Genomic DNA, 122,313 nt, shown 5'->3' with positions numbered 1-122,313 from the left:
TCCCTCCCTTCCTTCCTTCCTTCCTCCCTCCCTCCCTCCCTCCCTTCCTCTCTCCCTCCCTCCCTCCTTCCTTCCCTCCCTCCCTCCCTCCCTCCCTCCCTTCCTGTGGCTAATTTAGGAGGGTATTTTGGCAGGTTCAAAGTATCTCCCATCATTAAAGATTGTTCCCAAGTCTTAGCATGAAAGTGGATCAGAGAGGGCCCCACATAAGCTGCTAGATGCATTAACGTTCTCCATGTTAGATGCATTTCTACCTCACGTTAAGAGACACCGTGTCCTCATGTGTCTGGCTAAACTAGCGTGCTGACACGCAAGTTTAGCCAGAATGGCATCCACAAAGCTGAAGTGTTGGATGAGAGCAATTGCACAGCATTTCCGACCCATCCAATCTCGTGTCATAATGACTTCATCTTCCAATGCTGGATATCACCATGATAGTGTCACCACTAACAAGTTAAAATAAGACAAGCGGGCTGGACTCCAGAGGAGCTCATCTTGCTTCTTTCTCCCACTGAATACACATGCAATGCCTACTACATGCTGACATGCAAACTCACATGCAATGCCTACTACATGCTGACATGCATACTTGAAACATCAAAGGGGTAAGGGGCAGGTCCTCTTTTCTTTTAAGTAAACAGAGTTCTGCCTACAAAAGAGTGGCATAGCAGAGGTCTCAGTAGCCTCAAAGAAAATTTGAAAAACTAGACAAACTACATGTCTAACCCCAAGCTACATAGTGAGTTCCAGACCAGCCTGAGCTGAATAGTGGGATCCTATCTCAAAAACCAAGTGGTCAGAACAGAAGCAGAAGTACTTTGAGGCCCCCTTGTTTTTGTTAGGATAAAACGTCGTTATAACCTGTTGGGGTCCGTGCAAGTACTTGACAGCGCTATTCAAAGATGGCACTGATAAAAATGAAGTGACTGTTCAAACAAGCCACGGGGCTTCCAAACCAGATCAGACTGGCTTTCAATATGCCTGGGTAGTTACAACACGCAAGAGCAATGCTGGGTTTGCCTTGTTCATCTCAGAACTAGTAAGTTCCCGCTTCTCATCTGGACTACAGATGCATTCACTAACTTGAGATAGGCTAGCTTGAAATAGGGGACTCGTGTGGATCTGGGAGTCACCTCCAAAGGCCGTGGTGGCCTTTGTTGTCACTAGTTCGTCCATCTAGGTATTTGCACAGAGCTAACCTGTCTTAATAGTTCCCTGGCTTGGGTTTTTAGATAGAACAAACTCCAGATGAATCTTTGGGTAACTTTACATTGCCTTTTTCCCCTCCCAAAAAAGAGCTAGATTCCAACTGAAATGTGTCATAATGCTCAAAGGAGAAAAGTCAGCCCCTTACGACAGTCAATGCTGACTCCCCAGGCATTGCAACCCTAGAACAGAAAGGCATGGTGCCGTCCTTCCCATTACAGTGCCAGTGTGGGGTGTGGGGTCCATTAGAGGTAAGATACCTACACTAAGTCCAAAGCATACAAGAGCTGTGCTAGGCTAGGCACTGTGGGTTGAGCTGTAAAGTGCTTGATCACCCATGATGGGAGAGGGTTCCACAAGCCACATAGACAAAGCAGATTGAAGAGTAGCAGTCCAGGGGCAGCTCTAATTAATTGACCTGGAAAATTGGGTCCGAATAAACACTCATCCTTTCCCAGAAGAGAATGTGACCACGTGTTTTCTATGGAAACTTCTTTGTATATATGTATAAACTAGGTATGGCCTTAAAGCTGCAGTTAAGGATCTGTCCGGCTCCCACCTTAAGCAGCGTGCTAAGCAACCGCTTCCTTAAAGTAATATTTTTACCTCTCATTGGACATTTGACCTTGAAGAAGCAATTCCCTCTGACCCCTTTTCTCTCTCTCTCTTTTTTTTTTTTTTTTTTTTGCATGAAGTCATTGAAGTTATGACAGGGTTTGTTTTGTTATTTTTGCTTTGTTTTGATTTTGGCTTCTAAAAAAATCTATTTCTGCAGTTTGAAGATGGAATGTAAAATTTCTGTGCTGTATATAGAAATATATTTATTGAGCCATCCATAGACACATATCCATGCCAATTCTAACGGAAAAAAATTAAAGTTTTTCTGAAATTTTCTGTGGTTAACTCCTAATTGTTAGACTTCACCAATTTTGTAAGAACTTCTGAAATCCTACAGGTAACCCAGAGAAAAATCTGTGTAACCTGAGAAGCATTTAACCTGAAGAACTTCACATTGAAAGAGATTTCATTTATTCAGCCAAGAATATTTATTGGTAGGTACCACTGAAGGTTAACACAGGCGACTCACTCATAGACCCTGCCACAGGGGCTTACAGTCTATGGGACTGGTGAGAGAAAACACACGTGTGGGGGATACAAGGCCAAGGTTGTTTCAGAAAGACTCATCTAAAGATGATGCAAAGACCAGCAAGATCCTGGAGGTGGGAGGAGTGACCTGGGGAGTCTGCTGAGGTAGCATGATGGGATTTAACTGAACCTTGGGTGCAGGGAGGAAGGAAGGAAACTGACCACTCTCCTCTAGCAGGGTGGAGCTTGAGTTCTGAGCTTACAACAAATCAGTTGTTCTGCAGGGACTAGGAACAAGCAGGAAGTAAGTCTGAGACCGGGGACTTCCTCCTCACACATGCCCCACCTCCCAACCCCCAGCCTCCCAACAATTTCCTATACTGAAATTTCCGATCTGAAATTGATGGAAGGCTACCCCCAGTCACTGACTCAACCATCATGGGGACTTCAAAGTGTCAGGTCTCAATTCCTTAAGAAGCCACAACCTAACCCAGTGGTAATTCCAACTCCAGGCTGAACCATAAGAGGGGCAGAGTCCTCTAGGAAGACCCTGCTTATGACAATGGATGGGACAGAACCATAAAGGGACAAACAAAATGAAGGGGGATCAATCTGTTCACTTACAGTGCTCAACAGTGCAGGTCTAGACAAAAACCAGCGTGAGACAGAGGTGGGGCTGGAGCACACAGGCACACGTGCAGGGAGAAGTCACATGACGCTAAGGTCTCAGCATACCCAGGAGTGTCATGGGGACTCATCACACAAGTGCGAGTCAAATGGAAAGAAACAGTGGGTTCTTAATCCGCACATGACACATACACGTCCTGACAGCAGGGTGTATTTCCACCCAAAACGCTGCCCCTGGGGCAAAAACACCGAGGTTCAGAACACAGAATGCTAAAGGACCTCAGAGAAAGTGGCAGCCACGTTTTAGGTATTAAAGCATCACATTAGCAGCCAAGCGGTGTTGATGCAGGCCTTTAATCCCACTAGGCAGACAGGTGGACCTCTGAGTTTGAGGGCAGCCTTGTCTACAGCATGCATTCCAGGATACACAGAGACACTGTCTCTGGAGAAATTGTTTGTTCTGTAAAGTGAGGACCTGAATTCAGTCTGTAGAACACACATGGTGTCACCATGTAGGTAGACGGGTGGGTCCCTGGAGTTCACTGACTTAATCACAGCTTAATCAGGGTAACAGGTGAGAAGCCTTATTTTAAAAAGACAAGGTAGAGCCTGGTGTGTTGGTGCACACCTTAAATACCAACTTTTGGCAGGCAGAGAGGAAGGCAAATTTCTGAGTTAATAGGAGGCTAAGCTATGTAGCAAGTTCCAGAACAGCTAGAAATGAATACACAATGAAACGTCACAAAAAAACAAAAACAAGCAAAAACATGGTGGACGGCTCCTGTGGAACGCCCAAGGCTTCCACACACAGACACACACAGAACCACCTGTTCCCTTCCTCACACCTCACAAGACCCAGCTTGCTGACACAGTAAATCCATCCCTAAAGGTGGGCAGGGAGCAGCTATGTAGAGGGCAACTGGTGAGCTAACTTTGCAGGGCGCTACTGTGTCCTGAATGGCACCCAAGTGGTCTGAGAGGTGGAAATTCCACCCTAGACATCCAGCTCACAGGCACTCACAGGAACCGGGCTCCTGGCTCAATACTGTAGGTACTGCCCGAAGCCCCGCCTGCTCCTGAAAGCCCTGTTCGCTCAACTGCTTCCCACCATCTCTTCCCTTTATTACTGTGCCATAATCCAAGGCACACATGAAAGCTAAGTGGGCTCACTTGTTTTGCTGTAAACAAAAGTGGGCTTTGCTTTGTAATCAAGGCTGGTTTTGAATTCACAATCCTCACCTCAGTCTCCTGAGCACCAGGATTAAGCGTGTGCCACAGGCCCTGATTGCAACTCTCCAACTGTCACTGTCCCTGTTCCAAAGCAGCAGCTGAGACTGCAGAGCACAGGAGTGCCACCTCACAAGGAAAGCAAATGAAAGGTCTGGTCAAGGTCTGGTTACTTACTTCCAATAGGTCTGAACAGAGACTCATGCCTAAGAGTACCCTGCTGCTCTTCCAGGACTTTAAGTTCGATTCCCAGCTCCTATGTGGGAGGGCTCACTCACCTGTAACTCCAGCTCCAAGGGGCCATAGGTGTTCTGAGGCACCTGCACATGTGGCCAACATCCACATAGACATGTACACATACATAAAGTCTCACTTGGCTAAAATACCCATCACGGATCCTAGTTAAGCTCAATAACAAAGAACGACATCCTGAGTCTTCCCTGCAGATCAAATCTTGACATGAGAAGGCTGACATCAGCAGCCACTTCTGAAATAGCCTGTGCTTTCTGTAACCATGAGCACCTCTTAAGCTCCAAGGTTTAGGCTTCACGTGGTGTCATTGGCATCCAGATTCTCCAGTGCAAAACGGGCTGCCAAGCTGAGACCCATGCCCTTCCAAAGCACACTCTGATCCCCAGTGCCACTGCTGGGAAATAGGGTAGGGCTGAAGCAGTTCCCCAACCCCAGTCACAAGCAATAGGGGTACTGCTACATCCCTACACACCACACACACACACACACACACACACACACACACACACACACACACACGGTTGTACTGCTACACACTTATCTGAGGTAGAAGAGAATGGGCTTCTCATATCCCAACCCACCCACAGGTTGCTCTTTCTCAGATCAATCCAGATCACTCTGATACCCTTGGTCTCCAGAGAAATGAGGGATGCTGCCATGACACCTTACTCTGTACAGCAAATGTCAATCACCTAATCAGGTGACTAGGAAAAAACTTCTAAATGCATGTCTTAGTACTCAATTGTGAAAATCATTTTTAGATTTACCCAAGTTACTGAAACTTTTAAGAGACTATTATATGGGCCAGACTAGCCTTGAACCTGAGATCTGAGACTACACAGGCAAGCCTGTGCCATTGTGTGCCACTTGGGACTTTTCTTTGCTGCCCTTTTGCCTTGTTTCTTGAAAGTCACACTATGCAACCTTGGTGGAACTTGCTTCACAGACCATGCTTTTGCCTCCTGAGTGCTGGGGTTATCATCATGAGTCACCAAGCCTGGCTCAGTTGTCCTTGTAACCATACACTTTACTACAAAGTACATGCTGCACACATCTGCATCGTCACCACCTCAAATGAAGTGCTTAAACTGAACCCCCATCGTGGGATTTGGTTACCTCAGTTCACAACATGCTGTCAACATTTAGATCTGTGAGGTATTGAGACCAAACCTGACAACCTCACACCATTTTCATCCCAACTACCCTAACAAAACCAGCATACATATGTGACAGCTCTAAAGTCAGACGAGCTGGCTGAGCACTATGTGTAAGTATGAAGACCTGACTAATTCCCAGAAGCCACAGGGAAGACAGGCATGGCAGCACATGTCTGAAATCCTTGTGCCCTTACAGCAAGATGAGAGGCACAAACAGGAGCCCATAGAAGCTTGTGGCTCATGGGCCAATTTCAAACAGTGGAGTATAAGGCCTAGATCCCAAGTTGCCCTGACTTCCACAAGCATACTGTGGTGCACGCATGTATGAAGACTCCCACATACATATACATACACACATACATAGACATACACATATACATAGACATACACACAAACATTAGGAAAAGTTAGACACTCTGGTTGCCTTCAGACTAATGACTTGTCCATGGAGGCTTGTGCGGACAAAACCTTCACCCAATGTCACACACAGCACTCAACACACAACACTGGAAAGTGAGTTTTAGCAGTCTACATTGCCAGATGAAGTTTTCTTCCAGAAATATTTTAATAAAAATTGGCCTTTTTCCAAGAAACACCCACTGCATGTCCATCAGTAAAAGAGAACCGTAACAAAATAGAAAATTTACCATATGGCTATGATTTAAAGAAAAAAAATGCAGACCCTGGAGCACATTAGCCAAGTCCAATATTCAACCAAATCCTTCTTATGGCCCACCAGGAACCCAGACAGACAGCAGAGTAGAGTGTGGCGCACAGAGCCACTGAGGTCAGAGGCCTCACAGAAGCACCTTCCTCAAAAGCATCCCAGTCTGAGGCGTGATTTAGGATAAGGCAGAACAATGTTAACACGACACATACACGTGATCAAAAAACTTGTGCAGTTCCCCCACATACTCTGAATCTGAAAACAACTCTGGAATCTTTATTACTTTCCTTTAAACAGTTGCCAGGGCCGGAGTCAACGATAAATAGAAGGCACAGTGTTGCTTGGTTTTGTCATCAGATTTGGGGTTTGTTTTCTCGTGGGAATTTTTTGTCCTTTTTTCTTTTTTCTTTTTTTTTCTTTTTTTTTTTTACAAATACAAATAAAACATGAAAAACTCTACCTCAAAAAAATCTAACAGTTCAACAAAAGTCTTTAGCTGTGTTCTAGACATTGACAGGCTACATCACAATTTAAAAATCCAATGGTAAAAATGGAGGTTTAGAATTGTTTGGTAATCACATGTCAAAAGAACACCTTTTATTCAGTTAGCCACACCTGCAGGGACCCAGTGGCAGTTGCCAAAAGGCAATTTTTCCACACCAGAAAGGAGTTGTGACTTGATTTTTCCCGCTTCCAAAATGTTTATCAAATCCTGTGTCTCCCAACAAATGAAACATCCGTGGTCAGTGAAACCGAGACACTTCTGGGGAATGGCCGTGAGACTCCAGTCTGTGTATGCAGCGTGAGCAGGAAGGTCAGTCTTTCCTCTTCGTCTTTACAAATCTATTCCTCCTAAAGTATCATTCCGGAAAACTGGGAATGAAGGACTAAAAGGTCAAGGGAGGAAAGGGGTTTGGGGAGCACACACCATGAACACAAGCGAAATTAAAATTGTACAAACTCAAGCAGTTTATAATAGACTACTCCAAGACACCAAAGGCTGGTTGAAGGAATTCACCATTCTGCAGGAGCCGGGGCTGTGTGCTGTGTGGAGATCTGAGCCAAGCAATTCACTGCCTTGGAGTTGTAATCCCCCTGCCCACGCCAAAGCCTGGTTTCTGCACCATGCCTCCACGGGGAGGGCCTCTCATCCCACCACTCGGCCCACCACGGGGGCCTCCAGGTCCCCGAAGGCGGTTATCCCTGCGGTCGCCTTCCCTGGCAGCTCGAGTCTTCTTCTCTTCCACATTCAGGCGAACCGCACCTCGGAACATGATGGGCTGTGTGAGAACCAAGGGAAAGCAAACACTCAGATCAGCCCCTGACTGTGCCGGTCAAAAGTGAACAAAGCCACCCTACTGAGCAAGGCTTTCAACCAACTAGTCCGTTCTCACCAATGTGTTGAGCTCATAAAACATCTTTTGTGTTATTAGTGCCAAGAAGTAGAAAAGCACCAATTTAAAGAGTCCTGAAGCAGAGCACCATTGTACTAATAACTAAGGCACACTCCAGTAAACACCCTGATATGGACGCCTCCACAGCTTGAGAATAAAACCTTCTCACACACTTATGCAAAATATTGGTACCTCGTAAGCAAATCATCATTAAACTGACTTAAATAAAATTCCTAGAGTCCTGCAATTTAGGGGTGAGAAAGTAAGGCCTGGCCTTCTAGCTGGAAAATGACACTCAGCTACACTAGTGTATGATCACACAGTGACATTCAGCAAGCCAGTGCTAAAACCCCACCCCCCACAGACAGACACAGACTGAAGGGAGTATAGCACAGTGAGATGGAGAGAGGGCAGAAGGCACCTGAACTATCTGCCTCCTGCAAGCACAACTTCGAGGAGGTGAGCCTCAATGGCCAGAAGCCTTGGAGTTATCAAAATAGGTAACTCCGCTTCCAGGGCGTGTTCCCACTCTCCATACCCCTAAAGGCACTGCACACACCTAGCACGCACGTGTGCACGAAAGCAAGCAAGCAAAAACCAGACATCTCTCTCTCCCTCTCTCCCTCTCTCTCTCTCTCACACACAAACACACACACACACACACACGCATGCACACGCACACACACACTTTGCTTACCCTGTTATTAAGGACCTTCTGAACTGGTTCCGAGTCATCAAACACAACGAAACCGAAGTTGGGTAACTTCCCACCACTGTTGATGCGCAGCTCCACAACATTCCCATAACCTGCAAGGGCAAAGCACCGGTGACTTCTCTGCAGACACCCAGCATGGTTTACACCAGACAGAGATTAGCCACGAACTTAATGCAACTGATTATTAGAATGTCATATTAAAATGCAAAATATAGTTCAAGTGCTCCCTGGATGAATACTTATAACTGAGACCATAACAAAGCTATGGGGTTTTTGAATTTTAGAGCTTAAAGAAATGATCCAAGTCTAAAAGACAACACACTGTGTCTCACGTGTTCCCTGTAGACCACTATAAAGGAATTTTATACTACACTGTAGTGTGCCTACAGCTCATGACAATGAGGTCAAGGAATTTTCTACTTGGTGTCACAATGAAGGGAAGTACCAGTTTTGACATTCGTTATTTTAGATGAACACTCAAGCCCCAAAACTCACTGTTTGTGCCCTTGGACTAAACAGACATTAAAGACCTGACACTACACCTGTGCCTCCACTGGGTGGCACCGCCTAGGAACTCATGCCACCATGAGAATCAGCCAGCACTTACTTTGGAAAAAATCCTTCAGTTCCGACTTGTCAACCTCATGTGGCAGGTTCCCAATGAAGAGCTGGTGACTGTCAGGGTGCCTCACCATCCTTCGGGGTTCCACATCTCCTGGTTCACCAGCCTCACGGACTTCAGAGACAAAACAGACTCTCAAGGACTCTTCATAAACAAGTTTCCCTCTGCCCAAAGCCAAGTCATCGTTCCACTGCTCCAGCCAGGCCCAAAAGTTAAGTTCTTATCTCAAACCACCCCAAGCTAGAAGTCACCAGAGCTCTTACTTGGCCGGGGTCCTCTCTGAGGAGGGATATTGATCCGCTGCTCTCGAGCTCTCTGATCTCTCTGAGGCCTTTGTGGTGGGATCTGAGAGTCAGGCTTAGATTCTGGACGGGGCTAAAAAGGGTCACAGATTAAACTTTGTGAGAAGCCAAAGTAGTTTATCTATTATTACTTTTCTTTTAAAAATTTTCAATTTACATTTGGAGGGGAGGGGCATGCCTGCATACCACACACACACATGGGTCCCACGTGTCTAGCTCCAGTGCCTTTGCTCCCTGGCCCACCTCACCAGCTCTATCATTGGTTTTTCGTTTTCCTTTTTTATTCCACATGTCTAAGTGTTTTGCTTGCATGCACCTGTGCATTGACAAGAGGTGGCCAGAAGAGGGCACCAGATTCCCCAGAACTGGAGTTATGGATGGCAGCATGTGGATGCTGAGAACTGAACCCAGGTCCTCTGCAAGAGCAGGAAGAGCTCCTAACCACTGAGCCATTAATCCAACCATGCTCCCTGCACTCTTTTTAACTTACTATATATATATATATATATTATAGAGTCATACACAGATTATATATATATATATATATATAAACTTAAAGTATACGTATATGGCAGGAGAGATGGTTCAAAGTTATGAGCACTGGTAGGTCTTCCTGAGGATCCAAGTTCAAGTCCCAGAACCCACCTAGTTGCTTACAACTGTAACTACAGTCAGTGCAAGGACTATTCCCTTTTCTGGCCTCCAAAGACAGCAGACAGGCACATGATACAAACAAACTGGCAGGCAAAATATCCATAACCATACAAGAAAAAATAAAATTTTTATCCTCTAAGTCTCTGTGCACTCAAACTCATGCATCCCCTATGGAGGCCAAAAAGAGGAGATGGGATCCCCTAGGACTGGAGTTTCAGACAGTTACAGGCTGACATGTGACACTGGAAACTGAACCCAGTCTTCTGCAAGGACAGTAAATGCTCCTAACAGCCAAACTGTCTCTCCCATCTCTTGTCAATTTTCTTAAACAAAACTGTTAACCTAGAAAACAGCAATTCTGGCTCCACGGAGATGAAGCTAGGCAGCTCCAGGGCTTACTAGCCAGCCAGCGTTACCTAATCTGAGAGCTCCAGGTCAGCAGAGACCTTGTCTCAAAAAAACAAAGTACACAGCTCCCCAGGGAAAATGGCAGAAGTTGGCCTCTGGCTTCTCCCTGCATGCACAACTCATAAAAGAAAGCTTCACGCACATCAACAAGACCCTGCTTTCTGGCGGGTGCTACTCTAACTACTGTGCAGTTACCACACCGCAGTCCGTCCTCAGTGAACCCGCACACCCCAGGGAAACACCTTCTATCCTCTCCCTGTATACAGGCTCCTCCCATTATACGCCTGTTAAGTCTCACATCCAAAACCTGGGTAAACCTGCCCAAAGTCCTAGATTCAGACCCTTACCTGTGATGCTGGCACTTTGACCACATGAGGTGGTGTCCCTGTCACTGGAACAGCCCCACTGGGAGGAAGGTTCTTACTAGTCACAGACGCCCAAGAAAATGTCTAGGGAAGAACAGGACACATCAGAGCCATTAGTTTCTGCTTCCCATTACCTCTGCAACACTCACAGGCAGGAGAGTCTAAAAGCATCTGCCACCCCACACTATGTACTAAAACAGTCTTAGAAGCAGCCAAGCATAGCAGCACACCCATAGTCCCAATATTTAGGGGACTAAAATAGGCCAGCCTGGGCTGAATAGTTAGATCATCTTAAAGTCAACCACATAATTACAATGAAGAAATAAAAATGTAAAAAAACTAGCAGAAGGTAGGGTAGTAGGGGGCACACCTTTTTAAGTTCAGCACTTGAAAGGCAGAGGTAGGTGGATATCTGAGTTCAAGGCCAGCTTGGCCTATAGAGCAAGTTCCAGAATAGCCCAGGCTACACAGAGAAACCTTTTCTCAAATAAATAAACTAGCAGAGAGTGGGTTCGTGGCTCAGTTAGCAGCTTTGCACAAACTCCTGGGTTTAGTCCTGAGTGCCTTATAATCAGGCACAGCAACACAGAACTATAATCCCAACAACCAGGAGATAGGAGCCAGAGAATCCTCCTCAGCTTTGCTTGGAGCTTGAGGCCAGCCTGGGACAACATGAGAACCGGTCTCCAAACAGGAGGAGCTCCGTAGCAGCCAATGCCTGGCACACACAACACCCCCATCCCCGTGACCTGGGACTGATCTTTAGCATAGCAACAAGAAACAGGTAATAAGACAGCAATACAGTGCTAAGCCACAATCCGTACCCTCAAGTCCTCCTGTGCTGGGGCCACGTCTGCCGGGGCCGGGGAGGCGCTCTTCTGCACATCCTCAGGAGCGGCTTCTTCCAATGCAGGCTCAGGCTTGTCCTCTTGAATGTCGGACACAGGTTCCGGTTCCGGCTCTGGCTCCGGCTCTGGTTCTGGTTCCACAACAGGCTCCTCTAAATGTTCCTCCAAGTCATTGCTGTCATGGGAAAATTCAACGGGTCTCTAGGACTCACCCAGACACTTTGAGCCATCTAATGACTCCAGAGAGAGTTCTCAGGACCAGAGCTTGTTTGCTAAATTCTGATGAACATAACGATCAAACAGAATCAAGTGGTTCCTCATTCAGTTCCTATTAATTAGCTTATTAATATATGTATCACAAAACCCTTGTATTGAATGGGTTAGAGAAAGATCAAACTCTCTGAGGCCTAGCACAGGTCCAGTAAGTCTAGTAAGGCCAGTCAGTCTCAAAATATAGTAAATGTTATCATCTGTGGCTTTAGACACACAAAACAGGCCCTATAGAAATACACAAGGGGGTGGAGATGTGGCTTACTAGTTAAGAGCACGGGCTGTTCTTTCTTCCTGAGGTCCTGAGCTCAATTCCTAGCACACACATGGTAGCTAACTATGTGATCCAATGCCCTTTTCTGATGTGCAGAAGCACATGCACACAAAACACCCACATACATATAATAAATACATCCTTAACAAAAAACACACTCCAGGAGTCCTGGAAGAAAAGACACAAGTTAGACTCGAGAACAGTGGTTCCATTCCCACACCAGCTGCCAAGGAATGCTTGCTGACCCTGGCCTTGTTCTTCCTCCTGATACCTGACCTCAGTATGTAAGTCTGCAGGAAAGCACATTCTTCACTCTCAGCCTACGGTGAATGAACAGGTGTGACCACACCTTGATAGACACTTGAAAGGGAGCGCTGAACACTGAAACTCAGGTTTTGACAGTATGGAACAATCATGGCACAGTGGCCTATCAGGACCATAAAAAGACTAAGACAACACCACTCATTATTTGTGATTATGAGAAAATTTTTAACAAGGGTTTTCTCATGTAGCCCAAAACTGTCCTTTTAAATAAAAGTATTTTTTATATGTCTACATATGTTTTTAAGTGTATACAGTGCACCAAAAAAACCATGATTCCTGTAACTGGAGTTAACAGAAGTTCTAAGCTACCATGTGGGTGGTGGGAACTAAACTCAAATATTCTGCAAGAGCTGCCAGCAACCTTACCACAGCTGAACAGTCTCTCCAGCCAAGAGAGCCTTAAATGTTTTATTGCACTTACTTATTATGGGGAGGAAGGCTGAGACACACATGTCATGGCACACATGTGGAGGTCAGAAAATAACCTGAAGTAGTCAATTTTCTCCTTCCAACACGGGGTTCCAGAAATCTAACTCAGGTCATCCTATGTCACTACACTCTCTCTGAGCCACAGAACTGGGCTAAAAAACTTCATTATTACTCAGTTTATGGCTTTGAAATCTTTTTTTTAAAGATTTGTTTATTTTTTTTTATGTGAGTACACTGTAGCTGTCTTCAGATACACCAGAAGGCATCAGATCCCATTACAGATGGTTGTGAGCCACCATGTGGTTGCTGGGACTTGAACTCAGGACCTCTGGAAGAGCAGTCAGTGCTCTTAACCGCTGAGCCATCTCTCCAGCCGGGTTTGAAATCTTATTACTCTAGTTAAATGAGCTCTTCTGATACATGTGTGGGAGCCCACAATCTCAGCATCTTGAATGCTCAAACAGATGTTCTAGGCTTAGCCTCAGCTAAGTGGTGAGCACTTGTCTTCAAAACAATTAGCAACCTGAACCATATACATTCATCAGTTTCCACAGTACATCCTATAAAATAAAGTTGCATATTGCTAGTTATTCAGAAATAACACAGTTAACATCTTTTCCTAAAAACTTACTATTGTTTTGTTGCTGAGCTCATGGAGGCTGTGTTCAGCCTCTAGAACACTGGGAACAGGAATGTGTCCACATCTGACTCACTGCTGAAGGTCAAACCCGAGACTCGGTGAACACTTACCAATCTGTCTGTCACTGACACGGACACCCAGACTCCGCTCACCTCCTGGAACTCATGCCTAGAAGACAGGTCTGTCTCCAGCACAATCCAAGTTCTTACTGCAAGCCTGAGCAAGTGAAGGGAAGTTCCCTTACCTAACAGTCTGATCATAGAAAGTTCCAGAGTCATCAGCAACCACCTCTGGTGACTGCTGTCTTTCTTCAGGTTCCTCTACTTCTTCCTCAGATTCTAAGAAAGGAAGAGACATAAAATAACTTCACTCTATACTCATAAATTTCTTAATCTACAGGCTCTACTACAGACACAAAGAAAAACACAGTAAAGAAAGCAGGGCAATTTGGTAAAGCCACAACACAGACTTTAAGGGAAAAATTAAGTATTTTAATTAAGAACACAGAATCTTAAAAAAAAAAAAAAACTCTTTAAGTCTTTAAAAAAGCTGTTTACTCCTGCCTTACCTTCCTGTCATCATAACTCCCCACCCCACCAAGATACTTTATTCCCCTTAAACTGTGAGCAAAAACAAACAATAAAGGGCTGGAGAGATGGCTCAGTGGTTAAGAGCACTGACTGCTCTTCCAGAGGTCCTGAGTTCAATTCCCAGCAGCCACATGGTGGCTCACAACCATCTGTAATGAGATCTGATGCCCTCTTCTGGTGTGTCTGAAGACAGTTACAGTGGACTCTTACAGGATGCACCTACAGCAGGCCCTCCCACCTACAGAATGAAGGACTGCACCTAATGGGTCTATATATTTAGAGCTCAGTACACACAAAGACTATCTCCCCACAGGTCTGATCCTACACCCTAGTCGTCCCTTCCTTCCAGGCACCTTCTACACTTTCAATAGCATAAAGCTTTAGAACAGAGCCAAAGGCAAGCACCTCCACTGCCCATTCCACACAACTGGGGAATCCCTAGAAAGACTGCATGCCACTACCACCACTCAGTGCAACACAGGTCCATCAGGCCTTCTGCATGGTATTCTACACTGAGCCATGCTAACTGGCCTGCTTCTGACCCAAGAGTAACTTATTCATTCACATTAACTAGGTGTGGTGGTTTGAAGAGGTTTGGCCCTATTAGAAGGTATGGCCTTATTGGAATAGGTATGACCTTGCTGAAGGAAGTGTGTCACTGTATAGGAAACTCTGAGGTCTCCTATGCTCAAGCTCCACCCTGTGTAGAATCGGCCTCTTCTGGGATGCCTTCTGATCAAGACGTAGAACTCTGGGCTCTTCCAGCACCATGTCTGCCTACACACACTGCACACTTTCCGCCATGATGATAATGGAATGAACCTCTGAAACTAAGCCAATTAAATGTTTGCTTTTTAAGATTTGCCTTGGTAGTGGTGTTTCTTCCCAGCAATAAAATCCCTGTAAACCCCCTTACACTGGTGATTCATAAAATACAGTGTAACAAGAACCTTCTCTTATGCCACACAAGTAACCATGACAACAGCTTCACACTTACCCTCTTGAGGCTCTGTGACAAAGCCACCGAAGACCTCATCTTGGTATCTGAAGATGTCATTGTGAACATAGAATTTGTTGGCAACAGAGCCCTGCAATGTCAGCAACAAGTTTTCAGTTATTCACACTTATAAAACACTGAACCATGAGTATTTATCTGCTTCCTGTTTCTGATGGAATTAATGTGGCCAGCCTCCTCATATCCCCCCACTGTCTGCTATGAAGGACTGTACCCTCAAAAAAAAAAAAAAAAAAAAAAAAAAGTGAGTCAAAGCAAACCCTTCCTTTAAAAAACAAACATGACTGTACCAGTGGTTCTCAGCTATGGGAGGGTTTGGCCCCAGCAGACATCTAGCCAAGTCTAGAAATACTTGTTTCACAGCAGGGATTGGCCTCTACTAATCAGATTGCTAAGTGCCAACCGCATTCAAGACAGCCAATGTCTTCGCCAAGACTGAATGCCCTACTGTTTGAAATCGATTGTATGCAATTATAAAGAACCTCATAGACATTGTTAAAATATCCCATCCTTACCACCAGATGGTCACCCACAGAGAGAGAGAGAGAGAGAGAGAGAGAGAGAGAGAGAGAGAGAGAGAGAGGAGAAGGGGGAGGAAGAGGAGGGAAGGAAGGAAGGAAGGAAGGAAGGAAGGAAGGAAGGAAGGAAGGAAGGAAGGAAAGAAGGAAAAGTCTTTTATAAGATACAAAAGACGGAACATTTTCAACCACTCAGAGGCACAGTAGTTTCAACTCTAGCAGGAATTTAAAATGCCCTGACTCTTAATCTAACCGTATCAATCCAAATGTGCACGGTGGTGTAACCCAGATCTCTCCTGTGATTTAGACACACAAGCCCGAATCCAATCATCTTACTGATTAGCTGTTCAAAATTTCTAAAGCTGTCCCTTCATTCACAAAAAGTGGAATATCAAAACATACCATAGTGCTTTGTGTACTGACGTATTGTGTACTGTAGTTTATACAATAATACATTTCCTTAAGGGAGATAAACGCTTCCCTTGAAAGACAGAGGGACACTGAGTCTATAATTAATAATATAGGCTGTAAAATCTCGTATATGGAGAAGTTAACAAGTAGTCATTGTCCTCCTCCTCTTCCTCCCTCCTCCTCTCCTTTTTTCTCTTCTTCCTTCCCACCTCCTCCTTCTTGTGATCAAGTCTTTCTTCTTCCTTCCTCTTCCTCCTTCAAGATAGCTCTTGGTTTACTGTGGGCTGGCCTAAAGCTTGCAAACCTCCTGACTCAGCTTCTCAAAAGGTGGAGTTACCGGGCTGGAGAGATGGCTCGGTGGTTTAGAGCACTGGCTGCTCTTGCCGGGACCGAGACCCAATTCCTGACACCCACATGGTGGCTCACTGCCATCTGTATCTCCAGTTCCAGGGAATCCACTATCCTCTTGTGGACTCTGGAGGCACTACATGCATGCAGACAAAAAACCCATACACACAAAAACAAAAATATTCATTCATTCATTCATTCATTCATTCATTTATTTTAAAGCTGGAATTTTACTCTAAATCCTGCCTACACCCTCAATGGTGGTGCTAGAATATCTGAAATTCTAGCACTTATGAGGCTGACAAAGGAGGTCACTGTGATTTCTAGGACAGTCTGAGCTACATAATGAGGTTCTATCTCAAAACAAAAACATCCTAGGGGTTGGGGATTTGGTTCAGTGGTAAAGCGCTTGCCTACTAGCAAGCGCAAGGCCCTGGGTTTGGTCCCCAGCTCCGAAGGAAAAAAAAAATCCAAAATTTTTTTTAAAGATAATGATAGTAATTTTACAATCCTAAATAGGATTTTTAAAAATTAATTCCTTATGAGCTGATTCTGTACCTATCAGCTTCCTGTCCCTTCTTTCTGAAGAAGGCACAGCAGATGTCATCCTCATCATCTCCCTGTGGTACCTTCAGAAACCTTACTACAGAGAAGCATCGCGAATGGAACAAACAGCTAATTCCCAAATGGGGCTTGAACAGGGACAGGGTCAGCACAAGGACATACACCATGCCATGCCCACACCAAAACAGAATAGCATGGAGGGTTTCCAACTGACTAGCCCCAGGACATGAGGGATATATGCTAAACAGTTACTAATGAATCATAACTCACTAAATATACTAGAATGATGGAATCCTTATAAGACAAAGCCAATGAATGAACACAGGGTGGTGGATGATAACAGACATTCCCACCTGTCACCATTCAGCCAAGAACCTCAAACAAAAAAGAATGACAGTATGCAAAACTGATAAAGAGCAGCACATTTATACAGGGTCCAAAGGTTAGTCACAATGGCAAGACCTGAGCATATAACCTAAGGGAACCAGAGACACACAAAAGGGTCATGGTCACTACGGATGAGTGGAAGAATGTGTATGTGACTGCTCTTCAGAACTGTCAATGCCAAGCAAACCAAAGAAGGAAGGGACTACAAATGACAGGGAACAAGACACAACCAGACGAACACAACAGATCGTTATATGGGCAGTTATATACAGACTCTCGGATCAAGAAAAACAAACTACGGTTGGGGATTTAGCTCAGTGGTAGAGCCCTTGCCTAGCAAGCACAAAGCCCTGGGTTCAGTCTCCAGCTCTGAAAAGAAAAAAAAAAAAGAAAAAAAGAAAGAAAAACAAACTACTGTGGAAAACAAGGCTGGCGTACCTTCTGAAACTCAGATATGGTTACTGAGTGAGTTATGTTGGGCAGTATTTTCTGAATGAGGTAACAACAGAATGATTATGAAGCAAAATTCCGAGAGAGAGAGAGAGAGAGAGAGAGAGAGAGAGAGAGAGAGAGAGAGAGAGAGAGAGAATGAATTCCTTGTCCTTAGGATGCCAGATGAAGGGATACAAAGTTTCATTTGAACTGTTTAGATGGAAGATACTTTCCAACAGTAATCTTCCTGGACCAGTAAGGACACCACAGCTCTAGGACAAGAGGACAAAGCCACACCTATAACCCTGAGCTGCCAGGAATCTAGAATTCACACAGCTGTTAGTCTTTGCATACTCCATCAGTACAGAGCCAACAGCCATCATGCGACATACCTCAGGCGCAAGGACAAAGGTCTGCATGAACCTCCGCAGAGCCTGGTTGTTGTTGGACAGCAGCCCCATCACTTGGACCACCACCCCGTCATTCAGAGTTGCGTGAGCATCCACGTGGCGGATCTTGGTGTGGCAGTTGGTGAAGTTTTGTGACATCACTTTCCTGTGGATTTCCTGAGGAACAGAGGCAAGAGTCAATCCCTGGGGAACTCACTGTGCAGAAACTAAACCAGCAGCTGCCAGCACCAAGCTGGATCCTCCAGCTCCGCCATGTTTTCTCACAGATTTGTACTCAGCCCTACCTCCTGCTCCTGCGAGCAGTCCTTGAGCAATCTCAAAGCAATCTGAAGAGCTATAAAACAAGTGCACGGGAGGGCAGAGACCTGCTATATTCACAGCAGCTCATCTCCACTCAGTTTGACAGGACCAAGAATCACCTAGGAAACAATCATCTGGGACAGCAACATTCTACAGGAAGAGCCCTGTGCTGTACATAGAAGGGGAACTGAGCACCAGCGGTCACCTTATGTTCCTGCTACCATGCCTTTCCCGCTTGGATCGTACCTCAAACTGTGAGCCTGAGTACTCCTTCTTCCTGCCTAAGTTGCTTCTGCCCGGCATTTATCTCAGCAATGAGACAAGTAAGCAACATGAGATCCAGTTAAAAATAAAAAATAAATCCCAGATGGCTTAGCAGGTGAGGGCACTTGCTCTAGGGCCTGATAATCCTGAGTGATCTCTAGGCCTAAAGGTAGAAGCAAGCTCCTGACAAGGTGTCCTCTGACCTCCGCAAGCATGCTAGACATAGATGCCAGCAAAACACTCATACACGTAAATAAATACATCTGTACAAGGATTTTAAAAAAATGCAGATGGAGAATGCATATATTACTGTTACAATAGAGTCCTGCTGCCTGTGTGTGCTGCAGTCCCAGTGATCACAGCTTAGCCCCTTAAAAACAACTGTCCTCCACATTTATATGTTATCTAAGCACTTGAGAAACTAAGTCAGGAGGATATCCAGACATATATAGCAAGTGCCAGGACAGCCAAAAACATCAAAATCATGTGTCAAAAAATAAAATTATCAAAGTGCCTGGAACAAACACCTTTAAGTTCAGAACTGCCATTCTTCTGCTGAAGCAGCTATCTAAACAGAGAATGAATGCAACATGACAACACACAGGCAGGTTAGCAAACCAAGGAATTAAACAGAAACCACCCCGAGGTACCAACTTCCTGGTAGGCAGAAGCTACCTCCTTTGCTACCACAGCACCCACCTTCTGCCCGTAGACTGCATCTGCTGGCTTCCCGTTGGAATCCAAGCCCCCGTGGGCATAGGAAGAGTTCTTGCCATAAAATCTGTACAAGAGAAGGCAATTTACTTCTCATCTTCAAGGGCCCGAAGTGCAGGCACTTAGTGTTCAGGCTTGGTACCTATCCACCTCACTGGCAGACTCACAGCCCGGACTCTGTTATGTTTGTACACGACAAGTCCATTGCACACGCCCGAGTGGGAGCAGTCTCAGTCAATGGGCATGAGGCGTGTGTGGCTTTCAAGTCCCGACTTCCAGGTTTCAGGGTAGGATGATCGTGTTGGGAAGGACCTTGGAGTTTGTCAGCAAAGTCAGGCACTTAAAATCAAAGTCAAGTTCCTGTTTCCGCTGAGGACATCTGCCCTGTCACGGACCTGAAGAGTTGGTGCCTTCCCACCTGAGAAGGCAGTGGGCAGTTGTCCTGTGCACGGGTGGTATGAACTTTTATCCCTTTAGCTCTCTCTCATCTATACACCCAATTACCATTTTCATTAAAAGAACATCAGACAGATGTACAGTAAAATGCCAACCAAAGACTGAAGACATCTGAGGGCAACTCAATAACCCCTTAGATGAGCCCACACTACTGCTGGGAATCTATCCTGCTTCCATCTACCTTACCCCAAAGCACACTAACTTGCTACTTTCCTTTTTTTTTTCTTCAAGACAGGTTTTCTGTGTAGCCCTGGCTGTCCTGGAACTCACTCTATAGACCAGGCTGCCCTCAAACTCACGGCGATCCACCTGCCTCTGGCCCCTGAGGGCTGGGATTAAAGGACTGTGCCAATGCACACAGCACCATGTAATTTTCAAGTTATTAAAGAATGTACTTCAGCAGCCTCGGCTCTCTCTCCGCTAGGCCCCTCTACATCGCACCCTTGATGGAAATGCAAGGCTTAGGATATAAGAGCATCAGCAAGACAGGCATGTGTACAATGTCTTCCAGCTCCAGCTTGGATTGCAGCTGATGCAGATCCTGACATAACAACCTTAACTAGCTTTCAAAACAGGGAAGAAAACTGACATAAAACCCAGAAAGAACTAAGAAAAAGAAGAGATTAAAAACATGCAGAGATCGCTTCTGCTGCTCAGAAGTGAATCCAGAGATTTAAACCCTCTGAGCAGCAACATCTACAAGATGACACAAGCTTCTGAAATGCTTCACAGAACTGTCAAGAGAAGCAGACTGTTCTAGAAATGATAAACTGAAATATTAAAAATTTCAACCTGACTGAAGTAGAAAATATGGTACAAATATATCTTTCAACTTGAGTGAAAATTATCCTCAGTCCAGATAGTTTACATACTGCAATAGTGTAAAAATGCCAGATTCGAGCCACCTCACTAGCAAACTAATACAGCTCTATAAAGTAAATCTGTGTGAGGTGGCCATGTGGACAGCTTTATCCCAGAACTCAGGAGGCAGAAGCAGGCAGGTCTCTGAATTCTAGGCCAGGCTAGGGCTGCATAACATAACCTTATACTGTTTCTAAACCTCTATTTAACGGTGCTTATTTGAAGAGCTATCCCACAACACCCCTCCTGGGCATTGAGAGCACACCTGTGCAGCATGTCCGGGGCCTGGTTCAGCAGGGTGTAGTACTGTCGCACAAACTCCCGCCCGACCAGCAGGGGACTAGGCTTCTCCATAACCATCGCTTTGGTGGATTCAACCTGTAAAACAATACAAGTCAGTCAACTAATCATAAGAGTTTGAAAAGGATTAACTCACTGTGCTAAGCCAACTGCACACAGCATCCCTTCAGCATCCCTAGGAGTCTCGCTGCAGTGTGCTAGATACCCTGAACTCACTGTGTAGACCAGGATGGCCTGACACTGAGATTTGCCTACTTCAGCCTCCTAAATGTGTATCACACCCAGTTTCAAGTTTGGAAAGGAATAAACATTAACAAACTAAATCCATAGTTTACATCCCAGTATACTATAATCAGATGAATACATGAGGAAAAAAAAGTGTACAAACTCATTATTCCAAATTTCAGTTTTCCTAAGCTAGGGATAAAACCCCAACAGTACAAATCTGCAGCATGAGCCAGCCCACCATTATTAAGCGCCTAAGCAGCTCACTTAAAGGCCTTCAAGTCCTTTTGTTTTGTTCTTCAAGACACAGTTTCCATGTACAACTCTGGCTGTCCTGGAATTTGCTTTATAGATCAGGCTGGCCCTGACCTTAAGAGATCCATTGCACTGGGACTAAAGGCAGACAGCACTTCACCGTGCACTTCCACTACTCCAGACCTCTCTTGTTTTCCCGTCCTAGACTCAAAGACTCAGCTGATACAGTCAATGCCCATATAACCACTCTCTAGTCTACTTGACCACAAATAAACAAACAAAACAAAACAAGCCAGGCCAGGTGGTGGTGGTACAGGCCTTTAATCCCAGCACTTAGAGAAGCAGGCAGATTTCTGAGTTCCAAGCCAGACTGGTCTACAAGAGTGAATTCCAGAACAGCCAGGGCTATACATAGAAACTAGCATTGGGGCACGGGGGGGGGGGGGGGGGGGGGGATGAGGGTGGGGTATGAAGAGCTACAGGGACTACTGGGCAGAAGGGTCAGCAGTTAACAGCACTGGCTACTCTTCTAGAAGATGTGGGTTCAGTTCCAGCAGCCATCTGTAACTCCAGCACACTTCTTTAGGCCTTTACCAGCACTGAGCAAACATGCTCCACAAACATAAATATTGGCAAACACACATAAAAGAAAAGTTTAACTGGATGTAGTGATGCATGCCTTTAATACTAGTTCTCAGAACGCAGAGCCAAGCAGATCTAGCCAAGTCTACAGTTCTACCTCCAGGCTAGCCAAGTCTATATAGTAAGGCCCTGTCTCAAAAGAAACAGCCAAAATTAAAAACAATTTAATCCCCAGAAATAAAAACTTCTTTATGTTTATTGTAAAATAAATAAATGACGGTCAAAAATCAAATATATAGTTAACAAGATTTTTTTACTAAAACTAACAGCTTAAAATACAATGGAGATTGGGTTGGGGATTTAGCTCAGTGGTAGAGCGCTTGCCTAGGAAGCGCAAGGCCCTGGGTTCGGTCCCCAGCTCCGGAAAAAAAAGAACCAAAAAAAAAGAAAAAAAAGAAAAAAAATACAATGGAGACTTGTAAACTTCTGTTTACAAACAAAGACGCCTGTAAATCCTCAATATCCTCCAACAAGGTGAGCACGGTACATAAAGCAATCCCCCCCCCCCAAGTTGAAACACAGCACCCCGTCCATTTTCTCAGCTATCCTAGATCAGGTTTAGAATTCACAGCAGTGACAGCTCTGAAGCCCCTAGAAACTTCCTTAATACTACAGAGCATTCAAGGCTCAGTAAGAAATTCAAGTCACCATTCTCACTCAGGGAGTTCCCAAAGCATACGGGACTCACAAGGCCACCTCCGCAAGGCTGTACATCAGTGAGGACTGCTGCAGGTGGGATTGTTTACCCCGTGGAGGTTCGTGTGGCTTTTGTAAGTCATCACCAAGGCTGGGATGAGCAACTGATGACGGAGCTACCAACAAGCTCACTGACTCACCAAGACAAACATTTGTTTACATCTCCCCAAGAAAGCCACACAACAGACAATCCATCCTATTTAAAAGATAAAATTATCCAAACATGCAAGCAAAGCAGCATAGCACTCACTACATATTAGAGAAGAACTCATTCATCCCACTAATTTGGGAAGACATGGGCTTCTTAGAAGACTTATCAGACAAGTATATCTGTTAACACTCAGGTGTTCACTGATACACCACACTGCTTCCCTGTTTAAAATATGGGAGGGAGCTGGCAGCCATGGTGCATGCCTTTAATTTGGCACTAAGGAGGCAGAAGCGGGTGGATCTCTGTGACTCCAAGGCCAGCCTGGTCTACAGAGTGAGTTTCAGGACATCCACATGGGAGGGGAAAATCCTTTCAATCGTTATCACTCAAACTTTGGGTTTTACCATGTGTCAGTTATAACAAGCAGTGGTTCACTGTCCAGCCATTTCATATAGAGGGAGGGCATGGAAAAGCCCTCTCCCTTCAGATCATGGCACCTTTAATCTATCCCATAAGCATAGCCACCAAAATCTATTATCAGTAGGAAATGTGGTAGTCAAATGGGACAACACCGTTTTTTGAGTGGGCTGAGTGACACGGACCGAATGGTAGTTCGTACCCTCACCTGGCTCAGGCCTGCGTCCACTTTTCATTTTCTGAGCTAGGATCTGGGTGAGGTGGCTCTACCTACCTTGAAACTTCTTGGCTTGAGTGATCCCCATAATAGAATCATCACTAGTCAGTCTGCTGGTACTTACACTACGCATAGCTGCTGTGCTATTGTGTGTGCATGTGCACGTGTATATGTGTGCATGTGTGGTTTTTTTGAGACAGTATCACACACAATACTGGCCTACAACTTACAATCCCGTCTCAGCCTCTATAGGGTTGAGTTGAGCACGGTCCATTTCTTGCACTATTCTTGAATTCTTGACCCACTTACTTCATTTTACTAAAACCTAAATCCTAAGGGTTGTTCATTTTCCAAACAGTTGTAAGATCAGGTATAGAATCCAGTCAGGGCAGTTCTGAATGAGATCCCGGGGGGTGGGGGTGAAATCACAAATTTATTTAAAACTTTTTAAAAAATGTATGTGAACCACATGTACACTTGGTACTTAAGGAGTTACAATACTTTGAGTGATACAATACATGGGTGATAGGAACCGAACACTGGTCTTCTCCAAGAATACCAAGTATTCTCAACCACTGAGCATCTCTCCACTCCTATTATTTTGTTTTTGTTAATTCAACTGTGTGGTTCTCCAACATGAACTTGGAAGATGGCATTTGGCCAAAGAGGCCCTGCCTACACTATGGAGCAGCTCCAGGAGGCACAAGAAGAGCAGTCTGCCCTCACAAAGGCTCGGCTGTGACAGAACAAGCAACAGCAACTTTGATCCTTAGTCACCAAATATCATGAAGGTGGACCACTGCAGACTGCACATTTGCCTGGCTGCCTACAATAACTGAGCTCAGAATCTGACCCCAGTCTTCAGATTTAAGATAAAAACTGAAAACTCATCACCCCTCTTTAGAAACAAACAATCTTCCTTCTGTGACTTCGGAGCGTCAGTGAGGTCACTGAGGTACAGATCAATGACTCTCCTGCAACCTCAGCCATGATTCTTCTCCCCTTCAAAGACACCAGCAACCCTTGTATTGTGTTAAAGAATACACTAGCACCTCACTCCAAACCTCTGTGAGCAAACACCTAGCTTCCCCTGAGTTCCTGTGCTGACTTACTTCAATGGTCAGTACCCTAGAAGTAAGGCAAATAACACTCTCCCCAAGCCCCGCCCCGCAAATAATAATAATAATAACAACAACAACAACAACAACAACAACAACAACTCGAAAATCAGGAATTCTTAAACATACTGGCTCATACTTGTCACCTTAGCACTTGAGAGGCTAAGGCAGGATTGCTAAGTTTAAGGTAATCTATATTTTAAATTACTGTCCAATTAATTCATCTTCTTTTCTGAACCATGAAAAGCCAGAAACCCTTGAGAATGTTTTTATATTGCTCTCAAACTAGTCAACTCTCAATTCTTTGAAGCAAATTAATTCTATGTAACCCAGTCTGGCCCAGAATTCATTTTCCTCCAGCTTTGGCCTCAACTGCTGGACCTCAGTAGGCTATCAGCACTCAATTCCGTCTAACCTAAAACAATTTAAAAAACAAAAACAATTCAAAAACAGATTCTTTCCAGAAATACATCTGTTCACAGTGACAAATTCATAAACCTGTGAAAATGGTAATGTTCTAGGAAAGCATGAGCTTCGACAGCTCCAAGGCTCCTTCCTCACTCAGCCAGAGCTTCTTTCTGATTACACCGCACCTCCTCTCCAAAGAGCTTTTCAGAAATATCTGCAAATGTGGACACACCATCCTCCCCCTATTCCCAATGCATAACTAACAGGCTAGCGATAAAGCTACCAAGATCAGCACCAGGAAGCAGGCCAGCTGAATGACTTAACTAGAAACAGCAAGTCTCCCACACCCTCCCTGGAAGGGCTCGAGTGATTCTGAAAGCACAGACAGACAGACCCCCTGTCCTATAAGACATTGCAAGTTCAGTAAGCACTCTGTCAGGTCACTCCTACTTCTTACAGTTTTCCCAGGAGGGTAACCTCTTGGATAGAACATAAACCCTACCCTTAAATCATTATAGTTTATAGAGAAATCAGAAATGAAAGAAAATTAACCTAGGAAAAGTGAAAAGTTAAATAAGCCATTTTCACTTAACAAAGTAGTATTCTAATGTTTACAATTTGTTTTTTATTTGTGTGTGTGAGTGCATGCCTTAGCACACATACATCTTAGGAGACCAAAATCCCCTGGAGCTGGAGTTACAGATGATTGTGAATCACTATATGGGTGCTAGGAATCAAACTTCCACAATAACAGCAAATACCCTGGAACCACTGAGCCATTTTGCCAACCCCCCAACTTTTCGTTTTTATTAAGCAATCTGCAAAGCCCCAGTTCTTCAATAAACTCAGCCATTGGAATTAAGGCCCATGGGATAGAATATCTGAGACTAGATAAGCCATAAATCTGGAGGAAAACCAAATATTACAGTTCTGCTAAAGGAAGATAGTAAAAAGATGACTCCTAATGACATTCTGATGTACCCATAAATCAGTACCCTGCTCAGCCATTATCAAAGTTTCTTCTTGCAGTAGATGGAAACACAACTGGACAATGTACCAAGCGAGAGACCTTGGTACATTCAGTCCTAAATGGCATGTATCCATCAAATCCCTCTCCCTCAAGGTTAAGGGAGCCCAACAGAGGATGCAGAAAGATTATATGAGCCAGTGGAGACAGGAGACACCAAGGAAACAAGGGCTTCTAGACACAACAAAGCTGACACATATGAACCAGAGACTGTGGCAGCCTACACAGGGTCAGATGGAGTCCCGGTGTTAAGAGAGGAAGAGGACACAAGCCCCATCCCTAACCCAGAAGCTCTCTCAATAAGATAACCATTCACAAAGGAAATATGTCTTCTCTAACAGAGCCTCACTTAACCATGCCCAGCAGTCAGTGGCCAGCACAAATGAACTCAGTGGGATTTTCGGAGGGTGTTTTGTGTTGGTTTGTTTCACAATGGTTTGGGCAATTTTTTTAAAACCGTCCACAGATATTTTGTTTATATATGATGGTCTCCAATTCTGTTTTTGGGTTTTGTGTGTGTGTGTGTGTGTGTGTGTGTGTGTGTGTGTGTGTGTGTGTGTGTTTGTGTGTGTGTGTGTCTCAGTGCCTGTGTTTCCTGTGCTTTTGGCTGCTTTCTTTCCAGTTTGATTGCTGTCCTATTCTGGTGTTTGTTTTTACTTTACCTTATTCTACTTTACTCCTATTAGATGCCTGTTTGCACTCTAATGCAAGAAAAAGAAGGGGTGTGAATGTGGATGTGTGGGAAAGTAAAGAAGATCTGGGAGGGGTTGGGGGAGGGGAAACTAATCAAAATATTCTGCATGAAGAAATAACACACAGGACTGCAGGGGTGGGAGTCAGTAGAGTGCTCACCTACCTGACCTGGAGTCAGCCTCACACACACACACACACACACACACACACACACACACACACACACACACACTCCTATCCCTATATTTCTTATTGGCTGGACTGACTGGCTTGCAAACTTCTACATAAATTTTCAAAACTTCTCACTTGACCTCAGGTTGCTCAATCTCATAGCGTCTTTGCTATGGAATGGACAATGCCAAGTAAGAGTCTCCCCTTAAGTCTAGACAACCAGCCCTGTCCACTCCAGTTGCTGACACTTGGGGACCAATGAAAGCCAACCACACCACTGCCAAAGTTTCAACAGTTCTGCTTACTCTTTCCAACAGAACAAAAACTAGCATGTCAACAGCTCACTTTAAGTGACAGTTCTAAGTTTCAAACAATAGAATATAAGAAGTTACTACTATCCACAGTGGACAGCATTGAGGAACATGCTTGGCATGAACGAGGACCTGTGCTCAGTTCCCAGCACCAAAGAACGAAAATTACAAAAAAAAAAAAAAAAAAAAAAAAAAAAAGAAAAAAAGAAAAAAGCCCAGCTCGGGATTTTTGAGAGCATTTGCCTAGAATGCAAACAGGGCACATAATCAAAGCAAAACTAACAATTCCCAGGAAGTACCACACAGACAACAAACAAAACATTAAAACTATCTCTTCTCAGGCAATCAGGAACAAGAGCAAGGGTGGGCTGGACTACGAGGACAGCCTGGAAAGAATAACCTACTGCTGCCTTGTCTGTGAACTGTAAGATTGGTAACCTCAGGAGAAACTGGCTGAGCTCTTGCTTATACTGCAGGCATCTGTGAGGTGACCACATGCACATTTAAAGGACTGAAAACTAAAGAAAAATAAAGCCCTTAAAGGCATCACTCCCAAGACTGAAAACCAACACTGACTGCACCACATAATGGGGTATAAGACCTGGTTTACCCATCTAAGAGTCATACTCTGTATAGTAATCAGGAGTCAGCACAGAAATCCAGGTGTAGACAGTCACAATTGTAATCCCAGTTCTGAGTGAAACCCAGCCCGAGCTACACAATGAATCTGAAACCACCCAGACAGAGATCTAAGAAGCAATTTTAATAAAACAGGTCAACTGTTTTAAAAAGCATAGTAGTGAGGAAAATGTCTCAGTGCATTTTCAATACCTACAAACTAAAGGCAGACAGGTAGTCTTAATAAACACAAATGCAAATGAGCTCTTAACAGGCTAGCTATGAAATAGACAAAGGGGTCCTTGGAAGTGACTCATCAGGACACTGTTCTGTTCTGACTCAGGAACACAGTGTCTAACTAGCATGAACAGGGCCCTGCACTAAATTCCCCACATTACAAAAAACACATCCACATACTTATGACTAATCCCAAAGGATAGTACAAACACAAGTAAGCATACCTCATTCTTTAAGAAAGGATAATACAAGGCTGGAGAGATGGCTCAACAGTTAAGAGCACCGGCTGCTCTTCCAGAGGTCCTGAGTTCAATTCCCAGCAACCACATGGTGGCTCACAACCATCTGTAATGAGATCTGATGCCCTCTTCTGGTGTGTCTGAAGACAGTTACAGTGTACTTATATAAATAAAAAATTTAAAAACAATTTTTAAAAAAGTAATACAATTCAAACTCAAAGGGCAGGTTGGGAGGCGGTTCTGTGATCAAGAACACTTACTGCTCACTTAGATCCCAACAGCACGGGATAGCTCATAGCTGACTTTAACTCCAGCATCAAGGGTTCTCATGATCTTGTGGCCTCTGTGTGTATGCATTAGTTCACCTACCCCTTAATCTTGAAATAGATCAAACCAAATCAGCAAACAGAAGCCAACTTCCAAAGACAAACTACCCAACAGAAGAATCCTTAACCAAGGATTCTTTTTTCCCCAGTGCTTGGTTTGAACTTAGTGAATTCGAGGCAGGCGTTTCTTTCCTCCGGCCAGGATCTCACTAAATTACCTAGGCTAAACTTGAACCTGCTGGCTCAGCTTCCTTACCTAGGAGGGAAGCCTGGGGTACTGGGAATACTTTTGTGGGGGTAAACAGTTCACTATCTTGATTGTGGTGATAACTACATGAGCAAAAACATCAGACCACCCCTTTAAATGTATGTATTACCTTTCCCATCAGATCCTGATAAAGCCATCCTTAAACTTCCCCTACACTAATAAAATAACCTGAAAAAACATGAAAAGTCAGAAGGGAGTGGGAATCTACATGGGAAAATTAGTCTTTACGCACCCCTAACCCTGACTTTTTTTTTTTTTAAAGATCTCACCCTGTAGACCTGGCTGCAATTTACCACATAGAGCAGGCTGATGTAGAATTGAGGTATCTACTGCCTGTCTCCTGACTGCTAGGAATAAAGGTGTACACCACTAAGTCAGGTTTATAATCTTTTAATATTTATTTACTATGCATGCATGTACACACATAAGCACCCATGCATGGACATCAGAATTGAACTTGCTGGAGTCTGCTCTTCTCAGAAAGGAAATTTTTAAAAGCAATGCGAACTATTAATTATTCTCTGAGTAGTGACAAAGTGTCATTTTAACTATTTTACAAATGTATCAAGAGCACCAAAACAAAAAACACTCGACACTGAGAATATAAATTAGTTATCTGTGTTTGAAGGTTAATACATTGTATTTTAATGTTTGAAATAAGACTCTGGGAACTGAAACAATGTCTTTCCAGGACAGAGTTACTTTGTTGCTTGTAACTTTGTTGTCAATCTCTTCAGAGGCAAGTACAGCACCAATACTAGATGAGACAATGTGTCCACCAGTCACCTAAATCCTTTGGACTCACTACCTGCCACAATCCTTCCAAAATTCTCTCCGGTGAAAGGCTAATTTTAAGTTAGGCCAGGCAAAACACCCCATTAATTAATGCAAGGAAGAAAATACTTAAGTAACAACAAAGAAGCAGTTAAGCCTCAGGCATGAGTCCAGTTACTTGGAAGACTACAAGTTCAAAGCCTGCCTCAGCTCCAGAGTTGAAGACCATCCAGGGCAAGAAGCTCAAATAAAAGGTAGAGAGGCCTAAGAACAAGGTGCACAGTGCTGGCCTATCATGTCCAAGACCCTAGGTTTACTGCCCAGTACCACAAAGAGGAAAGGAGAAGGGGACAGAGTGATTATACTAACAAAACATTAACATACAAATCATTAAAAATTGGTTAATACTGGGCATAACTCAAAGAACAGAAATTAATACCATAAGGTCCCAATGATAAAAATCAAATCACTGAATTATCAAGGGGTACTGGGTCTACTGGAATCCCAGCATTTCTGGAGATTGAGGCAGATCAAGTTCAAGGCTAGTCTAGGAGACAAGAGAAATCCTGTCTCAAAACAAACAAACAAACAAAAAAAAGTAGTAGATAAGGAAATATAAACTCTAAAATTAAGTAGAAAAGCTTTAGGAAAATCAGACTATTACAAAAAATCGGCTGGAGAGATGGCTCAGTGGTTAAGAGCACCCGACTGCTCTTCCAGAGGTCATGAGTTCAATTCCCAGCAACCACATGGTGGCTCACAACCATCTGTAATGGGATCTGATGCCCCCTTCTGGTGTATCTGAAGACAGCTACAGTGTACTTATATATATAATAAATAAAATAAATCTTAAAAAAAAAAAGCCGTGGTAAAATACAAAAAATCATGGAGCTGGGGGGGTGCCTGGAGAGGTGGCTCAGCAGTGAAGAGCATTGGCTGCTCTTCCAGAGGTCCTTAGTTCAATCCCCAGCAACCACATGGTGACTGACAACCATTTGTAATGGGATCCAATGCTCTCTTTGATTGTGTCTGAAAACAGGTACAGTGTTCATATAAATAAATAAGTTCTTTTTTAAGAGATCATAGGTTCCAAACAGTCTTCAAAATCAGGAATGTGTCACCTGGAGGCAGAGGCAGAAGAACCAAGCAGTAGAAGTCAGACTAGGTTATAAGAGACCCTATCTCAAAATAGATCCATAAATAACATGGTTACAGAAGTCTTTGCCTTTAATTCTAGAATTAAGGCAGAGGCAAATAGATCTCTGAGTTCAAGAATAGCCTGGTCTACATGGTCAGAGTTCCTCATGAAACCCCATAAATGTTAGCAACTTTAATATACATGCCTACAAACTCAGATTCTCCCTCCTAAAGGAGATAGTCTCATTTCCCCTCCCTTGGGTATGGTTGGACTTAAACACTGCCACTTCACGATCCCCAGCAGTGCCATGGATGCATAGGAGATTGTGGTGCAGACCTCTGTGGTCCTCCCACAGAACCATAAATGCAATCCAGCGGTAAGACAAACCTGAATGAGATCCTAAGTGTCAAGGTCATGAAGGACAGAGACCAGAAACTCACAGATGAGAGACTAAGGAGACAAGAAGACTTTGGAGTGGATCCTGAAACAGAAAGTATGTTTGCAGAAGCACCTGAGGAAACCAAAATAAAGCCTATGTCAACAGGGTTTACCAATTTGTTTTGATAAATACACATGGACTACATAGGATGAGGTAAGCAGATCTGTGTTACAAGTCTTCCATAAATCTAAAACTATATCAAATACTAACTCTTCTGGGAAGAAAAAAATTACAAATATCAGTACGCTGGACAACTTTTTTCTCCCAGAGTAGCCCCCGCCCATTCCAAAGTTAGCAGAAAACTACCTTAACCCAGCCCACACCTTAATCCCAACCTCAGGAGCCCAGGCAGCCTGTGCTGGACAGCAACACCCCAAAGTGTAGGGATGTAACTCAAGGGCAGAGCATTAGCCCAGAGTGCACAGGGTCCTGGTTCTGGTTTGATTCCAAACACCACAAAAGAGAAAGACTGAGAGGGAAAGGCACCTTACACTTAACTCCCAGTAGTAACTCCAGCTCCTGAGATCCCACGGCGCACAGGTGGACATGCCAGGGTTTTCTTTGTAAGATGAAGTCTCACATAACTCAGGCTGGCCTCAACTCCGTATACAGCCCAAGATAACCCTGAGACCATTTTAAAAACACTAGAAGTCCCTAGGATTGTGGGTTAAGAGTCCATATTGGGTCCTGGTTTCAGTCTGTCACAGCAAAGTAACCCCTTAGTGACCAGCCGAAACACACGGCTCTCTGCCTTTACACCTAGACACACTGAAGAACAGCACTGCAAAGCCTTCCTTCCAGGGCTGCAGCTTTCTTTCCGCTGTATAATGCAAACCATGCATTACAGACCTATACCCTTTCACCTGGCTAGTAGCTCAGCTTTCCCAAATAAAGTTGCACATTAAAAAAAAAAAAAAGAAAGAAAAGAAAAGAAAGACTAAACAGAGAATAGTAAATACTTCTAGCTAACAGCCACTAGTCACCAGCTACAAGGGGGTGACAGCTGCTAAATCTAAATTTAACTCCTGAGGTTGGACGAAGGTTCTCCTGAGCTTGGGCAAAGGTTCCCCGCACTAACTGTAACAACTACAGAGGAAAAGGGATATTATTTCTTTCTTTTGAGACAGGGTCTTACTGTGTAGCTCTGACTGGCCTGTAACTTACTATACAGACAAGGTTAGCGCCTGCAACTCAAGAGATCCTTCTGCCTCTGCCTCAGAGTGCTGGAATTAAAGATGTGCACCATCACACACGGCCAGTTACCCCCTCTGTAAGTCAGCAAGGTAATGTAAACTCTAAAGCGTACAACTCTAGCTCAGCACTGTAACTTTAAAAAAAGTAACCAGGCAGTTTTATAACATTGACACAAAAAATAAAATAAAAAATAAATACCAAACTTGGTTTGGGTTACAAATTCTGTTTTCTATTAAACCTGCTAGCTTTGGACTAATTCATATGCAGAGCTAGAGAGATGGCTCAGTGGTTAACAGCACCGACTGCTCTTCCGAGGTCCTGAGTTCAATTCTCCGCAGCCACGTGGTGGCTCACAACCATCTGTAATGGGATCTGATGACCTCTTCTGCTGTGTCTGAAGACAGATAGTGTACTCATATACATTAAATAAATAATATAAAGTTAAAATATAGATAGATAGCCAGGTGTTGGTGGCACAGTACTCAGGTGGCAGAAACAGGCAGATTTCTGCGATCAAAGCCAGCCTAATCTACAGAGTGAGTTCCAGAGCAGCCAGGGTTCCACAGAAAAATCCTATCTCCAAAAGGGGGTAAGGGGATATGCAATTGTAAACCTACTTAAAAACCCTGACGTCAACCTATGCTTATGCTTTCCACATAATCCAGAGATACAGGGAAATCCATTATATGACAATTTTAAAAAAAAAAGTGCTTTCAAGCAGGTCAAGAACATACATTTCCAAAATCTAATGCTCAGGCACTGGGACTGACAGCAGAGAACTGAAAACCAGAATGTGAGTTAAAACAAAAGAAACTGCCCAGTGTGGTACCTGTGCTCAGCTAGAATCATAGCCCAAAAGACTGACCTCCACCAGCAGTAACCTCTGACCAGGTTGGAAGGGAGCGGCCAAGGCTTCTGTCACTTTGCTTCAATTCACTGCTTTCTGACTCTGAGCTAGGGAGTCAATTTCCTATTCCTAAACTACTAACCACCTGCCTGAGAAGCCAAGAGCACAGGTCTTTTGAACGAGTGGGGATGAGATTAACAACCATTCTCTTCAATTAGAGCATTTCACCTTGATATATTTGACCTCAAGCAGTTAGTAAAACTACCTTGACTCAAACTTCGCAGGTTCTTTTAAAAGGGGGCAAATGGCTAACACCGGCCTACCCCTCCTGCAGGTTTAGAACAGTTAGTTCCAAGGAAACAATGTTATACTCAGAAGCAAGCTGGTTATGTTCAGCTGCAGCCCAGTAGCCCCACAGCGTTTGGTCCTTTTTTGCCACTTTGTATTTACTTGGAAAACAGAAGCACAACTTTAAACTTCCTTGATTTTTAACCTTTTGCAAGGATGTGCACCTTGAGAGCCAGTCCTAAAACTTTTGTAATTTTGTAGTCTTGTTTCGGTTGGAAAAATCTGCCATCTAACGTGCTTTCTAGTCTGGGGGTAGAGGTGATCCTTAGCACATAGAAAGATAGGTTAACCACAAATCCTTGAAAATAGCTTTGCAAACTCTAGAAATCCAACCAAATAAGTACTAAAATAAATTATTTAGCTGGACTTGGTGGGATGCACCTTAACTCCAGCACTGAGGGGATTCGGAGATCCTCCTGAGTTCCAGGCCAGTAAGGGCTCCATACTAAGAATTTTTTTTTAAAATAAGTTGATCATAGATGGTTTGGTAGGAGACCTGTCTACTGTGCTTACCAACAAACCCAATCAGTGACTGTGGCCCAGTGAATAATTGGACACTGGACACCATCCTCTCCCCAGCAATTTCAGATGTGACTTATTTTTGTGGCTCTGGTGACTGAACCTGGGGCTTCCTGTATTCCATGCCAAGTGCTCCACCTCTAAGCTGAAGCTCGCTCGGGTCCTATCCAATTTCAAACTTTTACCTGAACTCTGGTGAGAATTTAAACTCTTCGCTTCCTTGGACTTATAATCTTCTCAAAGGTTTTTAATCTAAGTTTGTTCCGATTCAAAACTAAAGCATTCGAAATTAAAAAGGAGACTAGAAAGTCAAGATCTAATGTCAGAGTTTGACTTCCTGCTGGCGGGAATTTCCCATTACCTCGAGGTGCGTTTTGGACCTGCTGAGAGGCACACACTCAATTACATTACATTGGCTGTATTTTCCTCTCTATTTTCCCCAGAAGCTAACTTGGAGGCGCATCTATCTATCCTCGTAAGTGCATAGAAAGCCAAGTCCTCCTTTGTCATTCAAAACCCTACTTGTAATCTCCCTTCTCTGGAGTCCCCCACTGGTTCGCACAGATGCCACCACCGGTCTTCTCATGCTGAAGTTTGCACCCCAGCCCAGGTTCAAGAGCTCAGTGGCCAATAATGTGCCATAGCCACGTTGCCTGCACAGATAGATGCCTGTCCTTTCCCTACTGAGGGCCTCGGTACCAACTCGTTCTCCAGTTCACTGTACCTACCTGATCGCACCCAGGTGACCAGGAAGGGCGGGAAAAAAGGGAACTCTCGGCATAGTGCAAGGGGAAACACAGGGGAGTTTGGAGAGATCAGGTCTTGGCGTGGCTGTCTCTGCACCACTGAGCCCTTGATCCCGGGGTCGCGCGCCTCCGCTCTGCAGCCCTGGGAGGCGCGATCACGCTCTCAGCTTGGGCTCCCCCAACCCCCATCCCCATATCCGAAGGCTTCCTTAGGGTCCAGGCCCAGCTACATCATCCTGGAAAGTCGGCGCGCGCCAGGGAATGCGCGTGGAGCACGCAGGGCCGGCCAGACGCGTGACGCCCGCCGTTGGCGCGGCGGACCACGCGCGGGGCCCAAGGCGCAGGCAGGAGGCCGCGCCGGCCGTTGGTGGGGGTGGGGACGCGCCGCGCGGCCTCCCGGGGCGCTCCGCTCGCGGCCGCAGCTCGGCTCACGCCCGGCCCGCATCCGATCAGCCCCACCCGCGGGCCCATGTACCTGTGCGGCTGAGCGGGAGGACAGGGCTGCTGCGTGGGAGGAGGTGGCGGCGTCCCTCGCGCGATGCCGCGGCACGCGTGCCCGCCGCCCGCTATATAGTCGCGCTCAGCCGAACATGCTGCTCCCGGCCGTGTGTAAGGACCAATGGCCGCCTCGCTGCTGCGCCCCTTGGCTGCGATTGGACAGCGTCTCCGTCCAAGGGCCGGGCTCCTGAGTGGCTGCCGCATCTGCCTATAACTGAAAGATCCAGAGCCCAGATGGACACGAAATCTCACCAATACTTGGGTGGGTTACAAAAATGAGGGCGGGATGCACTGAGAGCGACACTAAGACAAGCCAATAGTTGCATGCATCCGTTCTCATTGGCTTACATTTCTTTTTCTGGGCGGAAACCCACTGTCCAGGCAGGAGCGGTTGATCCACAAGGTGGGGCCCGTGTACTTTGGGGAAGTAAACCCCATGCAACTGGGAGGTAGGCGCGGGGGAGCAAGGAACCCCCCAGCCAATCGCAACACCGGATGGAGCTGATTGACAGGGAGGGATGGACCTCTCCAAAGGCCGCCCCAGGGCCGCCGTGCCCTCTGGAGCGGTTAGAGGATGTGCTAGCTACATCTTCCGTTCCCTTTCCTTTCTCTTCCTCTTAGGTCGAATCCTGTCCTCGAGGACCCCCACTCCCGCCTTCCCTGACGACTTTGGTACCCAAGATCTAAGTGACAGAATTCCCTGGTTTTGGTTTGTTTTGTTTTGTTTTTTCTTCACATAAAAACTTTTTCTGCATACATTTCAGAAGAGCACGCGCTGCTGACCCTTAGCATTACTCAGCACGAATGCAGAGGACAGCGAAATTGGTTTGGTCATGGGACCCCCAGAGCGTAGCCTCGCTGGCGTTTGGGGATGCGCTTGTCCTCCAGTGGCTTCCAAGCTTGCATGCCTGGATGGCCCATGGACTTTTTCAGAAGGTTTTCCCTTGTTGCGATTGCAGAGACGAGATCCCCACTTTGATCACCCTCTGGCTTGCGTGCGCTATAGGGTGCGTCACCTCCAGCCATTGTCACATGCTTTTCAAATTGAAATGAGAATTTACCCAACTCCGAGACAAACACGCCTGGTTCCCGCATAAGCCAGAGTCCAAGTAGCATCTCAGTCTGCTGCTGTCCCCAACTTGGGGGTTCTGTGAGCCTTCTAACCACCATGAGCATTTTATATTAAAAGTGCTGTGGTCCAAATGCTAAACACAAACTAGTCTGTGTCCCCTGGAGGCGGGGAGAATTTCAGGCCATCCTGAGCTATATAGCAAGTCTGAAGCCATCCTAAGTGACATGAAAGCAAGCCAAACATTAATTTGTTTTAGGGCTTTTTGAGCCAAGGGCTCCCCCTTGTAACCTATGCTGACCTGGATTTACCATGTAGCCTAGGCTGATCTCGAACTCGCCGTCCTCCGTCCCAACTTCCTAAATAACGGAAATACAGGCATTAAAGTGTTACAGAGAGTTTCCAAAAGGGAATATGTGGACAGTACCCTCGTGCAAAGACTCAGCCAGCCCAGCCCAGGCTGGAAGGAAAAGACAGCCAGGGAACCTAGAACTCTGGAAGCAAGGAGACAAGGGAAAAGTCAGTAGTGCTCCAGCACCCCTGTGTCTTCTGCCCTGAAGCAGCCAGAGGTGTCAAGAGTGCCTGTTAACAGTGGGAACCACTTCTAGGGCTTCAAGCACCAAGCCCTGAAGCCGGGCTAACATTCCTACACAGCCTTCTAGGATCACTTGGTAGGATCGCTAGCCTAACCAAGGAATTTGGACTTTAATTTGGAACTGTAGAGGCTTTGTTTGTTTATTAAGATAGCCCTGGCTATCCTGGTACTCACTGTGCAGACCAGACTGGCCTCTAACTCATAGAGATTCCCCCTGCCTCTGCCACTGCCTCTTGACTGCTGGAATTAAAGAGATGCGGCCCCACATCCATCTGAGAGGATGGTAAACCAGGAAATTTGAGATTCATCTCAGGTTTTGCAGGAAAAAAAAAGAAAAATGAAATACCTAATTCAGAGAACTTTGACAAATTGTCACAAGGATTCTCATTACTACAATTCCAGTGTTCCTGGCAGATTTGCCTCTCTCTCTCTCTCTCTCTCTCTCTCTCTCTCTCTCTCTCTCTCTCTCCATATTATTTGTCCCATCTGGCCTGGAACTCATAAAAATCCTCCTCATTCTGCCTCTGCTAGGATTAAATCATCATGCACCACCAAAACTACCTTAAAAAATGTTTTAAAGATGTATTTATAAGGGGAGAAATCCATAAAGATACATATCTTTTTGTTGTTTGGGAATTGTATACATGCATGTGAAGTGTTTCTATCAAGACCACCCTATTCACTCTCCCTCCGATTTTATGGGGGTTTCCACTGGGTCCATTTAGTACTGCCCTTATTTGCATGGGCATAGGACCACAGTAGTCTCTCTGGTGACATCCACCTGAGGGAAACTGACTTTCCCTCTCCGAGTGACCAGTGGCCAATAGCTCCAGAGCTAAGGGTGAAACTTTGTGCTGGAGCATTTTCTGGCGTGACTTTCCCCAGGTCTTGTGTGCATGCTGTCACTGTCACTGTAGGTTCATATGGGCAGATGCCCTGTTGTGTCCTGAATCATCCACTGTCTCTGCCCCTTACAGTCTTTCTATTCTATTCAAGAGCCTTGACCCTCAGGGTAAGTAGGTGAGACTGGCATCCCACTTAGGGCTCCACAGTCTTTTACTCTAGCGTGTTGATCAAATCATGAGTCTATGTGCACAAAGAGGCTTCTCCGTGAGAGTGAAAAGATTTTGCAAAGCCAAGGATTGCATACAGGCCCTGAGGTCTTCCAGACCTGGGACTGGAGTTAGAACTTGGGGTGGGGTTGGGGGTGGGGACTGTCTTCTATAGATTTCATAAAACTCTGTAAACAAAGGTTTACTTACTACAGTAACATTCAGGGCAGCACCCTTTGTGACAGAAGTCCAAGCCAGATAGGTATCTGGTTGCACATCTGGATACCACCACTCCCAGAGGTGGAGGCAGGATTACCACTTTAAGAAGGCTACTATGGGGCTGCAGAGATGGCTAAGTGGGTAAGAGCGCTGACTGCTCTTCCAGAGGTCCTGAGTTCAATTCCCAGCAACCACATGGTGGCTCACAACCATCTGTAATGGGATCCAGTGCCCTCTTCTGGTATGCATGAAGACAGCTACAGTGTACACATAAATAAACCTTTAGGAGAGAGAGAGAGAGAGAGAGAGGGAGAGAGAGAGAGAGAGAGAGGCCAAAATATTTTTTAAAAAAAGAAGGCTACTATGTAGGAAGACTGCATCCAAAAAAGAGAAAAGAAAAAGGAAGCATCCTGCTACATAGAAGAGTCAGACATAATAACACTAACAGACACAATAACACAATCTTCACAATTCTAAGGGACAGTCACCAAACCATCCAGAAGATGAGCCTACAGGTATCAGTATAGAGCTGTTCAAAAGACAGCGAGCAAAGAGGAAGGGAGAATTGGTACTTCATGCCCAGCATAAGGCAAAGCAATGCAGCAGAAGCTTCCATGGAAACACGGAAGAGCCTGGGCTGTGCAGGCCCACCTGTGTGTGTCTTCTCACTGGGCTTGCACTGGCGAGAAAGACTCTGAGTCACAAGAAACAGTTAATGATTACCAAGAGTGGGATGTACTTTGTCCTAGTGGAGAAGACAGGTTTAGTTTTCATTCTGTACCTTTTGCCGCTGTGGGTTTTTGTTTGTTTTTTTCTGTTCTAATTTTTTGTTGTTTTATTTGAGCCAGGGTCAGACAGTCTGGCCTTTAACTTCTGATTCTCCCGTCTCCACCTTCCGACTGCTAGTATGATGGGGTAGGAGTCACTGTGCTCAGCTTATGGGTGCACACATGTCATGGGCTGGCCTGTTGAGGTCAGAGGACAGCAAGACAGTAAGCAACTGTTCTCTCATCCTACCGTGAGGGGCATGGGGATGGAACTCAGGTTGTTGCTGTCACCTGGGCCCATAATATAAAGATCTTTTTGTTGTTTTGGGACAAGATCTCACCATGTAGCCTTGGCCGGCTTGGAATCTGATATGTAGACCACACTGGTGTTGAATTCATAGAGATCTGCCTGCCTCTGCCTCCTCCATGATGAGATTAAAGATGTGTGTCTTCACTTTGGGCCTGGGATTAGGAGTTTGAGTCCATCTTGAGGGTACATGGTAAGACCTTGTCTCAAAAATTAATTAACTAATTAAATGAAAGAAAAGAAAAATAGTAAAATAAACCAGGGCAACAAGACCTCTTTCCACAGTCTAATGATTCCGGGCATGCAAAACACAAGAAGCCACTCATACAAGCTGTCCTCTGACCTCCAAATACATGCCACGGTAAGCCAATGTGCAAACTCAGACATGCGAAATACGTAACGATAATATTTAATTTTTTTTCCACACAAGAGAGGTTTATTGTGGGGGAAAGGGACAAAGGGGGTGACGGAGACAAAAGGGGGAAAAGAGAGAAGAAGAATATCTAATTTTTAAATTATTTTTTAAATTTAAAATTAAAACCTTTCAGGTGGTGGTAAATGCCTTAATCCTAGCACCAAGGAGGCAGAGGTAGGCAGATCTCTGAGTCCCAGGGCAGACTAATCTAAAGACTGATTTCCAGGCTAGCCAGAGCTATTCAGAGAAACCCTATGGGAAGATAGATAGATAGATAGATAGATAGATAGATAGATAGATAGATAGATAGATAGAATAACCTTTTCCCTTTTTCTGGGAGGCAGTCTAAATGAATCTAGCAAAACTTTAAGTGACAATTTCTCACACTCAAATTTGTTCTATTTTGAATTTTAGGGAAACTGTGTGTAGTGTCATCCCAACACTAACTGCATTAAGGCCAGAAGCAAGTCCGTTACATCCTTCAGGCAAGGACTCTCCGTGAGGCATGTCAGGGGCAGGTAAAGGAAGTCTGACAGCAGGAGGTGAAATAAAGGTGGCTTCCCTTCCCCCAGAATAAGTCTCGGGCCATCGATGCTCAGCACTGGCTCCGTGGCTCTTACATCAGCCTCTGTGACATTTCTGTCATGGACAGCAGTCATGGGAGATCCTTGTTCTCTAGAAGTTATGTGGAGTTGGGGCAAGGAGGCAGAGAGTGGTATCAGTTCCCTTTGTGAGGGATACAGATGTTTTCCCAGAAGCCTCCCAGTCAGAACTCCGGCACATTCTGCAGAGGGATCTATCTCTTGGACACCCGTGTCTTAACCTTCTGGGCAGTTGAATCTTCTTACATCCATCACGCTTTGTATCAGATTGAATGGTTGTTAGCACTTGGGACATGGCATTATGTAGTCCAGGCTGGCCTTCAACTTTCAGCAATCCCCCTGCTTCCAATTCTTTTTTTTTTTAAGATTGTATTTAGTGTGTGTGTGTATGTGTGTGTGTGTGTGTGTGTGTGTGTACAGTCACTGTCTTCCCCTGCTTCCAATTCTAAATGATGAGATTAACGGTGTTAACTACCATGCCTAGCTATTATGTTCTTACATTTATTTTAGTTCATTTTATTTAAGACAGGTTTTCCTAAGGTTCAGACTGGCCTCCAATTCATGACTTCCCTGGCCTCAGCCTCCAGAGAATAGGGGGAGGGGTTGTTTATAGACACCTGTGTCGCCATCCCCACCCGTTGCATCCAGCTAGTCTTAGATTCTTAGACTTTTCTGTTAACCAACTTCTTATAAGTTCTATATTCAAATTTTAGTATAGTTTCTGACTGAACCCATCCTGACACACAGAACGACAGATTGCCTTCTTAGTTTAGGGAACTTCTCTTAGCCCTCAGCTCAAGGACACAAATGGCTGGTGGAGGAGATAAATCTAATCTGTTGGTCCTTCTGGCACTGTCGAGGAAGCCCGTCTTCTACATGCGTATCAATTACCCATGAAGTAACTTGGTCGACTGGGCTGCCGTAATTGGGTGAGAAAGACACAGTCTCCCAGGTTTTGTTTTGTTTTGTTTTTTCTTAGGATAAGAGTGGTTAGATCTTTTTTGATAAACTTGACACAAGCCTCGGTCATCTTGGAAAAGGACTGTAACTGAAGAATTGGTTTCATCCAATTGGCCTATAGGCAAGTCTGTGTGGGTATTGCTCCCTCCTGAGTGCTGAAATTAAAGGTCACAGCCACCTTGAACTCTGGATCCTCTGGGTCCTTCTCCCTCAGCTTTGGTTTGGTTTGGTTTGGAGACAAGATTTTTTTTTCTTTTTTTTACATAGCCCTGGATGTCCTGGAATTTGCACTGTAGATCAAGCTAGCTTTGAACTCAGAGATCCGCCTGCCTCTGCCTCCAGAGGGCGGGGATTGAAGGCACCACTTGGCCCTCAACTTTTCAAGACCTGGTTTTAGAGTTGTGTACTGATTTACTCTGTGCCTTACACTTACATTTGGTTTTGTTTTGTTTTGTTTTAAATATGTTTTTCAGGAAAGGGTCTCAAGAAGTCCAAAATGGCCTTGAACTTTACAGCTGTGGTTAGCCTTGAACCTAGAAACCTTCTACCTCAGCCGCTCTAGTAACTGGGTCAACAGACCTGCCGCCCTAGGCCAGGCAACTGTAGTTTAGGGACTGAGTAATAAGCAAGAGAGACGGTCCCTTTAGGGAAATACCAGATCCCTCATTCCTAGAGCCTTGGCCTCTCATTCCCTAACCTTGTTTCAGAAATGACCCAGTAGAAGGTACAGGTCTGGTCTCCACAAATTAGCCTCCGACTGGCCCCAAAGAGCCTGGCGGGTCCGAAGAGAGGGGGTACCTAGTGAAATAGTCATGTCAGAAAGGGGCGGTAACCAAGTGGAAGCCAGCCCAAGGGAGGAGCCTGGCTGTAACTGGGACCGAAGGGATCGGAACAGTCTTCCTCAAAGGGCGGGGCCTTGCGGAAGCTAGACCCCGGAAAGGGCGGGGACTAAGTGGAGCCCATCCCTAGGGCGGGGCCCGGCCGAAGACTGGGTTGGCCTGAGGGCGTGGCTTCCAGGAGCGCTCTCCGGAAACGCCGCTTTGGTGTTCGGGAGAGGCGTTCTAGTCCTCGCCGCCGCCTGTGCCGCCGCCTGTGCCGCCTGTGCCGCCTGTGCCGCGTCAGTCATGCCGGTGAGTGGCCGTTCGGCCCGCGGGAACCTCTGTCTCCGGCCTGATGCACGGTTTCCGGGCCAGACGCAGCAGTTAGGGCATAGGCCGTAGCCAGAGCTGCGGTCGTTTCTCACTTTACCTTCCGTACCGGTCCTCCAGCTTCGCGACCCTCGGGAAAGCTGCAGAGAGCAATGTTAATGCAGAACATAGGCCTCCGGATCGCTCTAGAGAGTCTTTAAGAGGCAGCCCCATCCTTTTCTGCATGATGGGAAAACTGAGGCAGGGAGGTGGGGCACAGAACCCACATAGGGATGCCGGTACCTGTCTTTTCCACGTGCATGCCCCTGCAGCCGTGCTGATGGGTTTCCAGAGAAGCAGGTCTGTGTTCACCTCTCCAGCCCACTCTGGCGTACTTCCATCTCAGCACTGGACGACACTAACTCGACAGGGTACTTTCTTCCCAACCAGGAGTTCCCAAAGCTCTGAGCAGAGTTTGAGGAACCGAGAGCAGTGCTTATCTTGCCTTTGAATTCACCCCACTCCTTGCTTAGTTAAATGACGACCTTACATGAGGCCTTAACACATTACACAAGAAGAAAAGAAAAACCCCAGTGCTTGTGGGAAAGCATTTTATTGTTGGAAGCTAGGTAGGATCCAACCTGAAGCCAGACCACCTGGGAAGTGCTGGGCAAAACCAGTTGTACGTGTTTGGGGGCAAGGTCTAATCTCAGTTGAGTTCCCGAATGCTGGCTAGAGCTATGGAGTGGGGAGCCTTTTCCTCCCAGTCTCTCAGCCCAGAGGTCTCCCAGGAGTATTCCATGTTTTAGCAGCTTCACTTCTGAGAATGAACCTGAGGCTTCTTCCTGGTACGAATCCTTAAACCTCTCAGGTGTCTTGTGGTTCTTAAACCTCTCAGGTTCTTGTGGTTCTTGCCCTTTGTCTTCAGATCCTAGCTGCACAAAGCACAAACAAAAAACTTAATAAAGTCCATCCTACCAGGCACGTTTGTCTAGTCTGCCCTGCCAAGTGACAGACTCCTTGATGAACTTAGGATGCCAGAGTGGAAGCTGCCAGGCTCTTGGGGGGGGGGGGGCAGCAGTGAAGAAAGAAAAAAGCTTGAGGACCTCTCCATTCTGTGTCTGCCTCTGGGGATGCAGGATTTAATGGGAGACAAATGGGCACCTCATCAAGCCAACTGCTAAATGCCGGGAAGATGTTGGTCAAGTGCTGCCTCCAATTTAGCCAGGGAAATAAGTCTTACCCAAGACGACTTGTAGACCAAAGCTTAACCCAGAAACCTGAAAGTCTGCCCTTGGTTGCCAACTGGGCAGCCTCTGACAAGTTGTTCTGTCTCTGAGTCTTTATCTCCTCATCTGTAAAATAGGGGCTGAAAACAGATCTTTTAGGACTAAGGTTGGTATTAATTAGAATTAAATCATCAAATGCGTACACAGCCAGTGATCCATCTGTCCTGAAGGAGTAGTGACTCATGTTGATGTAGGTCAAGTGGGGTAGAATTGAGTAGTCAGGCTTCTACCTCATTTTAACCTGGACCTCACTGGTTAAAAGTTCAAGTTTTGTGTCCTCTCTCCAACCTAGGACCTACTACTCATGAGGTGTGTCTCCCTGGTCAGTACTTAATCCCAGAGCTTCAGCTTTCTCCTCTCAGAAAGAAGAATTAGTTTCCTGGCTTGTGGAATTATTGTAGCGATTAAAGGAGACAGTGTAACAAGGTGTTTAGAAGAAGGTCCAGCACATCAGAGATGCGCAGATACTAGTAATCAGGAATCCAGACACCAGTGTTTAAAGACTCAGTATCCTCTAGAGGAACAGTGTCATTCTCCTCTTCTTCCTCCTCCTCCCCCTTCTTTTCCCCCTCCATTCCTACTCTTCCAGGTCTAGAGTCTGTAAAAGAATCATACTACCTACTGGCTTTCTGAACTAATAAATACAATATGTAGTACAACATTAATATACATTATACTTAAGAGGATTCATTTTGTTTGTTATCATTACAGAGCATCACTGTAGCCCAGGCTGGCTATGAATGAATACGTAGCCCAGGATGATTCTTAAACTCAGAGCAATCTTCCTGCCTTAGCTTCTCAAGGGTTGGGATTATAGAAGTGAGCGGCCACACCTAGCTTAAAAGTTTTGTTTTGTGGTGCTAGGTGTTGGGCCCAGGGCCTATATGTGCTCTGCCACTGACCCTCAAACTCAGACCCTAAAGGATCCTTTTGTAAGGGGTCTAGTGGCACTAGGGAGACACCCAGAAGGTGGAGCAGGTCTAGGGATACTCTTGTGAACACTGGATCACCCTGTCCCTTAGGCCAGCTTTCCGTCATCATGTTTAGTTGCACAATTTGTAGGCAGAGATAGGGAGCTCTGAGTTGGAATTTTGGCCTCCTAGGGCGGATCCCTGGCCTCTGACCTCTGTACTGTGAAAGAAGTCCTTTCTTGCTGTGGTCCTCAGTTTGGAGCTCAGGTAACCATTGACTTTAGCTCCTTGAGCAAAATTATCCTCTGAAATCCCCTTTCAGAGCTTCTTCTGAGAGTAGGTTGTGGGAGCTGGACACCCGGCTGTGCTGAGAGTTGCCTGGAGCAAAGAAAGCCTCTCTTCCCTAGGACCCTTGCACACATGACCTCACCACCATAGTGGCTCCTGAGCATAAGGAAACGAATGCTTTTCTTTTCAAACTAGAAAAATGCTGCAGAAAGGGGACCTGAGGGTTGCAGGATGGGTCAGCTGGTAAAGATCCCTGTTGCCAAGCCCAGTGACCCCTGACATCCACACTTAGGCCATGGGACACACTCCCACATGCAAACAAGTAATTATAATTTACTTAACTACTTACTAGCTTTTAGGTTTAGTGTGTGTGTGTGTGTGTGTGTGTGTGTGTGTGCGCGCCACTTGTGTGCAGAGACCAGAAGTTCCCTTAGAGTTGGAGTTACAGTGGTTGCAGGAAACTCTGGTCTTCTGGAAGACTGCAAGCAGCCTCGACTGCTGAGCCATCCCTCCAGCCCTATTTTAATCTTTCGTTTTGCTTTTTAGACAGGGTTTTTTCTGTGTATCCTGGAACTCACTCTGTAGCCTAGACTGGCCTCAAACTTGGAGAGCTGCCTGCCTCTGCTTCCAGCGTGCATGGATTAAAGACATGCGCCTGCACCACCCTGCTTTTTTTTTTTAAAGATTTATTCATTTATTATATATAAGTATCCTGTAGCTGTCTTCAGATACACCAGAAGTGGGCATCGGATCTCTTTACAGATGGTTGTGAGCCACCATGTGGTTGCTGGGAATTGAACTCAGGACCTCTGGAAGAGTAGTCAGGTGCTCTTAACCACTGAGCCATCTCTCCAGCCCAATATAAACCTCTCTTTTTTTTTATTTTTTTAAATTTTTTTCAGAGCTGAGGACCGAACCCAGGGCCTTGTGCTTGCTAGGCAAGCGCTCTACCACTGAGCTAAATCCCCAACCCCATCAGATCTCCTTACAGATGGTTGTGAGCTACTATGTGGTTGCTGGGAATTGAACTCAGGACCTCTGGAAGAGCAGTTGGGGCTCTTAACCACTGAGCCATCTCTCCAGCCCAACAGTACATATTCTTAACTGCCAATTCCTAATTTTCAAAAGGAAGTTGCAGAGGACCCAAGTCTATATTCCTACCATCACATAGCAGCTTATAGCTACCTTTAACTCCAGTCCCAGGGGATGCTATTATCCTGCTTTGAGTTCTGTGCAGTCCTGCACATACCTGGTGTATATAAACTCATGAAGGCACGCATACATATACACAAAAATTTTAAAAAATGCGGTGGTGCATGACTTTAATCCCTCCTCTGCCTCCCAAGTGCTTGGATTAAAGAACTAAATTAATCCTAGTACTCAAGTGACAGGGGCAGGCAGATCTCTGTGAGTTTGTGACCACATAGGGAGTTTCAGACTAGCCAGCAGCCTGATGCCACAAAGTGCCCAAACATGGTTCATTAACAGCATCACATGAAATTACCTTTTGTCTGTGTGCATAAATACGATTCGTGTTTAGACTCGTTCCATCCCCAAGACACCTCATTATGTGTATGCAAATGTTGCCTAATTAGGGACATTTTCTGCTCCCAAGCATGCAGATAAAGCTCACTCAGCCTGTCCTAGAAGTATTTTGATGAGCTTCATGGGGAAGGTGGGCACTGGATTTGGATATGTTCTTGGGTATCTATTTATGCAGTACGTGGGTTCCTGAGGCAGGAAGATAGAGTTTGAGGTCCAGTATGAGCAGGATAGTGAGTTTCAAGCTAGTCTGGGCTACATAATGAGATCATGTTCTCAAAGAAGCAACAGCAAAACCAATCAAGCACCAGGGAGGGAGCCATCGTTTTGTTCTTGTTATTCGTTATGTTATTTTTTTTTTTTTTGGTCATTTGTTATTTTGTTAGTGCAGTAATTTTACTGGTGGCTGGGGTCTTGGGCTGGGTGTTTCTATGCTCTTGGCTTCTTATCCAAAGAGCTAAAATAATTACAAAGTATCACGGAAACTATTTGAAACAAAACAATATACAAACCAGAACAGAATATACTGCAGCCCAGCATCCTGCCGTCTGAGTGAGGGTCCTCAAGGGTCTGACTGACAGTTTAGGGCTTTCTTTTATGGAGTTCAAGAGAAGGAGGAGTTTGGCTGCTTGGGATATAATTTGGGTACTTCTCTATTTTGATTGATGGGCTTAGATTATGTAAGCCTTTGTTTGCTGTGTATGCCCCTTTCCACGATGCATCTGGTTTTAATCATATGCATACCCAATTATGCATAGGCATAAGATGGTAAATAGGAAATTCTCCCTAAAATTTCACTTTGAGGACAGTTTGCCTCATTGTGCTTATACTCCAGTCTAGGCTCGATCAGTCCATTCCCAGGAGTTCCCTAGATTGTGGTTTGACTATTTGAATGGAAATGGAGAAGGCGAGGATAGCTAAGGGGAGTAACTTATTTCCAGTGCTTAAAGCAAGTATGTTTATTGCAGGGGGAGGACTCTTGGGTAGCTAACACGTTGCTAGGTTCATTGTTAAGAGACAGATGTATAGCCCAAGCATTTTCTTATGCTTGACTGTCTCAGTACTGGGAAGTAAACCCAGGGCTTTGTACATGCTAGGCTAGCAGTGTACCACTGAGTTACATCCTCAGGGTAAAGACCTTGTTTCTCCAAAAGGAAGAGAGAAATGGAGGAAAATAATTATCAGAATCCAATAACTTTTACCTAGTAACACCTAGTCCCATGATCTAACCTTATTAATATATTAACTATCTATTGCCCTATAATATCTGTCCCTGAACCTAGAATCAGGACCTGGGAGTGGCTGGGCAGAGTGAGTAGGCTTGGCTTAGGACCTAAGAGAACAACAGTGCAAGCCAGAGGCTTGCCCAGGCTGCTCCAGTCTTTGACTTTGACCTTGGAGACTCTGTTTCTCACCAGGTAGACCTCTGGGGGTATACAAAAGTGTCCTTTAACATGGCAACTGGCTTCCTCTAGAGCAGCAGTTCCCAACCTGTGGGTCCCACCAGGTTGTATACCATCCTGTATATCATGTATTTACATTAAGATTCATCATAATAGCAAAATTACAGTTATGAAGTAGCAGCAAAAATACTTTTATGGTTGCGTGTCACTACAATATGAGGAACTGTATTAAAGGGTCACAGCATTAGGAGGGTTGAAAACTACTGCTCTAGAGCGACCCCAGAAGGGAGCAGGGCAGAAGCTAGCATTGTAACCATAACAGTGGTTAGCCTTATGTTGAATACTCACAGGCTTTCCCTGCAATGTTATGGAATGAATTCTTGAGGGCATAAACACCAGGAGGCAGAGAAAGTAGAAGTCATAGTGGAAGCTGGCTACCACATGTCAGATCCTGTTGTTTGTCCCATTCTTTAGCCTGGGCAAGGGACTGGAACCCTGTGAATTAAGCTACTCAGGGCATACAATTTGTGAGTGTTGGAGCCCAGATGCTCTAATTTCCAGGTTGTGAGGGAAGGGAGGATTGGCGCAGTCCCTCTCTGAAAACAGCCAAAGACCCAGAAGCTGTCTGGCAGTGATACTGGCCATCAACTCACATGGGTTTGGTACCTCCTCTGTGCCCCATGCTGTTCCCAGTATTTTGGGTGCAGCACTGAATTGAACAGAAGCTCAGTCTGGTGGGCACTTGTCTGCCTTGACTTGTGATATCTTGGAGGTTGGAGAACCTCAGGAACCTTGGTTCCTTCTCATCCGCCTGCAGTGCAGGGAGCCAGGGAAGTCCTTCCCCTTCTTGGAACTCAGGCACTGCCTTTGAGCTTGAGGTGCTTGGAGCAGAGCAGTGGTGGCCACATATCTGAGTCACCTGCCTACTGGCATGTCCCTGTCCAGGCTGCTGAGCAGACCTGCAACCCGTGGAGAGTCCCCAGTTACTCAAATGTTGAAAATAATGTTCTAGTGAAAAATCAGGTCCCAGATCTGATAAGAGTGGGGCCTGCCACTGGTTGCTAGGTTCCCTGGTCCTGAGGCAATCCACAGCTCACAAAGCAGTAACCTCAAGGGAGAACTGGCAAAAGAGCTTCTCAGCCAGCCCTGCAGGTGGTCCTGTTCATCATGTGCCAGACCTTGCAAAAGACATGGAGAGGGGGTTGGGAATTTAGCTCAGTGGTAGAGCGCTTGCCTAGGAAGCACAAGGCCCTGGGTTCGGTCCCCAGCTCCGGAAAAAAAAAAAAAAGACATGGAGATCGTCTCTGTTGGTCCTGCCTGTGATACATGGAAGCCCTGCATCCCCCCTCTTACCTGTTGACTAGATTGGACTCACAGACAGGCTTACAGTGAGATTGTGTCTACTGTCTTCTGCTCCCTGTCAACTCCTGAATAGCCCCTTGGACAGTGTATGGGTCACTCTGGGGCCTAGCACATAATCTCTCTTTCTTGTAGAAGCACGAGTTCTCTGTGGACATGACCTGTGGAGGCTGTGCGGAAGCCGTCTCCCGAGTCCTCAACAAGCTGGGAGGTGAGTGGCTCTGCACTGGAGATGGGTGGGGAGACTGTTCCCCAGGAGTCATGCTCAGATGCTGGAGGCCTAGAAGGATCTGCTGCAGCTGCAGCTGCAGCTCAGCTGGGGCTAACAGTGAACTGAAATGTGTGGGCCTTGTGTGCACTTGGCTTACATGGAGATGCCTTTAGACTCTACTACAGCCACCTCACATTTCTCTCATTCACCGTAATCCACACATCCCCCCCACCCCCCAGCTTATTCTTGTTTTTAGCCCTGGTTGTCCTAGAGTGTACCATATAGACTAGGCTGGTCCTAAATTTACAGCAATCCTTCTGCCTCTACCTCCCAAATGCTGGAATTACAAACGTGTGCCACCATGCCACCATATACAACTCCATTTTGTTGACTCTTTCACCTCTCCCCTCCCCCACATCTTTCTTCAGGGTCTCTATGTGGAGCTGGTAGTCATGGACTCCATCATTCTGCCTCTGCTTGAATGCCCAGTGACTCTTCCTTTTATGAAAACAGGAAGTGTTTAGAGTTCAGTGACTTGGCTGGATTCACAGAGCCTGCAGGACAGAGCTGGTGTTTGGCCACACTGTCCAGCTCTGGAGCCTAGAGGTGCTAGGTAGTGCGCTGGTGATCTCCAGTGTGACAACATACACAGAGTAAAAACAACCAGGCCTGGTGGTGCATGCCTGTAAACCCAGAAGCTCAGGAGGATCAAAGGTTCAAGGCTAGCCTGGACAATTTAGGGAGACCTTGTCTCAAAATAAAAATGACCAAAGAGGCTAGGGGTATCGTTCATCAGTAGAGTGCTTGCACGGCATGTATAACATTCTAGATCCAGCCCACGGTACTGCAAGAAAGTAAAATCAAAAGTTTATAAAAGCAAAGCAAAGCTGTGGGTATGTCCACTCACAGCTGTAATCCTAGCTCCTGGGAGGCAGAGACAAACAAGGCCTTGCCATGGTTTTGAGGCCAGCCTGGACTACAGAGTGAGACCCTACTTCTACAACTTATAAATAAATAAAACCTAGGGGAACAGTACCACTGAGGGGTGAAACAGCTCTCACACTGTCGGTCCACAGAGTGGGACTTTCCAAGGTGAAATGGGACAGATGACACCAGTGCCCAAGGGGAAGTGCCTTGCCCAAATCCCACAGTGAGAGTGAGTCAGAGACTTGCTTCTGAGCCCTATGAGCTGGAATATCTTTTGTATTTTTTTAAAACAGGGTTTCCCATTGTAGTCCTGGCTGGCCTGGAACTTACCATAGGTAGCCCAGTATAGACTTCAAACTTTCACCAGTCCCCCTGCCTCAATTGCCTGAGTTCTGGGATTACAGGCATGAACCACCATGCCCAGCTACACAGTTCACAAGACTCTGAGACACTGGAGAGAACCTGGCTGCTAACTTCCCACAAGGCTACAGGCTTCCCTCCCCAGGGTTTGACCCTCCCCAGATAAGATCTGAGAATGTCAGCCTGTGCCCAAGACACTTCAGAAATGAAATGGGGGATGCTGAAGAAATGGCTCCGTGGTTAGGAGCACTGACTGCTCTTCCAAAGGCCCTGGGTTCAATTTCCAGCACCCTCTTAGAAGTTCGAAACTGTCTTATGTGTAGATTCAGAGATTGTAGCCATTCCCTGTATCATGTGCTGGACATCCCTGCAGCTGCCGAGGGGGGCTTTACCTTTGATAAGTCTCTCCTTGCACTGGCTAGTTTTATCAGTGTGCTAGAAGCTACAGTCATTTTGGCAGGGAGAATCTCAACTGAGAAAATGCTCCCACCAGATTGTCCTGAGAGCAAGCCTGTGGTGGATTTTCTTCACTGATGGTTGATGTGGGAGGGTCCAGCTCAGTGTGGGTGGTGCCACCCGTCCTTCTGGCTCCGGGGGCTATAAGAAAGCAAGGTGAATAAGCCGTCAGGGGCAAACCAGTAAGCAGCATCGCTTCATGGCCTCTGCATCAGCTCCTGCCTCCAGAGAGGTCCAGCCCTGACCTACCCTTCATGATGGACTGTGATGTGGAAGTTTAAACAAAATAAAGCCTTTCCTCCCTAGGTTGTTTTTGGCCATAGTGTTTTTATCACAGTGATAGAAACCTTAACTAAGGCGCTCCCTTGTGCTTCTCCTGTTGAGGACAGTGGAAGGGTTTTTGAGTTGCTTAGGGCCTGGGTAGTCAGACTAAGGACTTAGACAGGAAAGAACATTTAGTCTAACCCCAACCCCTTTGTGATAGCTGGGGAAGCCAAGGCCTGTAATAGTCCTGACCATAGCTACCCAGCCCTTTTCATTGACATGCCATTTTAGAGGAGGGCATTGTGGGTTTTCATTTTCTGGTGTGACAAGTTTGGGGCTGGAGAGATGTCTCAGTGTTTAAGAGCATGGACTGCTTTTCCAGAGATCCTGAGTTCAAATTCCAGCAACCACTGGTGGCTCATAACCATTTGTAAGGGAATCCAGTGCTCTCTTCTGGTGTGTCTGAAAACAGCTACAGTATACTTATATATAATAAATAAATAAGTCTTTTTAAAAAATCAGAAAGGCAGTTTGGCAGTGTCTGTTCACATCCCACATGTTCCAGGCTGTTGCCCCACAGCTCTATTCCAGTTTGCAGTGTGGAAGCATTGCACAGGCATGGCCAGGTGGGCTTGGGGGCGCTGGCTGTAGGATGGCAGGCAGACCCTGATCCTCTGTCCTCAGAAGGATTGAGTCAGTGAGCAGATGTCGGAACGCCTAGGAAAACTGGAGAGCTGTTGAAAAGCAAGTGGGAGCACACACCTTTAATCCCAGCATTCTAGAGGCAGAGGCAGGTGGATCTCTGTGAGTTCCAGACCAGCCAACCTGGTCTACCAAGTGAGTTTCAAGACAGGTGACACAGAGAATCCCCATCTTAAAAAATGAAAACCACGAACAATCAAAAATAAACAAACTAAGAACTAGGCCTGTCATCACACTACACAGGAAGCTAAGACAGGAAAGTGACAAGCTCAGACCTCCCTGGACTTTAGAGTGAGTTTGCAGAATTCAGAGCTACTCTGGATAGCTTAGTGAGACCTCCTCAAAATAAAAAGTATCAAGAAACCTGGGGATGAATGAAGCTCAGTGACAGAGTGCTTGCTGGGTGTGTCTGATGCCCTATGTACCAGTAACACACACACACACACACACACACACACACACACACACACACACACACAAAGACTAGGGAGCCCCAAGGCTCCAATGGTAGGATAGGCACGTGAGACCCAGTACCACATTAAGAGAGAGACAGAGACAGAGAGAGCACAAGCATTAGATACTCAGTGAGAAAGAGTGAGTTTATTTTGCCCTCTGACCATCACACACACACTCACACACACTCACACACACACTCTCGCACACTCACACACACACTCACACACACTCACACACACACACTCACACACACTCACTCACACACATGCTCATTTTCCTCACTCACATGTACTCTCACTTATGCTCACTGACACACTATCTACCCTCCTTACACTCACATTCATCCCCCCATACGCTCACACACATACACACGCTTGTATACAGATTCTTTTCACACACTTGTTAACACACACTCACCTATGCTCTTATTAAAATATAATAAAATTTTGAAAAGAAATAAAAGGGATTGGAGATGAGAGCACTCACTGCCCCTGCAGAGGAGCTGGACTCTGATCTCAGCACCATACAGTGGTTCACAGCCCAGGGAACCGACGCTCTCTTCTGACCTCCATGGGCACTGCACCCGTGCGGTACACAGATATACGTGCAAGAAAGCACTCATATACATAAAAATAAGTAAATTGGGGGCAGAGAGGATGCCTCAATGGTTAAAGGTATGCACTTCTCTTTTTTTTTTTTCTTTTTTTTCGGAGCTGGGGACCGAACCCAGGGCCTTGCGCTCGCTAGGCAAGCGCTCTACCGCTGAGCTAAATCCCCAACCCCGGTATGCACTTATCTTGTAGAGGACCTAGCACCCACATCTTGTGGCTCATACCCACTTAAAACTCCAGACCCTACACCTCTGGCCTTCAGGGACACCTCTACTCATGAACATACCCACACGCAGGCCCAAACATATACATAATTTTTTTAATGTTTTAAATAAGATTATAAAGAAAGGGAAGGAAGGCTCTGTGTTACTAAATTGGGAGGTTGGCGTGGGCATAGAAAAGTGAAGTAACAGTGATGGTAGGACTGGGGAAGTGGGGAGGAGGGAAAGAGAGGAAGGAGGGAAGAAAATTCACCTGTGGGGCTGAGGAAAGAGCTTAGGAGTGGAGTGCTCGACTGGGACTTGAAGCCTTGGATTCAAGCCCCATCCCCACAACTCCTTACACATGGATCAGAGCCTGCAGCAGAGCCTGCCATGCTCACGGTACCTAAAACAGAAAGAGCTTGCTGCTCCCTGGCTCCTGGAGAAGCCTGGTGTTTCAGGAATAATTTAGGAGGTTGACCTCTTTGTTCCAGTGAGTGGAGGGGTCCCGCTTCCCCCTCCTACATCCCTCCTTCTCCCTGCAGGAGTGGAGTTCAACATTGACTTGCCCAACAAGAAGGTCTGCATCGAGTCTGAGCACAGCTCAGACATCCTGCTGGCAACTCTCAACAAAACAGGAAAAGCGGTCTCCTACCTTGGCCCCAAGTAGCCAGGACCTGGGCGAGTCCTTCCGGATAGAAACTGAAGAGGCAGGTGGGTGAAGTCCAAACCATTGTCAAACAAGCCCGTTGCTTCTTCTGGGATCCCTCTTCTGAAAGACTTGAGCCCAGAAGCAGTTCAGACTGTAATTTGAGATTTGAAATCTTTGCCTAAATTCACCCAGAGGGCATCTGTAATAGAAAAACCCCAAACCTTCTCATCATTGAGTTGGCATGCTCTAGTTTTAGAGCACAGTGCAACTGGGATTCCTGGATTTGAGGTGCTCAGACTAAGCTTGGGCTTCTGGAGTTAGGTAGGAGGGTGCCCTGATGTGTTCAGCCCACTGCCCCACTCTGGAAGGGTCCAAGCACATCATTGTCCAGTACAAACGAGAAGTTCGGAGGGCTTGAAGGCCTCCTGGGAGCAGACAGAGCTCCATGTTATGTTCCCAGAGTCCCATGGTACCTTGCTTGGTCAGCGTGACTTAAGTTTAAAGTGTGTGACCCTTCTGGAATGGTGAGCCTCTTACTTTGGTGAAGGGACAGTCCCTTCACAGGGACGCCTATGTTCCAAGCCTGTCACTCCCGTGCATGAGTTCATGTTCACCCTGCCTTTCCTTCCACTTGGAGCCGGACGTGGATCCAGCCCAGCCTCGTAGAGCCAATGGCCCGTCTAAGCTGTCTTCCTTCCACCTTATGGGTCCCAGGGAGGCAGGAAGTGGACCAGTGCCAGTGCCCTTCCATCAGGAAGCAGGACAGTTGCCTGCCCACCTAGCACTCCTCATTGTGTCCAGCACTCTTGCAGTGTGCCTGACACATGAGTTACTGTGGTCACTTTGGTGGTTTGTGTCCTCTTTGGGACTGAGAAACATGAAGCCTGGTGAGTGCAAGCGTCCTGACCAGAGCCCCACGGAGGTGGGTGGCAGAGGAGGGAAGGAGCCAGGCCGTCTGAGCAAATGTGTGAATGATAGTTACAGTAGCACTAACTCTATCAGTGACCCATGAGGGCCCCTGGCAGATGCCAGCCGTAATTGACTGCGGGTAGGAGGTTCCCCTTTGAGTAAAGCGTCCTCCATTTTTTTTTTCCTTTTTTTCAGAGCTGGGGACCGCACCCAGGGCCTTGCGCTTGCTAGGCAAGCGCTCTACCACTGAGCTAAATCCCCCCCCCCCCCAAAGCGTCCTCCTTAAAGTGAGCCTTTGGAACCCAAGCCATGTGCTCTTTGTGTATGGTACATCCCAGCAAATCAAAAAGTGAAGATGATCTAGGAGGCTAAGGCAGGAGAGGAGAAGCAGCAAGTCAAGGCTAACCCGGGTGACATAAAGAGACCCTGTCTCAAAAAATATATTTAAAAATAACAAGGACAGAAAGATGGTTCAGCAGGTTGAGAGTGTCTGCTGCCAAGCCTGACAATGGAGTTCAATCTCCAGGACCCATGTGGTGGAAGGAGAGAACTGGGTCCCTCAAATTGTCTTCTGCCCTCCACACATGCACACACACACACCCCTTAAATAAATAAGTAAATAAAAGTTATTGTTTCCCCTGCCTTTTATGGCTATGGATTTGGTCCATGTCCAGGAATGCTCCAGCATGGAGTCTGGGGTTCAGCTTTGCTCTAGTTCAGATGTGACTTGGACATATTTTATGTGTCTGAGATTTAATCTAGGAAGGAGACAAACCCCTCTACTCTGCCCTGCTGGCTTTCCTGGTTCCTGTGCAGCCTCCTTAAGGCTTGTCCTCTACAACAGCTTTTGCTGTGCTTGGGGCCCACATCCAGCATGGTCCAGCATCCCTGGGTTTTGTGGATTGGGTGAATGGGTGGGACACTGGCCTCCATCTCTCCAAACAACCTTATTGTGTCTTGGACCTCCATGTAAAGGTTTTCTCTACTTTTAAAAAATCATTTTTGAAATAGAGCTAACCCAGGCCATCTGGAAGTGGCAACAATTCTTCTGCCCTAACTCCTCAAATGTTGTGATTACAGGTTGAGTCCCCAGGTAGTCGTCCAGGTAAGGCTGTGTGTGAGCTCCAGGAAGAAGGCAGAGTGGGTAAAGGCACCTTGTATGCAAGCCTAAGAGAGCTGAGTTTGATCTTCTCCTAAAGGTGGAAGGAGAGACTAAACCTGCCCTGGGCCTTCACACACACATATGGTGACTCGAATACTAACACCATCCTTAGGAAAATGTTTATTTAGCTGGGTGGTGATGCACAGACCTTTAATCTCAGCCGAGAAGCAGAGGCAGGCAGATTTCTGAGTTCAAGGCCAGCCAGGGCTACACAGAGAAGCCCTGTATCAAACAAACCAAGCAACAAACAAAACAAACCAAAAGGGTTTGTTTAACTATGGAAAAAGTTGTATTTGATAAGCATGGTCTCTGTGGAGAGGAACTGGGAGGAAGGAAGAACAGCCCCCGTAACTAAAGTAGCGCCTGCTGGTGGCAAAGTGCGGGTTTGCTCCTTGTGGCTTTTGTTATCAAGGCGAAAATGCAGTTGACGTGATATAGTTAGCCGTGTTCGTGGGCACCATTCATAAGACTATGCATTTGTGGTGGAGCATAACCACACCTGTACCTACTTCAGAACATTTTCAGTGTCTGAGAAAAATACCTCATGTCCATCAAGCAGTGGTTCCTCAGTCACCCCCACTATTTCCTCTGATGGTGCCAGTCTGCTTCCTGCCACTCTGGGAGAGCCAAAACTCTCAGAGATTCCCTCTGCCTCCTGAGTGCTGGAATTAAAGGAGTGCGTCACCACCTTCTGGCATTTTTTTTAATTGTTGTTGTTGTTATTAATGAAATCGTGTAGTTCAGGCTGGCCTTGAACTCCTGATCCTTCTGCTTCTATCTCCAGTGTTGGTATTACAGAAGTCAGCCAAGCCTAGTTCTCTGATTTTTCAGTCTGGGAGTGCCAAACATGTATAAGCTCTGTGTGGAAATAGTCCGCTCCTGCCCCTCACCCAGACCCAAAGTTCCACATCTGGTTACTTTGTAACAGACTAACCATACAGAGTTTCACCTTTGCAGGCACCAGTAACCATGGGCAGTGCAGAGAGGCTGCCACAGACTGAAATGCAATGTTTCCCATTCACAGTAGGTGGCGCCATTGATCCGCCTTATTTTCTCTTTCTCCTAGACTGTTGATCTGGTCTCCCCCGCTGATCTGGAACACCAACTGCTCAGTCCAGCTCCGCCATGGAATTCCAGCCCAGACAGGCCTTCCCTGCTGGCTCCCTGCCAGCTTCCTTGCAATTAAAGTCAAGCTGCATTTGTTGATGAAGTGTCTGTTGTGTGTTCTTGGTACTGCTTGCTCATCCACAGGATGGCTGCTCTTGCTTGCCTTTGTTGCTAGGGCTTCCCATTCAAGGTCAGGTTCCCAGCACACACCCATTCTCTGCTGTGTGATCTTGAGCAGCCTACTGCTCTCTCTGAGCCTCTCTGCAATGGGAATCACTGGGCCAGATCAGTGATTATCTTCTCACTCTGTAGACTCTGTATTGGAAAAGCTACCAAGTGAACTGAATGTAAGAGAGGAGACTTGAAAGCAGTTAGAAAAATGGGAAGCCACCGTGAAGACAGGCTACTCCGGTAGGGTTTGGGCTCCAGCACCTCCCAGCTGTTTTACTTAACCTGTCAGTGTTCAAGCCCTGAGAGATAACAGTATCTTCAGCAAATAGGTGTGATCCTTATATAGACACAATGAGTCACTGAGTGTGAACTATTTGGAGTTATCCCCCAGCACCCACTGCTCACTAACATTTCCATATTTCATGGATCACAGATGGAGGACTCCTATGTCCTCCCCTCCCCCTCAAAGACCTCCACTGCCTTTACAGAGCTGCTTGGCGAAGCAAGGCTGTGTTTAGTCTGTGTAGCTTTGTTTGTTTGTTTTGTCTTGTTTTTTAAGACAGGAATTCTCTTTGCAGCACTGGCTGTCTTGGAATTTGCTCTGTAGACAGACTGACCTCAAACTTGGATCCTCCTGCCTCTGCTCCTGAGTGCTGGAATTAAAGGCGTGTGTCACTACTTTTTAAAAGTTGTGTAACTTAAAAAAAAAAAAAAGCCCATGGGTGTGAGGTATTGAATTGCTGCCAAGCTGGGAACCAGAGAGATGGCCCAGTTGGATCCCAAGACCGTACAGAACACACTTGGTGTCTGAGATGCTTTTGAACAGATTTTAGATGTCAGACCATCTTGACTGGATCAAGGGAGAAATTGATGATCCTGACAGTCATTGCCCCTTGACCTAGGCTGGGGTCCAGGAGCTGGAAAGAGGAAACTAGGTCCACCTCACAAACGATGTGGAGTTTTCTGCCCACTTATACTGAAAGCCAGAATTCCATTTTCCCAAGCCAGGAGAAAGCCATGCGACTGTCTACAGCTGTCTGCTGTGCATAGGAAGTTTGTAAAGTGCCCATTGCCCACTGTTCTTGTGAGTCAGTGCATCACTATGTGGCCCTGGTTATCCTGAAACTCTGGAGAAGTGCCTGCTTCTGCCTCCCACGTGCTCGGATTAGTGGCATGTGCCACCATGAGTAAGTATGTGTACCTGCAAGTGTCTGGGTACCTGGGGAGACCAGAAGAGGACATCAGACCTTTGGAGCTGGAGTTACAATGGTAAAGGTAAAGGGAACTGAATGTGGATCCTCTGGCATTTACCAGACACTCGACCCTGCTGGGCCTGGGACGAGATCAGCTCTGCCCTTGGCCAGCCATGACCTGGGACTAGACAACTTCTCTCTCCTAGTGAACGTTTCTTCATCTGGACAACCACAGATCCTTCACTCCAGGGAATCTAGGAGCCAGAACTGAGACATTTCTTCACTCTGAGAAGGGCTATCGCAATGTGAGGAAGCACACCAAACCCTCTAGCAGTGAAAGCAAGAGGTTCTGGAGCTCAAGGCCAGCCTCAGCTGCATAGAGAGCTTGAGGCTAGCTTCAGCTGCAGAGAGAGCTTGAGGCTTCAGCTGCAGAGAGAGCTTGAGGCTAGCTTCAGCTGCAGAGAGAGTTTGAGGCTAGCTTCAGCTGCAGAGAGAGTTTGAGGCTAGCTTCAGCTGCAGAGAGCTTGAGGCTAGCTTTAGCTGCATAAGATCTCTCGGCCAATCAACTGCCCACAAAATAAATCTAGGGCCAGTTCTGCCTTTGTGGTCCCTTAGGAGCACAGGGCTTCTAAGTCTCCTGGTAGTGGCTTTTTGGTCACTAGATGGCAGTGTTCTTTGGATTTGGTTCTTCTGAAGGAATTCTAAGGGCCTCAGCTGAACGCAATGATTCCAACCAACCAGAACAGAAGAGGCAACGATGAGCTCGCCTCCAAAGGGAAGCCATCCCCAAGCTTAATGTCTGGTGTCTTCAAATCTCCTCCTCCTCCTCATTTAAGACAAGGTCTCTTACTGAACCTGGAGCTTGATGACTCCAGCGAGTGCGTCTAGTCACTGAACCCCAGTGACCCCTCACGCCTAGCCCAAGTTTTTTATTCTTTTCTCTCCTTTTTTTTTTTTTTTTTTGGACAGGGTGTCGAAATGCAGATGGTCTCAAATATCCCCAGTTGCTGCTATTTAAGGTTTATAATATAGCCAGGTGATGGTGGCTCACACCTTTAATCCCAGCACTCAGGAAGTAGAGGCCGGTGGATCTCTGAGTTCAAGGACAGCCTTGTCTACACAGTGAGTTCCAGGCCAGCCAGGGCTCCACAGGGAAATCCTATCTTGAAACCTGCTCCCCACAAAAAAACATTTTATTTTTAAGTTGTGTGTCTGTCTGTGGATATTGCTAGTGAGTGCAGGTTTCCTTGAAAGCCAATCTGTCTGTCTACTGACGGGTGCCATGAGAACAGGTTGCCTTGGAAGCCAGTGACATTGGATCCCCTGGGGCTGGAGTTAGAGGCAGTTGTGAGCCACCTGCTGTGGGCACCGGTAAGTGAACTCCAGTCCTTTGAAAGAGCAATGTGATCCCTTAACCACGGAGCCATCTCTCCAGCCACTGTTTATTTCATTTTTGAGACATGATCAAGGCACACTGAGTATTCAAGATTGCCCTTGAATTTCTGGACCTCCTGCCTCCACATTGCAAACATGCACCACCACGCCTGGTTTGCAATGGTAGGGATTGAACCTAGAACGTTGTGCATGCCAATCTAACCCCAGCCCACCTTCCAGATTTTCAAAGTGCTTGATGTTTCTACAAAGTTTCCCCTAGGGTATAGGGAGACTCGTGTAGAACAGACCTTTCCAGTCTGGTGCACCCACAACATGGGACACAAAGCAGCTTTGCTCATTTGCGTTGTTGATCCTAACCACCAAACCATAGTAAACAAGCAAGCACTCCATCACATAACTACTTCCCCAGCTCCATTTGTGTATGTGTGCACATATGCTGCTTCTGGGTGCAACTATGCATGCCTGTGAGTACTGGAGAAGGCCAGAGGAGGATGGCAGGTGTCCTGCTCTATCACCCTATCTTTTATTCCCTTGAGACAGAGCCTCTCACTGATTCTAGACCAAGGCCCCATCCAGCAAGCCTGCACTACTCTGTTTGCACCTCCCATAGCACTAAGGTTACAGATGCACACAGCCACAACTGGCTTGTTATGTGGGTGCTGGGATCTGATCTCTGGTCCTCGTGCTGCACAGCAAGCATTCTTACCCATGGAGCCATCACCCCAGCCCTGATGGTTTATCTTGTAAGGGAGAATCTCACTACATAGCCCAACTAGCCTCTCAACTCAACATCCTCCTGCATCATCCTCCCCAGTGCTGGAATTTCAGATGCCTGCTATTGCAACCAGCCTTGACTCCGTTCTGTGGACTGGACTTCCACCTGCAGCCAGCTGTGTTCTGGACTTCAGCATTCATAGTCTTCCCCGGGATAGCTGCAGCCTGCTGAAGGTGATGGCTTCTTTTGTGAAACTCGGTTTCCTCATCTATACCATGGAGGTCGTCATGGTAGCTCCTGTGACAGTGATGATTGCCCATGATTCTTCACGATGCCAGTTCTACAAAGGAGAATATTGTCTTTCTGTTGGGAAATGGATGGTCGCTAAGAGAGAGACTGTGAGAAGGGAACAGTGGAGCCTGGAGGGTTGTGCCTGTGCCATGTGGGAGGGAGGGGTCAGTTGCTTGAGCCACTGCCCTCTCTCTGGCATCTCCTATAATTAGTGCCCATCTCTTACACAGCCCAAGTCTGTTATTTCTTGGGAGTGTCTGTCAGGGCTATTCTTAGAATTCTGTGTTTTTTGGTGACCCTGTGTCCACTTAGTTTACATAAATGAACCAAGCTTCTTTAATCTGCTTTTTACACTTTATCATCAGTGTGTGTGCATAAGTGTGACTGTGTGAGTGTATGAGGATGTGTATGTGTGAGCATGTGTGTGTGGGCATGAGCGTGTGTGTGTGTGTGTGTGTGTGTGTGTGTGTGTGTGTCCATTAAGTGTGCTTGCAGTAGCACATGTAAGAGTTGTTTTCTGGTGCTGCAGGGAGAGCCTTACCAGTGGCTATACCACTGAAGAGAGTGCTTCTCCCTCCCCCCATCACCATTAATCATTCATGGCTCCTCACCACCAGTGAGCTACCCCCAGCCCTGTACTTTCTGCTTTGAGTAAAGTAGGCAAGGAGAACTTGCCTGAAAAGGTATTACAGGGCTGTTATCGATGCAGGGTGTCAGAAATGGGGATGGTGGAGGTGGTCATGTGCCCCTGCTTCTATTAAGTGGTCCCCAGCCTTGACTGGTGTGATACCCCACAAAAGCAAGGCTTGGAGCACTCATCCTGCTCTGGACAGTTCAGGGAGAGCTTCCTGTGTGAATCCCACCCTTACCTTCAGCCTTCCTCATACCTGGTAAGTTGTGACACATGGGCCATTAGCCTAGCTCTTCCCAGCTCTTAGTGCCAGAAGGAGAGCCCTTTCTTTCTCCTCTCTCCTACACTCTCCAGCTTCTGTCCCGAGTGGATATTGGGGAACAGAATATTCCAAATCAGATAATCTTGAACTACCAGAGGCTTCTCAGCAATACCCTCTTTCCTGATGCCATTGTTTGTGACAGGATCTCAAGTACTCCAGGTTGGCCTTGAATTCACTTTCTAGCTGAGGATGACCTTGAACTTCTGATCCTCCTGCCCCCTGAATGCCGGAATTACACTTATGTACCACCCAGCCCAGCCTTCTGGATGCCTTTTTTGACAAGGGAAACTGAGAAAAGGTGCGAGAGCCCAAAGGGGACTGAGTCACACTGTTCCTACCCCAGTTTGTAAGGTCCTGATGTGGCTGGGTGAGGATGCTCTGAATCCAGAGGAATCAAGGATACACAAGAACATGGTAGGGGTTCGATGTCTAGCCTCAGCCTGGCACTGTGGCTGCAGGGGAAGAAGATAACTCCACGGACTCCAGCCTGAGAGATACTCCACCGGAACCAGCTTCTGGGACTCACACTTGAGAACACATTCCCCTGTCTTTCCACAGCAAGATCACTAACTCCCCCACTCTGAGCCTGTGTCCTCCTCTCCCCTCAGTCCAGGCTCCATTTTGAAATAGTCCTTCCAGAGGCAGCTGTTTGTGGCCACATGGCTTCCGTTTTACCTAAACAGAAGCTGTGGTCCCTATGCATGCCCAGTAATTAGAAGGCCAGAAAACCAGAGATGGCCAAGGACGGCAGAAAGGAGAGGCAGGAGGACTAGGAGACGAGAGGCCTGGAACCCTCGGAGTGCCACATCCCTCGGCAGGACTGCGACCTTCCCAGTGCCACCTCAGCTTCTTTGCTCACTGCTGTAGATCAAACCTCTCATGGTGGCAGGTGCCTCGGGCCTTCTGGACCTGGACAGAGCTGAACTGAACCCTGTAGCTTCCCCCATCTGCCTTCTTGCATTCCCAGCTCCAATCAGGCTGTTTGACACAGGATCTCATGTAGCTCAGGCTAGCCTGGAATTTCCAATCCTCCTTCCTCCAGTGTCTCAGATCACAGGCATGCATCATCATACCCAGTTTGTACTGGAGGTGAAACCCAGGGCTTCAGGCATTCGGGGGGGGAAGGGGGGAGCACTCACTCTTCCAGCTGAGCCACACCCCCAGCCTTCACTCCTCACACATCATCAAGTTTTTCCTTTTGCTTTGAAGCAGTGCCTCCTTATTGCAGCCAGGGTTGGATTTGAACTCAAGCATGGTTGACTAACATTCTCCCTGGGTTATACTGGAGCTAGGAGAGGTCAAACACCCTCTTTACTGTATTGTGTGAGAGGGGCCTGTGTCATGTGGCTTGGCTCTGGCCGCATTACCTGAGGGCATTAGGATCGAGTGACTGCCCTGGTACCCTCTCCTGTAAAATGATCGGTTTTTTCTCTTTTCTTTTTGCTTGCTTGTTTGTTTGCTTGCTTGTTTCCAAAGACAGGGTTTCTCTGTGTACCCTGGCTGTCCTGGAGCCTGCTCTGTAGCTTCGTGTGCTGGAATTAAAGCCTAGCCTTTCTCTTCCATCCTCAGCTCCTATGACAGTCACCTGTCTAGTCTCACTCAAGGGGGATTGAGACATGAGGTCCCTTTCCCCAGGGTGGGGGCAGGGAACCCCTACAGCTTACTTAGAATACATCGTTTGGAGAGTTTAGGTTTGTCGTTTCATGCCTCTGAATGGCTGGATGGTACTGCATTGTGATTTGTCTCACCGGCCAGCCAGCCTAGCGCAGTCAGTGAGCACCAGCGTCAGTGAGAGATCAGGTCTCAAAAAACAAGTGGGATGCTGACCACAGAGGTGTACACCTTCATCCCAGCACTCAGGAGGCTTAGGCAGAGGATCAAGAAGAGTTCGAGGCCAGCCCAGGCTATGTAGGGAGACCCCCCCATCTCAAAATAAATGAACACGGAGCTGGAGAGATGGCTCAGTAGCTAAGAATATGGAGCTCCAGTAGAGTTCGATTCCCAGCATCCATGGTGGATGGCTTATAATGGCCTGTAACTCCAACTCTAAAGGATTTGACACCTCCTGCCACCTCAGGCACCCAGCGCACATGTGCACATACCTACACTCATACAGATAAGTACAATTAAAAATAAACTTTAAACACACACACACACACACACACACACACACACACACACCCTAAAAAAAACCCATGCAAGTGGTTCATGTCTATTTGTGACTATACTGGTTTGTGACTACATGGGTGGAAATCAGCAGTCTTCCACCTATTCTCACCAAAGCAAAGTGTTAGGCCCGGTTTGTTGGAATTTGTCTTAAATCCCAGCCCTCGGAGGCAGAGGCTGGTGGGTCTCTGTGAGTTCAAGGTCAGCCTGGTCTACCTAGTCTGGGTCTGCTTGGAATACATGGCGAGGCCCTGCTGCAAAGGAACAAACTTAAGTTAAAATACAAAGTTTTGATTTCTATTAAAGGTAGCACTTGTCTCTGTGTCTGGGATTTTCCCAGGTTTAACATTTAACGTCCCAAACCTTTATATCCCAAGAGACCTTCGAGTTTGGAATAAAACAAGATCTTTGGTCAGTCACCACATTTAAATATCGAGTCAACACTTGAGTTTAAATAAAAGGAGGTCGGGTTGAACAGAACGAGCAGTCATCCTGGTCCTTGCTCAAAAAGGGAACCGTGAATCGACTATTGTCCATCGAAAATGAAGATTTCCCCCCTGAGCATTCGCTGTTATTCTTGGGATATGACTTGGGCTTTAGGTCACTGGATAGCATTCAGTCCTGTAAGTTTTCACCATCATTTTATTTAACCTGGTCCCCACAGATGGAAATTTACTTTCTTTCCAATATTTAGCCATAATTAACAAGTCCATCGTAAGCATCCGTATTTATCTGTTCTGTAAACTGGCAAACTCTGGGTAATAATTTGTTTTGAAAACAAGGGTTTCCTGCTAAAAACAAAACTTAGGGGAGCCTCTTGTCCTTCAGGTGGACCAGGGATGAGTTAACATGTGTTCCCAGCCAAGGACCTGGGAAGGCAGCCCAGATGGGGGAGAGGGAGGCATCCTGGGGTGCAGGAGGGAGGAAACAGCCCCCTGCTGTGGTTCTCATCAGGGAGGGGGTTGTTTATCAAGGCGGGTGGGAGAGGAGCTGGCCAGAATGGAGGGGTCCAGTCTTGGCTGGGGCAGGACAGAGAGACTGGGGCCATTCAGCAGGGCTCTAAAAGGAGCAGAAAAAGGCAGGAAAAACAAGTCCAGACACACACTGGGTGGTTGCTGGCTGGCCCAGCCTCTTGGTACACCAAGTCCATGGATGCCAGGCAATGGGACCCAGCCAGCTCGTCCCTGGGAATCCACCCCAGACTGAGTAGGTCTCAGTCAGCTCCCCAGTTGCTTCCGGAGGCTATAAGGAATGTACTCTTACAGAGTTTGGATAATTCAGTACTTTTCCAGACAGATGGACATCCTGGGCCAAGAAGGTGATTTTCCAGCCATTTTCTTTTCTTTTTTTTTTTTTAAAGATTTGTTTATTTTATGCATATGAGTACACTGTAGCTGTCTTCAGACACACCAGAAGAGGGCATCAGATCTCATTACAGATGGTTGTGAGCCACCATGTGGTTGCTGGGATTTGAACTCAGGACCTCTGGAAGAGCAGTCAGTGCTCTTAACCACTGAGCCATCTCTCCAGCCCTTTTCCAGCCATTTTCGTGCTGTGCCTGTGTGGACACATCCTTTCCCACCTCAGAGAGGCAGGAACACTATCCATTTGTTCTGTGCCCAGTGACGTTGGTGTGACACAAAGCCTCGGTCTCAAAACGGAAAAAAGAAGTTTGAGAAACATTAGGCCCGGCCCATCAAATCAAGCGGAACAGTAACACAGCACCCGGTGGCCCATGCCTATAAACCCAGCACTTGGGAGGCAAAGGCAGGAGGATCAGAAGTTCAAAATTATCCCCAGCTCTACAGTGAGTTCAAGGCCAGCTTGGGCCACAAGAGATCCTGCACCTCACCCACCTCCGAAAGATCTAGAGAGATCCTTATAGGCTTTCTTTCTTTCTTAATTTTATGTGTACGGGTGTTTTGCGTGCATGTCTGTATGTCTGTGCAGCATGCCCATGCGGTGTCTACAGAACCTGCAAGAAGGCAATCGATCCCCGGAAGCTGGAGTTGCAGATGTTTGTGAGCTGCCATGGGGATGCTAGGAATCGAACCAGGGTCCTATGGAAGAGCAAGCAGTGCTCCTAACCACTGAACTACCTCTCCAGTGCCCTTCATAAGGTTTCTAAATTGAAACTCAAGAGGAAACTGAGGCAGATCAAAATTAAATAATAACAGGAGAGTTCTTATCACCATAGGCAATATGGCTGAAATTTGGAAGCAAGTTCAATCCCTCAAGAGTCTCATGCCACACAGTTGACTAGAAGTCCCTTGCAGCCAGGCTGTTGCCAACTCCTAGGCATCAGGAGATACCAGAGATTGGGCCCTGTAGTTAATGTCGTCCTACAGGACTAGTCACCTGTAGTCTCTGACTGAATAGAGTAGACTTGCTTTGGAGAAGTTAGGACTGCAGACCCACAGCCCCAGTGGGGTGCCTGGGAGCAGATGCGAGGGCCAGAAGAGAGGAAAGAGACCCGGATCACTCCTAACTCAAACCTAACAACCAAACACACCCAACACCCAACTTCACCATGTGTGGTGGCTCCTACTTGTAATCCCAGGACACAAGGCAGCATGCAGGTCTGCTCGGAGGGCAGAAAGAGGAGAGTAAGAAGCAAGTTCAAGGCCAGAAGGCCAAGCTGAGCTGCATGAGACCCAGTCTTAACTACAGCAGTGGGCACACACACACACACTCACTCACTCACACACACATACACACACATACAAGAAGGAAGGAAGGAAAAGAGGAAGAAAGGAAGGAAGGAAGGAAGGAAGGAAGGAAAGAAGGAAGGGAGGGAAGAAGGAAAGAAGGAAGGAAGGAAAGAAGGAAAGAAGGAAAGAAGGAAAGAAAGAAAGAAAATATCAAACAAAATTATTTACTGGCAGAATTCTTAGAACCTTCAGTAGCAGCTTGTACAAATGTCGGTATGTATTTGAGAATTTAAAAAAACCAGAGTGGGCACCACTTGCCCAATTTTTAGTCCTTGGGTCCTTTACAGAGTAACTGGTCTGCCCTAACACAGGCAGCTCGTGGAGCCTGGCCATCGAGACTCCTGAAGGCTGCTGCATCCTGCACAAATACACCCACCCCACCTCCAACAAGATAAAGCGCTTCCATGAACATGGCACTCTCCTGAACTGAGTCGAGGCAGGCAGTGTAGCAACTGTGGCAGGAGAGCCCAAGCTCTCTCCCACCTTGCCTGCGCAGTAGAACCCCTTCCCAGAGTGATCTCTGAGGGCCTATGTGTGGCATGCTCAGTGTACGTGACATGAGAGGCATCCTCCTCAATCCCGTGCTGGGTTTGGAGAGGTCTGAAATGCTCTCTCCATCAGTCCTTGCACCCCCATCCCTCCACTGCAGTTACAGTGTCTGACTGACCTTCACTGACGCAGTGCTACCTCGGAAGAACATGGCCAGGCTCTCGACAAACAGTGTTTTCCCTCTGAGATCAGTGTGGGAAAAGGCAGGGTTGGTGGTGGCTGAGGTCATAGTGTCCTGTGTTGGAGGCTGGGTTTACAAGGGTTTCCCCAGGTCTCAGGCTCTCTCCGTCCCTTCTCTTGAGGTACGTTGGAAAATCAAACCCTGAGGTCTCTGAGGGAACCTTAACCCAGGCCATTTGCCTCTGACTGTTGATTGATCTTCGGAACACATTCTTCTGTAGACACTTATATACTTATTTATTTAGCATGCACACACGCACACTCGTGCACGCACACAGAGACAGAGACAGAGACAGAGACAGAGACAGAGACAGAGACAGAGACAGCTCCACTATGTGTAGTCATTGTTTTCTGGGTAAGGCAGCACACGTCTGTAAGTCCAGCACTCAGGAAGCTGTAGCAAGAGAACCACAGGTTCAAAGCCAGACTGACCTGCATAGTGGGGAGAGATGGGAAGGGTAGAGAGTGGAAGAAAGCCTTCATCCTGTGAAATGGAGGAGTTCTTTGTCAACTTTACAACCTGGGGAAGCTACAGTCGGATACCTAAGCAGCATCTCACATAAAGCACAGGAAAGTGGCCTTTGGCCAAATTGCTATTTCTTATTTTTGTGTGTAGCATATAGGTGTGCATTTATGTACAAGTGCATGTACAGGCCAAAGGTCAATATCAGGTGAAGTGTTTTCCTTAATCTCTCTCAGTCTTATTTATCTTTATCTATTTTATTTTATTTTTTTTAAAGATTTATTTATTTATTATATATAAGTACACTGTAGCTGTCTTCAGACACACCAGAAGAGGGCATCTGATCTCTTTACAGATGGTTGTGAGCCACCATGTGGTTGCTGGGAATTGAACTCAGGACCTCTGGAAGAGCAGTCGGGTGCTCTTAACCGCTGAGCCATCTCTCCAGCCCTTATCTTTATTTTTTGAGACAGAATTTCACGATGTAGTCTTGGACGGTGTGGAACTTGAGATGTAGACCAAGCTGGCCTTGAACTCACAAAGATTTATCAGCCCCTGTTGGAATTAAAATCGAGCAGCACCATGCCTTATTTTTTGAGACAGATTCTCTCTCTGAATCTAGAGCTCTCTTATCCAACTAGAGGTGTCTTCGTGCCTCTACCTACCCAGAGCTGGGAACTGTGCACTGCCTCGCTTTTTACATTGGTGCTGGGGATCTGGACTCAGGCCCTCAGGTTTAAGTGGCAAGCTCTTTACCCACTCAGCCACCTCCCCAGGCCTAGCAAAGTGTTCTTAAGGGAAAGTTACTTCATGGTAATAAGGCAGTGTCTGTCATCCAGCCTGAGATGGAGGCTACCTAAGAGGAAGGAAGGAGATGTGTGTCTGAGGAATCCTATTTTTCTTTTTTTAAATGTTTCATTAAGGGCTGGAGCGATGGGGTGCTCTCCCTGAGAACTTGGGTTCAGTGCTCAGCACCCATATGGTGACAGCAAGCTGTCCTCATCTCCGCTCCGGTGCAATAGCACATGCATGTCCTCACAGATAGGAAATCCATGTGCCAGAAGCATCCAAAGAGATCTAGTTAATATCACAGAAGCCAATCTGTTCCCACCGCAGCATCCCTCAACTCCACTCCTGATCCCAGCTCCCAGGAAACACTTCAGAACTGGGTGGATTCTGATTCTCCTCCCCTTCCTCCTCCTCCTCCTCCTCCTCCTCCTCCTCCTCCTCCTCCTCCTCCTCTTCCTCCTCCTCCTCCTTCTTCTTCTTCTTCTTTAAGAATAATTTATTTACTTCATGTATGTGAGTACACTGTTGCTGTCTTCAGACACACCAGAAGAGGGCATCACAGATGGTTGTGAGCCACCCTGTGGTTGCTGGGAATTGAACTCAGGACCTCTGGAAGAGCAGTCAGTGCTCTTAACCGCTAAGCCATCTCTCCAGCCCCATCTCCTCCCCTTCTTCTTATTTAATTTTTTTTCTTTTCTTTTTTTTTCCAGAGCTGGGAACCGAACCAGGGCTTTGTGCTTGCTAGGCAAGCGCTCTACCACTGAGCTAAATCCCCAACCCCTTTCTTATTTAATTTTTAAACGCTTTTGTTGAGAGCTTTTCATTTTGAAACAATTATACACTTGCAAAAACTCTAAAAAAAATACTGGACCACCAACCTTAACTAACTTTCTCTAATGGCAAACATGCTTTTTTTTTTCATAAAAATACTTTTGTGGTTTTTTTTTTTTAACTCTCATGCATTTATTTATTGTGTGTTTGTGGGTTTGCATTCATGTTACAGCATACACATGTAGGTCAGAGGATACCTTACAAAAGAGCAGTTATCTTCTTCTATCATGTGGAATACAGATCCTAGGACTTGAACTTGGATCATTAGACTTAGCTACAAGCACCTATGCCTATCGAATCATCTCTCTGGCCCCTTCTTTTTTCTCTTTCTTTCTCTCTTTCTTTCTTTCTTCCTTCCTTCTTTTCTTTCCTTCTTTCCTTCTTTCTTTCTTTCTTTCTTTCTTTTTGCTTTTTAAGACAAATTCTCACTAAGAAGTCTAGGCAGGTCTTAAATTCACAATCCTTCTGCCTCAGCCTCCTGAGTACTAGAGTTATAGGCCAGAATGCAATGCCATACATAACTTTTTCTAGCAAAAAGTAGCTCCTGGACCCCCGTTGAAGGAATCAGAGAAAGAACTGGAAGAGCTTGAAGGGGCTCGAGACCCCATATGTACAACAATGCCAAGCAACCAGAGCTTCCAGGGACTAAGCCACTACCTAAAGACTATACATGGACTGACCCTGGACTCTGACCTCATAGGTAGCAATGAATATCCTAGTAAGAGCACCAGTGGAAGGGGAAGCCCTGGGTCCTGCTAAGACTGAACCCCCAGTGAACTAGACTGTTGGGGGGAGGGGGACAATGGGGAGAGGGTTGGGAGGGGAACACCGATAAGAAAGGGGAGGGGGGAGGGGATGTTTGCCCGGAAACTGGGAAAGGGAATAACACTCGAAATGTATATAAGAAATACTCAAGTTAATAATAAAAAAAAAAATACAAAAAAAAAAAGTAGCTCCTGTAAATCTCATTACAACCCTATCAGAATGTATTATTGTCTGTTTATGTTGCGAGAAATTGGTGCACAATCAAGATTGGACATTCAGATCTTTTTTTTTTTTTTTTTTCTGGGGCTGGGGACCGAACCCAGGGCCTTGCGCTTCCTAGGCAAGCGCTCTACCACTGAGCTAAATCCCCAACCCCAGACATTCAGATCTTATATACTCCCCTAGCACCTCTCCAGTCCTTCCTCCCCAGGAAAGAGGAAGACTGGAGAGGCTGAGCCCCAAAAGAACGGCATTCTTCACATGCCTGGGAAGAGGCAGAGCCAACAGGAGCTGTTCTGACGTGGGACCGCCTCCCCTGTACAGCTTGGCTGTACAGCCAGTGAAGTTATTTTTGTGACTCAGACAGCAGCCCCAGACATGGCTCCAGTTCTGTCAGGAACCAGATGAAGCTTTCTAGCTCACCAAACCTCCTTTGTGTCTCTTCTTAAAACTGTCTTCCTCTTTCCACTTCCTGGTCTCGGGTTCCTCTTCATGCATGGGACAAATCTTCCCTCCACATACAAAGCTCATCTTCTTGTCACTCACTTGGTTGCACAGAGCCAGAAAGTAAATATTTAGTTGAGTGTGCTAGAACATGCCCATAATGCTTTCATTCGGGAGCTGGAGGCAGGAAGATCAGAGGTTCAAAGTCATCTTTGACTACCTGAGGCCCGGGAAGGGTCATAAAGTTAGGGAGAGGGAGAGACAGAGAGAAGAGAGGCAGAGCTAAACACAGAGGTTGACTGAATATCTTCTACTGAAAACACAAATCCCTAGCTCCAGCCAGTATAAATACTTGGTCCATCCTTAAAAAGAAAAAAAGATGAGTCCCTTTTCAAGGGCAAACTAAAAACCAGGTCAAATTCTTAGTATATTTTAGGGTAATATTCCTTCTTAAAAATGCAAAGTATGGGGTTGGGGATTTAGCTCAGTGGTAGAGCGCTTGCCTAGGAAGCGCAAGGCCCTGGGTTCTGTCCCCAGCTCCGAAAAAAAAAGAACAAAAAAAAAAAAAAAAGCAAAGTATTTATTTATCTTTGTTCTATGTGTGTGAGTGTTAAGCCTGCACAAAAGCACACCATATGCACACAATGCCCAATACCTTTTTTTTTAAGATTTATGTATTTATTTTATGTGTATGAATACACTGCAGCTGTCCTCAGACACACCAGAAGAAAGCATCAGATAACATTACGGATGGTTGTGAGCCACCATGTGGTTGCTGGGAATTGAACTCAGGACCTCTGGAAGAGCAGTCACTGCTCTTAACCGCCGAGCCATCTCTCCAGCCCGCCCAATACCTTTTGAGGCCAGAAGAGAGCATCAGATCTCCTGGAACTGGAGCAACAGACAGTAAGGAACCTCCATATAGGAGCCGAGAAACCAACTCGGTCCTTTGCGAGAGCAGCAACTGCTCTCGACCACTGAGCCTTCTTTTCAGACCCATCAGGGTTTGTTGCTGCTGTTGTTTGTTTTACTTTAAAAAAAAAAAATTACCCTAGGGGGCTGGAGAGATGGCTCAGAGGTTAAGAGCACTGGCTGCTCTTCCAGAGGTCCTGGGTTTGATTCCCAGCAACCACATGGCCACTAACAACTTTCCATAACTATAGTTCTAGGACAGTCAGTGCCCGTTCCTGGCCACTTCAAGCCCAGTACACATGTGATGCACTTGCATATATTAGGCTAACCACTCATACACATAAAATAAAAATAAATGTTAAAAAAATAATTGTGATAATCTCTCTTAAATTTTTAGATCTTGCTACCTATATGAGATTTTTTTTAGATTTATCTATTTATTATATATAAGTACACTGTAGCTGTCTTCACACACACCAGAAGAGGGCATCAGATCTCATTACAGATGGTTGTGAGCCACCACGTGGTTGCTGGGATTTGAACTCAGGACCTCTGGAAGAGCAGTCAGTGCTCTTAACCGCTGAGCCACCTCTCCAGCCCCCTGTATGAGTTTTCTTATTGTGACAAAAGAAATACAATAAAAATGTCTTTCTGTTCACACACTCTCTCTAGGAACCTGCCAAGTGGCCCAATCTGGCCTGGAACTAAAGATATTGCCTCCACTCCATGCCTCTGCCCTCCCCAACCTCACCAAAGCCAAGTACTAGATTTCACCTGGAAGAAAGAACATCAGTTGAGGAAACACCTCCATTAGATTGGCCTGTGGGGTGTTTTCTTGATTAATGATTGATGTGGGAGGGCCTAGCTCACTGCGAAGTGTCACACATGTATAAGAAGGTGGTCCTACCTGTCGAAGAAGACAGGCTAAGCAAGCCACAAGGAGCAAGCCAGTAGCAGGATCCTCCATGGTCTCTGCTCTGGGTCTTGCCTCTAGGTTCTTGCCTTCCCTTCCCTCAGTGACAGATTATTACTTGGGAGAGTAAGATGAAATAAACACCTTTCTCCCAGGTTGCATTTGGCCAGAGTTCTATCACAGTAACAGAAAAGCAAACCAGAACAGTCGCCAGGCCCACCCCCCCAGAAAGTAAATTCTTGATTGGAGAACAATCCCAGCCACGTAAGGCCACACTGGTTACTAAGGCAGACAATGGTCCAGATTCTGGGAGACGGTAACAGAGAAAAGTCAGTCAATGAACATAAGAGATAATTGTGTCTTTGTGATGGGTGCTACGGAGACAATAGCTCAGGGTAGGAGAATAGAGACCGTACGTTGGGGGTGGGGGCTGGATACCGTGATGCTTTCCAAGATTAGGAGGATTAAAAGTTAAAGGGTATGTGGGCTACGTGTTGAAACTCTTGTCTTTATAGAACAACACATTAGCAAAGTAGGAAGGGGCTACTTGTCTGTGAAGGCGTAGTCAGAGTTTTCCACAGCAGGTGGAGCCAAGCTAATGGGTCTTTGGACGAAGCGTGTGGGTTGGGGCTTCATGCTACACTGGGCTTTGAGGGCCACGAGAGGGAAGCTGGGTTTCTTTCTATTGAAGAAGAGAAACGACTTGCCTCTGGCTGAGCACTACGTTACTCTGGAGGTTCCCCATCCTTTCTCTCATTGACTTTCCATCTCCCTGATCTCAGACATCAGTCCCAAGAGGTCAGAGGATCTGTCCTTGTCATATGTCTGGATGGTCATCTCCGTCTTTGCCTCTTCTCTGTCCCCTCTAACCTCCTGCCTCCTAGATAAATAAGCAGCACTTCTGGGTGTCAGAGGTCAATGCAGAGAGCACCAGGCACTTGTCCCTGCCCTCAAGAGCTTTCTCTTTCGAGGTTGGAGGTTTAGCTCAATGGAAGTGTGCTTGCCTACGAAGGGCAAGATTCTGGGTTCGGGTCTCAGCTCTGGAAAAGCAGGAGACCAACTTCCCAGCTAAACTCACACTGTACAACTGAGTTTCTCTCTCCACCCTCACGTTTTGCTATTTTAAGTTGTCATTACATTTTTAAATAAGTCCATGTGCGTTTGTGCACAGGTGTGTGTGCGTGCACGCGCACATGCATGTATTTGTGTTTGTGTGTGTGTGTGTGTCTCACAGGTTTTTTACTTAGAATTGTCGAGGCCTCTGCCTTTTACTTATGTTTCTCTGTGTCTCTTTTTCTGGTTTTCAAATCTCTGTGTCTCTGTGTCTCTGTCTCTGTCTTTTCCCCCTACCATCTCCCCTTTTCCTTCTCTCTTTCTCTTTCAATCTCTTCGTTTCGTCTCATGTTAATTCTGCCTCTCATCAAAATATAGGGGTTTTGTAGCAGGTAAACCATGTTGCCCAGACTGGCCTTGAGCTTCCAGGCTCCTGCCTCAAGCTTTCAATTATAAGTGTGGGCCACTGTAAGGTCCTCCAACAGGCGACCACAGATGTAAAACTGGTTTAATAGGAGGGGGTTTGTTTGTTTGTTTGTTTCAGTTTGGGGGGGAACACAGTCTCCTGTAGAGATGCTTGCGGGAGTGGAGTGTAGCAATTCACACCTTTACTTCTAGCACTTAGGAGGTGGAGGCAGGAGAATCAGGAAAACAAAATCGTCCTTGGCTACAAAGAGAACTGAAGACAAATTATTACTATTGTTGTTGTTATTAGTAGTAGTAGTACTAGTAGTAGTACTTCACGAAGAAGAAAGAAGAAGGAGAAGGAGAAGGAAGAAAAGGAGAAGAAGCCACCAGATAATAGAATACCCTTGGTTTCAAGGGAGCTCAAAGAGAGATTGTGTGCAGGCAGGCTGTGAATGAATGAACCAATGTTGGGAAAGGCTGCTAGGTCATGCGAGATACTGGTTAGTGTCATACAAAGAAATCAGATTGTGATCTCTGGTGGTCTTTTGTGTCACTGGACAGAAATCAATGGGTTAACAAGTAACTTTAGAATAATCAGTAGTGAAAAACGAATCCAGCAAAGAAAACCACCGAAGCAAAGATAGCGCACGGATAAGCCCAGAATTCATTCTTCAGTTCAGTCTAGAGTTCCCTGGGCCGACCTTTGGCCACTATCGCGCTCTGCCTCTTTGTCTATGATGTAGGTTAGGTCTCTTCCTGTCTCTCCACCCTGATGCATCTCTGCCTTTGTCTCTTCTCTTCGCCCTCGGGGACTCTGTCTCTGCCTCGATTTAACAAATCCTACTGATAGCCTAACTCAGGGGTGGACTACGCCCAGGGTCTGTAGCAGGAGCTACGGGGAAATAAACAGGGCTCCACCCTGCCTGCTGTGGCCGCTCTGTCTGTGTTTCTCTGCAAAGCTGGAAGAAACCTAAGGGAAACTCTGAGGGCCCGGAGGAGAGGAGGGTGTGGGGACGTGGCAGTGGAGGGGAGGGCCCGGAGCCACTGCAGTGGGCAGAGGCTTGCTCCCAGCTTCAGCTAGCTGGAGCGGAGGTGATTTCACGCTGAAAAAATGTCTGAATCAGGAGAATAACTCAACTGGGGATGGGGCTAGGGAGGCGGGTGCTCAGTGGGGGGAGGGGAGTGGCTGGAGACAGCCTGGGACCAGATGGGATGTCTGGCTAGAATCTGGCCAGCACTCGGTTTCACTGTTCTGGAATCATAGGCCATGCGGCAAGCAAAAGGCCACTCGGGAGACCAGGATCTAGATCTCTGAGAGTTTGGGGCGGTGAGGTAAAGAATCTCATAGCTCTGCCAGCAGACATACCTACTGAGCACTGAGCGAGGGATTCAGGGAGAGAGAGAGAGAGAGGGGCGGGGGTGAGGGGAGGCAAACACTGAATTTAAAATCTAAAAGGCTGCAGAGAGTATATACATCCTGGTGGTAGATCCCTTGGCTGGCACACTAGAAGCTCTGGTTTCAATCCTCAGTCCTCTTCTAGAAAAACACCTCTGGGATGGACCCCAGCATTGGGGAAGCAGAGGTAGGCAGATCTCTGATTTCGAGGCCTACCTTGTCTACGTAGCAAGTCCCAGGTCAGTCAAGGCTACATGCATCGTGAGACCTTGTCTAAAAGAATCTCTGAAGGGTTTGATCGTTTTCAGACACCGAATTGGCTGAAGGATCCCTTTTTACAATTCAAACAGCAAAAATGACGGCCATCACTAGAGACACAAAGGAAAGACAGCGCTGGGGCCATCACCTTGGCCCTGGCTCCCTAGTGTCTGAATGAAACCAACACTCTCCTCTTCAGCATGAGAGAAGAGCTGAGGCCAGAGGCTGGAGGTGACTTGTCCGTGCTATTGTGACGAGTGAGGAGCTCAGGTCTCTCAGCTTCTCATCTAGTAACTCTTTTTACAGGCTGAGAGAGTAGTCATCATGGCTGAGCAGGTGAAGGTGCTTGCCAGCGAGGCTGACGACCCAGAGTCAGGTTCCCCGGGACCTGCACGGTGGAAGGAGAGCACCAGCTCACACTAGTTATCCTCGCACCTCCAAACGAGTGCTGGAGAACCCTGCCTCTAAATAACTATGATAATGGTAAATAAAAAAGCTAAAAGCAAACAGAAATCAAAGATTGAGAAGGACAGACAGGAGGAGAGATGAAACTTGGAGCGAGAAGAAGACAGCAGGCTGTTTTAAACGCAGGCTGCAGGGCTGCTGTTGCACCCCCCGTGATCCCAGCACCCCACCGGCTGAACAGGGAAGATCTCAAGTTCCAGGCCAGCCAGAACTGCAGCATGAGAGCTTGGGCCCAAATCACAAAAGCAAACCCTAGATACCCAGGTTAGATGCTGTCTCTTCTCTCTGAAGACAATGAAAAGGGTGGCGGCGGGGAGGGGATGGGCGGCTGGGAGACACTGGGTTCCCTTAGTGAAAGGAGACTCCGGTTTCTCAGTGTTGACCCCAAGGGAGCTCTCTCCTCCAAGTGGGTTTTGTAAGGACTAGTCTCTAGGTGAGAACCCCAGGTTTCAGGGTTGAAAGCACACACTTCTTATTACTGCTCGAGCCTGTTCAGCCTGTGCCGAGGGGGCTGTGCCATCCAGAGAAGATAAACTGCAGAAAGTGGGTCTCACGTCTCTCAGAATTATTGGCACACTTGAAACGTGCTTGGTTGGGGCTGGGGATTTGGCTCAGTGGTAGAGCACTTGCCTAGTAAGCGCAAGGCCCTGGGTTCGGTTCTCGGCTCTGGGAAAAAAGAAAAGGAAAAAAAAAAAAAAAACTTGCTTGGTTTTGTTGCTTATTTCTTTGTTAGAACAGAATCTCACTCTGCAAAAGAATTGCTTGGAATTATTACCTAAACCAGGCTATTGTCAAACTTGCAATCCTCCTGCCTCATCCTCCCAAGTGCTGGGATTGTAGGCATAGGCTGCCATGCTTGGTCACAACTTTTTTTTTATAACAGTAAGATTTATGTATTTGTGTGTGTGTGTGTGTGTGTGTGTGTGTGTGTGTGTGTGTGTGTGTGTGTACTAATCATGCATGCATGGAGGTGCCCTCGGAGGCCAAGCGAGTTTCTTGGCGCTAGAGTCACAGGTAGTTGTGGGCCTCCTGATGTGGCTGGGAAGAGCTGGGTCCTCTGCAAGACTTGCAAGAGCTCTTACCTGCAGAGCCAGCTCTCTAGCCCCATTAATTCTGTTTTCAAGCAGTAAAATCAGCTTCAGATGTGAACTCTTAAGCAAAAGTCTGATTTGTCAACCAGGTCACCACAGTTCTTGGGTGGAAGTTGGGGTGGGGTAGGGACTGGAGACCTGGAAACCTGCCCTCCCCCTTCCTTTAGCCCCTGTGTAGGATTCCTAGGACGTCACATACCCTGAGCAAGCCACTAATAAGGAATCTTAGAGCCTGTGAGGGGGGTGTCCAGGAGCCAGGAGCGGGGAGTGCCGCAGAACAGGGCACTGTCAGCAGACAGTACCTTTCACTGGGCCTGCCTTCTCTAGGGAAGCAGAGCAGATCCTCAGGAGATGCATGGAGTTCCCAGGCTACCTCTGGGCCAAGTAGCTGAGTCATGGGCTGGGTTGCCACGTCCCAGCCTGACTAGCCCTCCTCATCCCTGGCTTCCCACACAGCCACTGACACTGACAAGAGGTTTGGTTTGTGGGCCACGTCAGGGGCCCTGTAAAGCTGCCACGTCTTAGGGCTGGGCTTCCTGACTTTCCTCTTCCCTTCAGAAAGGAGTTCCAGGCCTGTGGGGTTCAGAAAATTGGTGCCTGCTTGTGAATGTTCCTGGCCTTCGACCAGCAGCTAAACTATTACAGAGCAAGATTGGGAAAGGCAGAACCAATCTACCACCTAGCTTCTCCATTCAGGCCCAAAGCACCAGGAGACAGGGCAGGCCAGAGAGACCCCAAAGGCAGGGATACAGACTCTGAAGGAAGGAAGATAAAAGTGCCACAGAACCATAACATGGACCCTAGCACTTGCATCTTGAGTTTCTATCTTTCTTCATCTTCCCAAATGATGGAGTAACGGGCACGCACCACCAGGCCCAGCTTTACACAGTGCTGGAGACCTTGTGATTTGCTAAGCAACCACTCGGCCAAAGATCTACAGCGCCCGCCCCTATCAATCTCTGCATTTCAGAGTGCTTGTCCATATCCGCAGCTGACGTGGTTATAAAAAGATAAAGAGAGGAGAGAGATGTTCTATGGAGGTCTGGGGAAAGGGGATGCCTCAACAGGCCCATGCTGTGATATCCCTTCCCCCTGAGGGACCAGCCACACGACAGTATAGTATAGAATAGAGTTTATTCAGGACATGGGGAGGGGAGTTAAGTGGGCAGTGGGACAGAGAAAGGCAGAGGAGAGAGAGAGAGGAGAAGGAGCAGAGGCGGCCATGAGCATGTGGAGAAAAGGGGGGGTGAGAATGGGGGGAAAAGGGACAAAGTGGGAAGAGGGTAAGAACAAGAGGGAAAGAGAGAGCAAGTGGGAGCAAGAGAGAGCAAGAAAGTAAGGAGGGGGCAAGCAGCCCCTTTTATACTGTCAGGCATACCTGGCTGTTGCCAGGTAACTGTGGGGGTGGAGCTTGACAGAATGCTAACAACAACAGGACCAGATTTGGTTCCCAATACCCACATCAGATATCTCATAACCACTTACGACTCTAGCGCTAGTGGATCCAGTAACTCTTCTGACCTCCAAGGGCATCTGTACTCGTGCACATAATTAAAGATTAAATAAATCTAAAAAAAATGATTGACATGTATGGAGTGCTCACGGCACTTGACAAGTGAGTCAAATGCATCTCCCGTCACCGTGCTCAACATTCACAGGAACTTCAAACAAGGGAGGGGTAGAGTTTACCTTTGGGGAAACTGAGGCTGGCAGTTAAGTAACATGCCTCCACTTATACACAATTAAATAACTCGTCCCCAGGCTCGAGCCGAGAGCTCTGACTGCAAAGCCGGCCATGATATCACTCTCTTGTACTGTCTTCTGTCTGCCTCAGCAAAGGTAGTCCCAGAGAACTCCAGCTTCTCTGCCTACAGATCAAGTCAGTCCACCACTCAACCAGGCCGGGAGATAAAAGTCCTTTGTGGATTGCACAGCACCGAGGGAGCGTTTCTGGCTGCCCGGGGGAGTGCGGTGAGAGGGGTGAAGGGTTGAAGTCAAATTTCATCCTCCGATGTGTTTGGCCTTGCCCTGACGAGTAGCCTATGTGTCCAAGGGACCAAGGCCTGAATGACAATGAGATCTTTGTGTCCCCTGGTCAATGGGAAGATCGGACTGGAGAAAGACACAGTGACAAGGCAAACGGGCTGAGTCTGTCTGGTGAGTCTGTCTGGTGTGCCTGGCCTTGCGAGCCTAGCAGCCTTGGCTCTGAGACAGAAACACAGAGGGCACAGTCATGAAGGCTTCGATACATGATCCTGCCCCTGTATCTGGAGCAGGCCAAGCTGGTACCAGCTCAGTGTGGGGTAGGATATCAAGGTCCCGGCTTTGTCATCCACATTGTCCTGTCCCGTTGGCCTCACAAGCCTCTACTTCTTAGCCATTCAATGACAATGGGGCTGGGTTGAACTTTATAGATTAAGAATTTTAAGGTGAGGGCTGGAGAGATGGCTCAGTGGTTAAGAGCACTGACTGCTCTTCCAGAGGTCCCGAGTTCAATTCCCAGCAACCACATGGTGGCTCATAACCATCTGTAATGGGATCTGATTCCCTCTTCTGGTGTGTCTGAAGACAGCTACAGTGTACTCATATATATAAAATAAATAAATCTCTAAACAATAAAAAAAAAAAAAAACCAAGATGGAGGCAGGAAAATCAAAGCCAAAGAACCTGAGACAGAAGTAGAGGTAGGGAGTGAGCACGTAGACGGCAGAGGAAAGCAGGTTAGGGATGTAGCTCACTAGGCAAGAGGCTCACATAGCTTTCAGGAAGCCCTGGTTTCAGTCCTCAGCATTGCCTAAAATAGGCATGGGGAGCTGGAAGCCATATGCAGGGGCCTTAGAAGAACATAACTGCAGCAAGACAGAGGGAGCGGGAAGGATGTGGTCCAAGAGCAAGGACCTCAGGACCATGGCTTGTCGTTTTGCAAGATGAAAAACAGGTTAAAGGGTTTGGAGAATTGGCTCCTTAGTTAAGAGTGCTTGCTGATTTTGCAAAGGACCCAAGTTTGATTCCTAGCACCCATGTTGGGAAGCTTACAAGCACTGGTAATTCTATCTCTAGGTGAATCTAACACCTTTTTCTGGCCTCTACAACACACACACACACACACACACACACACACACACACACACACACACACATAGAGTTCCCATTTAGTAAAGGTCACCAGAAAATCTGTGCAAAACAACTTGATTCATTGCTTGGTCCGAAGCATGTGTTTGAGAAATTCAACTGCCTTTTCCAGTTCCCAAATGAAAAAATAGATAGTTCAGACAGGGCTAGGAAAGAGCACAAATTTGCTTGGTAGATTAAAGGATTTTTGAGGTGTTAATGTTATTGGAGATTCAGTGGCAGACGGGGAGCCCAACTAGGCTTCCCATGCTTCCTTCCCTCCCTGTGACTCCCTGGGTGAGGCAGGAGACCCAGCCTACTACTCTGTCCCCTGTCTTGATCAGGGCCAGTCCTGCTATAGGACTTCTGCAGTTTTTGGCATGCTTTAATGCTGAATTCAAACCCTCTGGGGAATTCGATCACTCTCTTTTTTTCTTTCTTATTTGTTTATGTGTTTGTGGCAGGGTGTGGGGTGAGAACACCACAGTGGGTGAGAGGGGGCTAGAGAACACCTTGCTGGTATAGGTTCTTTCCTTCCTCTGTGTGGGCTTTGGGATAGACTCAGGTTTTCATGCTTGGTGATGAGCACCTTATCCTGCTGAGCCATGTGGCTGGTCCATGAGATTTTAGTTCTCTGTCCTCCCCCGAGACCTTGAGAAGCATTCCTACAAACTACGTACGCCCCAACCCCTGGCTCTAAACAGGTTTCCAACTCTTATCCTCAAGGCTAACTGGGTCTATCTTTGGTCTAACATTGGTATAATCCAGTCTATACTAAGTATAGTTCTTTTTGCTTAGGTTACCCAACTGAGACACAAGGCTGCAGTTAATTTTAGTCTCCTTGGTGCCCAGAGCTATAGCAATCAATCCTATGAAAATAGGCATCTGTCCTATGAGCAGAGCAGATCTAGGGAACCTATTGGAACCCTAAATTTGGTGGCCTGAAGCTCCTGAATGTTGGATCAAGGAGAAGACTCAGGGGTCTTATATAGGTCCGAAAGTTTCCTTAGGATTCTTCACAGGCCCTTTGGAGAGAGAACCTGAAGGAAGCCATAACTCTTCTCTGTAGAAAAATGCCATCTCTCCGCCAGATCGCCGCCATCATGGACACGAGTCGAGTGCAGCCCATCAAGCTGGCTAGGGTTACCAAAGTGCTGGGCAGGACCAGTTTTCAGGGACAGTGCACGCAGATGCGAGTGGAATTTATGGATGACACCAGCCACTCTATCATCTGAAATGGCAAAGGCCCTGTTCGAGAGGGTGATGTGCTCACCCTGTTGGAATCAGAAAGAGAAGTTCAGAGGTTGCGTTGACCTTGTTGCTGGGTCCTGGATTTCCACTACTTAGCCCGTGGAATAACCTGCAACTGTTAAATAAAGCATTTGTATTCATAAAAGAGAGAGAGAGAGAGAGAGAGAGAGAGAGAGAGAGAGAGAGAGAGAGAGGAAGGAAGGAAGGAAGGAAGGAAGAAAGAAAGAAAGAAAGAAAGAAAGAAAGAAAGAAAGAAAGAAAGAAAGAAAGATGCCAAGGTACTGAGGAGCTCTGAAGGGTTCTGTCCTAGGCTAGAACCCTAAGATAAGAGTCCCTCATGTTTTCTTCAGGTGGGATAGTGGAAGGCCACTCACTGATTAAAAACAAAACAAAATTAACTAAATACCTTCAGATCATGAAGCCCCCATTTTCCATGGCTGCTGTCAAGGGAAGGCATGGTGCGAGATGGTGGCAGGTGTGGGAGGGAGGGCGGGAAATGACGTTGAGGGTATCCACCTCCTGTGAGAGAGGCAAGGAGACTTAGGCGTTGAGTGGACCATGAGTGCCTATGTAAGAGGTGACATTAGAATCGAGTTCTGAAAGATAAGAAAGGTCTGAGCTCAGGAAAATCATATGGGAAAGTGTCTGGCAGAGGAAAAGTGAGGATCTAAGAACATGGATGGCCATGGGGTACCTGATGGACTGAGAGCAAGCTGCCTTGGCTGGAGAGAGTGGGTCAGGAGGGAAAATGAGGAGATGGCAGGAAAGGCAGGGACCCTGCTGTATACAAGTTTATCTCTAGACTGCACTCTGCCTTCTCCAATTCCACATTATCCAAACCCAATGGCTGCTTCGATAGCTCCACTTTCAGGAAGGCTCTGCTGCTCTGACCCTCTGGGAGAAGCCTTGGGGTCTGCATCACTGGGGAAGTGGTTCTGTGCATGAGGTACATCCCTTGAGCCACACCCAAAGCTCCTGCCACATCCATTCTGGTACCTCCCCAAGGAGGCAGGCACAAAGTGTTCAGTCAAGAGTTGCTGCACGGAGTGGGGGCAGTCCATGTTCCCAAAAGAAGACTACTTTTGGTCAGGTGTTATTGGCGAGCTGTTTGCCCTGTATGAGCCTGTGCCCTTGTTATTAAAATGGTCTCTTGGGGCTGGAGAGATGGCTCAGTGGTTAAGAGCACTGACTGCTCTTCCAGAGGTCCTGAGTTCAATTCCCAGCAACCACATGGTGGCTCACAACCATCTGTAATGGGGTCCAATGTCCTCTTCTTGTGTGTCAGACAGTACACTCATATAAATAAAATAAATAAATCTAGAATGGTCTCTTACTAGTATGTAAGTCAGGCTGGGAATGCAGCAGCATGGGTAGCCTGCTTGCTTAGCGAGCATTGACTCTCGAGTTCAATCCCCAGCACTATATAAACTAGTCATGGTAGGTACTGCACACATGTAATCCTAGAACCCAGGAAACAGAGGTAGGGAGATCAGAAATTCAAGGCCATCCTCACCTACATAGTGAGTGGTCAGCCTGGACTACATGGGACTTTGTCCAAAACCAAAGGCCTGCTGTGCCAACAATGGCCTCCCCACCAACTCTGGTTATTGTTTCTGACCTGACTATCAGTCTTTTACTCTCTGAGTTTGTCAGGTGCTGACGATGCAGGTCTCCCGGCTAAGTTCTAATCCCTCCCTTATCTATGGTTGGTGCCCCTAGAGTTCAAAAGGACCTCGCCTTATTATCGATGAGGACGATGCCACCAGTATCACCAGTGGTAGTTTGTTTTGGTGGCACGGGGAAAATTGGGTACTTGTTTTGGTCACAGCCCCCTACTGCCATGCCAGTGTACACTAGAATCACTCTGCCCTTCTCCACGTCATGAAGCCTGAGAGAGGGCTCAGTCAAGTTCACTAGCTGTGTCTAAAGTAGGACAAGGGGCTTGGCTGTGCCTCTGCGGCTGGCTCTCGGGTAATGCCCAGGACTCTTCAGTCCTCAGCCTCCGCTCTGAACAAGGCCTGTCCTGTTCTAGGTGATTCCTGCAACTGTTCCAGCCCTGACCCTCATGTCTGTTTAGGCAGGAGCCCCAGAACAGATGAGGCAGGTGGGGCCAGGGTGTCTGGTTAGCACACAGCCTACCACAAGGCAAGCAAGGAAGAAAAGACAGCTTTGGTTCTGGGGAGAAGGGGGAGGCAGGCCAGGGGAAGGAGGAGACAGAGGAGGAGGGCCTTTGAGTGGAGGCGGAGGGTGAGACAGACCCTGCCCAGAGCTCCAAGTGGCTTCCTGCTGCTTGCCTCTAAACCCCTCCACATTCCTGCAGCCCTTCAGACCGCCAGAACTCTTCTGCTGCCTGCCCAACTGCCTGCCTGCCTGTGCCGAGGTATGCACCTCCCTGCTAGCCCCTGCCCTTCTGTAAGCTTCCTCAGCCCCTCTGCCCCATCCCCACAACCAACCTCAGGGGGAGGTGAGCTAGAAGCCTGTTGCTCAGGCACAGGGGAACTTGTTATCTCTGTAGCGCTACAGAAAATATCCACGGTTTTCGAGGACCGCTTTCTCTGTTCTCTGGTGGCAGAGGCTGCTGGTCTGTCCTCTGTCACCCTCGGTGGCAGCTGCCTCCTTCTCTGAGAATCTGATCCTCACTTGCCTATCACAACTGCCAACCCAGAGAAAGTCTGGCTGGCAGCCTGCTGGGTCTGGCTCCCTATTCTAGGAGAACAGACATCCAGTTCTGGGTCAGAGCACTGTTGTCCAAATGGGACTTTGCAAGAAGGATAAACAGATCTGTAAACAGCCAAGGCAAGGCACTCCCTTTAATCAGTTCCTCTGGGAGGGCTCAGGTCCCTGGAATCTCCCGTCCACCCCACCCCATCACCCTGTGGGGACGGTCAGCCTGAAATGCCATTCTCTCTCCCAGCCTGCGGTTGCCATTGTTCCCACCCTAATTCTGAGAGATGGTCATCACAGGACCTCACTAACATTGCTTTTACTGTATCTAGACATCTGAGAAAACTAACAGTTTGATACAATCCAGAGATGACAGGGAGGAGGGAGACAGGGTGATTTAGCTCCAGGACACCTTTCACGCCACTACTGAACCTACCCCAAGACTCAGATCAGTCTGTTGAAAGCTTGTCTGCCCCAAGTCGTTCTGTAAACTTCCTGTGTATGACACCTAGGATGGCCAAAATAAGGAATAGGCATCCTGCATCTGCCTCAGAGACAGACAACATACCTGCAGGGGAGGAAATGTCTCCACCAGCCACTCTTTTAAGTTTCTAGAACAGAGTGCAGGGAGTGGCGTGAGGCGCAGACCATACACGGGGTAACAAGCTTTCGGCAGTTTGTGGGCGATCTCACATAGGCATCTCCCCTGTCCTAAGGAAGAGGGATAGTTTTGGGGATACCTGAATTGCCCTAAGACTTCCCAAGCAAGGTCACTTAATTGTGCTTATAAAGTGGTCTGTGCATAAGCTTCAAAGAGTCTCTCGAAGTAGTGTGTACGAAAGTGTGCGTGCATGTCTGTGTGTGTGTGTGTGTGTGTGTGTGTGTGTGTGTGTGTGTGTGTGTAAGAGATAATGAGTGTCCACAGCTTTTAGGTTTAAGATATTCCCAAACAGAGGTCAGACCCTTCCCCCCGACCCCCGAGAATGGTTGCAAGGGTATGGAAACAAATTTGTATTTTCCAAGGATTGAACCAGAAAGAAGTGGTTGAGGGAAGAGTTAACTCTCGCTAACTCAGCCATCAGCTGCCACATCGACAGAGCCGCACAGGCGGAGGGGGAGGGGGTGGGGGTGGCTCTGAGAAGGAGTCAGCTTTTGAAACTTTCTCCAAGCCCCACCCACCAAGAGTCTCTTCTCCCTGGTGACTCACTCCGAGAGGAATGCGAGTTGCCACGGCAACCTCTTTTTTTCCCCTTAGGGTCTGTGCCTACTGGCTGGGAGGGGACTCTGGGAACGCTCAGGGACCTCTAGGGTCCAGTCCCCCCAGCCACTGCCACGGCTGCCCTCACCCCACCCCACCCCCGCCCCAGTTACGAAGACAACAGCAAACTCCTGCCCTGTTTCCATCTCCCACGTCCCTGGGTCCCCAGATTGCGATAAGCCTCTCTAGAACTGCCCTTCGCAAGACAGAGGGTTTGGATCTGTGCTTAGAAGGTGTCATTTGACCTTGAACTGTCTTCCTGAGCTCTGGTTTCTTCCCTATTTCTAGTAATAGCAGCAGTCCCTTGGAGAAGGTGCAGGATGAAACCAGCTAAAGCGTAAGCTGGGAAGCCCTTTGCAACCTCACTCCCTTCTAAAGCAACTGATTTTTAACACAAAGGGGATTATTCAAAGTCCCTTTTCTGGCAGCTCCAACATTTGGGGTCCAGAGAACATCTTCTTAGAAAAAGTGGTGACAGGAATATTTTTAAGCATACATGGTTTACATTTATTTCAACTCGAGGATCTTCCTGTCAATTTCCCAAGAGCAATGCATCCTCCCCTAAACAAAGACTGGTAATCAAGGTTGGAACCAGGACTCAGTGGGAAGGGCTTGCTACATCAGCCTGAGGACTCCCAAGTCTTTAGCTTACCCCTGACCTAGGGAGCAGGGTGTGGGGATGCCTGTCTGTAATCTACAATCTAAAAAGGCTACGAAGGCAGAGAGACAGGCCAGTCTATAGAGCTCACAGGTCAGCCGGCCTAGCTGACCCAGCTTCAGGTTAGTGAGAGACCCTGTCTCAGAATATAAGGTAGACAGGCTTAGTGGCACTCGCCTTTAATCTCAGCACTTAGGAGGGAGAGGCAGGGTGATCTCTGGGAGGTGGAGAGGGTCAGCCTGGTCTACGTAAGTGAGTTCCAGGCTACTGAGGGTTTCATAGAAAAATCCTGTCTCAAAACAACAACAACAAAACCCAGCAAACGAACAAACAACAACAACAAAAAGACAAAAAGAAAGGGTAAAGAACAACCAAAGAAGACACTGACTTCTGGCTTACACACACACACACACACACACACACACACACACACACACACACACACCCCACACAGAAATGGGAAAAAAGAACGGAAGGGTGGCGGGTATTGGTCAAAAGCATGAATTACAGCTCAGTGGTGACATTGGAAAAGATGTTATCTGCCTTAGCCTCAGTCTCCCAATCTGTCAGGTGGAGATGATCTGAGCTAGAGGTTCCCTGAACCCATTCCCAGACCCTGGTTTCCTTGGAAGGAGCAGCATCCTGTATGTTTAGCAGCAGCCTCCTTTCCTGAGTTAGGAGAGGAAACAGGAAGAAGGTTCCAGGAAGAAGGCTGGGGAGGCTCTAACTCTGGGCAGATCCTCATCCAGCTGTGGGCTCTGCAGCCCGATGCACAGCTGGGCTTGCTATTTCCAGCTGCAGTTTTCCATGTTAAAAATAATGAGCTTTAAATAGCAGAGGACACGAAGCCTTTTAGGTTGGCGGATGAGTCTGGGGAGATAAACAGGCAAACATGAACACATGGGGCACAGAGTTTAAACATGTAGACCCTGATTTCACCACCAGTGTGGTTAAAAATAAAGGCAGGATGTGGCCACCCCCTCACATTCTTCACCACACAGAGGGAGAATCTTTAAGTATATCTTAAAAAATATTTTAGCAATATGTTTTTTAAAAGTTTGAGCCGAGTGGTGGTGGCACCCACTTTTAATCCCAGCAGAGGCAGGCAGATCTCTGTGAGTTTGAGACCAGCCTGGTCTATAGAGTGAGTTCCAGCATAGCCAGGGTTACCCAGAGAAACCCTGTTTCAAAAAAAGAAAACAACAAAAAGTTTGTATTTACGTGAATATACGTAAGCACAACGCATGTGGGTGCCTTCAGAGGTCAGGAAGGGGCATCTAAGTTTGTTGATTTAGAGTTACATACAGGTGACTGTGAGCTGCCCGACATGGGTGCTTGAAGCTGAATGTGGGGGTCTTTGATAGGGCAGTAAGCACCCCTAATGGCTGAGTCATTTCTTCAGTCGCCATGCCCTTCCTCCAGATACATCTTGTGAGTATGAAAACCTCAATCTTCACCTATTAACAGATACGAAGTCAGGTCATATGTCATCTATACAGACGAGCCGTCAAGGATGCAAACACATAAACTATTGAATAGACTATTGGTCAATGAAGACACCTCTGACTCTCTCTCTCTCCTCTCTTTCTCTCCCCTCCCTCTCCCTCTCTCTCTCTCTCTCTCTCTCTCTCTCTCTCTCTCTCTCTCTCTCTCTCTCACACACACACACACACACACACACAAGCCTGCCTCCCCCAACAGCACCCCAACACAGGCACACAGGTGCCTTTATTTCCAAGATACAAAAGTTGAAATTCAGAAAGAGAAGGTAGCTCACTGGAGATTATACAGCAGGCTGGTGTCTGTACCCAGCCTCCAGATCTTTGGAACCTTGTCAGGTTGGAGTTGACCTTGTTCCTGTAGGTCCTAAATCATTCATAATACATGGGTCCCTTGGTTCATTAGGCCCAAGACCCAACAAACGTGGCTTATAAGTAGTTTCTCGGTAGCTTTCCACTGGCTCCTCCTCTAGTCTCCGATTTAAACCGACAGAAGAGGAGGCTGGCACCAATTTCTAGACCTCTCTGGAGATGGAGGAAGCTACCTTTCCCCTATATTGTGGGGTGGATCCTGATCCCTCCCAGCCTTGCTCCTGACTCCTGGACACCTGGGTTGCACAGGCCCAGGGCCAGCAAATGGTGGCTTATCTGAAGCTTTTAGAGAAACAGCCTCCGCCTTGGCCAGGGGTGTGTTGGGCAGCAAATCAGCTCCGCTTTCACCTGCCTAGTCATAGATATCTGGTAGGAATCCATGAACAGAGATAGCAGCTCGGTCCTTCCAGGAACTTCATTTAAAGTCCCGGGTTATAGGATCTCTCTGGATCATCCTGTGCTGCTTGTGACATTAGGAATTCAGATCTCAGTGGGGGGGGGGGGATCAAAGTAAAAGTTTAGATATTTCTGAATGTTTGGCTCAGAAACCACCTTGCCCGAGGAATTTGAGTGAGCTATTTTCCTCTCTAAGCTGTGAGTTCTTTGTCTAAGGTACAGGCGTGGGAAAGAACTATCATGTGGCCCACAATGGCAAGCCTCTAGTAGTGGCTGTCCTAATGGTGTTCAAAATTCTGATGTCACTTCAGACCTTGAGGGGAAAGATTATATAATTGATTAGTAATGTCTGCCACATACACAGGAGGGGTGTGGGAAGGTTGGTATGCTATGTTTCTGCCACCTTTGGAATCCCTTAGTCCTTTCCAGATGTTACATCTTGGATACTTTCATGTCTCTTATCTTCCATTAGTGGTCACCCCTGATGCAATAGGGATGGCTGTACATTGAGTCCCTTCCTTCTGCCTTTATTCGTTCTAGAGAGGGTTGAAAACTCAGCCTGGTCTGCCAGCAGGACCCAGTCACATGGTCTAGAGGGTGCGGAGGCAGCAGGAACTCTTCCAGCCTGGTCCAGACAAAGTGAAACGTGGCAGTTTGGGAGACACTGGAATTTCAGCAGGGCTTTCTCAATAAGTCCTTCACACTGGCAGCATTTCAAGGCTCAGTCAGTCACCCCCTGTGGTCTCACCTGGTGGTGCCTAGCGTTCAGGATGCAGAGACTGGAAGATCACATATTTGAGGCCAGTTTTAGCTACATAGTGAGACCTTGTCTCAAAAAGAAAAATGACTCCACCTCACCCAAACCAACCAAACACAAGAGAGCTGGGTATGGTGATTCAAGCCTGTCGTCCCAGCATTTGGGAGGTGGAGGCAGGAGGATCTGGCCACCTTTGGCTACGGATTAAGTCCAAGGCTAGCCCAGCCCCTGACCCTTAGGAAGCTCTCCGAGATTGCATTTGTCCACATGCTTCCCATCCAAGTTGGGTCATTCTGAGAGTCTGTGGTTCCCAGCCACACTGTCCGAAAGCCCACGGTTCTGAGGCTGCCCCTGGGTTTAGGTACTCAGGGATACGTCCATGTCCACAGGGAGCTCCCAGGAGCCCCTTTAGGGTTGAAGGGAAGTGAGCTAGGGGCTGGCTGTACTTTTCCATCCCATCTCTCCCATCCAAGGAGCCAGACATGTAACCTCTGCTTCAGGTCCTGCTGGCAGCCCAGGCTCAGTTTTCAGCTCTCTCCAGAACAAATACAGGCAGAAGAAAGAGACTCAATGTACGGAATAGGGAAAGGGGGCGCCAGGAGTGTCACAAAGCCAATGGTAATACACCTCCACTTCCTCCCCCGCCCGGGGCATTTTTTCCTGTCTACATCTCAGGCCGGGTTGGCTCAAGTGGGTGCCCTCTTAACGACTAGCCAGGAGTAGGTGTCTGCCAAGGGAAACATCACCCAGAGTTGAGAGACCATGCGAATACCTGTCACTCGTGTGCTGGACTGCTGGCTAGAGGAATGGACCTTCCTTTCTAGGCATCAGTCGTCTCATCTGTACTAGGCGGGCAGAAAAACCTGCCTCAGGCCCTCTTTGGAGAGCTGGCTTGCGAAAACGCCGAGGATATCTGTATGTTTCCCCAAGCATGCTGGACTTTGGTTTGAGTGTGGGAGATCATGGCCACCTTGTACTGACGACAGGGTCTTGACCTTGTGCCTGGGTTGACTGTTGTGCCTCCAACAAGCTTTGAAGGGTAGACTCCAACCTCTTTGGCTAGAGGTATGTCACAGAACCTCAGAGATGCGTCTTATGGGCAAGGAGAGAATGAGGCTCCTCATCCATAATAGTTAAGAGGCTCCCCTGTCTGCTCATCCTAACATCTAGATGAAAAGGATTCTGGGATTGGTGAACTAAGATGTGGACATGATCATCTCCCCTTAGAGATTATATGTCTTCTTTCCTCCTTACCCTCACCCAGCCTCTGGGCTTAAGGCTAGGAAGTGCTCCAGGACTTAGGTCCTGAGACAGGGCAGAATGAGAGGGCAGAGTGGTAGGGGACAGGGCAGTCTCAGGGACCCCAGATCCTTCCTTCTGCCCAGATGAGGCACCCAACCTTGGGAGTCATCTCTCTAGCTCTCAAACCTGAAGCCTATGACATCTCCTAGCCTGGCTACCTCTCCAGAGCTTTGATTCCTTTGCTGTTGAAGCCAGGCCTGGGTGACGTTTGGGCTCCAGCTGCCAGCCACACTTTGATCTTTCCATTTCAAACAACCCCAGACAAGCCCCTCATTGATGCCCTCTCTCCCAGTCCATCTGCCCAAAGCCACACACAGAGGATGCTGGTCTCGCATTTTCCAAATGGAGAAGCAAGAAGGGAAACAAGTGAGCAACTGTGAGAGCGGCAAAGAAGGTTCCAGAAACTGCCTAGAAAGGGAGAACTAGACCCTTCTGCCAGGCAGAGCTGCCCTGAAGCACCGCCAAATTTCCAAATCAATTTCTTGGATTTCTTCTAGTTTTACCTCATGGCCACACCATGAAGTAGGGAGTAAGGCTCTTTCTGGTTTAGCCTAGTACAGCACTGTTATGGCCTCTTCCTCCTCTGCCTTTTTTGCTATTCAGGTCTTGTCTGAAAGCTCTGTGGCTCTGCAGATTCCGCTCAGGGCCTCATGTGTGCTAGCCAAGTACTAAATTGCTGTTCTACACCCTCAGCTCAAAGATGTTTGGGAATCTGGATGTTTTCCCCCCTTTCTTCCAAACACAAGGGAAGTAGGTGGATACTAGAGGAGGGGATACGCCAATATCAGCTTTCCTTGTATTTGTTTGGAGCAGGGGACTGAAAGCTAGGCCTATGCTCCGCTCCTCAGAGGCATTCCCAACCTTCTATTGTTGTAGCATTCTAAAGACCACATAAATTATCTCAAACTCTGACCCTGGCGACAGATGGGGGAGCCAAGGTTTAGAGAATATGACCCATACGTGGAGATGGAGACAATATGGAGGTGGAATAAGAATCCTGGACATTGAATCTGAGCTCAGTAGCTTTGCGGGAGCTGCCAGGGCATCTCCCAGAGCCAAGCTCTGTCAGTGGAGAAAGCTGGAGAAGAACTTGGGTTGGAAAGTCTGAGAGGAAAGCCTTGGGGAACCAGTGAGGAAGGCATCACTCTTGCTCCCTTGACTGAAAGCTCTGACAGGGCAAAGGTAGCCGGCTTGCTCTGTGTAGCTGTAGAAAGAGACAGGATAAACTGCAGGCTTGAGGAAGGCATATCTAGGGAGAACTTTCTAGATCCCTTTGGTAACAGAAGTCTGTCTGGTTAGCACTGGGAGGCAGATGACCCAACCACATGTCCCTGAGTCTTCAGCAGAGCTCTGCTTCAAAGATCCTTTCCGGGCCAGAGTGAGAGTTCAGAGTCCAGCATCTGGGAAGCTGGGTCTGAGCAGGGACCAGGGGAACGCTGTAGATCTTAGCTCACATCTTTCTGCAACGCCTCTGGATATTTCCTTGGAGGATCCAAAGAATGCTGTCCCTGTGGGTAGAGTGGGGGAAATGTGATCCCTCAGGTTCTTTCCTGGCACCCCAGACTCTCAGGCTTTGTCTTAAATGTGTGTCCCATTGTTTCAGATTCCTGTTGACTTCTCCCATTGCAGAGGAGGGAGTGCTGAGGGGGAGGAGAAGAGGAAAGGGAGTTGGGAAGGGAGGAGGGAGGAGGGGTGAGGGGAGGAAAAGCATGGGCAGGGGGGAAGGGGAGGGAGCAGGGCATCGAGGTTAAGGACTGGAGAACAAACGTCTTAGAACGAGAGGCATCAAAGGCCCAAACTTGACTTTTTAGCCCGCTGTCTTCGTCCAATCACTTAAGAAACTGAAACCAATGTACTTAGAACGGAGACCTCATCTCATGACCATAAATAGAAAACTCTGTACCTTTATCCTCAATAGAAGGAAACTGGAGATGGGGAGGGGAGCCAAGCAGCAGGGAAACAATTCCATTAGCTGTCACTTGCAGCTGCAAAGTTTCCCTTGGAGGCTCCAGGCCAGGATTGCTTTTTGTATGAAGTAGGACAATGGGCGTTAGGGGTGCACAGGGCATCTTAGCCCTAAATGAGGGGTCCTTATCACCGACAGGAGATCAACACATGTCTTGGTTAACATTCCCATCTAAACTCAGGAACTCAGGAGGAAGTCTCCCTTGCTGACTCATCATCTTCTCTTCCCCTGCAGAGTTCCCAGCACCATGAGGGCCTGGATCTTCTTTCTCCTTTGCCTGGCCGGGAGGGCCCTGGCAGCACCTGTGAGTACCTAAAGATGCCATTCTAATGCATCCCACTTTCTCCTCCAGCTTCTGAGTCTGCTCTGGGTGCTCAGGGAGCCGACAGGGATGTGGCTCGGTTGGTAGGGCGCTTGCTTGGCATTGGTGCACAAAGCCCTGGGTTCGGTGCCCACCATTACATAAGCTGGCCTTAGGGAACACACCTATAATCCTAGAGTTTGGTAGGTAGAGGTAGGAATATCTGGGAGTTCAAGGTCATCTTCAGGTACATAGTGAGTGTGAGGGCAGCCTGGGCTACATGAGATCCTGTCTTAAAAAAGGAGCTCGTGCAGTGATTAAGAGCACCCACAGAGGATCCAAGTTTGATCCTCAGAACCCAAATGGTGGCTTACAACCAGGGGATCTGATGCCCCCTCTGACCTCTTATGGGTACCAGACACGTATATAGTGTACAGACATACATGTAGGCAAAACACTTATACACGTAAAATAAGTACATCTAAAAAAAATAAAAATAAATAAGCCAACAAGGTTAGGAGAATTAACGTGAGGGGAGCAGCTCTCTGTAAAGCTCAGAGCTTTTTACACTAGTTCCGGTACACCTAGCAGGACCTGACCTCTTCGGGGAGGGAGTCAGCAGCAGGGATGAGGGACTGTTGGTGGGAATAAAGCTGGTGGAAGGACCTAGGTCCAGAGAAAGGAGCAGGTTGGCTTCTGCGTCTGGGAAGCTTTTAGATGGTAAGTAACGGACTCTGGCCGAATTGTGAGGGGTAGAGAAGATGCAGACAGAGCTCGTGCGTTGGAGGCTGTTGGAGACCTGGGATAGATAGAGCAGCCCCAGTTGGATCTTGAATTAAGACTGGAACTGGGTTGGGAGGGGAAGGGGTTGCCATCGGAATGAACCAGAAACGACTCTTACACCATCTTGGGAATGTGGAGCAAGACAAAACAAAGAAACATTCAAAGAGAAACATTTAATGAGAGCTAATCCAGCCAAATGGGGCCCTTGTCTCCCGGCCCCTCCATAGTCTTACCATATACTCTGGTTTACCTCCAATTCCCACCCCTCAACCCCTGCTCCAGCCTCCCGATGGTTGGGGTTACATGTGCCAGCACTCCTGGTTAGGAATGTTTCAAACTGGCACTCCCTGCTCTGCTCACTAGCAGGTAGAAGGCAGCTTCTGGCCAAACTCATCAGGCAGGCAGATTTTGGCTGAAGATTGGTGAGGTTACCTTTAACTTAGGAAGGGGTTACAGCCAATCAGGGGCCTGAAAGTTTCTTGTCACCGGATCTGCTCCTCCTGGAGTCTGAAATGCCAGGAGGGAACTTCCTAATAGCAATAAAATGAGGTCACATGTGAGGAGCAGGGGGGATTGGCATCTGTTAGAAGTCACAGAGGGTATTCATTCTGTCTGTGGTTCAGTTTCTCCATCTGTGAATTAAAGGGAGTTCGGCTGTGTTTTCGTTAGGGTTTTACTGTTGTGAACAGACACCATGACCAAGACAGGGCAATGCTTTTTTTTTTTTTAAATGGGTTTTTTTTTTTTTAGATTTATTCATTTATTATATATAAGTACACTGTAGCTGTCTTCAGATACACCAGAAGAGGGCATCAGATCTCTTTACAGATGGTTGTGAGCCACCATGTGGTTGCTGGGAATTGAACTCAGGACCTCTGCAAGAGTAGTCGGGTGGTCTTAACCGCTGAGCCATCTCTCCAGCCCCCAAGGCAACGCTTATAAGGACAACATTTAATTGGGGTTGGCTTACAGGTTCAGAGGTTCAGTCCATTATCATCAAGGTAGGAGCATGGCAGTAACCAGGCAGGCATGGTACAGGAGGAGCTGAGAGTTCTACATCTTCTGAAGGCTGCTAGAAGACTGGTTTCCAGGTAGCTAGGAGTGGTCTTAAAGCCCACTCCCACAGTGACCCACTTCCTCCAGTATGACCACACCTACTCCAGCAAAGCCATACCTCCTAAGAGTGCCACTCCTTGGGCCAAGCGTATTCAAACCACCACAATCTGCTTCTGTGGTTTGGGGGCTGTATTAAGGCTTGACTAGCAGAAATGGTCCTGTCAGTAAAGTGAGAGATAGGCCAGATGGTTTGGTGGAAAGTATATAAAAGTCAAGTGTGATGGCTCAAGCCTGTGATCCCAGTTCTTGGGAGGCTAAAACATAGTTGGCAGGTTCAAGGTCAGCCTGAGCCCTGTAGCAAGATCCTGTCCAAATGAAAGGAAATGATGACATGAAGGCTTGCTTCAGCAGTAGACTGACTGAAACTAGAATGATGCTGAGAAGGCCGGTACAGTCCTAGTACAAGGGACACATGAATGCATGAAACATCCCATACTGTAAAAAACAGATATGAAGATGGGGCCAGTGAGATGGGTCAGCAGCCAAGCCTGACGATCTGAGTTTCGTCCCCAGGACCCACAACCGCAGGAGAGAACCGGCTTCCACACGTTGTCCTTTGACTTCCACACACTCATTGTGGCACGGGTGCTCACTCCCTCCCATGTAAAGCTCACATACACAAGTAAAACCATTGTAATAACAGATTGTTTTAAGGGAGGGAAGGGAGAATGGAGCAGCACTGTGTGCTCCAGCCTAAGGCATCGAGGCTCCCAGGCTTGTGTTTTCCCAGCCAGAGACACTTCAGAGAGGAAGCTGGCCTTGGCCTTGACCAACTCTCTGAACCCTGTTCTCTTTGCCAACAGCAGACGGAAGCTGCAGAAGAGATGGTGGCGGAGGAAACCGTGGTGGAGGAGACAGGGGTACGTATGCCGTGTGGTGGTGGTGGTGGTGACCCCCACCTTGATCCCTTTTTGCCTGGTCCCTTCTCTGGCGCGTCCAGACAAGTGCAGTGGGGTCCCTCATTGGACCAAGACATGCACTCTCTCCTTGTGTGCATACAAGGCCAGATATTAACCTGAGTACTCCAAGATACTCCTGATTGTTCCCCAAACCTTCAGTTTAGCCCCGAGGTCCTGAGGATTCAGAAATGTGTGCATTTCACGTTTCTCCTGTTATCACCCACAGTCTCCCCGGGTGTGAAGCAAAGGGATCCACTCAGTTGGGTCTAGCAGGCATAGAGGGCTTGCTGTGCCTTCTCGTCCTATCATCGTGGAGGCCCCTGATTCGTCTTAATGGAATTCTAGGGCTCTACACACTTAATATAGACTAATACATCGAATGAACTAATAATAAATACAGGATTCCCCCCAAAATCAGCACCCTAGCGTTTGCACTATGATCTGGGCCCAGCCCACCTTTCTCCTGGGTGCCCCTCACACTTTCTTCTGGGTTTCTGAAGTTTCATTCAGGCCCCTTCTTTGCGATCCTCTCCCAGGCCTGGGGGTGGGATGAGAATCCCTGAACTCATTTTTTTTTCTCTTCCACGCCAGTTACCTGTGGGTGCCAACCCAGTCCAGGTGGAAATGGGAGAGTTTGAAGAAGGTGCAGAGGAAACTGTCGAGGAGGTGGTGGCTGAAAGTAAGTCTCCTCCCTGTCACTTGGCATGTCTGGATCGCCCTTGGCTGTGCGGGTAGAGGCCTAAGAACAGCTCACAGGAAGTTTCTAGCCAAGGAGATGCATTGTGGGGCTCTGGTGGCTGTGGAGGGCCAGCTGGGAGTCCTCAGGCCAGGGAAGTCTGGGATAGATCTATTATAGCCAGGCTATCCAAGTCGTAAAGGGCAGAGGAAACTCCACAGTTTGGTGTCGGATTCTCATAGAGGCCATGGTCACATCTGGTCACCAAGATTCCTGCCCCAGGGCTTCAGCCTGAGTTCAAGTTCCTCTTTGGAGCCCATCTGAGAAAGCCCGCAGGCTCATTTAACTTCCAGTTGGCCCAAGGGAACAGAGCCTGACGTAAATTCTAATACCTTAAGTAGACAGACAGTGACTCAGGGTCCTAGGCTTTTGCCCACAGTCTGAGGCATCTGTGTCCAAGGGCATGGACTCTAGAAGTAGAGATTCAAACAAGGTTTGAACCCTTTGAGCCAGGGCTTCCACGTCTTAACCAGGCAGTGGTGTAGACGGAGGCCCCAAGGAAATGGTTCAGTGGATAAGATCACTTGCTGCACAAGCATGAAGCACCGAGTTCGAATCCCCAGCGTCCACTTCAGCTTTCTCAAGGAGACAGTTAAGGGTGTCTGGAGAGAGTGGGCAGGGCTTGCTGGAGCAGAGGCTGGGTCTGGGGTCCTGAGTCATATCCCTTTCCTCTTCCATGCCCAGCCATTGTTTCCTGTCCTAGCTGGGCCCATTGTCTACCGTGGGCCTGGGTTCTTCTTCCGTTTCCTTTGTGGACACCTGATTCTATCCGGTTGGACCTCACAGCTCAGTCAAATCCATGACAACAGCTCAATCTTCCAGGTCACTCTAGAAAGTAATTTGAATCCTGAAATACTGCACTGTGGTTGCTCAGCAGAGAGCTGAGAAGCTAGTTATTGTTTGAATCACTGGAGGATCTGTGTGTACCTCAGGTCTCTGAGTCCCAGACTGAGGTTCCAGGCCTCTGTGAAGGGTCTAGTCCTGACCTTGAACTGAATCTCTGATCCCCAGACTAAGCAAACTGCTCCCTTAAACCCCGTGGTTCAGCACATAGTTTTGGGAATGCCCAAAATTCTGGTGCTGAGGATGGAGTGCACCCAGAGGCTGTTAGCCCCAAACTCCGATCTGTGTGGTGTGGAAGCACGTTCCAGCCTGGTGAGCTGACACTATGTTCTGTTCTCCAGACCCCTGCCAGAACCATCACTGCAAACATGGCAAGGTGTGTGAGCTGGACGAGAGCAACACCCCCATGTGTGTGTGCCAGGACCCCACCAGCTGCCCAGCTCCCATTGGCGAGTTTGAAAAGGTAAGAGTGGGGACCTGGGCCCAGCAAAGCATAGTGTCTGTTAAGAAACCTGTGTATATAGGGGAGAAGCTCCATTCTCAGAAGGCCCCTCCCGAGGACCAGTCACAACAGGAAAGTGGAGCTGAGTCACAGTCGAGCCTGCCTGGCCCCACCTCTCTAGCTGTTGATGAGAATTTGAAAGAGTTTACCTGTACCACCAGGTTCTAGGCTCTGTGTTGAACATGATCACTGAGCGAGTGGTACATAATCTCAGGTGGAATGCACTGCACTCCAGTTCATACGTCTATAAAAATAATTATTTTTTTTTACACTTTGTTTTGTGTGAGTGTGTGTGGCATGCATGCATGTGGACATCAGAGGGCTTGCTTGGTTGGTTCTCTCCTCATGGGGATACTAGGTTGGGCTTTGGGAGTGAAGGTGGTGCCCTGTGCTTGGCCAACAGGTGTGCAGCAATGACAACAAGACCTTCGACTCTTCCTGCCACTTCTTTGCGACCAAGTGCACCCTGGAGGGCACCAAGAAGGGCCACAAGCTCCACCTGGACTACATCGGACCATGCAAATGTGAGTGTCCTCATGCCTTCTAGCCTTCTTCTCGGGGAGATGACTCTGTCACCTTGGGTAAATGCCATGCCCTCCATGAACCTCAGTGTACCCATTCATAAAATTAACTCAGGCTCCCTTCTCCCCTGGGGAAACTTAGCCATCATGAAAGCACATTTAGAGAAGGTTACAAGAGTCTTCCACTAGCATCAAGACAACCAAACATCTTTCTTTTTTTTCTTTGTCTGATGATGAGGATGCCTTTTCATAAGGCTAACTCAAATAATTCCTGAGTCAGCACTGTAAAGAAAAAAAAAAAAAAAACAGTGTTTGACCTGGGCCTGCAGAATATTTTCAATATTTTGAATTCCAATGCTTTTCAAATAGGAACATGCCTGGAGCTGGGGAGATGGCTCACTAGGCAAAGTACTTGTGTAAAAAGGCTGGGTGTGGTAGCACACACTCGTACCCCGCCCCCAGCGCTAAGGAGGAGGAGCCTGGGACATTCCCGGGGCTCACTAGAGAGTCATCTTAGCCTAATGGGTGAGCACCAGGCTGATGAAAGAGTATGTCTCAAAAAAAGAAGTTGGATGGCCCTTGAGGAGTGATATCTGTGATTGACCTCTGGCCTCCACACATGTGTGTGTGCACACACGACTGTGAGCACACATATATACCAAAATAAATGGATAAATAAAATTAAACATAGTGGCACACCGCCATTTTCTTCGAGCTCTAGTCCTCTATTGGCAGAGATCCTTAACTTCTTATTCCATTATCTTCCTCCTTCCCCTTTTCTAGAAAGCCTGGCAAGTTTGAGGGATGCCAGGGGTTCTGATTGTCCATTGCCAGTGACCCAGGCTGTAAATTCTGCTGGCTCTGGGTCCTCCATCATCTGAGTCTCCCAAGCCATACTCACTGCCTGTGAGACAACATGAGCTGTGTATCTGTAGCATGTTCTATGTAAGAAGAGCATTCTTCTTCACGGGCTGGAGCTAAGTGGTAGAGTGATTGCCTGGTGTGCCCAGGGACCTGAATCCCATGCCCATCACTGCAAGTCAAATTGAACCAAACTAAAACAAAGGAGAGTCCCTCCCCAGCCTCAAGTTTTCAGCTGTAGAAAGTGGGGGCAGTTAGTTAGCCCTGAGCTCTTAATGTTGGTGCTGGGGTGGATGTACAGGGGAAGCGGAGATTTAGAAATCCTTAGAGAAGAGAGGGTAGAGGAAGTTGCTGAGGAGCCTTGGGCTATGAGGTGAGGCATGTTAAGGAGCTCTTAGCAAGTGGCTCTTGCTCCCCCTGAGGCCATCCACCTCCCCAGTCCAGCTCCATGTGGAGATCTCCACTTCCAAATGGCAGTGGTCCTAGCCACAGAAGGGTTTTCTTTGGGCTCAAAGGTGCATCAGATCCCCCAGGTATTCACCCTAACTGGATCCAAAGCTGGTGCTCTGATATTCTGGCTGAAAGCAAGAGCTTTCTGCTCGTTGCTAAGTCCAAGGAGAGCTTGGAGGAAATCTCCAGTTACGACATTCTGGGGTGCTATGTTCTGAAGACAAGAATGAGGTTGTGATCTCTAAAACGGTTCTGGGGGTTGTGCATGTTTGAACCTTCTCCCTACCTCTGCTGTGCTGGATGACCTATGGGTACAGGTTGTTTCAAACACCTGGAGGTTGGCCTCCAGTTCTGCTGGAGTTGACCATCGCCTTGAAAGGCACAAGAGCATATGGGGTGGTGGAACCCCTCAGCAGGTTAGGTGCAAGCCACAAAGCAGCAAGGCCTTGAGCTTCCCCATGCCTTACTTATAAATCTGGGAAGAGTCTGGATCAGAGAGACAGAGGCACCATGGCCAGGGTTGCTCAGTAGAGTGCCCATGGGATGTAAGACAAGGAGGATAGAGTAGTCAAGTATCGTGTCTGCCCTCTAACAGGTCTAGGTTGACTAATCTTATCTCTTGTGCCCTAGACATTGCCCCCTGCCTGGATTCTGAGCTGACCGAATTCCCTCTGCGCATGCGTGACTGGCTCAAAAACGTCCTGGTCACCTTGTACGAGAGAGATGAGGGCAACAACCTCCTCACTGAGAAGCAGAAACTGCGTGTAAGTGGCCTCCCTCCTAGCTTGGACCAGTGTGCCTGCTGTTGATTCCCCAGGCCTCAAGGTGGCCTATGCCCCATTTTGCAGGGTGCCTTCACCCTTGATACCAGGACACAAAATTCCAGCTACCCTTGGATGCTCTAAGGAGGTCTGAGGTAGACAGACCCAAAGCATAATCCTATTCCCTCTCCTGAGTTAACAGGCCTTCTCCTTAAGCAAGCATATTTAACCCCATGGTAGAGACCTAGTGTTGATTTCTTGGCCTCGTCTAAAGCCTCTGTAGGCAGTGGTGGCTTGAGGCAGATGGTGCTGTGTTTTCCCCGTCTGTGTGTGGATAAGTTGCTGACTCCCACCAGCACCTCTCTCTTCTCTTCATCGTGAACTCTGGTTTTGGCTGGCCTCTTGTTATAGCGGGGAGGGGGCTGGACCTTTGGTCACCTGATGATTCCGCCCCTCCAGGTGAAGAAGATCCACGAGAACGAGAAGCGCCTGGAGGCTGGAGACCACCCTGTGGAGCTGCTGGCCCGAGACTTTGAGAAGAACTACAACATGTACATCTTCCCTGTCCACTGGCAGTTTGGCCAGCTGGATCAGCACCCGATTGATGGGTAAGAGTCGGAGTCCTCGGGACCGTAGGCTCAGCTCTATCCTGGACTGGGGCTGGAAGGGCATTGGATGAGGCTAGAAGGCCCCTCAGCAACCACTGCTGCTTCCCAGCCCAAGACTCCACCGTCAGCCCAGGGCTGGAGCACACGGAGGCTTGGGAGGAAGAAAGCCCTGAGACATGTCAGAGGAAGCAGTCAGCAGCACTACGAAGAATTCTTCCTAGGCCTGTGAAGCCAGGGACGGGGGGAGGGTGGAGGGGGAGAGACCCATATGGGCAGAGGAAAAGAGTCCAGGAACCCAGAGCCATCCTTGTCCATGCTTGCTCGTGGTCCTTCAGTGGAATAGGGAGGCCGTCACAATGGTCATGTCCTGATCCCTCCTGAGGTTCAGCTCCATGGAGCCCACCTGGCCCCAGAAGTTCCTAAAACTTCGAATGGCTTCCGCATCACCTATTTCTGACCCCGGTGCTCTAGCCTGTAGTCTGGGCACTATGGAGATTTCAGAGAGTTTGAAGAGCAGTACCTGACATGACGCTGTGTACCTACCCTTCTCTTGCTTCTGGCCTCCCTTTGTAGACACGAGAGTAAGAGGCCCTGTTTAGGTCCCAAAGAGGCAACTCACTCGTTCCTTCCCGGAGCCATTTCTGCTCTTTGCTTTGAATATCAGAAACAGGTGGTCACTCAGGGGACAGGCAGGACCACCTTCCTGGCATATCTGGGAGAGAGAGATCAGGTCAGAAAGGCTCCTCTCTGAGATGCTCATCGCTCTATGTCCCGTTGTGTAACAAGACATTACTCACCCTGCTGGCCAACCCCTACTCCCCAACTCCCTCCCAGTGCCTGACTCTCCTAGGCTCTGGGAAGCTCTCGACTGCTCCTCTCCCAAGCTCTTGTGGTGGCTGGGATCCAATTGAGTGACCCGGGGAGTATGGAAGGGAGAGTCCTGGGGGACATCCGGACCCCAAGTGCCAAGTGGCCTAGAGAAAGTTCAAGATGGATTGCCAGGGCTGGATGGCTGGGAAATGCTTCAGCCTCCTCTTGGTCAGAGTTGTTGGTGGCCCTGCAGCTGCCTGAGTCTGTTTTCTCACAGGACAGTGAGGAAGGTCCTGGCCAGTTCAGATTCTGTGTGACGCCTCCTGTAGGCAGGAGGCTGTGAAGAACATTGGTGTCATCATGTCCCCTGAAGTCCCTTGTGGGCAATAGTGTTCTGGGGACAACTAATTGGAATTCTGAGGAGAGAAAAGGAAAAGAAGCAAAGATCGTGCTCTGGCCAGCAGGGAGAACAGGGTGGAGGATAGGGAGGGGAACCCTGAAGTCATTCATTGCATGGTATAGAGAAGATTCATGAAGATCAAGGTACCCTTCCCATCTTACCGCCCAGCCAGGCCTAGCTCAGCCCCTCCCGGAAGTCAGAGCTGTGGCCAGAATTGTTGCTCACTTATTTTTAGCACTAGAGATGGAACCTCTCACTGGGGAATTCTGGAAGTGCTCTATCACTGAACCACACCATGCTCCAACCCCTTACTGGAGGATTCTAGTCAAATGCTCTACCACTGAGCCATGTACCCCAATCCTTTCCTGGTGGATCCTCAAGGGGTATTCTAGACAGGTACTCTATTGCTGAGCTGTACCCCTGCCCTATTAAAAGACTGATGGGTCTAAAAAGACCCCCGTCGTAGGCTCCTGCAGCTGTGTCAGTGTGTGAACATTAAACATTTACAGTGTGGTCGAATGCCTTTAATTCTAGACCTGGGAGGCAGAGGCAGGCAGATCTGTGAGTTTGAGGCCAGCCTGGCCTACTTAGAGAGTTCCAGGAGAGCTGGGGCTACACCGAGAGACCCTGTCTTAAAAACAACAACAGAGAAAGAAAAGAAAGAAGAAAAGAAAGAGATTCTATATTGTGATCTCATAGACTTTGACGTGCCGCAACCGAGGTGCTGATTATATATATATATATATATATATATATATATATATATATATATATATATATATATATGTATATATGTATATATATATGTGTGTGTATATGTATATGTATATGTATATGTATATGTATATATTATATATATATAATCCCCAACACTCAGTCAAGTGGCTCTTACATAAAGCCCATAGACTCAGAACTGGAACAGCCAATTCCTTCCCCTGTCAGATGGAGTAGGAATCGGGCTCAGAGCAGGGCAGTGTGGTGCTGTGGGTCCCTCTGCAGGACCATGGCAGAGCTGTGGAGTAAAGCCAGCATCCCAGCCTTGGGCTCCTACCACTGGCTTCTCATACTGGGCTGTGTGTTCTCCCGGGCTCACGCCCTTCTCCTCTCTTCCCTGCCAGGTACCTGTCCCACACGGAGCTGGCCCCACTGCGCGCTCCCCTCATTCCCATGGAACATTGCACCACTCGCTTCTTTGAGACCTGTGACCTAGACAATGACAAGTACATTGCCCTGGAGGAATGGGCCGGCTGCTTCGGCATCAAGGAGCGTGAGTGTTGGGACTTGGGGGTGGGAAGAAGTGTCCCCAAGGGATGGGATATTGTCCCTTCCCCTCTGGCTCTACCTGATGTTTGTCTGTCCTGTCTGTCTCCTTTGTCTATTTAACTTATTTCTGTTCTCTCGGACTCTCTTTGTGCCTTCAAGATCTCTTTAACTGGACCTCAAACCTTTGTCCCCATTCCATATAAGCACTATTTTGGGAACTGACTGCCTGGGGAGAGAAAACAGGAAGTGCTACTTGGCAACCATTCAAGGGATGGAGATAGGCCATGTTAGGGAGATCAAGGTCCCATTCGAGCACTTGTCAGTGCCCTTGACTGGTCACTGGCCCCTGGGTCTTAGGATGGGCGTGAATCCAACAGACCTTCTGTTGGCCAGCCGGCCTCTGTTGTATTAGCCTATAGTGCTGTGCTTAATCATGGATTTCATCATGACGTCTTCACTTATGTACCTGATACATGTGATTATCTTCGTGGCCCATCCCCCTCTCTCGCTCCCACTCCCACGGCCCCCCTTCTCATCCCGACCAGCCCCGCTCTCTTTTCAATTGGTAGAGCCTTATCTTAACCCCACCTCTTCTTCCTTTGCAGAGGACATCAACAAGGATCTGGTGATCTAAGTTCAAGCCTCCTGCAGCAGTCCTGGACTCTCTCCCCCTGATGTCCCCACCCACTTCCACTACCCCCTTGTTTAAAATGTTTGGATGGTTGGCTGTTCTGCCTGGGGATAAGGTGCTAACATAGATTTAACTGAATACATTAACGGTGCTAAAAAAAAACAAAAAACAAAAAAAACAGAAAGAAAGAAACCAGATCCCAAGTCACAGCATTTTCCCACGTAACTCGACTCTGAGGCCATAGCCTATCCACAGCCTCCTCGTCCCCTGCACCGCCCAGTGTCTCACTGGCTGTGTTGGAAACGGGAATTGCATAAGCTTGCCTTCCTCAAGCAAGAAATATCTCTAGCTTTCATTTCCATTTTGACTCTTAACACTCACCCAGACTCTGTGCTTATTTCATTTGGGGGGGGGATGTGGGCTTCCTGGGGTCTTCCCCTGGTAGTTTGGAGGTAGGCAGAGGGAAGTTACAGACACAGATACAAAACTTGGGCAAGGACGCTGTGAGGCCAGTCAGAACCAGATGGCAAGTCTTGGTAGCCTAGGTCAACGACTGACAGAATAATCCAGAGCTCTGATGCACAAAACAGACTCCCAGCAGCCCGGGACCTTGCTGTCTCCTCCACTCTTCAGGCAGTTTCTTTCCATGTTTGGCTGTTGGTTTTAATTTTGGTGAGCCAAGGGGAGGCATGGGCAGACCAATACCTCACTAGGGATTCTCTTACTCAACTGCTATAGGGCTTTCAGGCTCTTGCTGGGAGCTCTAGGCACTGGGCTACAGGAAAGTGAGACTCAAGAGGAAGACAGAGAAGGTTGTAACGTAGAGAGAGTGAGTCATAAAGTTTCAAGCATGCCCCCCCCACCTCTCCCCACCCTTTGCCACTTGAAACTTACTAATCAAGAGAAACTTCCAAGCCAACGGAAGGAATGGTCGGATCTCACAGGCTGAGAATTTGTTCCCCTCCAAGCATTTCATGAAAAAGCTGCTTCTCATTAACCATGCGAACTCTCACAGTGATGTGAAGAGCTTGACAGATCTTTCAAAATAAAAAGTAATGACTTAGAAATGGCCATCCTGGGTGATGGTGTGTGTGTGTGTGTGTGTGTGTGTGTGTGTGTGTGTGTGTGTGTGTGTGTGTGTGTCTTACTCTTAGGTGCTTCGTTTCCGGGTGTGCACAAACACGGCCATGCTTGTGCACAGAAGCAAACACTCCATTGTGCTTTCATACACATGTATTCACAAGCTCACACACAGGGAGGCGATGACTTCTGTGCTCCCGTGAGCACTAGTTTAACAAACGAAGAATTCAGTTCCTGGGCTGGGATGGGCTCCGTTGGTAAAAGTGCTTACCCAGCGTGAGCAAAGCCTGAAGTCCCATCCTCAGCACAACCTAAGCTGGGTGTGGCGGTGAGGGCTTGCAATCCCAGCACTGAGGAGGCAGAGGCCGGACAGTCAAATATCCAAAGTCATCCTCAGCTACAAAGTGAGCTGGAGGCCAGCATGGACTACACAAGACTTTACACCCATCCCCCATCGTGTCTGTGTGTCTGTGTGTCTGTGTGTCTGTGTGTGTGTGATGCTCGAGGATTCAAGGGAAGCTTGGTGGGGGCTGGTAGTGTAGTCACTTCCAGAGCTAAAGGTAAGTAGAGTGTAAAACTACACACAGCAGTTCCCAGTCTTCCCTATGCTGTGACCCTTAAACAAAGTTCCTCATGTTGAGGGGACCCCTAACCGTAAAGTTATTTTCGTTGCTACTTTATAACTTCAATTTTGCTACTGTTATGAATCATAATGTAAGTATCTGATATGCAGAAGATCTGATATGTGACCCTTGTGAAAGGGTCATGTGACCCCCAAAGGGTCACAACCCACAGGTCAAGAACTGCTACTTTAAAGCAGACTACTTAAGAAACACTTGTAATCCCAGCATATAGGGCAGGAGCAGGAAGACCTCAAATTCGAGGGCCGCTTGGGTTACATTATGATCCTAGGTCATCCATATTTCCATAACAAGACACTTTTAAAAATTAAATCAAATAGGACTGGAGAGATGGCTCAGTGGTTAAGAGCACTGGCTGCTCTTCTGGAGGTCCTGAGTTCAATTCTCAACAACCACATGGTGACTCACAACCATCTGTAATGACATCTGATGCCCTCTTCTGGTGTGTCTGAGGACAGCTACAGTGTACTCACATATAAAAACAAAACAAAACACAACACTAAACCAAATAAGACAACCTCTTCCCTAAAACCCTTTAATATCCAAAGGAAATTGTATCCTTACTCTAGCCAGAAGACCAGCTTTATGTAGCCTCGATCATGGCTGTGACTAAGCTCATGGGTCATTTGTGTGATGTCCAAAGCCCCGAGTTCGAATCCAGAACCAAATAAACTGGGCATGATGGCACAAAACTATACTTGCAGTCCTTAGGAGGTAAGGTAGGAGGCTCAGAAGTTTAAGTTTATTCTTGTCTACAGGAGATTTGAAAGCTAGCCTGGTGTGCTGGCTAGTCTTATGTTAACTTGACACATGACTAGAGTTATCTGAAGGAAAGACCTCAACTGAGAAGACGCCTCCATAAGATCCAGCTGTAAGACATTTTCTGTTCTTTCTTTTTTTTTTTTTTTTTTTTTTTTTTTTTGGTTCTTTTTTTCGGAGCTGGGGACCGAACCCAGGGCCTTGAGCTTCCTAGGTAAGCGCTCTACCACTGAGCTAAATCCCCAGCCCCGTAAGACATTTTCTTAATTAGTGATCGATGGGGTAGGGCCCAGCCCACTGTGGGTGGTGCCATCCCTGGGCTGATTCTGGGTCCCATAAGAAAGGCTAAGCAAGCCAGGAAGTGCACCCTTCTCTAGCCTTTGCATCAGTCCCTGCCTTCAGGTTCTGGCCCTGCCTGAATTCCTATCCTGACTTCCTTCAGTGGTGAACAGTGATATGGAAGTGTAAGCCAAATAAACCCTCTCCTCTCTAACTTGTATTTTGGTCATGGTATTTTGTCCTAACAATAGAAACCCTAACTAAGACACCTGGGCTACATGAGATCCTATTTTATTTTAAAAAATAAAAGAAGAAAACACACACACACACACACACACACACACACACACACACACACACCAGACTTTAAGGTCTAACCTAGAGCTAGACCTTAAAGATAAATACAATAAAAATACAAACAATGAGAAACAATGCCTCCCACGAGTGGCTATTGTCACATGCTTCTTACACATAAAGAAACCAGACCGGGGTTGGGGATTTAGCTCAGTGGTAGAGCGCTTGCCTAGGAAGCGCAAGGCCCTGGGTTCGGTCCCCAGCTCCAAAAAAAAAGAACCAAAAAAAAAAAAAAAAAAAAAAAAAAAAAGAAACCAGACCTTGCCCTGACAGTTCAAAGGAAGAGCACATTGCAAGAAATTAGACATAAATTAAAGCCAACCAAAGAACTTTCCTAAAATCATCTTGGGGTTAAAATGGTGGCTGTCCCACCCTTGCGGGAAGTATGGGTCATCGGGTGACCACTGAAGACTCAACAATTTCCTAGGGAGCTGGTAGCCAAACCTCTGAGGTGGGAGGTACACGGTCAAAGGAACCAGAAAAGGACGGCTCCCTTTGTACCTCCTCCTCTTCCTTTTTCCTTTCCTCCCTCCCTTCCAGGCACAGTGTAACTGAATAGTCTGCCAATACTCCAGTCTCATGGCCTATCTGTAACAATTCTGGCAGTAATGTTTTTGTCTTTCAGGCTATGGTGCAGGGTACAGAAAAAGCCAATAAATCACCATCATCATCACCTTCACTGCTTCCACCACCAATGGCCACAAACTAGGGTCTAGACCCTTTCTCCTGCCTGTCACATTTCTTCCCGAAGAAATGTGCTTTGGGAAGGAACTCAGGGGCTTCTCAGTCCCGTTAGGCTGTACCAGATGTCTACTGTAGCTCCTGCAGCAGGACTCTAAGTGTTAAATATGTCCAAATCGAAACAGAAGACTAGGAGTACGCAGAGGAGACAGAAGGGTCCCCGACAGGACTGGAAATGTATCATCCAGCCAGCTGTGGGTGGGAAGCCTCCTCTCTTCTACTTAATGGTCAGTTGTATCGGGATAACAGAGTCTTGTGATCTGTCTTTCTCTACTTGGATAGGTGTTTCCAGGCAGAGCTGGACCCGGCTTGCTTTTTTACATCCTGATTTCCAGCTGTACTCCCAGATCCAGGGGGACCCAGTCAGTCACCAAGCCGAGGCATCGAGGAGAGTCCAGTGCCCCCTGGTGGTGTTAGAGAGAAAGGTTCCTAGGGACATAGAATGTAACATTTATTTAAAGCCATAGGGTGGTCCAATCTGGCCCCTCATTTTCCTTATGTGGAATATGAATTTCAGTGAAGCAAAAACCCCTGAAGTAGGATCACTAGATAAAACATCCTGGCTTAATTCAGTTTTCCAATAAACAACAAATACTTAAAAACAACAAGTGTAACTACCTCTCATATGCTAGAATGTCTAGTAAAAAATGACTCGTTGGGTCCCGAGGTTCCCATTAAATGGAGTTTAGTTTCTGTGGTAAGTGTAGCAACACTTTAAGCTCAGCCGCTGAATTCTTACCTGAGCTGACACTGCAACCCAGACTTGACCAGCACCTGCGTTCTTCCCATCATGTTCTTCCCATCATTCTGACACAGCTGTCCGGTGTCCTAAGACAGTACCTCATACAGCTCAGGGGGGCTGCCAACCCCCTGCAGCCTTGGATGACCTTGATCTCTGGACCCTCCAGCTTCTACATTCCGATACTGGCTGCATCTAGTGTCTTCTGCTTTTATCTCTGCTCGGTCTTCAACAGGGGTGCAGGAAACCTTGGTGTCCTTCTGGCAGAGAACAGTTGAAGGACCCGAGTTCCAGCTATGCCAAACACCAGGAGTGGTTCAGGTGTGAGGGAGGTGAGTCTTCTCTTGAACCCTTGTCCCCAAGGAGAAACCCTGCAACGTCCCATCATAGACCATGCAGCATCGCAGCTCCACGCTTGGGGTGAGAACAGCTTGGGCATCTGTGTTTCTGCAGAGTCCCCAGGTGATTCGGAAAGCATAGCAACAACAAGGATCCCTCTCCACCCCCGTCACAACAGAAAAGGACAAGTCTAACGGGTATAAATCTGTCATTGTCAGTCTTGAATGGTGGGATGGGTGTAGGGTTCCTGGTGAAACTTAGCCCAAAGTGAAATTCAAGCATCCTTTCCTTACAAGGTTGCTGGAACCCAGTGCATCGTAAGTGCAAGCTAAAAATCCACAGCAAACTAAGCCCACGGAATTTGGTAAAAGTTTTAAAAAGAGAGTCTGATACAAAGCTTAGCTCATTGGTTTGTTCGGAAGCCACTCAGGAAGGGCTAGGGGGTTAGCTCCGTAGTAGAGTGCTCATTTAGAGAAGGGCCTGGGGTTGCTAAGCAACACCATCAAAGCAAACACATAACGCTATCTTAGTATGCTATTCTTTGATGGCTACAGCACTGCACAGTGTAGTCTTAGCACTCAAGAAGCAGGATTGTGAGTTCAAATCCAGTCAGGGTTACATAGGAGACCTGGTGGCTAATCTCAGTTGTCGGACTGGAGAGATGGCTCAGTGGTTAAGAGCACTGACTCCTCTTCCAGAGGTCCTGAGTTCAATTTCTAGCACACACATGGTGGCTTAGAACCATCTGTAAAGGAATTCAATTCCCCTCTTCTGGTGCGTCGGAAGAGAGTGACAATGTACTCATATACATAAAATAAATGAATATTAAAAAAACTTAGTTGTCAACTTAATGAGATTTAGAATGACCTGGGAGATAGGCCTCTGGGCACATCATGGGATTCTCTCAATTAGGTTAAGCAGATGGGAAGACTCATTGTCCTGAATAGTTTTATGTCAACTTGAACATAAGCTGGAGTCATTTGAAAGGAGGGAACCTCAATTGAAACAAATGTCTCCATAAAATGGAATTGTAGGGCATTTTATTAATCAGTGATTGATGGGGGATGTACCAGTCCACTGTGGGTAGTGCTATCCTGGGCTGGTGGTCCTAGATTCTATAAGAAAGCAGGCTGAACATGCCAGGAGGAGCAAGCCAGTAAATAGCAACTTTCCATGACCTCTGCATCTATTGCTGCCACCAGGTTCCTGCTCTGACTTTGAATTCCTGTTTTGATGAACAGGAACATCAATGATGAACAGTGATGTAGAAGTGTAATCCAAAACCCTTTCCTCCCCAACTTGCTTTGGTCATGGTTCCATCATAGCAATGGTGACCCATTATGGGTGGCACCATTCCTTAGGCTAGGATCCTGGACTGTGTGAAAAGGATAAAGTGAGATGAGCAGCAAACATTCATTGCTCTCTTCTTCTTGACTGGGGATAAAGTGACTACTCACTTCAGGCCCCTGCTGACTACCTTGCCATAATGGACTATAACTGTGAGCCAAGAGAAACCTTTCCGCACTCACCTTGTTTTTATCAGCATATTTTATCACAGCAACAGGAGAAGACACTGAAAAAGGAAGCGCTGGGTCTTGTGGCTATTTCTTCCATAGTGAAACATTCTTTTTCGGAACCTAACAAAACTTAGAACTGTAGTCCCTAAAGCAGCTTGCTCCCCTCCTTCACTACCCCAGCTTTGACCATGGTGAGGTGCCCCTGTAGGAGTTGTCAAAAATGGCTGCTCCTGTCAAAATGGTGGCACCACTACATCTCCTCAGCCTGCAGCCATCACAGGAGCTGTCTACAGTGGCTCACCTTTCTTGTCTCAGCCTACTGCTGTTATGAGGAGCTGTCCATGGTGGCTACACCTTTTTTCCTGCCTCAGTCTACAGCCTTAGTGACATACAACTCCAGGAGCTATGCTACAGGAGCTGTCCACAGTGGCAGCACCTCCTCTCCAGCCTCCACACCCCCCAAACCCCCCAGCAGCTCCACAGACATGGCGCTTCCGCAAAAGCCGGCTGGAGCCTGGAAGGACTTCCCACCGTAATCCATGGACCCAATTCAAAGAAAAAGGCGTGAAGAAAAGCCACCAATCCCTGAGCTCCCCAAGCTCAGGACTTGAAATCGCACCAATCCTCACTCCGGATCCTGTCCTAAAAAGTTCCACCCCCTAAGAAACCCTATATAAGCGCGGGTCTTTGTCGAATTCCTTGCTGCCCACTCCTGGGATCAAAGGGCAGCCATTCCTGGATTTGTCCCTCCACAAACCGGACCCTCCAATAAATCTCTTTCATAAGATTTACTACCTGAAAGGACAGAGAAGAAAGAAGCAAAGAAGAGAAGAAGTGGAGAGGCTGAGGTTCCCAAGCTTAGCTGGGGACACCATCCTTTGGGGACACCATCCTGAGCTGCAATGCCTCTGCTGAAGAGGCTTCCTCAGAGCTGTTTGGTTCCTGAACTCCGGTGTCTCAGGACGCTCTTCACTGGCATACCTTCTCCTGTCAGAGCTGTGTGACTCCCGAGCTCCCAAGTCCCAGGATACCCTCCCACCCAAGCAGAAACACTTACAATAATACCCAGGAAGCATTGAATAGTACAAGAATCAGAGTCCCTTCCTCAAGGTTACAGCATCAAAGAACAGCTACTGGAGAAGACACTTCTTGGGGAGCTGCCTGCTAGGCAGGCACACAGCTTCAAAGATGCGGCTGTTGAGAGCCATTGAGCTGTCACAACAGGGTGGGCTCTTCAGGGATGTGGCTGTTTTTCAGTCACCCAAGTGACCCCAACTAAGCTGGACTTGGGTGGAGCTCTTTCTTTTGTCAATTGCTAATGCTCTATCCAGAGCAAATAAACCTTTAAAAAGTGTTTTTCCAGGATAAGTCACACCGTGACTGGGTGTAGAGTCATATGGGTAGAGGTACTGGCTTCACAAGTGCAAAGATCTGGATTCCATCTCTAGTATAACAAAGGAAAAAACAAAAAACAAAAAACAAAACAACAAGCCAAGCTGTGCAGGAGGTAAGGCCCTCAGATAGCTGGACTGACTAGTCTTTTGAAAGCCTAGTTTCTCCAGACTGCCACAGCTTCCAAAAAGGTCCCAGAGGGCGGAGCAGTCACTATTGGGGAGTCTTTAAGTTTACCGAGCACTACCATGAGCGACCAATAGGGGGCAGGCTGTCCTCAGGAATTGACGCTTCCCAGCGGCGTAGCCTGAACTGTGGGTTTTTAGAACTTTGGGGAGTCGTTCGCACTGTGGCATCACTCAGTACACTGTCACACGGGTGGAGAAACTGAGTCTCAGAAAGAAGAGGTGTGACACAGCTCACTACCCACCCTTCATGACACTGTCAGAATGCCCCAGAGAGGATCCTGAAGATCCCTGGACCCTGGGGAACAGGCCACACCTCCTGCTTTCAGCCAAAGGATAGCGGAAGAGGAGCTGAACTTGGAGCCTGGCTGCTGACCTCAGAAGAGGCCATAGCTTGCTCAGGTGCAATAGGAGAAGCCCGGAGCCTCACCTCTGACGCAAACGCAGGCATGAAGCGGAAGATCACACGATGGCAGCCAAGCTATCTCCAGCTCCCAGCCTCAGATTTTCTTTCAGTATTGAAAAGATCTCACAAAGGGAGAGCTACGGACAGAAAACCCCACACTGTTCAGAAGGCTGGGAAATGAGACAAATTAACACGAACTATTCCTTGTATATATTTCAGGAAATGCACAAATATTACACATAATAATAAAATGACATAAGCAACAACCTATTCATCTACTGTCTGTCTATCTGTCTGTCCATTCATCTGTCTATCTATCTATCTATCTATCTATCTATCTATCTATCTATCTATCTATCTATCTATCTATCTATCCTTACTTGCATTGTATTACACAGTAGAATGGTGCATCTTCAAGAAAGGAAGCAAACAGAAGCCACTGATAGGGAAACGAGCGACTATTTCCAATACACATCCATGAGTGCCCAATGTGTGTGTGGGGATCAGAGAAGAACTTGAGGGAGTCAGCTTTGTCCTTGTACCATGTAGGTCCTCCGGATCAAATTCAGAACTTGCTGGCATGTGCCTCTATCCAGTGGCCCTTCCGTTTTAAGACAGAATGTCTTGTAGCCCAGGCTGACCTTGAACTCAGTTGATGACCCTGAATTTCTGATACCCCTGCCTCCACCTCCCAAGTACTGGGATTACTGTACCCATTATGCTTGGTGTATGTTATTTTGGGCACTGGACCCAGGGCTTTGTTCAAGGACAAGCACTCTACCAACTGAGCCATAACCCAGCCCTTCGTTTGTCTTGCTCTATAACCCAGGCTGGTGTGGAACTCTATTATGTAGTCTAGTTAGGCTGGCCTCAAACTTACTGCAATCCTCCTGCTTCAGCCCCCTGAGTTCTGAGATCACAGCTGTGAAACATCACGCCTGGGTTGTGTATTTGCTTTAAAACTTGATTCGTCATCTCTCTTAAGTGGTGGCTTTTGTGGGTCCCCTTCTTCATGGGGACTTTACTGTGTGACGCAAGCATATCTGTTTAAAGCTGGCCCCTACTGGTTGCCACAAATGCCCTTTGCTGTAGAGCAGGTTGCAGAGAGAGAGAGAGAGAGAGAGAGAGAGAGAGAGAGAGAGAGAGCGCAGCATGTGCACATATTTCCACACAGAGCAGGCTTTCTTCCGGAAGAGCATGTGAGTGCCCCATCCTCAGCAGACAATGCCAAGTTGTCTTCCAAATGTGCCAATTTCTACTTCCTCTTCAGGTGTCTGAGAGGCCATCTTCCTCCTGGGGGAAGGAATCACCCATTCATCCTGGCCACCTCTTCTTCATTCCTTTCTTCGTGTGTATTGTGTGTGATCCGCATGTCCACATACGTATGGGTACACGTGCATGTATGTGGTGTCTGTGTGGAGGCCTGAGAGTGACGTCAAGGGTCTTCCTTTCTCTCTCTTCCAGCCTGTTCTTCTAGGCAGAGCCTTCAAGTCAACCCCACAATTTGAGGATATGGAGAGTCTTGCTAGCCAGCTTGCTTGGAGATGCTGTGTCTTGGACAGGTGGGCCTCCAAGTTGGCCTGGCATTTGTGTGGATTCTGGGGATCTGAACTCTGGTGCTTTTACCTGGGCAACAAGACCCCTGAGCGACCTTGGGCTCAGATAGGTTGCCTGGTGCCCAAAGGTCTTTGTATCCATCCTGGAAAGTGGGAGGAGCTCACATGGGCCTTCCCCCTTCCCCTTCCCCCTCCCCCTTCCCCCTTCCCCTCCCCACCCCTCCCCTCCCCCTGCCTCTTCCCCTCCCCCTTCCCCCTTTCCCTTTATTCCCCTCTCACTGAGTGGAAAGAAAGGAGGCTGCTGTAGAACAAACAGCCCTCCACCTGAACCTGCCCCAGCCCCTCCTCCGAGGCCCCTAGCCATCTTCCCACACGCTAAACAAGTCCTGGCCTCCCTCCCAGGGTGCCCATGTGGTGTCTGAGATAACATCTTATCAAATCCTTTGCCAAAAAGCCTGCCTTTTTCTGCCCCTGGAAGGAATTAGTTTCACTTGTTCTGAAGGAGTCTCTGCATGCTCTCCCTCCTTCTGCCAAGAAACCCGAGAGGCCCTGGATTCCTCTGCACCTGGATGCAGACTCTGTCAGTTTAATCTGCCCTGCTTCTTCCAAAGGGCTTGAGAAGATGGGGCTGCAAGCTACTTAAAGGCTTAGGGAGGAGAGTGAAGGAGCGTCTGCCTGCATTTGGCTAGGCCTCTTGGATGAAAGACTCGTGGAGAAGGGAGTGTTTACTGGGCTCAGCGGTTACTGAAGAGGCCAGAGATGCCCTGGGGCTGCTCAGAGGGGACCCACCAGCCAGATCGCCAAAGCTGCTGAGCAAGACAATTTCCACCTCAGAGTTCTCAGAGCTGGAAGGCGTTTAGGGAGGAGATCAGAGCTACTGTACTTTATACAATCCCAGAGGGTGCTGTTTGCTTGGAGTGGTGACACCAGACACCCGCCCCCCTCCTCCACCACCTCCAGGCTCACAGTGACTACCATGACTACAACAGGAAGCCAGCAGGAGGAGTCTAACTGTGGTTTTGTTTGTTTGTTTGTTTGGTTTTTAGCTTAATTTTTAAAAAAAAATTTTTGCTTCATGTGTTATGGGTGTTTTGCCTGCATGTATGTTCATCATGTGAGTGCCCAGTGCTTGCAGAGGCCCGGAGAAGGCACTGGATTGCTGGAGATGGAATTATAGGCAGTTATAGTGAGTCATACAACTTGGGTGTTGAGAACTGAACTCAGGTTCTCTGAGAGAGCAGCAAACACTCTTAACTGATACATCTCTCCAGTTCCTTAAAATGTCTTTTTGATAATTACCTCTGTATCTGTCTGTCTGTCTCTCCCTATTGTGTGTGTGGGTGTGCGCGCGTGTGTGTGCACATGTATGTATGTGAATGTCCACACCTCTGTATGTGGAGGCAAGAAGGGAACATATGGTCCCTAGGAGCTGGAGTTACAGTTATCTGTGGGCCAAGAAGCAAGAACCTCCAGGAGATTCAGGGGGGAGGGACCTTCCTTCACCCACACAACTCTGGAAATGTTCAAAATATCTACCCATCACTCTTAGAGTTTCAGAGGACTTCTTTAAGGTGAACAATTTTGATGAGGACACAGCAGCAAATGGCTGACATCTCTGCTCTGGGAGGCGGAAGCAGAACGATCAGGAGTTCAAGATCCAGGCTGGCGATGTAGCACGGCGGATAAAACACCTGCGGAGCAGGCAGGACGCCCGGAGTTCCCTCTGGGTCCACATAAACCAGTCATGGTGGTGCACACTGGTAATCTCAGCATTTGGGAGGTGGAGGCAGGAGGATCAACACTTCCAGGTCATCCTCTGCTACAAAGTGAGTTCAAGGCCAGCCTGGGATACTTGGTACTGTATGGAACAAAGAGCAACTAAGGTCATCCAAGCCTCACCCCCACCCCAGGAGAGACGGGTTTCTGGTGGAAGTAACTGAAGAGGCAGGAAATTCCTGGAGGTGAAGGCTGGCGGTGTTGTAATCGGGATCTTGGGGGTCTCTGCGTGGGTAGCAGAGTGGGAGGGAAGCACAGCCTCGCTGCCCCACCCCCACCCCTTTCCACCTCTGCCCATCTCACTTTGCCTTGGGCTAATCTCTAACCTCAACTACAAGGCCTGTTTGCACACCAGCAAACAAACAAGACAGCAAACAAAGAGCTGTGTGTACTGCTGTAACCAGTCCCGCAGGTGGCTGGGGCGAAGTGGAAGACAGCACTGGACACTGGTGCAGATGGCATTTGAGAAGCAGTGAGCCACCCTGCCCTCTACCCCTGCGGGGGTCACAGTGTGCATCAGAGGCGGGCTGCAGATGGGTTACATAGGCTGAGCTCATGTCCACTCCTCTTGTCCTTCTGAAGATGGGTGTGGGTGACCCCAGGCTACCTAAAGTGTGTGACCAGCTGGAATGGTCTGGAAACTGGTGAGTGCAGCTGGACTCAGAGATTCAAATGCAAGCCTGGAGCTGGCCACACCCTGCTCCCTGGAGTCAGGGCTGGCAACCTCTTCAAGGAACTTAGTAGGTCACTAGCAGCACCGCGCCCCTTCCCCTGGCGCCCCAGGCTTGTTCTCTTCCTCTGCAGCTACAGGGAAGGAGGGGAGATGCCTACAGAGCCTGGCAGGTAGGTTCCTCCAGGGTGCACAATGTTTCCCCTTCTTACCTCCATGTTTAGAGCTTAGAAGCTTCTCAAAGCTTAGGACAGGTACTTTCTAGCTCTTTTCGGTTTACCCCTGCCCCTCCCCCCCTTCTTTCTGCATCTGCTGCTGTGTCACAAGCTGTCTGTGTCACCACCACCCATGGGGTGCTGCTGTACTGGCTGGTTTTGTGTGGCAACTTGACACAAGCTGAAGTTATCACAGAGAAAGGAGCCTCCCTTGAGGAAATGCCTCCATGAGACCCAGCTGTAAGGCATTTTCTCAACTAGTGATCAAGGGGGAGGACCCAGACCCTTGTGGGTGGTGCCATTTCCTGGGCTTGTAGGCTTGGGTTCTAAAAGAGAGCAAGCTGAGCAAGCCAGGGGAAGCAAGCCAGTAAGTAACATCCCTCCATGGCCTCTGCATCAGCTCCTGCTTCCTGCCCTGTGTGAGTTCCAGTCCTGACTTCCTTTGGTGATGAACAGCAATGTGGAAGTGTAAGCTGAATAAACCCTTTTCCTCCCCAACTTGTTTCTTGGTCATGATGTTTGTGCAGGAATAGAAACCCTAAGATAGGATATCCTTGGGGGACATTACTCACCAATTCATTCTCACACTTTGGTAAAGGCCAGGATCATTGCCCCCTCCCATCATATATTCTCATATTCTCTCTCTCTCTCTCTCTCTCTCTCTCTCTCTCTCTCTCTCCACCTCGTCTCTTTCTCTTTGTCTCAGTGTTTCATTTCTTCGTGCAGTCCCGGCTGTCCTGGAACTTGCTTTGCAGACCAGGTTGGCCTCAATCTCAGAGATCCACCTGCCCCTGCCCCTGCCCCCTGAGTGCTGGGACTAAAGGCTAAAGGCGTTTGCAGCCACCCCTGGCTTTTGCACTATCTCTTATACTTGATTCAGCTAGGAATACAGCCCGAGAGGCCCCTGTGTGAAGCTAGATGAAAACTGTCATTAGCCTCTCCTTATGCCATAGATGGAGACACTGAGGCCTCTAGGTGAGCAGGTCTGGGGTGGGAGTTGAACTAAGAGATAAAGTTGATCTCCGCGGTATGCATTGAGACAGAGAAAATCTGTCTCTAAATTTGAGGGTGTCTGTCTTGTGGTTTAAATGAATTCAGGTGTTTGAATGAATGGTTGGGCCCCAGTTGGTGGTGCTGTTTGGGGATGGCTTAGCCTCGTTAGAAGAAGTGTGCCACTGGGGCAGACATTTGTGCTCTCTGCTTCCTGCTTGTAGTTTAAAATGTGAACTCTCAGGGGCTGGAGAGATGGCTCAGTGGTTAAGAGCACTGGCTGCTCTTCCAGAGGACCTGGGTTCAATTCCCAGCAACCACATGGTGGCTCACAACCATCTGTAATGAGATCCGATGCCCTCTTCTGGTGTCTGAAGACAGCTACAGTGTACTCATATAAAATGAATATTTTTTTTTTTTTGGTTCTTTTTTTTTTCGGAGCTGGGGACCGAACCCAGGGCCTTGCGCTTCCTAGGTAAGCGCTCTATCACTGAGCTAAATCCCCAGCCAAAATGAATATTTTTTAAAAATGTGACCTCTCAGCTAGCTACTCCAGTCACTGTGCCTGCCTGCTGCCTTGCTGCCCCATCGTGATGGTCATGGATTCACTACCCCTTCCTTGTTCACAGCAGTAGAAAACTTAACTAAAACAATCTGGGACATCCGGATCAGGTGCATTGGCAGAAATCCAAGCTAGGAGTTGTGGAAAGGTTGCAGGAAACCACTATAATACGATTCCCTTTAAACGTCAGATTCGAGGGCTGGGCTGGGCTCAAATGGCAGAGTGCTTGACAAGCACTCACAATGCCCCGAGCTTGATCCCTATCGCCCCAAATCCCATTTGCTTTGTCTGTCTCTAAAGAGACTTTAGTTACCCTTGAACTCAAAATCCTCCTGCCTCAGTTTCTAAGTGCTGGGATTAACAGGCATCCACACCTGGCTCCTTTGCATGCAGTGGGTCCTTAAATCTCAAAGCACACCGAGTAAAATTTGCTTTGTCCGATGTGACTTTATAAATTAATGTCTAAAATTAGAATCAAATGACAATAACCTGTGTCTAAGAACCACAGTTCTTTTTTTCTTAAATTGTATTTGCATGTGTTCAAACATGCATGTGTGTGTGTGCATGTGTGTGTACCTGTGCCTTGGTGTGGGTAAGGTCAGAGGACACCTCTGTTCTGTCCTTCCACCACTGTGTGGGTCCCAGGTATCCCACTCAGGTCTTCAGGCTTATCCAGCAAGGGTTTTCACCTGCTGAGTCATCTCGCTGGTCTGAGGTGCAGTTTTTAATTTTCTTCGTGGTTCTGCATGGGCCTTGCTGCGTTCTTCCTTGTGTACAAGATCATTGAACCTGGAAAGAGAGGAACTGTGACACCCCCATGTCCTTTCTCTTTCATGCTCACTCTGCATACAACAGCATCTTAGATCTAGAGACGCCCCTCCCCACATCTTTCCTCATTTTCCTCCTGTTTCCCAATACACTTCTTTCACATTTGTGATCACCTATGGCCTGTGGGCTTTATTTACTGGACCTGTTAGATTGGCCTCTGTTATTAGGAGTTCTACTGGGTTGATTGTCCAGCACCTTTGTGTCAAGCCCTCATGACTCTATTGATCAGTCTCTCTCTGCTTCTTCATCTATTGAGATGTGAGAAAGAGCCCGCTATCATAGCCATGAGTAGCTGCTGCCACCACACCTTCCCCACCATGATGGATGGTATCTCCTTAAACCACGGCCCAAATACATCTTTTCCTCCTCAAGGGAATACCTGGGTCATGGGACTATTGTGAGGATTAAATGAAATTGGGCAATGTGGAATGCCTATATCTAGTCACTGCCACTTCAGTGGTGGCCATTATTATGAAAGATATAAGGAAGGAAGAAGACCTGATCATGAAAGATCTTGAGGGGTGTGTTCATCAGCTTTCTATCATGGTGACAAAATGCCAGGGGAGGAGAGGTTTACTGGAGTTGAAGTTTTCATCCTAAAGTTAATTGGGTTCATGCTGTCTGTAACTGAGTGTGTGTGTGTGTGTGTGTGTGTGTGTGTGTGTGAGAGAGAGAGAGAGAGAGAGAGAGAGAGAGAGAGAGAGAGAGAAAACTCACGCCCCAAGAGCATGCTCTGTGGATCCACTATATGAACCAGGTCCCCCTTCTAAGTCTCCAGTACTTTCCATAGCCCATCAGATGTAACCTGTAAGTGGGTGGACCCTGAGGTCTTGTGGAGCTCGGAGTCCTCAGGATCCACCTAACTACTTTCCAAAGTCACAAGAGCTGGTACCCAGGCCTTAGCACATTGTCTTGGGGAGGGGGGGGGGAGATTTAGTTCTAAACCATAGCAGGGGTGGCTTTTCTTTACTTTGTTTTGGGTTTTTGCTTGTGAGACAAAGTCTCACATAGCCTGGACTGGCCTCAGGCTTGCTATGTAGCCAAACTTCTAATCCTCCTGCCTCTGACTCAGGAATGCAGAGATCAATTATAGCCATTTGTACCGCTGTGCCTGGTCCAAGGAGAGACTTTCTCTGTGTTGGCCCTGAAGGGCAAATCAGGATTTGTGATGGGAAGATGTAATTAGACACAAGGAAGAGCTTCTCTAGAACCCTTAGAAGAAGGATGAGCTTCTGGGGTGTTCAGCGGGAGCCATTGTAGATCCACTTGGAGGGGTGTCATAAAGGAGACTCTCTTCAGATGCAGATTAGAGAAGTCGTGTGTGCCTGGCGGGAGCCTTGGGGGTGGGGTGGTTCAAGCAGCTGCAGTTCTAGTAGCTCACCGGGAGCCATCAAGTCCTTAGGCATTTGAGTTCTGACACGCCTAGGCCGGGATCTCTTCCAGCACTCAGCCCCAGAGCTGGCTGTCAGTCACTCAGCTGGAGCAGAGGAATTGGTCTGGACCCAGGACGGCCCTGAGTCCTGTGGTGGAAACCCTCGGAAGTGACTTCTCTGGGTCTGAGATCCCAGCAGGCACTGCGGTTAACAATCCTTGCGTCTGCTGGGAACTGGCTCCACACTGTCATCTGCAGCACTCAATATTGTAGGAACTCAGACAACCAGATCCTTAGCTTCAGCAGAGATGAATTTCAGGTGGAGCCAGTGTAGAGTAGAGCTGGAAGTGGTTAAAAATATTTTTATGATATAGATTTTTTAAATGCAAGGTTTCAATCAAGGGTTAGTAGAGAGAGATGCTTAGAGAATAAAACATGTCAAGTGTGGATGTGCGTTTTTCCTGGAGTTGAGGGAATAAAATGTCTTATTCCCTTGGAAAGAGGAAACCTCGATGGAGGAGTGCCCGAATTAGATTGTCCTATGGGCAGGTTTCACTGGGGGCAGGGGGCATTTTCTTGATGAATAATAGATGTGAAAGGACTTGGTTTACTGTGGGTGGTGCCATTCCTGAGCAAGTGGTCCTGGGTGGTACAAGTAAGTGAGCCTGGCAGTGGTGCACACCTTTTAATCCTGGCACTCAGGAGGCAGAGGCAGTCAGATCTCTCTGGATTTGAGGACCGCCTACTCTACAGAGTGAGTTCCGGGACAGCTAAGGTTACATAGAGAAACCCTGTCTCAGAAAATAAAATAAAAAAATTTTTAAAAAAAAGAGAGGGAAGGAGGGAGGGAGGGAGGGAGGGAGAGAGAGAGAGAGAGAGAGAGAGAGAGAGAGAGAGAGAGAGAGAGAGAGAGAGCAGGCTGAGCAAGCCACGGAGAGTAAGCCAGTAAGCAGCATCACTCCATGGCCTTTGTTTCAGCTCCTGCCTCCAGGCTCCCTGCTCCACTTGAACTCCTGGTTTCAGTCAGCAAAGGACATGATTGGCACCTGTAAGGCACACAAGCCCCAGACTCCTCAAGTGTTTTTTTCACAGCAATAGAAATGAAACTTAGGGCTGGAGAGATGACTCAGTGGTTAAGAGCACTGACTGCTCTTCCAGAGGTCCTGAGTTCAATTCCCAGCAACCACATGGTGGCTCACAACCATCTGGGATCTGATGTCCTCTTCTGGTGTCTGAAGACAGCGACAGTGTATTTATATAATACATAAATCTTAAAAAAAAAATAAATGAAACTTAGACCCCTCTGGTCCTGTCACTACTTTGCAGGGAGGTGACTACCCATGAGGGAGTCTGGGAGGTTGGTCAGCTCTGTTTTGAGAGT

The 122,313-nt window shown here is 47.4% G+C and overlaps 4 protein-coding genes, 1 long non-coding RNA gene, 1 other non-coding gene and 1 pseudogene across 9 annotated transcripts in view; 5 read left to right on the top strand and 2 right to left on the bottom strand.

Annotated features, from left to right (window-relative positions):
* Window positions 1-2,228: 2,228 nt before the first annotated feature.
* Window positions 2,229-35,607, bottom strand: G3bp1 (G3BP stress granule assembly factor 1). Of its 2 annotated transcripts, none has more exon segments than NM_133565.1 (12): window positions 2,229-7,502; window positions 8,314-8,423; window positions 8,939-9,067; window positions 9,217-9,328; window positions 10,665-10,766; window positions 11,507-11,705; window positions 13,712-13,805; window positions 15,055-15,145; window positions 18,125-18,298; window positions 19,406-19,487; window positions 21,003-21,115; window positions 35,537-35,607. In NM_133565.1, coding segments are annotated over 11 exon segments (1,398 nt in total). In that variant the 5' UTR covers window positions 21,098-21,115; window positions 35,537-35,607; the 3' UTR covers window positions 2,229-7,292.
* Window positions 23,435-23,574, bottom strand: LOC148002875 (small nucleolar RNA SNORA29). Its single transcript, XR_015632481.1, has one exon. It is a non-coding gene; the product is annotated as a small nucleolar RNA SNORA29 (small nucleolar RNA).
* LOC148002874 (uncharacterized) lies at window positions 34,264-40,501 on the top strand. 3 transcript variants are annotated; one of them, XR_015631634.1, is made up of 3 exons: window positions 35,642-35,821; window positions 36,181-36,268; window positions 40,398-40,501. XR_015631634.1 is itself a non-coding variant. In XM_087574951.1 (2 exons), the coding sequence occupies exons 1-2, from the start codon at window positions 35,323-35,325 to the stop codon at window positions 40,427-40,429; spliced, it is 531 nt and encodes a 176-aa protein (XP_087431077.1). In that variant the 5' UTR covers window positions 34,264-35,322; the 3' UTR covers window positions 40,430-40,501. The 3 variants fall into 3 exon arrangements, 1 of the variants encoding a protein (XP_087431077.1); XR_015631635.1 differs by having other exon boundaries at window positions 35,770-35,962; XM_087574951.1 differs by lacking the exon at window positions 36,181-36,268 and having other exon boundaries at window positions 34,264-35,821.
* Window positions 40,502-42,571: 2,070 nt separating this feature from the next.
* On the top strand, window positions 42,572-57,584 carry Atox1 (antioxidant 1 copper chaperone). Its single transcript, NM_053359.2, is given in 4 exon segments — window positions 42,572-42,675; window positions 49,600-49,675; window positions 54,197-54,365; window positions 57,441-57,584. Coding segments are annotated over 3 exon segments (207 nt in total). The 5' UTR covers window positions 42,572-42,669; the 3' UTR covers window positions 54,322-54,365; window positions 57,441-57,584.
* A 24,442-nt stretch (window positions 57,585-82,026) lies between these two features.
* On the top strand, window positions 82,027-82,236 carry LOC108352218 (40S ribosomal protein S28 pseudogene; annotated as a pseudogene).
* Window positions 82,237-84,516: 2,280 nt separating this feature from the next.
* Sparc (secreted protein acidic and cysteine rich) lies at window positions 84,517-105,603 on the top strand. The gene is given in 10 exon segments (NM_012656.2): window positions 84,517-84,554; window positions 93,281-93,350; window positions 96,050-96,106; window positions 96,737-96,824; window positions 98,066-98,187; window positions 98,630-98,750; window positions 100,689-100,822; window positions 101,279-101,427; window positions 103,756-103,904; window positions 104,506-105,603. Coding segments are annotated over 9 exon segments (906 nt in total). The 5' UTR covers window positions 84,517-84,554; window positions 93,281-93,293; the 3' UTR covers window positions 104,535-105,603.
* An 11,143-nt stretch (window positions 105,604-116,746) lies between these two features.
* LOC120095103 (uncharacterized) overlaps window positions 116,747-122,313 on the top strand; it is a 24,751-nt gene continuing 19,184 nt past the window's right edge. Inside the window, exon 1 of the long non-coding RNA XR_015631633.1 lies at window positions 116,747-117,138. This is a non-coding gene — a long non-coding RNA (uncharacterized LOC120095103). The remainder of the gene's footprint in view (window positions 117,139-122,313) is intronic.

Source organism: Rattus norvegicus, chromosome 10 (assembly GCF_021556685.1).
Source record: "Rattus norvegicus strain SHRSP/BbbUtx chromosome 10, alternate assembly SHRSP_T2T, whole genome shotgun sequence".
In the NCBI taxonomy this organism is placed as follows: Eukaryota; Metazoa; Chordata; class Mammalia; order Rodentia; family Muridae; genus Rattus; species Rattus norvegicus.
The sequence above is the reverse complement of the archived record's forward strand: the minus strand, read 5'-3'. Positions and strand labels throughout refer to the sequence as shown.

Coding starts and splice junctions, on each gene's coding strand:
- G3bp1 (XM_087569621.1), bottom strand. CDS start 18,280: ATGTCACAAAACTTCACCAACTGCCACACCAAGATCCGCCACGTGGAT. Junction 15,146..18,124: donor CCTTTGTCCTTGCGCCTGAG/GTATGTCGCATG, acceptor CTGACATTGCAG/GGCTCTGTTGCCAACAAATT. Junction 9,068..9,216: donor TCAGAGAGGACCCCGGCCAA/GTAAGAGCTCTG, acceptor TTGTCTCTGAAG/TCCGTGAGGCTGGTGAACCA.
- LOC148002874 (XM_087574951.1), top strand. CDS start 35,323: ATGCGCGTGGAGCACGCAGGGCCGGCCAGACGCGTGACGCCCGCCGTT. Junction 35,822..40,397: donor GAAATCTCACCAATACTTGG/GTGGGTTACAAA, acceptor TTTGAATTTTAG/GGAAACTGTGTGTAGTGTCA.